General features: G+C 35.0%; 5 protein-coding genes across 9 annotated transcripts; 4 read left to right on the top strand and 1 right to left on the bottom strand.

Moving 5' to 3' along the window:
* The first annotated feature begins 45,497 nt into the window (after positions 1-45,497).
* Positions 45,498-55,446, top strand: galcb (galactosylceramidase b). 2 transcript variants are annotated; one of them, XM_034036241.3, is made up of 17 exons: positions 45,498-45,710; positions 46,024-46,092; positions 46,311-46,374; positions 46,542-46,655; positions 46,909-47,048; positions 48,042-48,080; positions 48,507-48,634; positions 50,305-50,460; positions 50,763-50,887; positions 51,483-51,610; positions 51,855-51,944; positions 52,219-52,308; positions 52,779-52,923; positions 53,106-53,286; positions 53,597-53,760; positions 53,910-53,986; positions 54,239-55,446. In XM_034036241.3, exons 1-17 carry the CDS (start codon positions 45,537-45,539, stop codon positions 54,380-54,382), a joined length of 2,028 nt encoding a protein of 675 aa, XP_033892132.3. In that variant the 5' UTR covers positions 45,498-45,536; the 3' UTR covers positions 54,383-55,446. The 2 variants fall into 2 exon arrangements, with proteins under 2 accessions (XP_033892132.3, XP_033892131.3); XM_034036240.3 differs by lacking the exon at positions 48,507-48,634 and adding an exon at positions 49,684-49,814 and having other exon boundaries at positions 45,499-45,710.
* Positions 55,447-55,974: 528 nt separating this feature from the next.
* LOC117422216 (adenylate kinase 7-like) lies at positions 55,975-65,526 on the top strand. The gene is made up of 18 exons (XM_034036949.3): positions 55,975-56,108; positions 56,366-56,551; positions 56,702-56,810; positions 57,091-57,185; positions 57,343-57,453; positions 57,604-57,687; positions 58,125-58,213; positions 58,387-58,477; positions 58,735-58,812; positions 59,088-59,237; positions 61,329-61,457; positions 61,713-61,824; positions 62,386-62,514; positions 62,968-63,036; positions 63,561-63,758; positions 63,985-64,205; positions 64,613-64,771; positions 65,159-65,526. Exons 1-18 carry the CDS (start codon positions 56,022-56,024, stop codon positions 65,195-65,197), a joined length of 2,136 nt encoding a protein of 711 aa, XP_033892840.3. The 5' UTR covers positions 55,975-56,021; the 3' UTR covers positions 65,198-65,526.
* A 571-nt stretch (positions 65,527-66,097) lies between these two features.
* Positions 66,098-81,413, top strand: LOC117973959 (poly(A) polymerase type 3-like). 2 transcript variants are annotated; one of them, XM_058987818.1, is made up of 23 exons: positions 66,098-66,281; positions 67,965-68,138; positions 68,553-68,619; positions 68,821-68,902; positions 69,333-69,442; positions 69,638-69,691; positions 69,807-69,918; positions 70,216-70,305; positions 71,117-71,255; positions 71,576-71,648; positions 71,801-71,921; positions 72,046-72,130; positions 75,022-75,075; positions 75,468-75,587; positions 75,831-75,940; positions 76,375-76,496; positions 76,735-76,871; positions 77,062-77,147; positions 77,429-77,622; positions 78,159-78,230; positions 78,557-78,622; positions 79,004-79,051; positions 79,227-81,413. In XM_058987818.1, exons 1-23 carry the CDS (start codon positions 66,274-66,276, stop codon positions 79,320-79,322), a joined length of 2,220 nt encoding a protein of 739 aa, XP_058843801.1. In that variant the 5' UTR covers positions 66,098-66,273; the 3' UTR covers positions 79,323-81,413. The 2 variants fall into 2 exon arrangements, with proteins under 2 accessions (XP_058843801.1, XP_058843800.1); XM_058987817.1 differs by having other exon boundaries at positions 77,059-77,147.
* Positions 80,812-115,829, bottom strand: LOC117422536 (protein phosphatase 1 regulatory subunit 37-like). Of its 2 annotated transcripts, none has more exons than XM_034928002.2 (12): positions 115,737-115,829; positions 112,633-112,786; positions 111,075-111,172; positions 107,197-107,242; positions 105,303-105,403; positions 104,835-104,954; positions 104,358-104,505; positions 103,438-103,593; positions 103,064-103,176; positions 99,782-99,923; positions 98,869-99,035; positions 80,812-83,575 (listed from the first exon to the last, which is right to left on the bottom strand). In XM_034928002.2, exons 2-12 carry the CDS (start codon positions 112,778-112,780, stop codon positions 83,456-83,458), a joined length of 1,359 nt encoding a protein of 452 aa, XP_034783893.1. In that variant the 5' UTR covers positions 112,781-112,786; positions 115,737-115,829; the 3' UTR covers positions 80,812-83,455. The 2 variants fall into 2 exon arrangements, with proteins under 2 accessions (XP_034783893.1, XP_058843802.1); XM_058987819.1 differs by lacking the exon at positions 115,737-115,829 and having other exon boundaries at positions 80,812-82,831; positions 83,443-83,575; positions 112,633-112,891.
* A 54-nt stretch (positions 115,830-115,883) lies between these two features.
* LOC117973960 (serine/threonine-protein kinase VRK1-like) lies at positions 115,884-124,620 on the top strand. 2 transcript variants are annotated; one of them, XM_034927841.2, is made up of 13 exons: positions 115,885-116,019; positions 116,551-116,710; positions 116,855-116,910; positions 117,280-117,349; positions 117,605-117,692; positions 119,112-119,220; positions 119,733-119,825; positions 120,491-120,623; positions 120,732-120,852; positions 121,388-121,446; positions 122,021-122,193; positions 123,909-124,032; positions 124,241-124,620. In XM_034927841.2, exons 2-13 carry the CDS (start codon positions 116,551-116,553, stop codon positions 124,375-124,377), a joined length of 1,323 nt encoding a protein of 440 aa, XP_034783732.2. In that variant the 5' UTR covers positions 115,885-116,019; the 3' UTR covers positions 124,378-124,620. The 2 variants fall into 2 exon arrangements, with proteins under 2 accessions (XP_058843803.1, XP_034783732.2); XM_058987820.1 differs by lacking the exon at positions 123,909-124,032 and having other exon boundaries at positions 115,884-116,019; positions 124,241-124,399.
* The last annotated feature ends 19,559 nt before the right edge of the window (positions 124,621-144,179 follow it).

Below are 144,179 nucleotides of genomic sequence, written 5' to 3'. Positions count from 1 at the left end.
GACCAGTCAAAGGGCCACCAAAATAGTATACACTGGGTTTTGTTCCCTTGCAAAACAAAGTGATCTAAAAAACAAAAGCAGGCCCTAACTGTTTTATTGTTAGCTGTAAATTACCATAATAGAGATATGTCATCTCAGTATGTAACCATGGTGGAATAATAGAGAATAAAAATTAATTTTGTGTCCTTTAAGCTGTGTTCAGACTGCTGTCCTTGGGACGGATATTATCTTCAAATGATTGAGCAAGCAGTGACAGCATAAGATAAAAATGATCTAACAAAGGAAAGAATCATGCCACCAGGATTTTTCTCTCCCTTGTGTATAGCTAGCATTATCAGAATTCAAAGCATTTGATACATTTAAATGGTATAAATAAAACAGCACACACAATAAATAAAAAAAAAAGTACAGCAATAGTGTAACTAAGACAAAATAGTTTGTTTCTGAATTACGTGCCATTATAAATAATTCACTGAGGAGTAGGCCTTTGCTCTGGGCCTACAGTTGTAGAGCACTACTGATACTTTATCATGTTTCTCTAACACTCCCTGAAGGAGTGACATTGACCTGAAGAGGCCATCTTAGGCCAATTAATTCCCAAGTACCATGATTTTTCAGTACAATAGAGTACTTATGATCCACACAGTAGGCCAGAAGTCAGGAAAAGTACATAAACAACTGAAATATTATTACAAAAATAAATAGTACACAGCAGTTTCCCACATACAACCACATATTTAGTTTAGTGTAAGAAAAGTTAGGATGATTTACAGAACGCCATATTGAAATGTATTTCTCCAAAATAGCATGTCACAGCTGCATTTTAACTAGCGATAATCCTGACTCATGGTGTAGGACGCACAGTGTGATTGTTTATCTTCACAAATAGTCAAATATTAAAACTATTAAAAATGGTTTCCTAGTGGCATACTTTCACCAGAGCTAATTTATTGACCCACTTTACATAAAATACAACATATAGTAAAATGAGGGCTGTAAAATCGGGTTTAGAAATGTTTGGAGGCAATATTTATACCCCTCTATTTAGCTCATTATAATAAATTCCTCAGTATATAATTGCTTTGACACATTTTCTCAATTTTTAATTTAACTGCGTGTTAATCGGTTGAATACACCCAGGTACTGCATATACAACAAAAAACAACTGTTTTTTGTTATCTTTCGATGGCAGTTCTGTGAGGTACATGTATTTAAGATTAACTCCATTAAGTACCTTGGTGTTTTAGCTTGGTACAGTAACTAATTACATTTCTTGACAGACTAAAGGAGATAATTAATGTTACTTTTCCCCCAAGCCTTACCTGTAAAGCACCCTTCCCCCCACCCAAACCCTCTTATTAATGAATTTTACATATTCAAATAATAACATAACTCAATCTACAGCCCTATAGTAAATGATCCAGTCACATGATCTAATGAACCGTTCATGCAGTTAACATAGCTTCATTCTGTTCCCTGCTTTACTTCCTTGAGTTGCCAACAATGTGATTCCTATTCATGAAACATCTCATATTGCTGTGGTATAGGACATGTCATATTTTTCTCTTCACTAATAAGAGTGGGAAATGAGTGTTGTAAAATAGAAATTGCAGACAGCTTCCACACTATACCATCCTCATTAAATCCCTGAGGTTGTTAAACTTCACAGTTTTAAACAAAAATTGAAATAGCAGGTTGTACATCAAACACAATTCAGCTGGATGGTCTTAACATCCCTCCAATCCTATTAAAATTAAGCTTTTTGAATCATCAAAGGTGTCATTGACTCAGGTGGAGGAGGATGGAGGCTGTGATCTACAAGGAAAGAAAAGTCATTTCTATTTAATCATTCTAGCCTGGAAAATTTCTTCTGGGGTAGCAAATTGCTGAGTTGGCTCAAGGATCAGAAAAGAAACCAATACTTTGGTTAAACAAATATTCAGACATGAATATAATGGACCTCATCACATATAAAACATACATAGAAGCAGGATCTTTGTATTCAAGTTTTTACAGTCTTTACATATTTACAAAGAAGCAAAGACAGAACAGATGTAATCATTTATTAATACAGTTTTACTGTAACAGTCTGTTTTACCAATTTACCAAGATAAGCAAATGCTTTATACCATACCATATATTTAACACTTTCATACTTTTTCGTAGATTTGAATAAATGATTGTAAATAACTATCCATAAAATGTAAAAGGCCACTTATTTATTTAGAAACCTCAGTACTTTTATCCACCAATCAGGGCACTACAACACAGTAGTTGAACCTGGAACTTTCAGATAGAAATGTCATTTTTAAAAAAGCAAAAAGGAAGTAAAATCAAAACATTGAAACGGTAAAATTGCCTAAATAGGTTGGGATTACTAACCCATTTGAAGCCAAGGGACAAAAATGGGTTTTGTATTAAAATAATTTGGAGATGAGAAGATGTTAGCATTTAAGGCAATATTAATTCAGTCTTGTCATATATTTCAGCTTAAAACAGAATGTGATTTAATGGCAGCTGTCAAAGAGCAATTGTTAATGAAGATATTTCCAGTCAGAGGAAAATCAGCTCAGAAGCTGTGAAAATGCCATAACCTTATTGAGCGTACAGAAAATGAATTTGGTTCAGGTCATGTGGAATGGTCGACTGCTTTGATATGTGTTTTTAAGTAAGAAATGTAAACAATCTGTGTATGTTTCAAAAGGTTATCTTATAAACCCACTTTCATAATATTGTTTTGCTTCCTAAGCTTAAGAGAGCGTAAATATAACACATCTTGCTTTATAATTTACAAGACAACAGTTTTCAAAACAGTATGTTTGTGTGTAAGCCAGTCAACAACTATCCCCTGAACAAAACAGCAATGACTAGATTTAGTCCAATATTCAATATCCTTCTTGACATGAGAGGATCTGACTCGACCTAACATGCAAAAACCTTCTAAATCAATTGTATAATGTATAACCATAAACCTATGGAACTGACAAACCTCACATTTTTTCAAATATACATTTAAGACTATATTACACCAGTCACATACTTACAAGAGGTTGGAATTGATAAAATATCTGGTTCATTGGAATGATGAATGATAAAACAACTTTCCCCCAGTGGAGATTTATTACCCTTTTTTTTAACATTGCACTAAAACTACAATGAAATAAGGTCTGCAAATAAACGTGTGCATACATTTTAGGGCAGCAGTGCTAAAATCCACCACTGTATAAATAATTAAAATAGGTTGTATTGTGTTGCTGGTGCCTTGTGGAATTTCTGGAATGTTCATATTTTATAAGTGCACTATGATAACACACACAAACACACACACACTGTAAACAAGGAAATCAATAGGCCTGAGAAAATGTGTGTGTGTACAGAACAGAGGAGAGACACATCACAAATTCAGGCCCTGATAGTTAAAGGCTTTGCTGTTTATATATTTGTCAGAATAGTCAGAACGTTACTGTTTTGCAGAATTCACTAAAAAAGTTAATTGCGCATATACATTTGGTTCATTTCAATGTTTCAGGGCTCAGATTGCTGTTCTTTGTTTGTCTGGGAACTAAATCAGTACAATAAGCACATAGTATATTGAATATGCAAAACTGTCGTAATTGAGTTACATCATCCTATAATGTAAAGGCGATCTTGTAAACATAAAGTCATTTTGCAGTGAACCGTGTTGCTCAAACAATGCTGTGCCTCAAAAGATATGGTTTGTATTGTAGCTACATTGAATGAAAAATTGCTCCACAGTCGAAAAAGCTTATAGGAATTAACCTTATGAATCATTATTAAACAGATCTAAGGACTTGAATAGCTAGAGTGCAGTGGGAAGATTATATTATGTTGCAATACAGTAATCAGTTTATATTTTGTCAGTTAAGAGCCAGCAGCAAAACTGTAAAGCACGAACAGTCTTCATGTTTCCATCATAATAAAAGAGATTACCTGACTCTGGCTTGACTTCACAAAATGTGTTGGGACACAACAGAGATAATCCTTTACAACTATAACCCTTTATTCCAGCAGAATGTTACTGTTACCCATGATAAATGTTCTGATTCCTCAGCCACATCAAAGGTAACAATTCCTTCTATGCCGGAGTAAAGTCAATGTTGAAAAAATAAATGTTGTCCCTTGAGTCTTATCAGGTAATCTAGGTCTTAGTTTAAGGGGTTAAAATGTGAATCAGTGTTGAACATCTATCCTTTGTCAAAGCAATCACTCAGGTTCCTAAGTTTCATGTTCATAAATCCTTGTTAATACTGGCAAATTGAGAACATATTTGTATTGAAGTACTGTATATGGCTCTTTGGTTTTTAACTCGGGTTGTTTTTTTTTTTAAGTTGCTATTCTTGTGTTTTTTTTAAAGGTGGATGTTAAACAGTTTATACTCTATGAAGTCCAGCTATCCTCAATCAAGAAAAGACATCCTTGTGAACAACTGATTTTCTTCTGCTATGATCGAAGTTACATAAAGTATTTTCATATCACTTTTGGCAGAATTTAAATGATTATAACTTGAGATATTTATACCCAATACTTCTAACTATATATTGGCCAATTTGTTGATTCTACAGGCATGTGCCATAAACAATGAATGACATTAATAAAGGTATGATTTGTGCAAATGTAATGTTTCCATAATATATATTTAGTCCACATCCTTTACAGCAAGCACATTTAAAATAAGAGTGCTCCAAGTTGCGGAGCAATGCTGCCTGCATCACAACCTTTGACCCTGTTTGCAGTGGATCTGGCAGTGGATGGAGAATTTATTAACTTTGTTATCAATAACAATTATCCATTTGATACACTGCTTTGTCACTGGCAACTTGATTATCATAAATGTGAAAGCATGAACCAATTACTGTAGCTTATTTAGAATTATGGTAAGACAATATTTTAGTTGGCATGGTGTATTGCCATGTGGCATTTCAGCATCCTTCTGGAATGGGTTACACAGATAATCTCAATGAATCTGTAGTTTAGTAGTACATTTAGTGATTTGTTTCAGGATGACATTGTTACAATTTATTGGTCAAGATATAGATGGATTTTTGGTCTATTGCTTGGGCTTGGCATCAATTAGGTCAGTACCATTACAAAACACTGCTAACAATTCCACAAGTTTTGTTAATGTGTTGCATATTCAGGGTGGGCCACAATTGTGTATCTATTCATTAAATCACAGTACAGTACCTTAATGTTCCACAAGAGTCTGGCAAAAGGAACTGAAACAATAGCGAAAGCAGTAATAGCCTTTTTATGTAATATATTAATGCAAATATATATATATTTTTATTAGAAACCAGGTCCAAGGCAATTAAAAGCCTACATTTGTCCATGTTGGTATCTTATATAATTGTTTTATATTTGTTCAACACCCAATAAGTCACTGAACATAGAATAATTTAAAAAAAAAGAAAAGAAAACACACAAATATTTATATTACTTTATCAACTGAGGAATGAGTAAGAGGAAATGTAATTACCATATTTTTGATCTCATTTAACTGGAAGTAAGCTACCTCGTCTTCACATAAGTGGATCAGAGATTTGACACGTCTCAAACTAGACACAATTAAATCTACACTACAGCGATCCATTGATAAGTTTTAAAAGGCACAGCGACCTTTTCTGACATTTAATAAACTAAAGCTTTCATTCCCTCTTGAACACCTTCTGTTCTTTCAGGTAACCGTCTCTCTCTCTCTCTCTCTCTCTCTCTCTCATTCCTTTGCTTGGTTTTATTTAGTTTTGTGTATTTAATATGAACATACATGCAACTGATATTTAAAAAAATTGAACAATGCAAGTTAAAATATAAAGCTTCACTATCAAAAGGTGTCACCTTTCCTTTAAATTGGATGCATTTTCTCATGTGACAATGTCCATATCTTGTCAGAGACATTCAATATGGTTACATTCAGTCGTCTTCTGGTTCTACAACTGAATTTGTCATGGTAACAGAGGGCCTGTTACTTCCCTGAGGGACTTTTGACAGCTATAATAAGGTGAAATGGCTAACAGTCAAGCATCATACACAAGCTGCCTAGGTGTCCTTTGTTTATTCCCTGCAGCTGCTATATTTGAAAGATAACAATCATTCACAGGTTTTAAGTTGGAGAAAATATATATTACACAGGTCATCTTTCTATTGCTTTCCACTTCATCTATACTGCAGGTTCACGGTGGAATCCATTTCTCAATTTCTGTTTGTACTTCAATTGCTATTTGAAAACACAATTTGTCAATAATGCAAGGAAGGTTCCATTAATAAATAATTGCATTGACACGGAAAATAGCATGCAGAGGCATGAGCTTATTTAATAGAGAACTAGAACTGCAGACAAAAGTTAAAAAAAAAAAAATAAGATTTTTCATCATACAGTATGTGAGGCATTGGTATTATAATGTAGGATTTATGGAATGGAGGAAGGATAATTCAGTTTATTATGTAAGATAACCAGGACTGGATAACTGCAGTAATCTACAAACTAGTTTATTCTTGCCATTTCATTTCAAGTGTTTGATCTACAACAGACACAGTTATATTCAGAATATGATCATCATATTATGAATTATGTTGATTTCATATACAATAAAACAAAGATAGTGTGGTCTGATATGTATACTGCATACTGTGTTTACTAACAATTGTATGATATTCAAAGAAAATAAAACAAATGTATCAGTTTAGTAGCATTACATTATTTTATCAGGACAACATGGTGTTTTAATTTGGCTGTGCCTAATGTATAATGTATAAACTTATGCATATAAATATACAGTAAACCTGGCCATTATTATTGTTGTTGAATCATTCGAATTTACTTAAAATAGTTACAACTATAAATGAACTGGGGACATGCCTTCAATTTGAAAGCACAATGTCTCTTCAGCACAGAGGTATATTGCAATGACATGAAGCAATTTAAACAGGCAGTGCTCATGGGGAATACACGACTGATACTGAAACATAGATAGCACAAAGGATAAATGATACCTTACTGAATCAGAATTTAAACACACATTACATTTTGCCTGAACAATCCTGAAAGAAAAAAATGTTTAAGAATTAGAGTTTGGGGATTATTTGAATGCCTTGAGAAAACACCTTTCTGTGAATTAATAAGCATTGCGGTGTATCTCTAAACTGGATATGCAAGTAGCCAGAAGTAGATCATTGTATGTCTGTAGTTAATAAAGTTACATGCAAACATTTTGTTTATTAAAATCCCATGCATTGTCCCACTAATCAGGAAAACAAATGGATGTATCCCTTAATCCAGATCCAAACACCTATAAAGTGTGGTTGTTTGATGGCAGATCTGTTAATATAATAAGCAGCATGTTAGTTACATAAATGAATCTGTATTTAAAACATATTATTGTTGTTGTTTGTAAAGCTACCAAATGGTTTGGCACTCCAGGAAATGTACAGTCCTGTAGTACTAAAGAATAGATAACCAAACACATACATAAAATAAATTGCTATGTATATAGTCCAGTATACTGTAGCTCATGGTCATTACAAAGACATTGACAATGAGCTATCTTTGGAATGTTTGTTTAATTTTATTATTGTTTATAAAGTTATCCAATGATTTGGCACTCCAGGATATTTTAATAAGTTTATTTTTCTGTGAGCTAGTACTGTATCTTTTATGATTGAGTGTGAACAGTTCTTAATGATTTTTAACCATAACATTTTTTTTTTAAATCTGATCTCCACCAATGTGTGCTGACTGACCACTAAGAGATTCAGTCATTTTGTTAGAAGGGATTGAACTATGTCAATGTAGTGAAGTGGTTTCCCTACTGGTGGCGACTAGAAAGCCAAATAATGTCATCTTAAGCTTAGGGCACACCTCAGGTGGTTGATTACTAAGTACCATTGACAGGAGATGTTAGCAGGAAACCTTTAGACCTGAACAGCACGCTGGCCTCTCAGCTGAACTGATGCACATACAGTAGGAACATCTTTAAAATACAGAAAAAGCTTTGTTGAAACTAAATTATTTCTGTTGAAAGCCGCTGTGGGTAGACAAACAATTCCATTTATTTAAAAGTTGGCAAGCAATAAAACTTTAAAGGACTGGTACACACGTTTTTATAGGTGCGCATGTAAGCAGCGCTTGCCACTGCACGTACATATTAACATTTTGCACAGATGAACGCTCTCGTATTAAATGTGAATGCAAATGTTTTAAAAACGAGAAAGAAAAAAACAGTGATGTTTAGGCCCTGCGGCGCAACGCAGATGTCTTAAATTCCCTACAGAGTGTTGCATGTTTTCCTTTTTGAACTTACAGGGCACTGGAGGATGAAGTGCTTCTGCAATGTACCGTTGTAATGATTAAACACGATCGATCATTACAAAATGTCATGGTATCTTATAAAAGAGGCAAAGCTTATTTTGTCATGGAAATGAGTCTATAAAATGTATTATATATGTTTTATTTAAATTAAACCTAGATCTATCTGTATATTATTTTACACATCACCTCTCCATAGAAAACAAGCAAGCTTCAAGCCTCAGGGCATTTTGATGAATCACAGCTCAATGTAAATCAACTGAAAACAATTGTATATAAAGCAATCAGGAACTGAAAGCTACGCTGCTTGCAAACCAGGAGAAAATATTTGGTCAGTCTTTTTGAAAACGTGAAACAACATTTACAAACCTGCCTGTAACCATTCCCAATATAACTAAGTTGTGTTAACTGATACTAAAACTGTAGGTCCAGTTTAAAACTCTACCTGAATAAGTTACATATAAAATATGACTTGTTATTTCTACCATCCTAATCACTATTGACACAAAAAGGAAGACATGAAAAGTAAGATAAAGATCAAATAACACAACATTTTACTTATGGCAGAAGAAATGCCTGTATGCTGCTTGTGAATATTACAAGCCTGTCAAATGTTACCTTGTTGCTGTATTAATTATTTTTTTTATACTGAGCTTAAAACAAACATATTTTACACTGGATACAATAACACAGTTTTTATACTATATAAGAAATGTTTTTTAATCTGTCCTTTGAAGAAAGCATGACCATTGAAATGTAATGCAACCCCAACAGAAAAATGAATTTTATAAATAAGTCTGATTCACTAAGGCTAAAATCCTTAAACATAGCATAGTTCCATATGCAGTATTAATGTATTTGTTGAGAAACTGTAAGTAACTACATTAGGGAAGTACTGTTACATGAAACAGAAGGTTTCACAGAATGATGGAAAAGCTTGGGAGTAAAGCTTCCTCAGACGCTTACTGGAGCAGATGTTCCTTCTGTTGTGTTATTCAGTGTTACACAACCACTGAGATTCAGGAACCTTATTTTGGATACATTGCGTTAAGCATATCTGCAGTCAGCAGAACTACAGTAGATACACGAACACACATGATGAGGTTTAAGCATGTTGCAGTCAGTACTCTATCTCCAAGTAGGTGCTAGGTTTTACATTCTTGTCAGTTATCAGTCACATAATCAATTAACCAATTTAACCCTCTAACTGAGTTCCAACAAAAAAATCCATACATATTTAGTACACAACACATTCACACATATTTGTTCAAGTATGCTCAAAAGAACACATTAAATCCAATAACAATATTCCATTATCTTTTTTTCTGAAAATTGTCTTTTGAAATGTGAAATTATTTGTGATAATTGTATGGTATTGGGCCTTATTAATAAAACATTGTTGTTTAAGGAATGCATTTTAAATGCTGCATTTTTTATATATTCTCTTAGCTTAAAAAGTACTATGAAACAGACTAGTTAGAGATTAATAATTGATAAACATTTACTAAGAAGTTAAAAAGGGTTTCACTAACCGCAAACATGATTTAACTAATACATTCATCTTTTACAAAACATTTCTTAAAACATTTTATTAATAGGGTCCATTATCATATATTGTACATACAAATGCTGTAGAAGGAAAAACAAATAACATACTATTCCACATTTTTATGTCATTCTTGTAAAATGTTTGATGTCGAATTAGCTTTTTATTTCTATCACATCTTGCTGCATTTTTGTCATTGCATTTCATTTCAGGATGAAATTGCATGCTGAATTAAAAGTCCCTCTCATTGTAATGTGTATTGTATTTTTTCTGGCTGGGAGAGAAAAGAAAAAATTCTGTGAAGAATGTTACTTCTTTCATAAAATCCAACAAAAAGGAAAACAGAAATGAAGGAAAAAAGGAATACAGTTTGCAAATGATTGGCAGAATCGTTGGATTAGAATGAAAGGCAGTGTTCCTTTCCTGTACTGTATGGATTACTTCATCAAAATCTCATTTTCAGCATTAGACCCTTTTGTTTACCTATAGTATGCAGTTTAACCAAATGATATTGAAATGAATTTGAATACCTTGAAAAACATAAATCATGTGTTGCAAACCGCTCCCACACCAGCAGTATGGTATGAAAACTGCCACAGTGAATGAAATAAAAATGTATGAGCTCCTCTCCTTCACTCTGCTCCTGTATTTAATATTAAGATGGGAAATCTCACCATTAAGTGTGCCCGGATATACTACCAGATGCTCCATATTATACAGATGACAACCCCATTGTGGCACATGGAAGAGCACACTGACATTTCTTTCACATCAGCCAGGTACTGCCATGATTGCATGCTATCCAATGATCAAAAGAGATGCCATGAACAGGCTGAATGCAGGCATCGAGCTCCATAATTCTCTGCATTAAAAAATGAAGCTACTATCCTCCATACTCACTCCATCAACCACAACCCTGGTCACGATGAGCCCTGTCCACATTAACGTGTTGTATGTCTCAACAAAATTGGGCTTTTCTTTAAGGATTTTATCTATGCCCGAGTAACATTTGAAAAATGTCTGCTAATACAAATTGCATTTACAAGTGTGTAGCGTTTGTTAAAGGCTTTTTAGAATTTAGAAATGATGTTGGCAGTGGCGTAGTCAGGATTTTGTTTCGGGGGTGGATGGAGATTTTTTTGATGATGGTTAAGAAGTCGATACCAAGTTATTTAAACAACAATTACAGTATGACTGTATATGTTTCGTGCAGTCACTGAAGCATTTGAAAATGGACGTGCTATCAGTAATGAAACTCATGAATATGAAACTATTTGACACTGAACCTTCTAAGCAATCATGTATCCTAGTACCTGAAGGACATATAAATTATCCCCCTGGAGAGAACATAAAAGCATGTATTGCCCTTTAAAATTGTAACAGAATACAATTTAAATATTTTGTTTTTGTTCAGTGCAGTAAAGTTCATTATATATTCTTTTAATTAGCACAGGGCATATGCTAGGTTTTAAATGGAACTATCAATCAAACTGAATATATAATTAAATACATGTAGGTTATCTAAAGGGGGGTGAATATGTATTTGCATTAAAAAGCTGTGCACTGGTTATTCAGTCAAATACTTAGCTCAATAAAAGGCAGAAGAATCACTCTCACCACAAAGCATACAATATTATTCAGAAACTGCATGTTGAGTATGCATTTGTTAATCTGGGCAAAGGCATTTTGTTCAAAAGTATCATGGGGCATTGAACAGATATGTCATTTCTAATTGAAAATGAAAACAATATACATTGGTGCCCATCCTCATGGCACATACTCCAGCTCTGTCAGTTCTTTATTAGCCTGGAAAGGCAAGTCATTGTTCCATGATAAGAATATGCTTAAAGATCTGTGTAACAACCTTGTGTAAGCACTGAACTGCCCATATAATATATAATGTATTCGCTCACATCAGATAAATTAGCTAAGACATTTTACATTTGTCAGTATTTTTTTTAGATAAAAGGAAGCATGTTTTAAGGCAAAAAGCAAAGAAAGTATGGCCAAACCCATCGCATGATTGACAGCCAGCTGAATGTATTATGCAATCTCAGTTGTCATTGCCTTCCTTATAACAAATTGTTATCAAAGGTCAAGCAAAACAATTAATCTTTTGGAGAGATGTTCCATTAATGAGTGGCAGAAATATAATCATTCCCCAAGTGCTATGACTTCCCCAAATAAATAAATGGAAAAGGTATTGCCTTTATGTCAGAATCACTAACATCAATTCGACCTGTGAGGTGGATGAACCAGATTACAGTTTAAGACCTGCTACTGTTGGGAAAGTGTGTAATTGCTAACCAAGAAAGGTCAAAGCTATACCATACTATTACACCTCATAACAGTAATACAGACTATTCTTTTCTGGGTCAACACTTGCATGTGAATGCTCAAAATGGCGTGCACTCCACCTTTATATTGCTAACTACATCTGAGATAGTTGTCTCGCAGATTTTATTCCAGCATTTGAAGATCTATTGTGTATGGACATTTCTGACACTTTTTAAAAGTGGTAAGATGTATTGAATTATTTTGTTATTTCATCCATAGGATGGAGTCTTATTTTACACAGTGAAATATACTGTGGGTGTGCGTGTGCGTGTCAGTCTTGTGGAGTCCTACAGGGTTCAGTCGATCCTATGCGGTTTTTAATATTTAATATTAGACATCATTGTTCAAAACATAATCTGTACTGTTGATGTTGCACAGGCTGGTCTTTTCTGGCTTTAGGTCTTTCCAGTTTCATCATAAATTGAAATCACCTTCACTTTAATGACTGCTATAACTCCAGCTAAAGGAGATTGCAGATTTTATGCATATGTCCTTTTTTATTAAGTGTTGAGTTTTGGCATACACCTAGACTTCAGTTTTCCTGGTCAGGTGTACTGTACTTCAATCAATCTTCTTTATTTTATATAGCGCCTTTCATAATGGCCCACCAATCACAAAGCGCAATATGTTACTTAAAGGAAACACACATAGGATTCTGCCTAAAATGTACAACATACAGTAAACAACAGAATACTTTGAGAAACTGGTGCAATACTGTTTGTATAATGAACCAAACATAATGTGTTTCATTCTAGAGTGACTTGTTCCTTAAAGAAAGACAGTATTTTCCACTTGCACAGTTTTACATGTAGCACTGTGTATGCTGCCCTTAAGAGCTGTGCTTTAAATGGAGAGGTCACATCAGTTAAGTCACACCATTTAAGTCTCACAATGAGTTTTCTCTTTCATTACACTTTGACTTTATGAGTAGGGACATGTGCAACTACCTGAGCATTGTCTGAAGACCATCTGTCAAACGTGTAAAACAGCAGATTGCTGTCTGTAAAACATAAATCAATAACACGAGAAAACATAAATCAACATTGATTGCTCAAAGGACTGCTTTCTGTCATAAGAAATGGCTTAGCAATCAAGCAATCATACTGATAGCAAGAGGCAGAGTTTATTTCTGGAGAATAGTGTCTGAAAGGCATGACACTTGTCATTTTTAGTGGCGATATAGATGATGGCTTGACAGTTAAGAACTATAGTTCTGCTTGTTGAGTAATCCAAAATGCAGTAGGTCAAAGGCAATCAAACAGTTAAACAGCAATCATAACTGATTCCTAGTAAACAGGAATTAAAGTTCAGTAATATCTGGTTTAATACGTAACTAGTCATCCATCTGCACTGAGACAAAATGTTTGAAATGCTTAGACATTCAATTCTCCCCCTAGCTGTCCCAGTTGGTTTACATCCCTATGCAACGACAGACAAATACAGTTATCAAGTCTGCATCTGAAAAGCTGATTAAATCTGACAAGAGTGTTACAATACCAAAAATGTGAATGGGACTTATTGAGTTCATATATTTACAATTAGTTATCAAGCAAAGTGTCAATATTTCTCAATAAATGTCTTCCACACTTTACCCATGTAAAACTCAAGCTGACTATTGATTGTGACATTATATCAATAGCAGGAAAATGTTCTGAAGCTGTTCAGTGTCATTTGTCTAGTATCAAGATCTTGGGATTGAACTTACTATAGTTTTATATTACAGCAACAAGTTCCAATTGAAAAAAAATTACTTATAGTAAGGCCTATGGGATTTGCTATTTAAAATATTTTCAACTGCAGTGCAAGCTCCAAACTGCTTACAAAATTAAACTAGTTAAAGTTCATTTTCTCCACCATCATTAAGTACATCATTTACCTTTTGTTTGACTTTTCTAGCATGATATTGTTCCTACTCACCTTTTACGGGTAGTGCCGAGTAATGAATATGAACAAGTATTCATAACAATTATATAATACATAAGCACAAAGTTGTCCTTTCTACTTCAGTGATACAAAATACAGATTAGGAATTCAAAACTTAAAAATCACTGACAAATAACACTTGAGTGCTAAATATAAGTTTAGGACACTTGCCCTTTGGTGGTAAAAAAAATAAAAAAATAAAATACACATGTAGACCTCAAAACAATCAAACTACGTAAAGCACTGTTCTTTCAGTTTATGTGTGCCAGAAATGTGTTTACAATACATACAGTTTTAGCTGTGCCCACTTTTGAGCCCACTGATGCATCGACCTTCCTTAACTGGATAACTTAATTCCTGTGAACTTCCCAAGTCATTGTATTCCTATAATTATGTTTTTATTGGCCTCTGACTTTGCCTGTGTTTTGTGTTTCCTGTTTTTACAGAAAATCAGATTGTTGCAAAGGATCGAAAAAAAAAAAACTGATGCTGCCAAACTCAAATATAAATAGCTTAAATATGTGTCAATGTGCAGAAGTGAAGGCGCACACAAGACAGTCACAAATAATAAGCGAAACATATCACAGTTGCATCTCTATCATGGTCAACAGCATGCAAGGAACATTTACACACACTCCTCTCGCTGCCCTCTTCCCTCTCTCCCGCTGACTGATTAACATGTGAGGGCTCTACACATGTTTCTGTTGCCTAGATGTGGATTTATGTTTGGTATAAAAAAGGTTTGGTTCAAATAAATGTTTTAATACATTAAATATAGTTATTTTAAATGTATAACATTAACTTGCCTTAGCTCTTCTACAAAGTCAAAGCAAATGGTAAAGCTTTAAAAGTTATTTAGTTGCCTCATAACTAGCAGCAATGTAACTAAAAGTTGAACACATATCCAGCACCATATATTTGATATTAGAAAAGCCTTTGAAAGTAAAGTGGCCTTGTAACCGAAAAAGGCATTTTGTTTTATTCTCAGTGGAAATAAATACACACTGGTTATATATAAATATGATCCAATATTCTTTTTATAATACAAACTCGTTGAGCTGCTCAGACACTGATTCCTGGGCAAAATCAATGTCTTCAAGGCACCAGTTCGTATTTAATTCACTTTGGTCTCTGGTGGCAATACTACAATTTTAAATTCAATGTTTGCACAATATGCTTTTGTACAATAAATGAAATCCTACATAATGGATGCATTTAGTCTCCAAAATGGATTACTTTGATATGCTAGTTAAATTAAGGGTCCTTATAGCACAGAATAATGTGACCGCACAAAACATTAAACATAAAGACATACTTTAAAAACGCTAAGAGAATTAAACTGTAACCAATAAATACAAATCAATGTGTAAAACGGTCATTAGCAGTTTTATTTTGATGAAATATGGACTTTTTTAACCTCCCAACATGGTGGGCATTTCTTTTTCATTCAGACTTCAAAGCAGTTTTCACATTTTTTCCCCTATTGCCCTCAATTTTACAAAGCATGCATTTTAAGAACATATTGCATTGATTTTGTGATCATCTTAACAGTTGGAAACAAGCGTACTCCTGGGGGGAAATTTCTTCAAAACAAGTCATTTTGTCTTCATGTGTTCAATTTTGCAGCTTCAAAATTTTTCATTGGGTGTAACTGAAAGTATTTAGGTCACAATCTTACAACCAAAAACGTGATGTTTATATAGAAAACACGATAAGTGCATGCAAACAAGATTATTAAATGCATAGAATTAAACCTGATATAACTTGCCATCAGGACACAGCTCAGTGAATTTTCGAAGAAAGCCCTCAGGGTTATCTATGTCTTAGATTTCAATAAATCACCACTTATTAAATTATTTGAATTCTTTATTGAATCAGAACTCCAACAGCATGATATAATGCTATAGTAATAATGTAAATCTGGATATTGGTATCTTTGAAAGTAAATTGCATTGGCTCTATAGCCTTACTGCATCAACATTCCCATACATTGAGAAATAATACCCGAAATGGAGACACATATATTGGTGGATAAATTGCATTTTTCTTATTAAGGAAATGTAAAAAAAAAAAAAAAAAAAATGTAATATGTTATAATATTTGTATTACAAATAATATATATATATATATATATATATATATATATATATATATATATATATATATATATATATATATATATTAGCTCAAAGAGCCAGCTGCCCAACGTTTCGATATGTTGTACATATCTTTCTCAAGGGAGCCTGTGTTTTCATATATATAATTTGTTTGCTGTTCGTAAGTTTTATAAATAATGTTAAACATCCAATCATAAAATCTGAACTGAATGTATGCCCTTTGTACTTGTGGTGCATATTATTACAGAGCTTATATTATTATTATTATTATTATTATTATTATTATTTATTTCTTAGCAGACGCCCTTATCCAGGGCGACTTACAATTGTTACAACATATCACATTATACATTATTTTTACATACAATTACCCATTTATACAGTTGGGGTATTACTGGAGCAATCTAGGTAAAGTACCTTGCTCAAGGGTACAACAGCAGTGTCCCCCACTGGGGATTGAACCCACAACCGTCCGGTCAAGAGTCCAGAGCCCTAACCACTACTCCACACTGCTGAAACTGATGCAGCAGACAATCTCTGTTTCTAGTTAAACAGTGAACAGAGCAACAGAAAAAGAGGAAATAGCGTACAGGCAGCTATACAGACAACGTATAACATTACTTGACTTGTCTCTGAAGAAGTCCTTAGTCGATTTATACTTTGATTAAACATAATAACATTTTGGTTTATTTCCAACTCAAACATTTAATTTATTTGTGGTTTATTTTAAACAATACTAATTACCAGTGCTTAATTTGTAAAGAAAGAGGTGCTGGGGCGCAAGCAATGACAATAATACCGTTCTTAAGAAGTGCACATTCAAAATCAGCAAGAACCGATTTTTTTCAATGCAAATGAGCCCTATTAGAACGATCACGTACACGTACATTGAGACTTGCTGCCTGTCTGTCTTGTATGTGTCCTCTGTGCAGTTTCTCCATGACTCTTTTAGATTTCCCTAACTTGCGATTTTATGCAATCGCAATGCAAGCAGAGTTGCGAGAAGGGTGAGAAAATTCGCTCGGCCATTTTTATGTTTCTATAATTACATTCAAGCAGTAAAATCAAACTATTTGGGTTTTTTTTTAAATAAATGATTAGGAAGGTGAAAAAAAACAAAACATTTGTCATGCTCCAGTTTTGTAGTGAGACTAGCATAATGTGGAACATCAGCCTCAGAATACATTAAAGCTATCAGTGCTTTTTTCAAGGAGTAAAAAAAAGTACCCAGTATTTGGTCAAGCCCTTTTCCATTTGTATTCTGTGTCACATAAAGGTTAGTGTAATGCTTTTTTTATGGTTAATTATGTTTAATGTACTGGTGTGTGATTATCGTGAATGGATTATAGATATTGATTTTGAGCAGCTTTTCAGTATATTCTTAGATTCCTGAGAATGCATGTGTATTAACTCAGGAAGATTTTTTAGATTTGCTGTTGTAGGATATCCTTGACCAATCAAGCCTTCTTCTGATTGGATGTGTCTGGCTATAAGAGCAATGACCTGTTGCAAGATCCTTCCATCTATCAGGCCGCCACGTGCCAAAAATACCCAATCCATACTACCTAAATAATGCACAGTCAGTATGCCATTCACTTCATTCACAATCACGTTTTCAAAATGTGATGATTGTGCATACTGCATAGATAAGACATGGTTCAGCACCCGCTAGGGCTTAACTACTCATTGATTTGTCCAACACGATCCAATAATAAAAGGAAGGTCAGGTGCACATTGCACTTGATGTTCCTTAAGTAATTGTTGCTAATTATTATTTTCACAATCATTAAACCAAAGTGCCCTACGTTGAAGCAAGTATAAAGGCAACAATTAGATTGCTCCAGTAAAAACCCAACTGTATAAATGGGTAATTGTATGTAAAAATAATGTGTTATCTTGTAACAATTTTAAGTCGGCCTGGATAAGGGTGTCTGCTAAGAAAGAAATAATAATAATAATAATAATATATTCTATTGCATCCTGAGCCATTTGAAAAAAAAAATGCATTATACCACAGTAGTGACATCAAAAAGTGATAATTCCACTAGAGGAAAATATACTTGAACTTTGACCCATTCGACTCCGAGATCATCATTTTCAATTGAAACACAAAATGTCTAGTTTTCAATCATTCGACACAGTACAGCATTGTTCATTAATGATCAACAAAATGAGAATATGTTAAAAAAAAGAATGTTAAGCTGGTACATTCGTATCTCAGAGAAACTGGAGAGGAATGGGGAATTAAAACTTTTAAAATGACTTTAGAATGAGCTGTTAAACCTATTTGGTAAAATGTTTTGAACGCTTTTCGTCCCACAGGCTTAAAAAAGGAGAACTTGATCACATAAAGCATGGAGATATTGAAAATCCAAGCCTGAACTGATCTTGTTAGTCTCATTAGCAAGCATGCTGTGTCCAGAAATGATTTCAAGCATACTCTATCTAGTTACTGATGTACAAAACATGTATTACAAACCTGGAGGAAGAGGTTGATATTGATTTATCAATGTTCCCCAAACTTAAATCTATAAAGCTATTAGAGAAGTGTTGAGTATGACAGGAGTGTTCTTACTTGTCATGGTTTTCAGTGAGAAATGAAGAGTAACCCCCTATGTTTATGACAGACAAATCATTGCATTAAGTTCTGTGTGTTTGCTTAATTTGTCACACACGACCACTTTGCCATTATGACCAGTATGGCTCAGTCTGTATACAAAGTACACTCATGCATTCAATAATAAGATACAATATATATGAAAATGACTTTTCTCACAACAGTTTTGAAAAACAATATGTATCATTTTTGTTGACTTCGGGTCTATCATGATAGCCCTATGTATGTAAAAGCCATGACGACTATATTATTGAAATATTATTATTATTATTATTTATTTATTAGCAGACGCCCTTATCCAGGGCGACTTACAATCGTAAGCAAATACATTTCAAGTATCACAGTACAAGTAATAATACAATTAAGAGCAAGATAAATACAATGACTTTGTAGACAGTGGTAGATGATTTGTAAATACAAAACATCTACCACTATACATTACTGTATATATACTATAATGTATTTGTAGTGTAACACTTTTTGTCTTTCAATAAGCAAACATAAATTATTGATGATTTGAGTGGGGGAATTTCAAAATATTTACATACTTTAGACAAAGCAGATATTTTAAATAAAGAGTGAATAGTTATGCTTGTTATGTGGTAATGTTGTAGTTTAATACAGTCTTGAATAACATAAAAAGTAAAACACATACTACTTAAAGCAGCAAACAGATGCAGAACACCTTAAAAGGCTACTATAGCAGCCAGCATATTCCAAACTATGTTTTACCAGACCATGCCAAGGATTATCCACAGAAGTATGCAAACAGGAACCTGAGTTTCACCTGAGAACCTCCGAAACTGCTCAAGTGAATGCAGTCAACAGATAGCGAGATCAAGGGCTTAAAATGTTGCTTTCAGTAGTCAGGATTAACAGGTATGCCACTGTATGATTATTTGCTTAAACCACTTTGTTATGCATTTGCTGAAAATATGTTTTAAAATCCACCCTGGTATTAGTTTCAGAGATCTTATTGACCTGGTTCCTGGATAGACCATTGTCTCAGAAAACTTCATGTTTTCAGTGCATCCAATAATAAAACTCACAAGACCAATAAAAGTCCAGTCCTTTTCTAATAACCAGGTTGATTATTTATTACCACTAAATTGCTGAAAGACCAAGAAAAACGCCTTGGGCAATACTTCTTAATACAATTCTACTTTTCCTGTCATGGATATGAACAGTCAGTCTGAGACTTTTACTACATTAATAAAAGCAATAAGATCTGGTCTGTACCTGGCTTTGATGAAGAGGACAATAGGGGTTGTTCCACTAAAATATGTCTTCTACTGGTACAGTACAATTGTATCATATGATTTGAAATGCAGGGTCTATTGTGTCTATGTACAAAAATGCATAATTTGGCATTTATCTTTGACTGATGTGTGATAACAATAAAATGGATTACAGTCAGAGAGCAGTTGTTTAAGTTCACATGACCCTGTATTCTATTTCTATTATATAGATATAAATGCATAAGAAGGAAAACATTTTTTTTTAATTATATATATATATATATATATATATATATATATATATATATATATATATATATATATATATATATATATATTCCTTCTTATGCATTTATATCTATATAATAGATAGGGTTAGTTAGGGTTAAGTTATAGTTCTGTCCACAAACATCAGGTTCTATTGGAACTAGGTCACATCAGTAATAATATTTAGCATCCCAATATTATTTTTTATAACATGCACACACATCACTAAAATAGCATTCAAAGACAAACATGGCCAATTGTGCCCAAGATTTTATTTTTCAATGAGATTCAATTGTCAATCTGAACAACAGTGGATCTAAATACTGTATATTAATCTAGCTGGAGTTTTCCTACAGGGGTGATTTACAGTTATAGACACACTTACTGTATTATTTATATTATTACATACAAAAAAAAGATAGTGAAGTTTGTGAAAAATCAGGTTTATACATTTTAGGGTGGTGGTATTAAGATAAGCTGTTGTCCTATATCATTCAAATAGACTCCACAGTTAGTGAAAAGGATACTGAAATGATCTAAGGATAGGAAAATGTATTTAAAAAAAAAAGTCTTAACATTTATTGAGCATTCTGCCCGCTGTTTCTGTATAAACAAATCTGCATCAAGCAGAGTTGCTATAGATTTATATAAAATTCACATTCAATGCTTTGAAGCCTGGTGCCTATCTGAACTTCATAGCAACCAGTACGGTAAAAAGCAGGACATTGCACAATAAATCTCATTATCCAAAAGTGTGCTGTGCTGTGTGGAAGAGTTCTGAAAGCATATCCAATAGTCAAGCTATCACTCCACATTGCTCATGAATTTTTTTAATATCTGCAGGCATTCCTTTTTTTGTATAGATTGTGTCATTTTTCCTTTACTTCAGTTTGCAGACTGCCAAATTGAGGGACTACTGCTGCATAAATACAGGAACTTGATGTTCAATTTGTGATTAGTTATCTACCCATGACGAGATGAAACTACTGGCCTGAATTCAGATGGGTTCATAAGAGAATAGGGTCTGCAGTGTTAACCAGCTCATCATCTATCATACAAGTCCACGCTCACTAAGTTCCTTCATTCAGGACTGTGGGCAACAGGACAATGAACAAAATGAAGGATGGTTTCATCTAGAGGCTGCTGTATATGTTTGAACTTTACCACCAACCTTGACGATGTGTTCATACATCTTTATGTACTGCCTGATGTTACTAAGTGGAATTGTGTTCTGGGGGGGGCAACAGATTCTTTTTTCACAAATGTGAATTAGATAGCTTTTTTGAAAATTATATTAGTGACAAAATAACAACCACAACATAAAAATGAAAGCCAGAGACACCTTATCTCAAATTTGAATTACAGAGATAGCAATGTTTTATATCTAAAGAATATCAAGTATTCTGATCACTTGTAAGTGGACTGAAATAAAACTATTTGAAATGAAGATAACTTAATGTTTGTGTGTTTTTTCTTCCAGAAAGAAACATTTGACTCACATTTGATAAAAAGCTAAATTTAAGAAAGTGTTAAAACTAAAAGCTGGTGATCAAAAGAAAAATGGAGAAAGCAGTCACAGTGGTGGCCATTAAAACATAAGAAAGGCACAAACAGATGAAAAAGCTAATGGTAAATATCCCCTTGTGCCATTTAAAAAGGTCAGTGGTTTATAGGACCAAATGTATTAATCATTTTAGAAAGTTATGTTGCTTCAAGGTTTTTCTTGACACGAGGTCAACTTGACAATGTTTAACTCTAGGCTACCTTAGCTTTGGCCTTTAAAGAAAAAAGCAGGATTGCAGCTGTCATTTATTTGTTTTCATAGACAGTTTTTATGACCATATCTTTATTTTTCTATGGAAACATGTACACCAGAATATGTTCACAAATATATGTGTGAAGAGTGATACAGTATATATACAAAACGTGTTTCTGGGTAACATTACACATACAGTACATTTTGGTTATATTATTTTATTGCCATTAATTATTCAGGAAATGTAGGGACAAAATATCAAATATCATACTGGTATGCATTTTTTATACTCCCTGGGATCAGTTGTCTGGCGGAAATTACAAAACAATATTTACAAAAAGCAGGAGACCCTTTTTTTGTGTGTGTGTCTGTGCTATTAAATCTATGACTACTATATCTAATTTACAGTCAGCTGGGATCAGCAGGCTTGTTCTGTGATAGATGTGTGGGACTGAGTGACTTGTGCTTCTGAAATGCTGCTTATGAAGGTTTACGATCCTGTATATTTGTGCTGTAACTTGGCAGTTTAACATTCGTATACCTTTAATTTTGTATTTACCCAGGTATTTACAGTGCTGTATGATTCACTATGCTTGGTAAAGCTTTACACTGCTTTTATTATGTCTTACTACACTTTGCTTTAACTCGACAAACTTTTAAGAACATAAGAAAGTTTGCAAACGAGGGAGGCCACTCGGCCCATCTTGCTCGTTTGGTTGTTAGTAGCTTATTGATCCCAGAATCTCATCAAGCAGCTTCTTGAAGGATCCCAGGGTGTCAGCTTCAACAACATTACAGGGGAGTTGGTTCCAGACACTCCATTTGTGACCCCTGGTCCTTATTTCTTTTTTCAGGTCAAAAAAGTCCCTTGGGTTGACACGGTCAATACCTTTTAGAATTTTGAATGCTTGAATCAGATCGCCGCGTAGTCTTCTTTGTTCAAGAATAGATTCCATTTTTTTTTAGCCTGTCTGCATACGACATGCCTTTTAAACCTGGGATAATTCTGGTCGCTCTTCTTTGCACTCTTTCTAGAGTAGCAATATCCTTTTTGTAACGAGGTGACCAGAACTGAACACAATATTCTAGATCAGTCCTACTAATGCATTGTAAAGTTTTAACATTACTTCCCTTGATTTAAATTCAACACTTTCCACTATATATCCAAGCACCTTGTTGGCCTTTTTTATAGCTTCCCCACATTGTCTAGATGAAGACATTTCTAAGTCAACATAAACTTCTAGGTATTTTTCATAGATTCCTTCTTCAATTTCAGTATCTCCCATATGACATTTATAATGCACATTTTTATTGCCTGTGTGCAGTACCTTACACTTTTCTCTATTAAATGTAATTTGCCATGTGTCTGCTCAGTTCTGAATGCTGTCTAGATCATTTCGAATGACCTTTGCTCCCACGCACAATGTTTGTCACTCCTCCTATTTTTGTGTTGTCTGCAAATTTAACAAGTTTGCTTACTATACCAGAATCTAAGTCATTAATGTAGATTGGAATAGCAGAGGATCTAATACTGATCCCTCTGGTACTCCACTGGTTACCTCGCTCCATTTTGAGGTTTCTCCTCTAACCAGTACTTTCTGTTTTCTACATGTTAACCACTCCCTAATCCATGTGCATGCATTTCCTTGAATCCCTACTGCATTCAGTTTGAGAATGAATCTTTTATGCAGGACTCTGTTAAAAGCTTTCTGGAAATATAAACAAACCATGTCATATGCTTTGCAGTTATCCATTGTCGATGTTGCATCCTCAAAGAAGTCAAGCAGGTTAGATAGACACGATAACTGTACAGCCCACCTAGAGTCCACCATAACTGATGGTCATTCCCAAAATCATTTGATAAACACATACCCATGCTAAGCATGGTTAGAACGTTTGGTATGAGATCACAAGGTCTTTTTATTCTCATTCGATTGCACCGTGGCTGACGATTTCCATTTATTCTGATGCAAGAGTTCCCCAGCAGAAAGTGTTTTTTTATTCAATTAGACAGCTCAAGCACCATTTTTCTGAGTGGTGTTCTTCCTAGATTTATGAACTCATTTTTATATGCCAGAAGCTACTGTGCTAGCGGTTAACTCCGATATCACTCCTTCAGTCAAGATTACCCTTAGTAGCATTCATCTATAGTTGTTATGTGCATTGAGCCTGTTTTACACAATTGCTTACTGACAATAATGAAATGCATCTTTATTTGAGATGGGTCAGTCATGCATCACAAATCCTGTTTTAAAACCAGAGCTTTTGTTAATTTGACAGTTACAGCAAAATCACTCAGAATGAGGCAGAGGCAGCAGTGTGGAGTAGTGGTTAGGGCTCTGGACTCTTAACCGGAGGGTTGTGGGTTCAATCCCTGGTAGGGGACACTGCTGCTGTACCCTTGAGCAAGGTACTTTACATAGATTGCTCCAGTAAAAACCCAACTGTATAAATGGGTAACTGTATGTAAAAATAATGTGATATCTTGTAACAATTGTAAGTCGCCCTGGATAAGGGCGTCTGCTAATAAATAATAATAAAATAATAATAAAGTATAATTAACCTGTATGACATAGCAGAAAACAGACAGTATGCATTGTTCACTAAAATATTATTCTTTGATGTTTATACTGCTTGGTGTTTACTACATTCTCCCATATGGTTTAGGCTTCTGGGTCTCCTCTAAATGAGAAAACAGACCTTGGTGAGTGAAGGGTCTTTAGATTCTCCAAAGGCAGTTTAAAAAAGCTTCCTCCACCTTGGCCTGGATTGCCACGATGTCAACATGCCATAGGATCTGCATTGAAGCAATAGGAGATTAGAATGGACATCTGCATGGCCTGTTATAACCTAGGAGGCAACAAATGATATACAGAGGTAATTAAACTATAACAAAAAGGTTTGATTTGATCAAGCGATAATCCACAGTGATAAACCACTGCTGGATTTTTTTAGAGCCTTTTACAGAGCTAGGGAATTGTACTGGATTGCATCAACCTCAGGAATGTTGATGTAATCCAGGGGATTCCCCAGTGCTATAAAATTCTCTTAAAAAACCCTCAAATGAACTCCTTAGACAGTATTATATTTTAGAGTAAAACACCTATAGTGTTGATATTTCAAATAAACATAGGAAATTAAACCTTTAAGTAATGTCCAGAGCAAAACTCCCATAAATGTGTTGTTTAAACATTTTCAAGAAATTCATTCTTAGAACAGTTCCAGCACCTGATTAATCCACAAATATATTTTGATTAATGTTAGTCTAATTCATCACACTGAACATTACATTTCAGGGAAAAAAAAAATATTCAAAATAATGCATTTACCCAGATAACCTTTTACTGTGTATCGAAACATTCATTAATGATAGTGGCTGATTTTACCCAATGCAGAGATTTAGCACAGAGCCCTCTACATTTATAATACACCCTTTAGGCAGAACAATCATTTTTTCAGTGCCACATCACCAGTTATTACAAATCCCTCTCTCCAGCATTTTTTGGAGCATGCTGGCATTCTATGGTAAAGTCTTTTTTTTTCTTTGCAACTTATTTTGGTGGGAATTCTTAACTGAGGGTTATATAAAAGACATTAGTTTATATTAAAAATTGACTGCAAGCGAGATATGAAAATGTTCCTAATTTTCTCGAAGATAATACAACTTTATTTCATATTCTGAAAATGGAAAAGGAATGGATGTGTTCATTAAAATGATGAATCTCTGTCTGTCTGTAATAGACACGCAGAGCTTTACATGTATTCCAGACATGTTTATTTATTTATTTAGTTAGTCATTCATGTATATTTCAGCAGGGAAAATGATGGATAGGATGTCTTAATTTAAATGAATTCATATGTCTCCTTTAAGCAGCATTGACAGTTTTGTACAATTAAATGTACTTTCAAATGAGCCTACTGTAGGTAGTGCAATCGAATGCATGTTCCAATTCCCAGTCTTTACTGGTAACAGCGAACATTTTTTGTATGCTGAGCTCCTCCTTAGTGCCAACTAAAGTAACCCTTTAACCTTGGACACCAAGGTAGAATGATCAGAAACTACTTGTGGCATATCAATTGCTGGCAAATGTAAAAATGCATTCTCCGTTTTTGCTGCTCATAGCTGATTGTTTAGCTGTTCATTTGTCATCATTGAATATCTGTTTTACATGTTGACAGGCTGATGGAGATTTATACAATCAGAGGGGCTGTGGGCTAAAAATCTTATCAACTCTGCTCTAATATTTCATTTGCTTTAGTTATTTGCATAATAAGGCACCATATTACTTTTTTCACTTTAGTGTAATTCAACTTTACTGAAAAGGTGAGCGAAACCAGAAAGTTTCTCTATAAATGAACCCAAAGTATGATATTAATGACGTCAAATACCATTGTACTATAGATTTAGCTGTCAGTAAACACAGATTTGCCTTACGGGAGGAATGGGGAAGGGTTAATTGGAGTTGAAAAAAAAAATCTGTCAGAATTTACTGTTATATTCATCTTCATTCTGTAAAAAGGTTTTGTGTTTATGCATACGCCTTGTGTTGTCAAGTGGTTTCCACTTACACAGGGGAAATTATATTGCACACTTTGTCTTCATCCCACCGCTATCCAGTTTTGATTAGATATTTCTATATTGTTTTGTATTTTAAATACCAGCATGCACATGGGAACACATTTACAGTTCTACAGTACCATGATTGAGGGGAGTGAGATAGTCAAATAGGTATGTAATGGCAGCTTTGACAAACATTTAGATAATGATTTCTGGTAATATCATTGCAAACCTTGCCCTGATCACATGGGTGCAAGGAAACAATCTCCCATGGCATCTGTTAAGTACTCGATGCCAATAGAAGACTGCTGATAGGGTGTTAATCCAGCCTCTAGCTACAGCGGTGGAAATCATGCCCTTCTCATCCTGTAGCTTATTGAGGTATTAGACTATAATGAGTTTTGTACTTAGGAGAGGCTTTAGAAATGTTCATACAGTAGGTTGCACATACAGACTTCACATTCATAAGGAATTATTTATTTCTAAATATAAATGTCAGGCCATGTGAACTTGAAAGACTTTTTACCAATATGAGATGAGAAGGGCATCTATAGTTGTATCAATCCAAATATCAATACATGTGGGAGAAGCAGGTACACAGCAATCAAACCAGGTTTGTGCAAAATAGAAAGTCAAATCCAAAGTGATGGTTGAATTTTCAGTTTAAAACCATTAGATACTAACTAGTGTTACAACAGTAACAAAAACTTCCTTTTGCTTTTTAGAAGCTTAAAAAAATGCACTTTGTTTCTTTGACTTACTGGGCCAGCTTGTTAACACATATCATTGGATAGGGGGGTTGAATTTCACTGCCTGTGTAACAGGGTTAAGCTTTCTTTGCACTTGATTTTGTATTTATAATTTAAGATGTGTCATTTTTCTATTGCACTTTGATTATTTTATATTGATGTGTTTTTTAAAGCATGTGTGAATGTGTGTAAGAAAATCACATAGTAAGTGATTAATTAGTCCAATTGTTTGTAGCTAAATACTTTATAAAGCTTCATTAAGAAGAACGAGGGGAGGACGTTCAGGATAAGGAGCAGTTCATGTGAGCATGGATGCCGGGTTGGGAAGTAGGAGCAGTGGTAGGGTTTTTTGAGAAACTGCTACTTTGTGTGTAAAGTTTATGAACTGTAGTGTATACTGGCGGTGGTGTGTATCTTCATACAGCATGTGTTGCCGCTGCTGCTACATTCTTAGCCTGGCAGCGGCTCTGGCTGTAGTGAGAGGGGTAGGGGGAGATCTAGAATGGCTCCTATGTGATTATTTGGCACGTAAAATGAAAATCCACTTCCTTTCTTTGATAGCTGTGAGACTGCGATTATTTAGTCAATGGAATACGTGTCTGATGCTCGGTATCTGAACTCCACTGGAGGTGAGATTGAGGACTCGCTAGGTGTTGTCTTGTTTAGTTGGAGCACCGAGTTATTTTGATTTGAATATATTTTGTTGACTGAGTCCTCAACCACATCTCCAATTCACCAATGCAATTAACTCTGGGATGTTTTATTCTGCTTAGGTGCCCTTCAGTGCTTTATAACCTGTGATGCTGACATGTTAACTACTTTGTCTAATTTGTGTAGCTGATGATTAATATGCCTCAGTTTTTAGGAAGCCCTGGAAAAAAAGGATCCATTTGATATTTTATTTTTGTAAATGCGAAAAACATATTTTATCTTACATTAAAACAAATTCAATTTTTTCTTGCTCTCTACTTTTCATGTGGTTCATGCATTGCTCTTTCCCAATAAAATAACCTGTGCTGTTAAACTAGAGGGCAGAATTGGGAAACAGTAAATTGTAGATGCTTTCTTTATACAGCTGGCCTAGTCTGATTACTGCACGGCATGGTGGTGGCTTAGCCAGAGCGTAGTTGCCCCACTGTAGCTGGGCACACTTTCATAAGTCATTTAATTTTTAAAGGGTGGAGACATTTTTAGCAGCTTGCAGAAAAAAAAAAACCATGACCTAAGAACTTGTTTACACATAACAAAAAACATGAAAACACTGTAAATACGATGTATTTGACTTATAGTTATATTTGAATATTTATCCTGCCCCATGTGTTTTAATATGTTTTTACAACATTTATACATATCCAGAAATGAGTGGATATAAGCAGATAATATTCATGAACTAAATTTATCAGGTACTTTTTCTTTTCCGTATTACTGTTATTGTACTTATAAATATTAATTTGAGAAAATAATCAAGAGTAGTGTCCATTATTGATTATAAAGATCCTGAGAATAAATGTATATTATGTCACTGCAATCACTCAGGTGAAACAATGTCTTGTAATTTGTACAAACATCAGTATATTTCAACAAAACTTTCAGGAAGTATTGTAAGGTCATTGGGTTATAGAACAACATGTTTTTATGCATGTATCTCTAAGCAGAATACATAACAATAATAAAAAAGCAAAAAGTGTGTATGGTTTCTGAAGTAATTTATAATGTTCCCCAAAGTGCTCTGAAAAAAAGGACACCAACTCCAAGGAGCTACTGTAAAAAATAGATTTTTTGCAATTTTTTTTTATAAGATGAATCAACTACAGCCAAAAAACCCTGGTCCTGGGGGAGCATCCCGTTAAAAATGCTTTGTCCTTAAAGGGTTAAGGTGTTGTTATTAAAAATGTAACAAACTCACAATGCTAAATGTTCAGTAAGATTCATTTTAACTTCAAAAGTATGGTTATTTATGTGTTAGCCCTGACAATACATGAAAGAGGTTACTATTAATCAACCCACAAGAATTGTTTTGCTTTTACCCATCAGGTAAAAAAAGTGGTTCCGCTAACATATTGTTTTATTTGACATGTAACATGACTTGCCTAAGCCCATCAGGAGACCAATATATACTTTCAATTGTGCATATTCCTGAAAACAAAAATTTCCCTGAAGAATCAACAAAATGATTTATTGAAAATAGAAGCCTTTTTATCAAAGCCTAAATTGGAAAGCAGCCCTCAGTCGACAAGGTTGATTTGTTACTCTGGAATAAATCAATGCAAAGGACAGAAATACAGTGAAGATTATAACATACACTGTAAATAGGCAAGGTTCCTTATAGGTATATAAAAAAAAAAAAAAAGATTTATGTTTACTAAAAGGCTGCTTTCTGGCTGTAACATACCAATTTTAATGTAAGGCTTTACATTGTAAAGCTACATCCTCACTGGACAGAGCAACGCGAGCGAAGTCACTGAATGTCAATTCAGAAACTTGGAAATGATCCAAAAGACATGACTACATGACCCCGCCCATGCATTCCTATTGGACATACTAGAGATGGGCTGTCCCATTACAAAACAGGGTTTGTGTTGATAAAAGGTTACCACCCTGACCTCCAGCAACTCTGTTGCAAAACAAAGGTTGGACTTGTAAAATCTATAGATCAGAGTTATTGAACATCCCTATATATCCAACAGTTTTATTATTATCAATATTATTAGTGGTAATTGTACAGTTGTAGTCATAGTATTTTTTTTGTGTGTACTGATTTGAAGCCAGTAAATCTGACAGCTGGACAACAGTAGTATAGTTGAACTGATATTTTCAACAAAATGATTTTATTGTTCTACATTTATATATACAACTTACTGCAATCTCAATTGTGTTTCTTTACAAATTCCTTCTGTGATCCTTTTTGTTTATTAATTTTTGTAAGTATTTTAAAGTGCAGCATTATTATAATAATTATTATTATTGATTACATTGTTGTTACGCACTACATAATCACCATATTCATCATTATTATTATTATCATTATTATAATAATCTGTGTTCTTATGCGCAGGTCACCACTTACCTTGTATATTATTTACTTTTATTTAGTTTTTCCTTTTAAAACAGTCCAGTGAACTTGACTGAAAATGCTTTATAAATATGGCTCATAATCTTCAAACTATGTATGAGCTTGGTAATGTTGAGATGTGTCTCATAGAATACAAACGTATTGCTGGCTTTGTTTTACAACCTATAGACTAATAGAACCTTGGTAATATTTTTGTTTGTTTGGTGAATCTCCACAAAACTTCACTTTATGCGTATGTAAAGACCTTCTCGTCACGGATTTGTGCCACAGAACAATTTAGTGAATAAAACGTTATTTATCATAAAAACAAACAAACAAATCAAAAAAAGCCATAGCTTAAAATTAGGTCACATGTCAAGTTGTGTGAATGCGGGACCTCTTTTGTGTCATTTTTAAAATCCAGCAAAAGTGCACATTTTCCATTTAAATGCTGGATATGTAGACTGCATGTATGGTCCGGTTTATTTTTGCTTATTAATAAACCTATTTTTATGCAACTTGCATAAAACGGTAAGAAAATGTCTCGGTGCTGCTCAATGCACCGCCTGCAAGACACCCAGGCATTGTCTTTCTTCTGGGTGTCTTTGTAGTCGTTCAGTTTGAATCATATAATAATGGATACTGCTGCACCTCATAAATTAACTTTTCATCGTCCATGATTAACTTGTTTTGAGGCGTGACGTGTTTTCAGGCATTTGTTTGACGTGTGTCAAGGGTGTTAACCTTGCTCCTGATTGGCCAGTTTCATTCCAGTCGTGCGACAAAAAAATAAATAGAAACAGGTTCTGTTTTAGCGACGCAAAACGTTCTCAAAGCGACGCCGCTCGCTGCTGGTGTGGATACTTCCATTTGACTGCAGTGACTTCTAAATCATTCTACATCAGCTTTTATAGGGCAAGTTATCCAAACACCTGCAGTGCCACATAGAAACATTTTATAGTTCATAAGGGGAGGATGTACACATTCACATATATACTTGTCTTGGCAAACATGGCTACAGCAGCCACAGTTTGTATGTAATAATTTGTGCATTACAAAAAATGTAATTGGATTATATAACACACTCTATAAACATATTTTGATTAGACTTTTTGGACCAAGGAGAGGTAAAATAATGAAATGTCTTTCAGCAATGCCTCCATGGTTTAAAATCTAGGATGTGTTGGCTTATTTCTACTCCTTACCTAATTAAGCCTCTATTAAACCGATAAAGATCACCTTTCACAAACTATACTCCCACACCAGTGTCTACCAATCCCATCTTGGCTAGGATTTCTCATCATATCCACTGGAGTGAAACAGTTCATTCCCCTAAGGTTCAGGAGACAGACTCCTGACTTTATAGTAATCTGAAGTGTGGATGGTAAACAGAATTTAAAAAGACTATCTTATGTAAAGCATTTGAACAAGTGAAGGAAGATGCATGCTACTAGATCATCATTCATTTTAATGGCACTGTTCATTAAAATACAATGTAAGCCTCATTATGACAAAACATCTTGCACTTAACCTGTCGCTGTTTGCATGTTACAAATGACTAATTTATTAGTATGTAGTTTACACAACATGTAGTGCTAATACAGCGACAGTGGTGACAGTGAGGAAATATAATGAGTTTTCTATTGTACAGTACATTTTAATAAGTTTGACATCAACTGAGTTATGTATCGCTTCATCAGCAGTCTTTGTTCCTGCTTTTTGGTTTTGACAGATGGGAATTTTAAACCATTCGGTTGGCGATATTTAAATGATGTCTTGTGGTTTTTTTTGGTTGTTAAAATATGTCAATGCAAGCTTTTTCTATCCTCAATTCAAGTAATACATTGTATATTATGTTTGATATCATGGAAACGTAAAAGATCTATTGAAGAGGAAAACAAAACATGAAAGACAAACTAAACACAATGGTGGGGATTACCATAACAGGATTTTCCACTTAATGTCATAATGTGATTTAAATAATTAATCTTTGAAGATAAACTAGTCTCTTAAACACCTGGTTGAGCTTGACTCAGATTGATCTTCACTTGAAAAATCATTTATATTAAACAAGGGACAACTTGCCATTTTTTTCCTGATAAAAATGTTACTGTATTATCAAAAGGATTTAAGCAATTGTAGTGTTTGGGTCAATCAAACAGACTACAATGCAATAATTAAACAACCACTCTTGTAATCATGTACATAACAGATACAAAACAAGCATATAAAGCATTCTGTATTTTGTTCTTCCTTTATAAAGTAGCATATTAAAAGCATAGTGAAAGAATGGTGAAGAACAGGCAACTCTGGTAAATGACAGACCTGCACTGTAAAGAATAATAGCAGCTATCAGTAACATGAAAAAGTAATAGGCCTATTGTAGGCATATGGACTGATGCCTTATGCCACCAGATTTTAATATTTCCAATATAGTAGCTTCATGTCCATACCAAGTTTTATAAGAATTGAATTAGTGTTTAATAGGGGTGTGCACAGAACCCATTACTCATACTCAGAATTGTGCTCGTACTCGGATGACGTCACCAGAATTGGACAAGGCTAAAACCAAAAGTGACGATAAATCGTATCTCTGCCTGTGATTTACACTCAGACAGTGACCTTTGTAATGTTTATTTAGCAATGCTTTTTATCATTTTAAAGTCCTAAAGTGAAATTTGAATTCATGTTGCCCAAGAATGTTTTTCTTATTATATAGGATGTCTGCGATGGGGTGGTAATTAACATACATATTGAAGTTGAGACCACTTAGACCAGATTACAAATTTGGATTGGCTCTCTATCTCTAAATTTAAGATTTTATAGTCATTGCTGCCCTACTGGAGCCAGGAACTGATTAAATGCATTTTTGTTTTACATTTTTGAATAATAAGTAAAAGCAAAAATACTTTATGAATATTCGTTTGTATTTGTACTTGGGCTCATCTCTGGTGTTTCATATGTATAAAAACATAGAAAAAGTCTGATTTACAAGTAGTTGGACTGACAGACAGACAACCCCCATGCACCCCCAGATTCAATAACTTTAGCTAATGAATATTTTTAGCAAGCTTTATCACATTCGCTTTATACTTGCAAAACTGTGACATACGGTATATAACGATGGTCTGCACTCAGAATTCATAGGAAATGACTCATCTGATTTGTGCGGAGGTGAGAAGCAACTTTACATATAAGGTTTTAGCTCAGGCAATTTATTGCTAAAAAGAGCATTTGGCATACAATTATCTTAAATGATGATTAAGCCAACATATTTATTGAAGTTTATTTGCAGATTGTGACACACTATGATATTTAAATCAAATGACAAATGTCAACAGTGTACCATCTGCTGAGATGCCACATTCAGTGAAGTACCTGGCATTTCTAAAGTATTGCTGTTTTAAATATCATGGCAAGAGCAATTGGAATTATGGCAACATTAAATGTACAGCATAGCCTTTGAAAAACCTACTTGAAATTCCCTTAAAATAACTTTTGATGAAGCTTTCCAACATAGAGACATTTTCATTTTACAGCATTAGTCTTGTCTTTAAACATCTTAAAAACACATAGATTACTTTTCCATTTCAATTGAGAAATAGTCTTTTTCTTGTTGCTGTTGTTTAGAATCAAATGATTTTTAAAAGAATATTTAATACAATTTCACCTCTTCCACCACAAACACTTTCTGGTACCAATAGGTAAATAATAAAGCAGACCCTGGCTTCACTAAAAGCAAACTGCTAGTTACCACATTCCAAACGTACATGCACATCATTTCCACAACACTCGCACACTTTACTTCATACACGATCAATGTCCTAATCCTAATCCGATCTGGCATTCGAAAATACATTTCAGGGTTTCTTTTTTTTTCTTTTTTATAATTCATTTATTACAATCTTTTCCCTGGAAACATAACTGAGATACAAACACACTTGACAAATACAAATACAAAAGCTAATAAATAAAAAAAAATCCAAAGATGTTTTACAAGATTCTTTCAAATGAATGATAAATAATGAATAATTGCACACAGCAGGGCCACGAAAAGACGGTAAAGCCTTACAGTGCTATGCAAGTTAAAGCTGCTTGATGCCATACAGATTCAATTGATGTCACTTGCATGGGCCCTTGAAGAGTCCTTGAAGATTTTTCTCATCAAAAGCAAATCTTAATTTGTTAAACACAAAGGGATTGAGATGTGTTATTGCCTCTTGAAGTCATTTTGCAGAGTAACCTCCCCATACCAAACATTAAAGGTTGTATTATTGCTGCTCTCACACATCGCTAATTAAGCTCTATTGTTATATAAATAAGAATCTCACATGTTGACCCTGTGAATACATATAACAGGGTTTTAAAGAGACGTTTTTTTTTTCAATATTTATTTCAGAGAACTCATGAGTGTAAATATATTATTTATAGGTTTTAATTTACCAGTACACTTTTACGCAAATCATTTCATAACTTTTTTTTTTCTTTTTCTTGATATCTGGATCTCACCGGGCACAAATATATATTTTGTCAACATAAGAAAAAAATATATATATATACAGTACTGTGCAAAAGTTTTAGGCAGGTGTGAAAAAATGCTGTAAAGTAAGAATGCTTTCCAAAATAAACATGTTCATAGATTATATTTATCAATTAACTAAATGCAAAGTGAGTGAACAGAAGAAAAATCTAAATCAAATCCATATTTGGTGTGACCACCCTTTGCCTTCAAAACAGCATCAATTCTTCTAGGTACACATGCACAAAGTCAGGGATTTTGTAGGCATATAGTCAGGTGTATGATTAAACAATTATACCAAACAGGTGCTAATGATCATCAATTCAATATGTAGGTTGAAACACAATCATTAACTGAAACAGAAACAGCTGTGTAGGAGGAATAAAACTGGGTGAGGAACAGCCAAACTCAGCTAACAAGGTGAGGTTGCTGAAGACAGTTTACTGTCAAAAGTCATACACCATGGCAAGACTGAGCACAGCAACAAGACACAAGGTAGTTATATTGCATCAGCAAGGTCTCTCCCAGGCAGAAATTTCAAGGCAGACAGGGGTTTCCAGATGTGCTGTCCAAGCTCTTTTGAAGAAGCACAAAGAAACGGGCAACGTTGAGGACCGTAGACGCAGTGGTCGGCCAAGGAAACTTACTGCAGCAGATGAAAGACACATCATGCTTACTTCCCTTCGCAATCGGAAGATGTCCAGCAGTGCCATCAGCTCAGAATTGGCAGAAAACAGTGGGACCCTGGTACACCCATCTACTGTCCAGAGAAGTCTGGTCAGAAGTGGCCTTCGTGGAAGACTTGCGGCCAAAAAGCCATACCTCCGACGTGGAAACAAGGCCAAGCGACTCAACTATGCACGAAAACACAGGAACTGGGGTGCAGAAAAATGGCAGCAGGTGCTCTGGAATGATGAGTCAAAATTTGAAATATTTGGCTGTAGCAGAAGGCAGTTTGTTCGCCGAAGGGCTGGAGAGAGGTACACGAATGAGTGTCTGCAGGCAACAGTGAAGCATGGTGGAGGTTCCTTGCAAGTTTGGGGCTGCATTTCTGCAAATGGAGTTGGGGATTTGGTCAGAATTAATGGTCTCTTCAATGCTGAGAAGTACAGGCAGATACTTGTCCATCATGCAATACCATCAGGGAGGCATCTGATTGGCCCCAAATTTATTCTGCAGCATGACAACGACCCCAAACATACAGCGAAAGTCATTAAGAACTATCTTCAGCGTAAAGAAGAACAAGGAGTCCTGGAAGTGATGGTATGGCCCCCACAGAGCCCTGATCTCAACATCATCGAGTCTGTCTGGGATTACATGAAGAGAGAGAAGCAACTGAGGCTGCCTAAATCCACAGAAGAACTGTGGTTAGTTCTCCATGATGTTTGGGCCAACCTACCTGCCGAGTTCCTTCAAAAACTGTGTGCAAGTGTACCTAGAAGAATTGATGCTGTTTTGAAGGCAAAGGGTGGTCAGACCAAATATTGATTTGATGTAGATTTTTCTTCTGTTCACTCACTTTGCATTTTGTTAATTGATAAATATAAACTATTAACATGTCTATTTTTGAAAGCATTCTTACTTTATAGCATTTTTTCACACCTGCCTAAAACTTTTGAACAGTACTATATATATATATATATATATATATATATATATATATATATATATATATATATATATATATATATATATATTTTTTTTTTTTTTAAATGGATTTCCTGTTTCTGGCACCGATCCCAGAACAATAGACATTATAACCATTTATTGGAATCTGGGAATTTGATAGATTCTGTAACATATGCAAACTGTGTTTACTTATTTTTTCTGTGTTTTGTTTTTATTTTGTCTGAATATAATGTAAAAAAAAAAAAAAAAAGTTGTTCATAAGAAGTCCATAAGTGTTACTTATGTTTGCATGAAAATCCATTCCCAGTGCATTATATTTTGCTATTAAATTTAAGCATTGTCAGTTGGTTAACCCAGTCTTCAGTCTTCATGGACTGAAGTTGCGCTGTAAAAATGTGCCCATATGAAGAAACACTTCTTTCAGCATCCACATAATTGGTAACAACTGACAAATAAATGTGAGCCTTTCTTGCTAAATTGGGAAACAGTTCTTCTGCATTTCTTTTATTTTGCATATAGCTGATATCCCTCCATGTGTGATTTACAGTAAGCATCACACCCTGGAATACAATCTAATGGGAGGGGTTCTTTATCCAAACTACAAACATATTGTGGGTCTAAAAACCTTACTGCTTTCAGAAACGTGTGAGCTGGTTGAATAAAACGTGGTTTTGCTCTGCATTAATCAGGGTTGTAGAAACTCATCAATTTTTTAAAAAACTTTGTGGAAAGTTTTAACAACACATTTTGTTTATTCTGCCATCTGTGCTGTCCGTATGTATTTATTAATTCTGCAACTTTATTATACGTTTGATGAATTCTAACGTTACTGCTTTCAAAATAAGTTATACCCATTAGTGTGCAGCACACCGGGTGGATATTACTGCGAAATACTGTATAATATATAACATAAAAAGGTCAGTGATTTTGATTTTACAAAAGCTGTAAACTTTTGTAAAAGATTATGACTAAGCAACCAAGAAACCAACCCATTTTTGTCTTTTTAAATAGTTGTGCTTACATTACTTGTTTGGAGCAAGGGAATGTTAACCATTTAATGCCAGATCTGTGTTCTCTGAGCTAATAATGCTTTTTAGTATTAGGTCAATGTTGTTTTTAGTTTTCTTGTGGTCATTTGGCTCCACCTATTGAAAGACTTTTTGAACCATGACTAGGTCTGTGACATGACAGTCAGATAAAGTGCTGACTGTATTGATTTTCTGTTGTTGTTTAAAAGTCGTTGTCAGTTATATATGCCCTGCCTTTCCCTGGCTTAGGTTGGCTGAGCGCCCACTTGGCTTGCTCTGTCATTCATCCAGTCACTGTCCTCACAGCAGAACTACACCACCTCTCACTTGTAATTAATATCTGAACAGCAGGCACAGATAGACACATTATCAGACACAAATAATTCAATGAGTGGTGGATGTTCTAGATTAACTGTAGGGTTTAATGTAATAAATACCTGTGGGTCATTTTGAGACTGCAGTTAAAATGTAAACATAGAACAAGAATACAGTGTAACTAAAATGAATATTGATATGACACTTCCGGTCAATGTAGTCTATTTAAAGAATCTAAACTGCGGCAGGTCTAAATACCGCCCTACCTTTAATGTTATATAAATCCCACTGGTGTTCTGACCCACAGGAGATGCAATGCCTCTTTTTAATCCCTGAATACAATACAATTACAGATATATAAAGTACTGCTGTTTAAAACCTGCACTGTTCAGATGTTCTAATATGACCTTCCTTGCTCTGGTTCTGATCATCTCAGAGCTCAGTCACTCTGCAAACACTAGAAAACACCAACATGATCAATCATAATGACAGTGACCTCCAGATTGATAGTCCCTGGACACCCTGAATGATATGATATGATATGTGAACAATAAACTATGCCATGACTAGTTTATAATGGAGAGTCATTAAAGTTTCTTTTAACTTTACAAAAGGAAGAATTTCTCTGGAAATAAAAGACAAAAAGCACTCTGTGTTTGCTGTGAAATCTGTTATCAAGTGCCGGATTATACCTTAAGCCCTGCAGAGACTACTTAAATCTGCACAATTAACTCAGATTCCAGTTCAGTGGAAGCAGTCTTGTAGGGCACCTCTCATTGCAGAAAGTAAGGATTCAGAACTGCAGATGTATACAAGAATTTTATGCTTCATCAATTGCACTTTCTGATAGGGAGCCCTAACCCGGGCAACATTCATGGTAAAGTAGTGTATTACTTGGAACAAAACATTATTTGAGATGTTTAAGCCATATTATGTGTTTACTTTTTTCACAACTTTTGTAACGGCAAATAGCGTAGCCAGAAAAATTAACCCATGTATGTATTTTTTTTTTTGAAAGTGGATATACTTTTTACTGAGAGTGAGTGGATGATGATGCATATTTTGGATGCCGAATGACTGGGTGTTTGTTGACCATGATAGCAATCAAATAAGATGGTAAAGACTCTAACTCTATGAAAGCACTGATGCCTGCTGAAGCGAACTGTAAGTTTGTTAAGAATCATTACCGGATGCTCTTCTAAGCGATAACAGATTTTGGTCAACATGCAGTTCTTTACACTGCATAGTCTGCTTGAAATAACTTGCTGCCTGTTTAAAGTGCCTTGGTTTCTGTATAGAACTATAGTTTTTGATCCTCTTTAATTGGTTAAATCCTTGATGGTTGATTCGATTTTTGTAATGTTGTGGATAAGGTTTATTACATTTACTATCAAAAGATGTTCCCTCCATCTCCACATACAGGGTGATTAGAAAGTAAGTTCACCACATGAGATATGGTGCGTTGATGTGGTAAACTTACTTTCTAATCACCCTGTATATTAACAGATTAATATGTTATATTGGAAGTCAATAAGTGTTACTTATTTATTTTGTCAATAAAATGAGTTTTCAGCATTAGCTTTGAGTTTATGCCCCCCTGTTAATTTATTTTTTCCACTTGTTCATGGCAGCTGAGTAGACAATTCTTTAAATATAAATATATAATGACACTATGGAATTACAAAAGAATGTTCATTTGTCATATTTATTTGTATTCTTTTTTTATTGTGCTTGGGTTAATCAGCTATATTTATTTTCTTTTAAATGAAGACATTTACAGTTTTGAAAAAAAGATGTGTTGGTTTACAAAACTTGGAGACTGGATCCCTCTAGTGTCTTTAGTGGCCATTGCTAAAAACAAGTTCGGTCAATTTGGGTCAATTAATATATTCCAGGGAATCAGATTGTTGTAATCAAGAAATCTTACCAAACCAATAATCAGTTTCCATGTGTCACCAAACCTAATTAGAAGCAACCCCAGTTGTATTTTATTACGCTTGCCGGCACTAGGCAAATTACTTTTCTGAGCTTTTGACTGCTGTCATGGTCAAAAAAAGTCCAGTCATTCAACAGGAACTTTTGCTTAATTATTATTATTATTATTCATTTCTTAGCATTATTTATTTCTTCTAATTGAGCAATACTACCATTTTCTTAATACAGGGGTCCAATTTTTTCCGTCCAACATTATTTCATTTTTTTTTCATTAAGCACCAAAAGAAGTATTTCAAATTAAAAATAGTTATATTAACATCAAAATATCAACATTTAGCTGAGAGAGAGAGTGAGAGAGAGAGACAGAGAGAGAGAGAGAGAGAGAGAGAGAGAGATGGTGCAATCAATAAAGGAAACTAACATAATTGTTTTATATTGAACCCAATAGATCCACAGCAACGAATCTATCAAAATCTGTGCGGCACTATAATACTTAGTATGAAATGTGTTGCAACTGCTATTGATAAATGATCATCTGACATACAATTTTCGTATGTTAATTAGTAATTAATAAACTAGACCAGGGCAGCAAAGGTATATACACTATGTATACTCTACACTGAAGTTTAAAATAAATATTAATATTAATGAAAATGTACTTCTGTAATTGTAATTCTACAAGTAAAAAACATAAAACCTAATGGATAATGCAAACACAATGAATATGTGAGAGAAGAGATCACCACACCACACTATCACATGCCCTTTATATTACCCCTAAACCAACGCTAAAGAAACCCAAGATTCACTGTATAATCAACTAGCATACAAGGCAGAAACTGGGATAGTATTCTAAAGCAAAATGACTACTCATCACCACAGCATTATTGTTATAGCATCATAAAAAGTAATAGCTACGGTAAATATTTTATTCAAATGCTTTTCCTTCTTTTTCAAAATCTTTTAGGTTTGCATGTTCTTTGTGGCATATTCTGGAAACCTGTGCTGGAACAATACTGACATCGTCTGGTACTTTGTTCCCTACTAGTCCAGTTAGTGGGTCTGAATAGGTGCCTTAATGATAATCTCATAAATCCATGTTTCACTTAGTCATGGATCAGTATATTATTGTGTATACATTTTGTGACAAAAGCTCATTCAGTAGAGATTTGATTATGTTTAATTGTTTAATGTAACCCTTATGGTTAAACAGATTGATCTTTTTTAATGTCATGTCAATCATATTTTATGAACAGTAATGCAAATAATGAATTATAATCAACAGTGTCTTAAACTACACTAAACAAACTTGTGTGTTGTGTGTGTTACATTTATAGAAACATGTACAAGTACACTAAGGTGGCATGCATTTTGCATGGTTATAATTGCCAAGTTAACATACAGTAAGATGCAGAGCCCTGTAACATACATATATAGAGATTTAACTACTGCCCTAACATCCTTACACCACCGGTCAATAGTCTCGGTCTGTCATGAGATTGGTTCACATCACTGTCAGTCCCGCCCCTTTTCAAAGGAACGCCTTTCTCCCTTGCACTCTTCACAAGAGAAAATTGCTGAACACCGATTCTAAGAGTTAACAGAAAATTAATTACAAAACATACTACAAAAGAAAGATGCTCCAAACACTAAAATGGTGATTAAAATGTCACTGTCACTGTTTTCTGACTTTCTGAAATTCAAACAAATTCAACTCGATGATGTAAACAAATATGACGGGCGGGATACAAACTGGATTATGCAGCAGTCAGCAAACCAGTCGGGGATAGAGAAAAACTTTACTAACTATACGATATGAACTTCAAAAACATTTTCTGTTATTTATGTTATGTATTTACTTACTTATGCTGTATTATCTATATTTAAACAAAATATATAAAGTCATATTTACTATCCAACCTTGCCTCACTTATTTGCTTGACTGATTCATATATTAAATATGTACTGCAGACAAAACCTCAGTGGAAAATTAAATGCCCCTCAGGAAGACTATTCTTCCCTCGGGTCAATAATTTTCTACTATAGCCCTCCTGTCCAGTCCATATATAGTCTGTCTGTCTATCGATCGATAGATAGATAGATAGAGATAGATAGATAGATAGATAGATAGATAGATAGATAGATAGATAGATAGGAGGTTGAAAACCTATATTTCACTGATTTGCTTGTATTTACTCATTGTTATACCAAGACAATGTTGTATATTCATCAAACGTAACTTTTAATGTAAAATCAACATGGGCCAAACCACAAGCCCCCTGCCGATACAGGCAGAAAATATCCATAGTTCATCACTGAGGTAACAGTGCCTTATTTAAAATCCTTCTGTGTTCTCAGATCAGTCAGATAACAAAAGGAACGTTGCATCTTTAATGTTCATTGACTTTTGACTTCTTTTATATTAAAGCCAAGCAAGCTTCAAAAGCCCTTAATGCTTCTGAGACCAATTACTCCCACTGTTTCAACATGCAATCTCTCTTGTTCTTTCCAGGAAAAGGCTTTGCTATTTGCCTTTAGAACACCTGCACAATGCATGTGTGGATGCCTATATATGTATTTCTGCAAAGTGTAAGTACTGTTGTGTTTAGAGATTTGCCTTTGGACCACTACCAGCATGGGACTAAAACCATCCAAACTATATTTATGCTTTAAAGATTATTACCAGTGCAGCCCACAGAACTTTCCGGGCCCGGGACAAGTTTTTAAGAATGTTGCAAATAGGAGGCTGAGCTTACTTGTTACTACTGGCACATCAAAACTCAATGCTCTTTTCAAGTACTGCAATTGTAATGCAGAACACATTATTTCATGCCAATTGGGGTTCAAGTGCTTTTATCGATTATTCCCTTGGTGGTGACATTTAGGCTACATTTTGTATTCAATGACACCATGGCAGTTTATTTAGTAACACCACAGCAGTTTGGTACCACAATGTTGAGCTCAGAGGCTGGTAATTGTTCTCCAATTTCTCCATAAACATCAAAGACAAGTAATTTAAACTTTGCATTATTGATATCATTTAACTCTACAGTAACTGTATTTTACTTCTGTTTTCTTTAGCGGAGACACTAGGTGTGAAAAGCTTTCTGATGTAAAAAAAAAAAAAAAAAAAAAAAGCTATGAACAGTGTGTGGGAAATCAATACATTCTGATACAGCATTAGAAGCTGTATTTATGTTGGTTGTATTTCCTCGGTCCAAACTTTTACACATTTAATAAAATATCCAACAACACTAATGAAAAACAGTGATAGTGACTGAAGTATAAACCGCTGCAATGTCATACTGTACACAACTATTTTGCAAAACAGGATTTAATTTGCTGAAAATAATTTTAAACTTCAATTGTCCTTGATGCATCTCTAATAGTATATGGAAGAGTTTCCAATCTAACATGTACAGCTGTACAGTATATGTTGACCTATCTTTTACTTGCATGCATATATAGTAAGAGAAATACATTTAGGAGATTAATGTTTTCTATCAACTAGTGTATAATATAATAAAAAAAATCTCCTTATCAAAGTTGGGCTGGAGGATACAAAGAAGGAAGCCCACAAATCTTTCAACACTGTGCACAGGCTGAGGAGGCTCTTTTCATTGATTATGCTTCTTCCAAACCTGATTCAATGCCTGGAATTTTCTAATAATCAATTAACAAGTCACTCCAAGCTAACATACATCATAAGTTAATTAGCGTGGAGAACACTATGATAAAGTATGACACAATCACTCCCTTTCAGTCATTTGTTTTATGTTCAGCTCTGAACTAATGTGATTTATAATGTGTTCCAAAAATAAAGCCTGATTAAACAGGTAGTACGTTACTGGAAGATTAAATTGACAAGTCCATATTAATAGGGTCTACTGTATTGACAGGATATTTTTCTTATACAATTATTACTCTTTATTTTAACAACCTAGCACTTTTTATCCTGGTTAGCTTGAGTAAGAATGTAAGGTTAATCCAGGGCAATTAACAACAAGCACATCAATACTGAATATGATGCACAGAATAACCAGGCTGCTGTCAATAACAATGCAGAGATTATATTATATTAAACACTTAATATTTCATCATATCACATTATGTTGTACTAGCAAATTTGTAATTTGTAAACAAAGACTGTATTATGGTACTTTTAAAAAGGAGACACATTCTAAGAGACAGATTCTTTCTTTGTACCTCATGGATCAGAAGTAAATTACCAATCTATTGTATTACTGACATAATTCAAAAGATCATGCATTATTGTACAGCACATCAGCACAGTATATTTACTGAAGCAAGTGTGCATATAGGGTGGCTTGCCACGGTTGAGAATTCATTACGACTATATTTTGTTGTATGTTTTCTTCTTGTTTGTGGGTTTATTTGTATATCGAGATACATGTAAATAAATGTGTGAATTATCTGCAACATTGATCAATATGACATTCTTTAAATGTTTTAATGATAAATACTAATATAAGTTCAAATAAGATTAGGGCAGATTTAAACGAAAAGAAAAACTACAGCAATGTTAAATAACTATATTACAACAGCAGCCTCGCCAAATAAACACCTTGTTATTTATTGTATTTATTTAACTGGTTTTGAATGGTTTAATGTACTGTACTCTATTTTTACTATTGCAAATGAAATACACATCAGTCTCAGTTTATTCAGGGGGAAGTGATTTGGAGAAGAAAGCATGAACAACAATTGCCTGCTCTTTTTCACCCAAACTACACTGAAAGTTAACTGCGTATTTTTGCTGAATCTTCCAGAACTTCCCTGCAACTCCTAGCTATTCTTGAGGTTGACTGACTTTGAGGGAGATTGAGGAAAGTTAAGAGCAAGAAGTTTCAGTACTACGCTGCAGGGAAATGAGTTTGATCTACTTACCGAAGGTTGTAAGCTTTCAACTGCTCATGCCAGTACAATGCTTTTCAGCTGGGGAATAAGTCCCTGCATCGGATCACAGCCTGCAGTGAAATAGTGATTAATGCAGGGACTCAAGATTAGATTTCTTTGTTTTGTTCTCGGGTTTGTTTTTTTTTTGTGTTTTTTTTTTTTTTTTTTTACAGGTAATACCACTAAATGAGTTAGTGTGGTTAATGTGACAAAAAACAAAAAAAAAATGTTAATTCTTACAACAAATATAATATAACATGTATATCAGAATACATACTTGACTGAAGATACATAATATAAATATTATTCATCTTCCATTAATATTTTTCATAAAAGTGTTATTAAATAGTTCCCATGTCAGCGCTATAACTTAAGCATGCGAATTAGTAACGCCCTGAAACAGTTGTATTTGAAAAGTCGAGGTATACTATACCGTGCAAAATACCCATAATAAGAACTTTTGAAAATTGTTTAGAGAATGTGGCAGCTACTCATATATTATAATTAGAAAGTTTGCATTACAGTTTAGTGTTAACCAACCTTAATTTATAGTATGCATTAATTAAAAATGAAGGTCGAACAAAATGCACAGTTCCCATTTCTTTAATGTGAGGGAGTACCCTTAAACAACATGCCTGCCTCGACTTCATTTCAACATCACGTGATATATAACACATGACAGAATCATATGACTTGCTCACAGCCGCAGAATGAATATGGCTGTTAAACAGAATATTTCTGCGTTTAAGTTTCATGGGATCGTTAGTATTTTCGTTATATTTTGCTCCTATGTGTTTGCCTGCAGGGCCCAGAGCTATATTTTGGATGATGAAAAAGGATTAGGAAGAGAATTTGATGGAATTGGAGGTTTAAGCGGAGGAGGTGTAAGTACATTGAGATGAGTGCTGCCTTTTCCTGTTTGTTTGAATACCAGAAATGTGGAGTTAAAATTGTGTAACTAATGAAACAATTTAATGATAATATTACAGTGTGCAGTAACGGCGTTCATGTCAAAATCCTGTTTACATTATTTAAACCTTATACTTTTCTCTGTTAACAGTTTGTCAGTGTTTTTTTTTTTTTTTTGCATTATTATTACCCAACTACATGTTTCATCTAAACAGTACTCTAATATGAATATTAATATCTGATTTGCACGCTATTACACCTGTATATGTGTTGTGTTTTTATTTTTAGGCTACATCACGCCTGCTTGTGAACTATCCAGAGCCTTACCGTAGCCAAGTGTTGGATTACTTGTTTAAGGTATTAATGTTAATATTGTTAGTTGTAGTTACTTTAGTTATTTTCTTGATGTTTCTTTTAGGTAATACCGTTCCTGTTGTTAATAGATTTCTGTGCAGTGTCTTTCACCTCTAAGCATAACCGTCGCAGTTTTAGTTGCACGTTACTGTGTGAAATTATGCCGTTTGTTTTATGAGTGACCATTTTCTAATTTTAATAAACCATCCTTATTCTTCTAGCCAAACTTTGGAGCCTCTTTACATATTCTGAAAGTTGAAATTGGAGGCGATGCACAGACAACAGGTATGAATGTCACTAAAGCTGTGTTCCCTATGCATAGTATTGTAGGAGTTGTTCCTACAACCTGACCTACAGCATTGTTAAAAGAAAAGCGCACAGTTGTGCCAAAAAATGCATACAGTTTGGATTTGCACGGCTAACTCCTGTACTACCTTTTTATGTATTTGTAGATGGAACTGAACCTTCTCACATGCACTATGAAGATGATGAAAACTACTTTAGAGGTTATGAATGGTGGCTGATGAGGGAAGCAAAGAAAAGAAACCCCAACATTACACTAATAGGTATCTACTGTATTCCACTTAAATTAGGGAAATTATAGTTGTCGGACTGGTGTTATATGATGCAAACCTTTTATAAGATGGAACATGACCATGATAACTGGGTGTTTTTCAGTATGGAACATAGAACACTGAGAAGGGGAACATTTCAGTGTGGAAAATGTTTGGCACTTGGGGGAAATACAGTAGTGTTCACTGAGTCTAGCTACAGTATAGGGAATAAGCATGGGTTTATGTTCTGATGTTGCCTTTTTAGGGTTACCATGGGCCTTTCCTGGATGGATTGGACGTGGCAAAAATTGGCCCTATGATTACCCAGATATTACTGTATATTATGTTGTCTCTTGGATTATTGGTGCCAAGCAGTACCATGATTTGGATATTGACTATGTTGGGGTAAGTGTTTTATTTTTTATTTAATGTAATCTGCAAGAATTCAATATATATTTCAATTAGATATTCACAATTGTAGACAATGCACCTTCCTCAAGTAGTAGTCTAGCCTTTGGTATACCTTGTCCTTTTTGTCTGTTAAGACATTTTGACTCTCCATTCTCCCTGCCTTTATGGCTTGAAGACAGCTCCAGCAGGAAACCTGGGGCCTGTTTCCCAAAAGTAACTTTAACCTAACCAGCTTCGTCAAACTGTCCAAAGTGCAATGTTTGCAAACTGCAGTGTTTCCCGAACAGCGTCGTAACTCCAGTCGCTCTTAAACGCCTACTTGAGTTCACGAGTGAGCTGGGGTGAGCTTGATGTGTTCATGGAGGTTGCAATGCACTGTGGGAGCGTAAAGACAGAACTTAGCAAGGGCTGCTGTTCAGATGATAGTTACTTTGACTTGTCGGCAACACCGCAGACGCCATCTAAGCGTAAATCCTGCCATTTCTTGTGAACCTCGTTGCCTCACGGAGGACCAGTGTTTGAACCTTTTACTTTCATTGCACTTTTGTTGCAATTGATTTGTTACATTATTTTTTAGTTTACAGAATAATATATCCTTGTTTATTTCTACTTCATTAAGTAATATTTCTACCTCATTTTGGGTCAATATATTTAGTTTTTTCAATTATTTTGCCTGCATTTTCAACCAGCGGTGCATTTTTCATTTGATTGACAAGAAAACTGTTTAATAAATTTCCAATATTGTAGTTTGTTCTATTACAGTATATTCTTGTATTTTATATTCTCTGCTTGTTTATGGAAAATCAACCAAAAGGAACACTGCCCTTTTCCACAAAGCAGGACAAAGGCTTCAGCTACATTTTCTGAAGAAGGGAAATATAACATTTGGAAGATTCAGCTGCAGTAATTGACTGACATGTATATACCATAGAGTAAATGTTCCTGGCAATGTAGTAAACTGTTGTTTTACAACTTTTTGGTGTGTAGATATGGAATGAAAGGAACTTTGACAGCAAGTACATTAAGGTATGTCATGGAGGGCATTTGCCTTTTTTATTTAGTACAGTAAGAGTAAATGTAAGGTTACAAGTATAAAAGTACCAATTATACTTTTTACATGGTTCTCGTTAAATGCAAAAAAAGATTAATTTACAATCAGCCACCACCATCTAATCCTGAAGACAATAGTGATAGACATGTCTTGGTGTATAACACATTATTTTTCAAATTTTAATTGAATTACATAAAATACGTATAATTACAACCCTTGTCCGTATTTTTTTCCATAGTATAGTCCTCAATCTGTTTCTTCCCTGTCTTGCATAACATTTTATACCATAGCATTTCATTTTCTCAATTAGTGTGAATTGTTATTTTGATATCAAAAGCACACATCTTAGTTGTTTAAGTGTGGGGTTTACTCTGCCTTTCTGTGTATTGTCTATTGCTAAGGTGCTTCGTCAAACTTTGGATAGAGTTGGCTTAACCAGTGTTCGCATCATCGCAGCAGATGGAGACTGGGGAATTTCCAAAGCTATGACAGTTGATCCATATCTCAGTAATGCTGTTCAGGTCATTGGGTAAGTATGAAGTGTAGGGATTTCTAGACCTGGGCGCTGGAGCCAAGGGGACCATGGCCCCCTCACTTTGACAAAAGAAACATGTGCACAGTGGTAAAAAGGCAGTTGTAAGCACACCGTGTTTATTTGCCGTTATACTCTGCATCCTACATAAAAGTGAGGCGCTAATTATATCGTATCTACCTTTCTTTCCCGATTGTCTAAATGCTACTGCTGAGTGCAGCTTTTCGGGCCTTCAGTGGCTGAAAACATACCTGCGATTATCCACGACTAAGGCTCTATTTATTTATTTTTCTTCACTGATTTCACAATTTCTGTGAAATGTACCCGTTGTTGCCCAGCCCGGACCTGGGCCCCCCACTTTTAGAAATGCTCCGGCTCAGTTGTTTCTAGAAGTATTGTTACTCAAGCACTGTAAATTACAAGTCAGCTTCCTCATTTGTCAAAAGCATTCTATGTCTTGCCCTGGCATTTTCCAAAACCACAGGGCTTTGTAGTTTGTGTGCTTCATGATGGCTAACTGCAGTACATAAAACACCTCTAGCCTTATATTGGAATTTAGATGTTTAAAGAAATTTAATAAGACTTTTATACTTGGACCCCAAATTTTTATAAATGGATTGACTGTTGGTGGCTGATTTAAATATTCTTTTTTGCATTTAGAAAATTGTTCTAACACCTCCCAAGCATTTTAGTCATACACAAAAATATCATTTAGGGATGGATATCCCTGTGTTTTAATGTGTAGAGCATGTATTTATCTCCATAAAGATTGGTCAATCGAAGTGTGTTTAGATATAAATGCATTAGAATTGTTTGCTTACAAGTCAGTTATATGGTACATTTTCACAGGACATTTATGTCTGTATGTTGCTGTATGTTTTATATGATTTCACAGTTTTAATTTAACAATGCAACTGCCCATTTGATTTGCAATACAATTGTTTCAGAATTATAAAATAGCTAGTTTGAATTATTTAATTTGAAGCTGTTCCTATGTCATTTTCTTGCTTTTTCTGTCCTCTTTCTTTTCTGCTGTCGCTGACAAGCTCCTTCGATACACGCTGGATAAGCATGGTTTGGAACGGGTAAAAATCATAGCCAGTGATAATCTGTGGGAGCCGATTTCTCTATTCATGATGCTTGATACCGAACTTCGTGATGTGGTCGATGTTATAGGGTATGATATATCTTCACAAGATACAGAAAAGGGCTTTATAAAAAGTATAAACTCAGGTCAGATTAGAAATGCATTTAAGATCTTATAAATATTTTGTAGACTTTGTGTAAATATTTATTTCAGAAAAGTATTCAAAACAATCAAAGCTCTATATGTATTGTAGCATCATAATCTCAATCAAGTTCTAATTAAATATAACTTAAAATAAAATGGTCTCCAAACAATCAGGTCATTCCATGAAAATTCAATTTTTGTTAAATTGTATAATTCATAAATATCAGACTGCTGTGAAGTTCAAGATGTTTTGATAATCAAACTTTTCTGCATTAGGATCCATGCATTGTTCTAGTTTGAGAATAATCGTCCTCATTCTACTTTTGGTCAACCAGCAACCCAAAAAAAGAAATCATGCCAAACCTAAATACTATCTTATTACAATGAAAATAGCAAAGCATTGCAAAGCAACACTTTCTTTCTGTTGGTGTTTTAGGGCACATTATCCAGGTACCTACAGTGTTGCAGATGCTGTGAAAACTGGGAAGAAGCTCTGGTCCTCAGAAGATTACAGCACTTTTAATGATGATATTGGAGGAGGGTGCTGGGCTCGAATCCTCAATCAGAACTATGTCAATGGACTTATGACCTCGTGAGTTTTTGTTTTATGATTCATTGCAGTGACATATGAATATGACAAAGGCAAACATTGGCTGAAGATTTTATTTATTACATTTTTTTTTGTCAAAACATCAAAAAAGCACTTCTTAGGCATGTACTAACCATTTACAAATGTTCAGTTGATTAAATTATACAATTAACCAGGCACAAGTTGAAAGTGGTATAAATTCTTTATGGAGTAAATATTTTAGCAATAGTTTATAGGGTACATTTCAAGACTCGGAATGTACATTTTATAACGGGCCATTCTAAATCTATTTGTTTGTGATTTAGCACCATATCTTGGAATCTGGTTGCTAGTTATTATGAAGACCTTCCATTTGGGAAAGATGGGTTGATGACTGCACAGGAACCATGGAGTGGAAACTATTTGGTGGAATCTCCTATTTGGATAACGGGTATTCACTGGGATGATTAGGGAGGCTAATGTCTGAAGTTCGAAATAGATCAGATGTGATTTTATCAATGATAACCAAACGTTAGATAATTTTAGAACCCCTCTAAAAAGTAAATTTAAAAAATGACACTGTGTGTCTGTTTGTCTTCCCACGCTTACTGATTGCTTTACATTGCCCACTCAGAACCACATTACAGGTGGTGTCTCTTTTATCTTGTGTGCAAATCATTGTCTGATTTGACATAACCCTTATGTAATGCTATCAGGGATACTTTGTTTTTGTTCACAAAAACTCCTGTTTATACTTGATTACGTTTTTTTACAGTTTGTGTTTTTGATAAGAACTATGTTATAAATGTGCCCTTGTGACCTGTTAATTTACGGAAGTTAATATTTATATGTGGCCTTTCTTTAGCAGACTTATCAAAGAATTAAATTATTTTGTACAAATTGTGTATAATTTCAGAAGAACCAGGCTTGGTTAACTATTTGTTAGCAATGCTTATATTTTTTTGGCCTGCCATAGCTTTTGGATATTCATTTTACTGTGAATAATTACTTAAATGTAGAGTAATGTAATTCATAATGTTTTCTAGCCCACACTACCCAGTTTACCCAGCCTGGATGGTCCTACCTGCAGACTGTTGGACATTTTAAACATGGTGGAAGTTATGTAGCACTGACTGACGGATTGGGAAATCTCACTATTGTCATAGAAACCATGGTATTTGATTTATTTTAATAGACAATTTATTATATTATGTTTCTTTTAAAGAAAATACTAGAGGTGAAAGGGTTCCCCCCCCCTGTACAAAGTGATATTTCTTTTGTCCTTCTCGGTATTGATAGGTTTTTCTCTTTTTTGGTACATAATTATGTTATTGTACATTTTTTCAAAAATGTATTAAAGCTGAAAGGGCTTTGAGGAAAGGTTTAAAAATAACACTTTGCTTTATTTGTTTTTGCAGACTCATGACCACTCGGTTTGTATAAGACCTCCTCTCCCTGGCTTCAATGTTTCTGCCCAGAATGCAACGTTCTCCCTAAAGGGATCATTTGTAAGTACTACAATGGAATACATGGTATTCCAAGGAGTTTGTGTGGATAGACCAGTGTATTCTATTCTTTAAGGTTAAAGTATTTTAATAACTGTGTAGCATTTGTATCTCTATGCCTGTTTATCACATTCTTTTCCTGGAAAAACACTTAGATAAAATCTCAGTACCGGTATAACAACCATTCAGTAAAACGTTACTAATATGTCTTCCAAACTAGAAATATTGACAACTTTTTTTTTTATAACTAAATACTATATTTTACTTTGCCTTTTAGAGTACACTCACAGTTCTTCAAGTATGGTACTCCAGATTTGATTTTAAAACAAGAAAGCCTACTTACTTCAAGCAACTCAGTCCAATCAAGGTAAACGAATGGGGAATTTATTTCAGACCGAAACAAACAAATAGCCTCATGATGCCAAAAGGTCTTGGTGGTAGCTGCAGGTTGAGATTTTTAATTTCTGTTTTCCATGAAGGTTTGCTGGGCACAGGTTCACTTAATAGCGATCGACAGTTACTATAGGAATGCACAGGTTTAAAGAGAAGACATTTATTGGTCGTGGTGGAAAGGTACTTTTCCAAAGAAAGAGAGCCTGCAAATCACTGGTCATGATGAAGTACTTGCAGTTTATGTGTTTGACTGTGGATGTGAGGGAGTTGTCACTTCACAGTAGATCATGCCATTGTGGAAGCATTAAGCACCTACAAAAAGGAATGAACGGTAACAATCACTTACCTATGACTGTAAACAGATTGCTGTGGGGATCTTCACATTCTCTGCAGAAAGAGAAAACGGTACTTACACAATTTTAATGTAACATTATGGTTTTACAGCTGTCTGATGGATCATTTACCTTGAACCTGAATGTAGATGAGGTGTATACGTTAACCACGATTACAACTGGGAAGAAGGGAAGTTACCCTAAGCCCCCAGACTCGAAACCTTTTCCTAAAAAGTACCTGGATGATTTCAACGTTCGTAAGTAAAAGCATAAGTTTCAGTCTTCATTAGCTAACCCGTGCTGATTTATCAAAGGCAGGTGTTTGACCAGTTTACCCCCATTGCATATGAAAGCCTTGAACTGAAATATTTTTTGTGCAACAAAAAGGACACTATACAGTACAAGCTCCTGGGTTTATGTTTTCTTCTTTCCTTGACAGGTAACCCTTCCTTCACGGAGGCGCCATACTTTGCTGATCAGACAGGAGTGTTTGAATATTTTATCAATATGTCTGACCCTGGGGATCATGTGTTCACCTTGCGTCAGGTTGTCACCCAAAGACCAGTTACCTGGGTTGCAGATGCAGACCAGACTATAAGTGTTATTGGAGACCACAGCTGGTATGAATAATAGCATCTTGATATTCAGCAAAAAATGTTTAGGCTCATTCTAGTAAAGTTAGTTTTAGTAATTGAAAGTAGTTTTGATTAATTAAATGAAGTTTGGTGGTCACATAACTTTGTGCTATTGTTAGTCAAGCTAACTAGAAAAGTTTAATCTTAAAACTGTGTTATTAGTCAAATAAAATAAAATAGTTTAACTCCTCAATTGAATATAGTTTACAGAAATAAATGTTTTATAATTACATTTTACCTTTGGACTGTAACAAAATACCTAAATTAAATTGCTGACAATTCTGGTGTATTTTAGGCAAAACATGACTGTGAGCTGTGATATCTACATTGAGACAGCCAACAAAGGGGGAGTATTTGTAGCTGGAAGAGTGACTAAAGGAGGAGGTGAAGTTCGAAATACAAAAGGGATTTTTTTCTGGGTTTTTGCGGACGGTACCTACAAAGTTACCAATGATCTCCGTAAGTACTTAGTGTAAATCTTTATGTTTGAGTATCTTGATTGTTTTACTTCGTTGTTTTGTAGACTGTATGTTGAAATATTTCTGATTGACCAAGCATAATCTTGTAAGCAACAAGCAGGACATGTACTCCTATTTGTAATTTTGTAGGTGGAGAAATCGTATTAACTGAAGGCCTGTCAGGCACAAGAGCAGGTGTTTGGCACACATTAACTCTGCGCATTGAGGTTAGTATATCATTGTCTTCCTTCAGGTTGAGACTCCAGTGGCATCTAAGCTTATGTTAGTAGAGTTACTTAATAACATTTTTTTTTACTTGTTTTCCTTTTTTACATGTTAAGGAAGATAGAACTGAACTTTTTATAAACACAAAGTAAAATATATGTCTTGGTAATTGGTATCTACCCAAATTCATCCAAACCCAGACTCCTGCCTTTATTGATTGATTGATTTATCAAACCTGTAATTTCTCCCTACAGGGTACTTTTGCTTCAGGAATGCTGAATGGCTACCCACTATGGATGAATGTAATGCTTCTGGGACCAAGCAACGGATGGGCTGCTATTGGTACACGTGCCTTTGAACCTGCACAATATGACAACTTTTACGTAGAAGCAAACTAATTGTTGTCTTTGTTAAACCATATGAAAATAGCATTTCCAGTTTTGATTAACACCATCAGTGCATGTCATATCAAGGCGTCAAAACATTGCAAGTGATTTAAACTGTAGGCTTAGATACTATGTTTTCTGTCTCAAACGGTCAGACCCGAGCAGTATTTAAGGTACCAAGTTACCGCAATAAAATGTTGGCTACTATTAATCAATAGAAAAATTAAGTTGCTTTACCAATCAATGTTTTGCACTAGGTTCTTAAAACAACTGATGGATTTTTTTTTCTTAAGCTGTTGTGTAGAGCATTTGGTTTAAATGATAGATAAACTACTGTAGTGATAGAGAAATAAAATAATTTATTTTTTTAAACCGTCGCACCATTCCATCAAATAAAGATCATCAAAATGTTCAACAGAAAATACAGAAATTGTAAACATATAACTTGCTGTACTGTATTATGATTGTATGTAGGTGTGCTCCCCAGGTAGCCACTACATGTTCATTAGTTTCAGGTTTTCTAAAGTACATTTGAAACAGGTTGTATGTATGCTTTTAGAAATTAGCAGTGTGTTAAATTAAGATGGCTGTTCAATGGTTTCAGAGTGTTATTACTGCTCTGCTGTCCTATACATTCACTCAATAATAGGTTTAACTTCACATCAAAGGGGAAAATGTAATAATAATGAAAATACTGGTATATAATATTTGTACACAACTTAACTGTAGTTGTAGTGTAGCTCTTCAAGCCTTTCAATGGAAAAAAATGTTTTTGACACTTCAAGGTACACTGATTTGGCTACTATGCATTCTGTAATTTAATAATGCAGCTTAAAACTGTGGTTAATAAATTCATTTTGTAATATATTTGCGTATATGCAATGGTTTTGATACATGTTGTCCTTAATACAGTTTAAGAATATGCACTGAATTTCATGATTTACAAATAATAAATGTAGTTCTACTAATGTGAACCCTGCAAGAATTACTATTGCAAAATGTTTACTTTAAATTGTGTTTATCTCTTCTAAAGCTCATTCAATAAAAAAATGTCAACCTGTGTGTGTTTAACATAATGTGCACTTCCTCATTATTCTAGTGATTGAAAAATTAAAGATCATAAAGCAATGTTTAAATTGGATGGAGCATAGTCCTTAATATTGAATCATGTGTTGGTCATGTTTGTGATTATTGGCCAAACATGTACAGCTATGGTCGAAAGTGTTGCATCCACTAGAATTTTAGGATAGAGACATATATATATATATATATATATATATATATATATATATATATACTAACATAATTTAAAAAATTAATTTAGCATCATGTAATTGAAGAAACTACACAATGATATTGTGAAAGTCTACCGGAAGCCATAATAGTAGTAAGGCATTTCATGTTAGATTTAGAAATGTCACATTTTTCAATTTGTCAGTTTTTTGTTTTGATTTGACGAAACGATATAGCATATATGAGTGGTGCATTAAAGTCGCCCTCACCAGCTCCTGCCTGCTCAATTAATGTGAAGATTACTGCATAGTTCACAAGCTGTCTGAAGTAGTGCCTGTATCCAGTCACGGCCCCTTCCTAGCAACGGGAAAGCAGCGTATGTTTTGTTAGCAACGGCAGTCCTCGAGAGTGGTTTGCTATGGCAGACGAAGAAAAAGAAGTTTTGCGCAGTAAAAGGGTTTTTATTAACCATATCGATTTGTACACATCCAGAAACATTGGAAAGGTAAGAATTAAGTTATGCTTAATCAATTGCGAGTCGATTATAAAAAGACACAGCGTTGTTTCAGCAAGGTGTACTTGTTTTGTATCTAGCTGTTGAAGGAAAAAACTAAATTACAACTGTACCGTTTTATACAGCCACGGTTTATATTTACGGAAGTTAACTTTTGTTTTAGTTTTAGTTTTTCTAGACTATGATTTGGGAATAAACCCATTATTTTTGCTAGTTTTTTTTAAATGCATTTCCTTTGTATGCCCCAGTATCTGTCAAATTGTGTTGTTGGAGCATCACTAGAAGAAGCCGGTGGTGAGGAAGAGAATGAAGAAGAAGATAATACATCTCAAGACACAAAAAGCATTCAACCTAAGGGGATAACCTTCCAGATTGTCGGGACCCTATCCAAACCAGAAGAGAAGAAAACTGCTTTTGCCTTAGAAGAATACTCGGTACGCCTAATACAACAGGTTGCAAATAACGTTTTAGGCATGAACCTCAATTTAAGCACCAAGTCATTCCTTCATCAAGTTAAGATACAATTTAAAGAAAAAGAGACACAAACAGATCTGTTGATGACAGCTTTTGGTGTTTACTTGTAGATATCAAAACGAGAAGAGCTCCTGGATCGTCTTATGGAGTGTGATGTTATCATTTACAACATTACCGAGGATTTTCAGCAGATTGATGAAGCTTGTTGGGCAATCTCAGGTTTGAATTTATTTACATTGTACAGTTGACTTAGAAATATCATGGATCCATTGGAGTGCTTTAAATTAATAAATTAATTAAGATTTCTGAACAAAATATTGATTATCTGATATGTGAACTGAAACTTGTTTTGATTTTGTGCTGTCTGCTTGTGTATCATTCATAATGCATATTTGATCATTAAATAAGAAAGACAGAAAAACTGGTCAAAGATTCCATTGTCTATCTAACCTCATATTACTCTTTTTTGTTTGTTTGTTTTTTATAATCCTAATTTTAGCACTACATTCAGAACTGGAACATTTCAACAGTCCAAAGATGTTCATTTTAATATCAACTGTAATGACATGGAGTCTTAGCAAACCCATTGACCCCGTAAGTAATAATATCGTTTTACTGTCTGACCTTACTATCTTACAAGCTGAAACATAAGCATCACAGAAAAACAAACAAACGAACAAACATGGAAACATTGTAATGCATTGTTTATTTTTGATATTTTTAGTTATGACATTTTTTTTTTTTTTTTTAGGATGATCCTGAAATCCCCTTTACTGAAGATGACTACAGGAGAAGACGACCTCATCCTAACTTTAAAGATCACATTAGTGCTGAGAAACTAGTGATTAAAATGGGAAAAACTGTAAGCAATTTTTAAAACATAATGTATTTAATACTCTACCTACCAACAAAGTGTTTTGAAATAAATCCTTAATACTGTTCCCAGGATCTGAAATCCAATAAAAAAAATATACTGATACTGTACTGTATGGATTTTATCTTTAACTTTCAGAGCAAGAGCAAACTTTCAACCTATGTTCTTGCGGCAGGCCTTCAATATGGAGCAGGTGAACAGATTTTTCACTTCTTTTTCAAGGTAAACAGCTGCTCAAGTTTGATGTATGTAATATATGTTCATGTGTGAAAGTTGCAGTGCAGTGCAAATTATGTAACTGTGTTAATATGTTTTCCGGTTTGAATAGTTGGCTGTTAGTTTCTGTGGAAGCATGTGAGGTTTGAAACTTCTGAACGCTTTGTTGGACTGATCTGAATAATTGTGTAGTTGTGTGGGGGGGTGAAACTGGAAGTTAACATTTTTTACAACAGATTGTCCCCACAAAATCCTAAAAACCAACCTTCTGGCTATTAATAGTTCTGTTTAAAGCATACCTACCTGCTTGCTTGCAGTGCTTGCTTTGAACAGATGATGAGTATGTGTGAGAACACGTTGGTGTGATATGCCATGTTAGGCAAATACTCTGCTAGTTATAGTTATAATTAAACATTTTTTTTGTTTGTTGCTCTCTTTTTTAGACAGCATGGTATGGAGAGGTTCCTGCACTCCCTGTCTTTGGACCAGGAAACAACTTTATTCCTACTATTCATGTTAATGATTTGGCAGGGTTTGTTTTGTTTATTTTCCCTTTTTTTCTATGGAAAAGTGAATTATTATATTATATTATATTATATTATATTGAGTAATAAATCTTAATACAAAATATAGATATATTTGGATCTAGAGACTTATCTGCCAATGAAATGTAAACTAATACTGTGCCTTTATATGTTTCTTTAGAGTGTTACAAAATATAATAGACCACAAGCCAAAAACTCACTACCTGGTTGCTGTCGATGATTCTAAACATACAATTGAAGACATAATTAAGGTGGGTACGCTTGCTTTGTAGGATAAAAAAAAGCTGAAAATATAAATGTGTATACCAGTACTACTTCTGTTCATTATCCAATTGGGAGCAGTCTAATAGTTAAAAAAACAAATTAAACAGTAAATTGTGATGCACTTGTTTTACTGTACCTATTGAATTATATGTCTTTAAATTAATTCTATGAACTGAATCTAGAAAAAAAGGCTTTTTAAGCTATAAAAGCTTTCAGATTGTGGATGGTTTTGTTTCTTCAACAGGCTATTAGTATTTCACTTGGGCCTGGCAAAGTACAACAAGTGCCTAAAGAAGATGCCTTCCTCAGCAAAAACTTAACAGTGCGTATTACACCGTTTTTCAGTTTTTTTTTCTTTTCCCAAAAGTACAAGCAGACAATAAACCTGTAGATAAACTGACACACAATAACATTTTAATTGAAAAAAGAATATTGTTCCATCCTAGTGGACCTGATTAATGATAGATGTTGAAAACCTCCTGTCGTGCATTATTGTTTCATTTTTGTATTTCTATTTAAATAAAATTAGAAGAAAAAAAAAAGAAAAAAAACTAATGAAATGATTACAAATATTTTTCTTTGAAATGTTTTTTGCAGCAAGCTGATGTTGATTCACTTTTGGTGAACATATGCATGGAAGCTGTTTTTGTGAAAGAACATTTCAATATCAACTGGGTGGCAGAGGGTGGGATGATAGGAAATATAGAACATGTCGTTAAGGAATACAAGCAAAGCAGAGGACTTCTGGTAAGTAACACAACAGGACTTGGATCATATTATTGTGATCAGCTACATGGCCTTTCATGTTTTATATTTACCAACAAACATTTAAAACACCAACTAACAGTATATAACATGTAACATGCTGCTGCTGAACATCCAGTAATTGAAATGAAAATAAGTAGATTTTAACCATAATACTCATTGGTGTAGCACATATTTTGCCACGGTCTGTTGCATATTGTGTTTATAATCCACAATTTTTGTTTGGTACATGGAATAGCATTGAGTTACATTAATAAAATAACTTTTCTCCATAGAAAAATATGTGTTTATTACAAGGTTACAATATTAGAAATCTATTTTGTGTTTGTTTTTCACGGTAAAACCACTAGATGTCAGCATAACCTAATGAATAAAATAGGACGTTCCTAACGTGCTTGGAACTTTAACCTTTTTTTATATGCACTTTAAAAACGATATACAGTACTGTGCAAAAGTTTTAGGCAGGTGTGAAAAAATGCTGTAAAGTAAGAATGCTTTCAAAAATAGACATGTTAATAGTTTATATTTATCAATTAACAAAATGCAAAGTGAGTGAACAGAAGAAAAATCTAAATCAAATCCATATTTGGTGTGACCACCCTTTGCCTTCAAAACAGCATCAATTCTTCTAGGTACACTTGCACACAGTTTTTGAAGGAACTCGGCAGGTAGGTTGGCCCAAACATCTTGGAGAACTAACCACAGTTCTTCTGTGGATTTAGGCAGCCTCAGTTGCTTCTCTCTTTTCATGTAATCCCAGACAGACTCGATGATGTTGAGATCAGGGCTCTGTGGGGGCCATACCATCACTTCCAGGACTCCTTGTTCTTCTTTACGCTGAAGATAGTTCTTAATGACTTTCGCTGTATGTTTGGGGTCGTTGTCATGCTTCAGAATAAATTTGGGGCCAATCAGATGCCTCCCTGATGGTATTGCATGATGGATAAGTATCTGCCTGTACTTCTCAGCATTGCGGAGACCATTAATTCTGACCAAATCCCCAACTCCATTTGCAGAAATGCAGCCCCAAACTTGCAAGGAACCTCCACCATGCTTCACTGTTGCCTGCAGACACTCATTCGTGTACCGCTCTCCAGCCCTTCGGTGAACAAACTGCCTTCTGCTACAGCCAAATATTTTGAGACTCATCATTCCAGAGCACCTGCTGCCATTTTTCTGCACCCCAGTTCCTGTGTTTTCATGAATAGTTGAGTCGCTTGGCCTTGTTTCCACGTCGGAGGTATGGCTTTTTGGCCGCAAGTCTTCCATGAAGGCCACTTCTGACCAGACTTCTCCGGACAGTAGATGGGTGTACCAGGGTCCCACTGTTTTCTGCCAATTCTGAGCTGTTGGCACTGCTGGACATCTTCCGATTGCGAAGGGAAGTAAGCATGATGTGTCTTTCATCTGCTGCAGTAAGTTTCCTTGGCTGACCACTGCGTCTACGGTCCTCAACATTGCCCGTTTCTTTGTGCTTCTTCAAAAGAGCTTGGACAGCACATCTGGAAACCCCTGTCTGCCTTGAAATCTCTGCCTGGGAGAGACCTTGCTGATGCAATATAACTACCTTGTGTCTTGTTGCTGTGCTCAGTCTTGCCATGGTGTATGACTTTTGACAGTAAACTGTCTTCAGCAACCTCACCTTGTTAGCTGAGTTTGGCTGTTCCTCACCTAGTTTTATTCCTCCTACACAGCTGTTTCTGTTTCAGTTAATGATTGTGTTTCAACCTACATATTGAATTGATGATCATTAGCACCTGTTTGGTATAATTGTTTAATCATACACCTGACTATATGCCTACAAAATCCCTGACTTTGTGCATGTGTACCTAGAAGAATTGATGCTGTTTTGATGGCAAAGGGTGGTCACACCAAATATGGATTTGATTTAGATTTTTCTTCTGTTCACTCACTTTGCATTTAGTTAATTGATAAATATAATCTATTAACATGTCTATTTTGGAAAGCATTCTTACTTTACAGCATTTTTTCACACCTGCCTAAAACTTTTGCACAGTACTGTATATTATTGGCTTTTCTTGAATGGTTAAACATATATATTTCTTTTTTTAGCCAATACAAATGTGCATTCTGGGACCTCCTGCAGTTGGTAAAAGCACAGTTGCAGAAAAGATCTGTAAACACTTCAAGCTGCACCACATTAAAATCAAAGATGTCATTACTGAGGTTTTAGCCAATCTTGTAAGTTAAGTACACTTTTGTAATATTGTTACCTTTTCTTATATTTATGATACTTTTTGAAGGAGGAATTTGGGTGATGTTTGTGTCTTTTATCAAATGTTACCCCATACACAATGTTTTCCAAATCAGTCAATATGTTTGTTAATATCTCTTTAAAAGAAATGCCCTACAGTAGTTTCCTACAATAACAGACCTCCCCTCTAACATAATGTAAGTATATGTATTAAATATATTTTTTTGTAACTGTTTATTTAGGAGAAACAGACTCGCTTACCAGAAACAAGTGAGGAAGAAGGTGATAATGATGGTGTGGCAGATGCTCAGGAATTACTTGATGTAGTCAAGGAAAACATGGAACAGAATGGAGGTACAACAAGCATTATCAATGAATCTTTTGATGTTTAATCCACAGCTGTGCTATGTCAGTGACATATGTCAGTTTATCTTCCACCAGCAGGTGACATTAGAAAGCAAAAAGGAATCACAAGCATGCATATCAACTGTATTAATATCAATTAATTACAGACGTTAATTTGAAAGTATAATAAAACTCATTTAATCTTCCACCTGGAGTTGTGCCAAGGAAAGTGATGCACTTTGCATGATACTATATATTGTTAAAATTGTATTTGACCTGTTGTAAAGAATATATTATACTGTTTAGAGTTACCTAGTAATTCAGATATGCTTCTTTAAATTTTAGCCTCTTTGAAAGTATGCTCCTTTGGTTTTGTGAGTAACTGTTAGTGTGTATTACTGTGCCATTCTTGATATTACAAACTTTTTACAATTTCATTTGACGGTTGCAGGGATAACTCATTTTGATGTGATGGCTTCCAAATTAATTGCATATTTTGTTTTGCACATACAGAGAAATGACTTTGAATATTGATTAATACATGTTGTTTTGGGTCTTTTAAATCTTTAGGTCGTTTAGATGATCAATATGTCATCCGGTTCATGAGAGAGAAGCTGAAGTCAAAACCGTGTCAGAACCAGGGATATGTTCTTGATGGATTCCCCAAGAGCTATGAACAGGCCAAGGAGCTGTTTTGCAGTAAACCATGACTTTATATACATTAAATGCTATTACTAAAAACCCATACATTTGGAATTAAATGACTGTTAGTAGGACTGTTTGTTTAAGGGTTGCCAAACAGTACCAAAACAATTAAATTAATTGACAGAGCTTCAGTTTATGCCTTCTAAGACAATTTTTAATGGGTCAGGTCTGAAATGCATTAACAAACTGCCACATTAGCCCAGATTAGTGTTTTTATAATATCTTCAGGTTTAATGCAAAAATATTAAATTCCTAAAACTGACTTGGATGTAATTGAAATTTGTATTTATGAACATAATATTTAACAGAATTCTAGTATTCGAAAGTTATAACTGAGAAACAGCAACATTGGCCCAATTCTATTAACGTTCAAAAGCATATTAGGATCATATTTAAAACAAAAAGCATCATGTATATTCTTTAGGCAGTATTTTGTTTGTGTTTAAGGTGAAGATGATGAAGAAGGAAAGGAAACCAGAGGCAAAGCACATAACTTTGATAAAACAATTATTCCAGGTTGGTCTGTCTATGTAAGAAAGTTGTTTTCTTCGTCATTTAACGTTTAAATAGAGACCATCAGCTGTTTTTAAAAACATATTTTAAATTAACAATGTAGTCACTGATGTTCACACATAATGCCATTCATTCATCTGTTAATTTCACTGTGTAAAGAGTGCTCCCTTGAAATATTTAAATTTGATACTTTGTGGTGTTAGTAGTGTTTTGGAAAAATTAAAAAGTTGCTCCACATTTTTTTGTGAAGTGTACTTGAAAAACTACAGTTTACTGCAATAAACAGTCCTAAATACTTTATTATATCCTGATCATTATATAGTATATTCTAAAAAGAAAAACTGCAGTGTATTTACAATATATATATATATATATATATATATATATATATATATATATATATATATATATATATATATATATATTATTAGCAAGACTTTCTTGCATTTACTCATACAGATATGTTTTTAGAAATGAAACTTGGCAATCCTCTTTATTTTTTTTATATTATGGTCTTATTCTGCTAGAGTATGTTTTTGCTCTGGATGCCTCTGATGAGTTCTTAAAGACTCGGGTGATGAATCTGCCCGAGAGTGTTGTAGATGGGACTCATTACGCTCAGGACCAGTTCCTGCGTCGCTTGGCACTCTTCAGAGAATATAACGTGGAAGACGAGACTGTGCTCAACTATTTTGATGAGCTGGAGATTCATCCTGAACACATTGGTAAGAAGGGGGAGGCACGTTATTTTAAGTCAACCTGTTATGATTGTATTATCTTTTTTCCTTGAACAATAATATGTAAATGCACACATCTGACTCAATTTTAAGGATATAAAACAGTACCTATATTTCAGCTAATTCATTGAATATACAATTGAGCTAATGAGTTGGGGGGGGGGGTACAATATTTGTGTTTGTCTGTTACATGAATTATTTTTATTGGGTTTAGATATTTCCATGAATGGGGATTTTGAAGATACATCTGTGACTGAAAAAATAATAAAAGCAGTTGGAAAACCCCGGAACTACGGGCTGTCTCCAGAAGAGCTGGAGGAGCTTGAGTGCAAATTAGCTGATGAACGATTTCAGCGTGAAGAGGCTAAACTGGCTGAGAGAGAGCAAAAAGAAGCAGAAGAGGCAGCTGAAAGGGTTGCACGCTGGGAGGAGTGGGTAAGTGGGTAAAGCCATAAGTAGCATGAGAAAGTAGATCGCCATGACGTACATCCACCTAAAGCACCTATAAAAATGTAAATTATGGACAGTTGCTAACATATTGTTCCCATAGATTCGTATCCTCTTAATTACTTATGCAAAGAAATGTCCTTTTCAAGTTCCATCCCCATTGGATAAGCAGTTCCCTAGACCTTATGTAAAATTCTATATAAAATGTATGCATGTCTTCCAATGGTATGGTGGCATCCACTATATATCCCCATCACCTGAAAAATACATCCCCAGCAGGGGATAATAAAATGAACCTGTGCATCTATAAATCCTCTGTTTGTCACTTAGGACCGGAAGCTAATTTGTATTTAGTTAAATCCAGTATTTTAAACAAAAATGTTGTTTTGCTTTAGAACAAACGTCTAGAAGAAGTGAAAAGACAGGAACATGAGTTACTTGAAGCTCAGTCTGTTCCCTTAAGGAATTACCTGATGAAGAATGTCATGCCAACACTCACCCAGGGGCTGATTGAGTGCTGTAAGGCCAGACCAGCTGATCCAGTGGACTTTGTGGTAAATGCAAATTGATCATTATTGCATTAAAGAATTACAAGGTTGACAAGCTTTCCTTTATAGTTTTGTGATTTTGTTAAAAATAAATACATATCAAAAGGATGGTAATATAATATGAGTTAAAAAAGCAAACAAGAGCAGTACATTAAATATTGTCACTTAAGATATTTAAAGTTTATTTGTAATTGTTTTGATAGGAATGAAAATACACCTTCTATTCCTTAATAATAATAAAAGTAGGTACTGTTTTCAAATTTTGGAGACATTTTACTTATAGTTGGGTCCAGGATATTATAAAATGTTTTAGTCTTATGTTGTGGAATATAATTTACATTACTCTAAAAACTGTATGCATTCTAATTTTCCTTTTTTTTTTTTTTTTTTTAGGCAGAATATTTATTCAAGAACAATCCTCAAGTGGAGTGAACACTTAATTGATCAGTTACTGCAATAGTCAGATAAATTATAAGTAAATACAATGCTGTGACTGATTAATGCGTGTATAATTATACTGGATATGCCTGTGTTTTGTCATTTTAGTTTTAATTTGTATTAAATAATAGTACGTTTTGCTCTAATATTCTATGTACCTCCGCCATCTTGTGTTACATAGTGGTATTGCACCTTAACTACTGCGTTTCATCTGGCTCATATACTGCAGTAAAATGAAGATGGCCAGTGCCAGTAGAATTAAAATTGTTGCTTACAGAAACTGTAAATCATTTGTTGCAATAAAAATGTCTGAAATGGGAAAATGTTGAAAATAGTTTTTTTTTTTTTAAACTAAAGTATTTGTTGCAATAAAAATGTCTGAAATGGGGGAAAGTGTTGTAATATATATTTACATTCAAGAACATATTACCCAGTTCATGCATAGTTTAGTTTTAATAGTAAAATAAAATTTTTAAAAAAGTGATGCAAAAGATGATCGATCATTGTAGCAAAGGAAACATCTATCCACCACTACTGCAATGGAAAATACAACATTGAACATACATTAACAGCAAATCAACTTTTTCATATAAAAATACAAATACTAAAGTACAAAAAAAAAAAAAAAAAGTTGTTACAAAATGTTACCACCACCATCCACAAACCAGACAGCATTCATGATTTCACGAGTCTGCTTAAAGATGTGTAATGGTGTGCAGTCTCGGATTTAAAAGCAGCCTGTGATATTTAATGTGTTATCCTAGTAATACACCTGCCCATTTCAAATTCGGCACCTTAATACAGTATGCCCATGTCTACACAATACCCGTCACCTTAGCAGTAATAAAAACGCGTACCGCGTACAAATACGCATGTGCGTGCCTTACGTCAAACGTCATTTTACAAGGTTGCTGTGGTAGCGGTAGGCGCCATGTTGAGACGAAAAAAAAGAAACGATAACAATAGTGGGAAAACATAAGAGAAGAAAAACACATTTTAAAGAAATAAAAAGTTGAAATGATCATGATTGGGGAATTATTGGGTAATAAATAGTACGCTCTGGAATTACCATGCCTTTGTAAGTACATAGCAAGGTATTGCTTCTTTGAATAATGGAAAGTGTTTATTTCACATTGGAGCAGATCAGGCCTTCTCGAGTTCAGCCGAAAATGAAATTAAACGAAATACAGAAACCCGAAGAGAAGGACGCATGTAACATTCTTCGTTGTTATTCATTAATGTTTACATTGTATACCTGCAGCCTTAAAATTTGATGGTTTTTGTTTTTCTTTGTAGTTTGTATTCAAACAGAAATTATACCGATATTATATGCTGTAAACAAACTTTGTGTAAAACCATGTTTACATTTTAGAGCTTCAAATAAACATTGGATTTGGTTTATTTTCTTTATTTCTGTGCAAGATATGTGCAGGTATTTAGGAACGAAATGTACTACTAGTGTGAATTAAAGGCAGTTGCTGGATAAACATGCGTGCAGAATATTTGAACGGTCATAATGTATACGACTTAAAGTTTATGTAATTACATTTTGAAAATGTTACTATATTCACATTTCGTTTTAAATAAAACTTACAAGATCAGGTTGAAACGTGATTAATGACGTTTGTCAGAAAACAGTTTAAACACTACTAGAGCTAATAAATTGAAGCTACAAGTTGTATTTGTTAGATACATCTTGCAGAACCGAATATACAAGTCCAAGAATGGCCAAAATAAATAAATTGTTCGTGCCCCTCACCCCCGCGTCTTACTATGGATGAAGACAAAATATTTTACTATGTGGAAGGGAGTTGAAAAATTATGCCTTTTTGTTTTGCTAAAAGTTTTACAGTCCAATAAACAAAAATACGCTTAACATACATATAGACCAAGATGTAATAAAAACTACAATGAAGTATGCGAGTTATATGTAACTAAACACAAATATTAAATTACATTACATTTATGCAGTGGTTATCTAAATACATCTACAATATGTACACTGTTATTATTATTATTATTATTATAGCTTTTGAAATTATCGTGTATGTTCAGGAATTGAAATATACAATAACCAATGTGATTGATGTGTAGTAACCTACTTCCTGCTTGCTAGCTGTGCGATTTCACACCAGGAAACGGCTATATAATGAAAATAATGTAATGTAAAAAAAGTACTTATTTATATAGTTTTATAAAAAAAAAAATAATAATAATAATAATTGGTGTTGTGCTTTTGACAGAAATGTAGTACATCTCTATTTCGGTCATTACATCACAGACCTAGGCCCGGACCAAATCAAAACTTTGACAACCTGCTAATCGCACGTAACAAAATTGTATTCAATACGCGTTTTATTTTTTTCAGTATCTTTCACTATATTCTAAAAGAAAATGCTATTAAATACAGTTTTGATAAGTGCGATTAGCGGGTTGTCAAAGTTTTGATTTGGTCCCAGCCTTAGTTTTCTTCTGGTATGGAGTTCATGGTAGTGAAGGTAAGGTCAACTTCCCATGCTTGTCTCAAAGTTTGCTAATACTTTTCATATTACGAATTAAGCAACTTGGAAGGAAATAACATGTTGATTGTGATACATTATAATTATATTATTATTATTTATTTTTTTACTGTCTACCTGGATGAATTGAAAGAGAAAACTTTGTGGATGGTATGCTTGTTTAGTTCCCTGGTAACTTGTGATTGAAGCATTACACAGTATTGTTGATGACAAAGCTGGTTATTCAAAAATATTTTTTTCAGCCCTGTTGTAAATCAAGTACTACAAGCAGCACAGCAGTCCTCAAAACATTATGGTATCACTTCTCCAATTAGTCTTACCCAGCCCAAGGAGGCTGATTTGATTCTGACTCAGAAGCTCACTGAGGCACTGAAACCTTATGGGGTTTTTGAAGAAGAGTTGGAACTGCAGCGCAGGTAATTACTATATGCAGGAATTTTAGAACACCCTTAGAACCTTAAAAGTTGATTGAATTCACACAAATTAGAATATGACAACTAATACTTTTCTTGGATATGCATTCAGACATCATTGAATGCAGTGATATCTCATGTTTACATTTTGTCATTTTTTATTAAAAAAAAAAGTTTGTTTGAATGGTTTTAGCTTATGATACAAATTCCCAGTTAGTTGAGATTTCTTAATGAAGAAGTAAAATTAATTTAAGTCATGTTTGTTTTAAGTCCTAAGGCTTCATTGATATCGCAGGAACAATATTTTGTTTAGACCTTTTAAATTGTTTTGCATTAGTCATGTATAATAGTATAAATTATGTCTTTGAGTGGAAAAGATGATTAGCATTATTTTGATCCTTTATTTTGCCCTTGTAGAATTTTAGTCTTGGGAAAACTAAACAGTGTGGTTAAAGAATGGATCAGAGACATGAGTGAAACAAAGGTAAACTACTAAAATTATTGTAAATACATTTCTTGAAGTTTTTATGTAATCTGTTACATATTTGATAAAAATGTTTAATTCCGAATAATTTTTGAACAGTATTTATGAACAGTTATCTACTAATGTGTACTTTGTAAATGTTCTGGTTGATTATGTATATATACCCTGATATGACTTATTTATTTTTTTGAATTTGCATAGCATTTGCCTTCCTCTATTATTGAGAACATTGGAGGAAAGATTTTCACCTTTGGTTCCTATCGGTTAGGAGTTCACACAAAAGGTAACTGAATTTATTTTTGCATTTTTGTTTAAGTGTGAAGATCCGTGACAATTACACAAATATTTTAATGAAAATTAGAACAGCATTGGACAAAATAGTTATTAGGGCCACCATGGGCAGTGACTGTATAATCTAGATACAGTGTCTACTGTAATTCAGATATGCCAGTTAGCAACACGGATGTAACATTTATAGGACTTCCATTTGCAAAATAAATCAATGCAGTCCATGTATACAATGTTCCTATCTGGTCCATTCTGCTTCAGTTTGCAGGAAAGTGAGTGAAATTAAAAGGTTTGATTTTCGTCCTGAAGTAAAGTAGAACCCATACCTCAGCTGTGTCATGCTTTGTCTTTGGTTTTATTAACTATAGTTAGTGATATGTAATAAAAGCAATCCTCTGCTATTGGTTGAATGTATTTGGTTACAGGTGCTGATATTGATGCTCTCTGTGTGGCCCCACGTCATGTGGACAGATCTGACTTCTTCACATCGTTTTATGAAAAGCTCAAAGAACAAGAGGAAGTCAAGGATTTAAGAGTAAGTAACATGGCCCGTGCCTGAACAATACCAAGCTAAATTCTTAAAGGGGTCTCAACCAGTTGAAATGGCAGTTGAAGACTTGCTGTAGGAAATTGTTGTTGTATTGTGCAGCTTGTGGACTTCATCACCTTTTCTTTATTGTATAAAAACCAACACATTTTTCTTTTTTGCTAACCTATTATATTTTTTTAGGCTGTTGAAGAGGCTTTTGTACCAGTAATAAAACTATCATTTGATGGCATAGAGGTAAGACTTGCACTGATTTAAATTAATGTTGAGTTTTACATTTTAAAACCCTTGAAAATATGTAGACTGTTGTGGACTGATCTGTTTACAGTTCTGCCTTCTGTCCTGTTTCTAGATTGATATTCTGTTTGCCCGATTAGCTCTACAAACTATTCCTGGGGACCTGGACCTTCGAGATGACAGTTTACTTAAAAATTTAGACATCAGGTGCATAAGAAGTCTTAATGGTAAGGCAATCATTATGTAGGGGTTTAAAGTGGTGGGGGGGCAGACATGTTTGTTTAGTAGACTGAGATTTTTTTTATTAAATTATTTTAAATGGATTTGTTTTCAAATGTGTTAAAATTATTAAAAAAATTATATCCTTGGTATCAAAAAATGTTTGCAACAGTGTTTTTTTATATACATAATACATTAATTATATATGTTAATTGTGACCGAGAGATTAGCTCGCTTATATATTTTCTGTTATGTAATATCACACCATGGACTATATACAGTAGTATTATTTATTTATTTTCTAGGTTGCCGAGTTACTGATGAGATTTTGCATTTGGTACCAAACATTGAAAACTTCAGACTTACCCTCAGGGCAATAAAATTATGGGCAAAGCGTAAGTGAATTATTTATAAATATGTCTGCACATAAATCAGTAATAAAAGAGTAATGTATTTATATTTTACATTCTTACAAATTGGGTTAACACTAACCCACAATTCCCAAATTATTTAGTTTTATGTCTCATCTGAAGGACTGAGCACAAGGAGGTTAAGTGATTTGTTCAAGGTCAAACAGTGAGTCAGCAGTGGCTGAGCTGAGATTGAACCTGGAGCCTCCTGGTAACAAGCCCCTTTCTTTAACCACTGGACCACCAGGCCTCCTTAATACAATCCTGGCTCTTTTAGAAACACAAAATAAGACTTATTTCGATCAAAATGTTTGTTGTAACACACAGGGCTGCAACAACGAGTAGATTTTATGTTGACTAGCTGGTGCCAGCGAACATGGAAAGGGACAGCGCAGCTCAGAGAGAAAACACAGTTTAAAAGAGGATTATTATTTTTTTTTTTTTTTCAGGATCAGTTTATAATTACAGGAGCAGAGGATTAAAAGAAGGTTAGGGTACAACCTTTTTATTAGTTTAGCAACACTGACTGTTATTCGTTTAAACCACACTGGGGTGTGCTAAATTGTAACAGAACAGCAACGGAATGGAGATAGTGGAGCAGGAGATCACTGCAGTGCAACACAGTTCTGTGGCACGGCTTTATTAATGTATACAAAAACAAAAGCAACTAGTCGACTACTGATTTTGCAAACAGACTACCCCATCAATCAACCAGTTGTCGACTAGTTCTTGCAGCCCTAGTAGCACAATGACTCAACCAGAAAAAAAAATCTAAATAAAACATGTTTTCTTGCAGGTCATAATATCTATTCTAATATACTTGGCTTCCTTGGTGGTGTGTCATGGGCTATGTTAGTTGCCAGAACATGCCAACTTTATCCAAATGCTGTAGCATCCACACTTGTTCACAAATTCTTCCTGGTTTTTTCAAAGTGGTGAGTTTTATTGTTATTCAATTTTAACTGATTTGACTAATGTGCAGGGTTAAAGTTGTATGGCTGTGGCTGTCAAATGGTATTACATTTGTACAAGTAGGCTGAATGTCACAGTTCTCATTTGATCATCAAAAAGTTTCTGTTGACAAGATGACCTTTGTGCTCAATCTTTTGGTAGTTAAACCTGCACGGTGCTATCACATCATAGGATATAAGGGCTGTAATTGATGATTGTAAGCATCTCTCTAATTATTTTACCAGTGAAAAACGTTACGCTGAATATTTTATTTATTTATTCATTCATTCATTCATTTTTTTAGGGAATGGCCGAATCCAGTTCTTCTGAAGCAGCCTGAGGATTGCAACCTCCATCTTCCAGTGTGGGACCCCAGGGTAATTTTTAATATTAATGTCCAGAAAAAAAAGAATGCTGTCTGCAATGCATAGTTTATTCTTTGACAGTTTTTGTATTGGAAATTCAAATTCGTTTGACAGCATGCAAATGGAATTTAAGGTTTATTTGTTGTATTTTATTTTTTCCAAAGGTGACTCCAAGTGACAGGTACCACTTGATGCCGATTATTACACCAGCATATCCACAGCAAAACTCAACCTATAATGTCTCAGTGTCTACACGTGCAGTCATGATTGAAGAGTTTAAACAGGGTAAGCAATAAGAGTGCCCACAGCATATTTATAACTGGAGTCATATACATGTTCCCTGTCTGGGTGTAGAACTGCTTGCACATAGACCTCTAAATCAGTTGTAAATGTTTTATATTTCTTTTAGGTCTTGCCATCACAGATGAAATATTACAGAATAAGGCAGAGTGGCCCAAACTTTTTGAAGCACCAAACTTCTTTCAGAAGTACAAGTATGTATTAAATTGTTTATATTGTTGGACACAAATGGTGAAATATATGTGCACCAAGTTATTTAATTTGTATGTAGATTTGTATTTTTGTCATTAATTAAAGGTACAGTATTTTTTTTACCTTTTAACCGTTTAGACAGTTTTCTTTACTTTTTTTTTTATTTAAGACTGGGCATAGAAGTATGTAATTTATGTATTTATTTAATATAGAAGGTAGGTAAACGTTGTTTTTATTGATTGATTTTTATGGATGTCTCCTTGTTTTTTATGTTCTTAATTTATATGAATTAAGCACACTGTAATTCTAAATAAAATATTTTAGCTCACAATCTGCACAATGTATTTCTTGTTAGACTCCTCAATAGTTTTTATTTACATTTTATTTAATAATCATTTTAAGGGGTATACAAAGAAAAGAAAATTACGGCCGATATATTTTTACATTCACTTCTAATGGGATTTTAGTATAGCCAATGGCATCCCATCTGGTATCCTAGTAAGTTAAATGCAGCACCTCTTTTAAAGGGAAAGTTTGGAAGAATTGTAAGTTTTAAAGCCCTTAAATATTACAAGTAACATGTAACTGCATTTTGATTAGTATTTAATAAGGTAGAATTTCTGATTCCTCAAGACATTTATTGGTATTGTCTTTGTTATTATAAATTAACCCTTACTCATATTTGGAAAAAGTTTGAAACTGCCCTCCCTGGGGTCTACTTAAAAACAAAACTAAGTAACTTTACCCTGAGATAACTAATGAAACAGTGTTTTAAGTGGGTGTTGTCTTTTTGTTACTACTAGAGCTGTCCTTTTTTCTAGACCTCTGTACAGATGTGTAATGTTGAAAGACTAAAACAAAATAAAAACCTATCGTACCGTACAGTACATTCCATTTTGTCCATTGTTCAGTGTTTAGTACATCTATCCTGGTCGCTGTACTTACCAATATACTGCCAGACCTTTTAGCTTTAAAATAGTATACGTTTTCTGCCAGAAGCAAAGCTGGGGTGAATATCACCACACTGCAGCCTACCAGTGCACTGTACCAATAAGCAATCAAAGGCAACCTTTATGACCAATAATTGACTTAAGAAAATTAATATTTGGCAGATAAGACTTTACTTTGTAGCCTTTGGTATCTTTAATAGTTTACAAGGATATATTGCAGTGTCTTATGTGTTGCTTTCATAAAGGATCTATTGTACTATGTGCAGATTTTATTTAAACTGATATAGGAAGAATTACCAGTCAGTCTGAATCAAATTAAAGAACTGTTGCGTATTATGCTCTTCCGATTATTGTATTGTAATTCTGTACAGTGTTATACAGAAATCACTGTAATGTTTGAATAAATTAATTTTTTTCTTGTGTCAGGCATTTTTATTTTATTCTTAACACCTCATTTAGAAAGTATTGCAGTGATGCAAAGGTGTTTACATTTGTCCTTGTTTGTAAACCATAGCTCATGCTGTCAGACTGTGCTATAGGCAACAATAACATGCAGGAAAAATAGGAGAACCACTTTATTTCACTTTTAATTTTCCTAGAGTACTGAGCACTTTTCCTGTATCTTTTGTACAGTTTATTTATGGCAGGGGTTGGGACTGTTCTCCACTGTATACCCACAAGGATGCATTACAACACAAAGTTTACTGTAGTCAGGAGAGGCACAAACCAAGCTCCTTCAGTTTTGTTAGCGATTTCAATCAGAGATTTTCAAATGATAATGTGTGATCTAAATTGGTGTGCTGTTTGACTTCCTAGCATGTTTCCATTTTTTCCCAACCAACTTGGGAGATGTATTCATCAGCAGTTTACTAACTTAAAATAAGTTGCTTGTACTACCATTTTATTAAAACAGGTTGCACGATAAATGCTAATTACTTCAGAAGGGTACGGTACCTATGTGAGCTCAGATACTTTTTGTTTGTTTGTTGGTGTAAAAATTGTAATTATTCCAGCCTGTCTTTTCCAAATCAGAATGCAACTCTAAATTATAAAGACATAAACCTCATCTGTCTCTTGTTACACACTTCAGGGTGATGGAGTAACGGATTCAATTAAATACAGTACAATTCAGGTGTTCCTTCAGTACCGCTGTAATTTGTCTTTTTCTCTCAAAAAAATGTGGAACTTCTCCTATAAAAAAAAATTAAGTCATTAGGTCAAAATAAAACTTTGATAATAAACACTGACAGAACAATTACCACAATGTAATAAGCTGCTCAGCAGTGGTTCCCTCTGTTGCTACAGAAGCCAGAGAGGTATGGCAGAACAGGACACAACATATTTATATATATTTTTATCATAATTCACTACTTATAACTTAGGTTCTAATCAGCCAAATGCACCCAAACTTGGGTCTCTGGAACCAACCATAACCCTTACAATTTTAGTAGAAGTAATAATAATCATTATCATAATAAAAGACTAATTACATTTTGAAAACTTGGACTTTCAACCTTGTCTGCAGTACTTGTACCTTTCCCTGTGTCTGTCTCTGATTCCCAAGGGGCGGACTGAGCACAAGGTCAGTGTCATTTTTAGCTTGTGTGCAAAATAATAATTTTGGTAATTATAGAATCTAGTCCCAGTATACATTTGTAAACCTGTCTAATATTATTTCAACAAGGCAGATTAAGTGGTTCACTTACACACACTCAAGTATATGCTACACCTCTTTAGCATGTTTTTTTTTTCTTTTTAAATCTGTGACTGCCATGAGTTTACACTTAAGACCTATGCAAAGTGGTAGTATGGAGACAAATTATTTTTGTTCCTTGAACATACAAAACTGTATGTCTGCCTTTCCAGTCAAGGATGGGAAACACAATTTACTATGACTAAATGAAAGGATGTAATGGAATTGTGCTGTTTTTTTATATTCCAAGGCATTATATTGTGTTGCTAGCAAGTGCACCTACAGAAAAGCAGCACCTGGAATGGTGAGTAGAATAAAAAGAAAATGGCATTATACATGTAATTTTATGATTAACTTAAGTTAAGGCTTTGAAATCTCAAAATTAGAATGCTTCTGTAAAAGGACCCCGGAGCTACATTTGTCTTTTGTCTGCACTATTAAAGATGTGCATTGTGGGTTTCTTTCATCTTTGTATTTAGAACTGGCATTATGCAGTAATATTAGGGTGAGAAAGGTTATAGATGTTATGTTTGGGATTGATAGAAGACTACCATTTTTTATGTTATATAGAGTCTGCTACAAAAAGCAAGTCTGCTGTTTTAATTGATTCACTGTTCATCTGTGTAAAACAAATCTGAACCATGTTGCCAAGAAATGAATGATTGCACAGGCTAACAGTTAATTGTTTCTATATAGGGTTGGTCTGGTAGAGTCAAAAATCCGTATCCTGGTTGGAAATTTGGAGAAGAATGAGTTTATCACGTTAGCCCATGTAAACCCCCAATCATTCCCAGGTCCAAAAGAAAGAAATGACAAGTAAGTTAGGTTTTTGCTTGACAAAATAAAGGTAATGGTATCTTTCAACAAACATTTTAAGTTTTTGTTATCTATCGGTGAGCACCATTTTATAGGTATCTTCCTTTTTATCTTGTTAGCTAAAAGGCTGGATGTCACTGGTACTAATAAATGTTGTACATACTGTAGTATAGGTCTATTCAGTGAGAGTTTCTAGTAAGTTTATATTTAGTGCTTGAATGTAATGTGTGTTCTCTACTTCAGGGAAGAATTCAGCACAATGTGGGTTATAGGGATTGTATTTAAGAAAATGGAGAGCAGTGAAAACCTCAATGTTGATCTCACATATGACATACAGTCATTCACTGATACAGGTAAGCTTTTTTGTTATTAGTTGTTGTCATCAATTGTTTAATGTTCTAAAATCTATAAAATACATGGTTTCATTAATCTCTTTGAAGAACTTGTGAAGCCAACTGTATAGTAGCACCGATTGGTATTCTAGATGCTAACAGTTCTACTTTTCAAGGTTTCAGCTATTGCAGGTGAATTTTATAATAAATATTTTTACAAGCTTGCTAATCTGACTATCTGGATGACATGATCCAGGTCTGTACAGGAATACTGTCTCTGTATGTGACTTACACGGTTTGCTTTGGATAGAATGTGATGCTTATGCAGATCATCTAATATCAGAATGGTATTGCAGGGGCTTGAGTGGCTGCTATGTGCTTGCAGCTTTGATCACATGGTTTTCCAGAACCACAACCAATCCTTAATGGCTTACACAGTGCTTTTTATCTTTTAGTTTACAGGCAAGCAATAAACAGTAAAATGTTTGAGCCTGATATGAAAATTACAGCAATGCATGTCAAGAGAAAACAATTACACCAGCTTCTACCGAACCTTGTTATACAGAAGAGGAGAAAGGTGAGAGGAACAGCACATTCATGTTTTAAGACATTAACCTTAAAAACAAATGTTGGCACCCGTCCTAAATACCCGACATACAAAATTGAAAGCCCCCCCCCCCCCCCCAAATACAAAATATCCTTGAATTGTTTAACTGAAGTTTGAAATCTAAAGCGGTCAATAAACCAGGTCACATTTTCCTTTGAATAACTGTAATTCTATTTTATAAAATGTTTCCTATTTATGTGTTTTGCAGCATTCAACTGAAGGCATCAAACTGATGAATGAGAACAGTATCGATCTGTCATTGGACAGTGACAACAGCATGTCAGTACCTTCTCCAACTGCTGCTTTGAAAAGCTGCTCTCAAAACCATTCCACCAGTCCACAAGGGTAAGATATACTGTAATCTTTTTAGGATATATTAAACACATTTCAAGTTACTTTTGTGAGGCCACTTCTACTGTCCACTTAATTTTGTTTTGTGCACTGCTTAGTCCTGGGCATTATCTGTTGATTTGCATACCATGAAAGCAGTATTTGGTTCATTTTTTTAATTTATTTTTATTTTTCCTTTTAGCAGACTAAGCCCAACAACATCTGTGACCAACACTCAGTCTGAAGCTCAGGCTAAACCTGAAGCTGGAGGAAACTTGGTTATCCCGGGTGGTATGTTTGCCTGATTTGGCTTTTATTTAATGAAAATTTCAAACTCCCTGATTTTTAACACATGGTCCCAAAGCATGTTGCAAATTTGCAGTGATTCTTTCAGAGTGGGTGTAAGTCCCTTCTGTACTTGTTTCCAGTGGGTCAATAAACATGCTATAAACGTTCTGTACGCTATTGTGAGGTTCGCGGGGGGGGGGGGGGGGGGGGAGAATGCACTTTGACTTTGCATAAAAATAGTGTTTTGATTTAAAGACAAATTAATTGTATTAATTTTACTTTAGGTATATTGGGTGAAAACATTCTCAAGCCTCCAGCAGCTCCCCTAGCCCTAAAGCCCTCCTTGACCTGTGTTTCATCTACACAAGTGATTAACCAGGCTCCGCAGCCTGCGGGAACCCCTGGTACAAAACCTGGAATAAAGAGAGCAGGGTCTCCTCACCCAGAGGAGACCCCAAAAAGACTGAAAGCGGATGAGGTAAGTCGCAGTGAGAAACACTGTTGAGCGGTGGGATGATTTGTCGTGGAGTGAAATAATTTAACTGCAGTCTCCCCACATTAGTAAATCTTTTAACATCAGGACACACCACATCTACAGCAGAACCACTGCATACATATGTATGTCTTTAATAGATATGTAGATGTGCCATGTGCTGCAGTGCATAATGATAGCTTAACATTTCAACAGGATAATATCTGGCCACACACTTCTCATGAAATGTATACACAGGGTTTCCTACAGGATTATGTCTTCATCTGATTTTAAAAAGTGATTTTGTACAGTAGTGGCTGTTGAAAAACTGGAATATTTATGAATGGCCACAGTTTGCTTGAGACACTTCAATCCTACAAAATACTAAATAAAAATAAATTGGAATTGTTTATAAGAAATATCTGATTATTGAGAATAGGCATAACATGTCTGAATTCTCAATTTACACTATATTCACTGAACTGAAATACTACAGGCAAATCAATTTTACATTTAACTAATCATGTTTATTTTTATTTTAGGAAACAGAAAACAGTTTATCAGCAGACATTTGTGCAGTTCCGCCAGATACTAAGATGTCTACAGAAATGGAGGTATATCTGCTTGTTAAATATATACCATAACAACATGATTTACAAACCAAAAAAACGGATTCATTCTTCACAATTCTTTACTCTTTACAAAGTGCACCACTAGTAGTGAACTATCCATTAGTTTTTATTTTGATAATTTGACACATAATGTAAAAAAAAAACAAAAAAAACATTTTAGTAGACTTGTATATGAGATGTAATGTAATCTCTTTGTACCCTCTATAGAATATTTAAATATTTGTGTTAATGAAATTTCCAACTTATATGTTCAGTTTCCCCACAGTTTCAGTGCTTAAAGTCTTCTAATGGATATTTTCTGGTTATAGGTTGGAGAAGTTGTCAGTTCTACGAATGCTGGTGAAGGTGACATGGAAACTAAAGACAATGTTAAGGTATATACAACGGTATTTATGGACAGTTTCTGCTGCCAGTGTGCAGTGATGTATAGGGAATGTAGTTCTTCTTTGCCAGTTCTATGTGAAACATAATCAAAGCCTTTGCACTGATAAATTCCACCTTTTCTTCATCAAAAGTCTGTTACCAGGTTTTCATTTGTAGCTCATTGATAGGGTCATTGATAATGAAGAAATCTACCCAGATTCTCATTAATGACTACAAATAAACTACTACATTTCTAGTCTTTTCCATTTGGATGTCAGAAGCCATTATGAAAAAATAATTCAATCATCGTAATGTTAATGTGAATTACGTGTCTTATGCTGCTTCAGTAAGAATTCTTAATACTAACTTTTTATTTTATTCACTTAACATAGGAGCTGGATTCAGAAGAGAGGTTAAATCCACCAATTCCTGCAGCACAGGTACCCTCTTTTACTATTGCACTTTTAAAGACATTTAACCATACAATTAAATGTCAACTGTATGCACCATATTGCAGAAAATACATTTGAACATGTATAGAACAGGTATGTTTACTGTGAAAGTGCATTTGCTTGTACTTACGTTTGATATTTCTTTTCAATTGTCTTTTTACAGAGACTGTCCAGTACAGACCTCTCGGACGTCCCCACTCTCCCTCCCAACCCCATTCCAGTTGTGAAGAACTCAATAAAGTTAAGACTGAGTAGGTAGAATTCCCAAAGGACCCTGGAGCAAGAACTCCCACATCAGAAACAATAGCCTACAATGTGTCACAGACCAGAACATCAGCTGCAGGCAAAAAGGACCCTGGATGCTGATTTCAGCTTTCTTGATCAAGGGCAGTAGCTATTGTGTTCTGTGTACACATGATGGCAGTATTCCTCAATGAAGGAATCAGCAGCAACTAATGATGCTGCCGTTGTATGAGAGACCCTTAGTGTGTGTGTGTTAATTTTTTTTTTTAATGTTTGTTTTCCATTGTTTATACTGAAAGTATAATATCCATATACAGTACAAAATGCATATTTTAGTATTTACTAGTACTGTAAAAACAGGTGCTGGCTTGTGTTATGCTGTGGACATGCACTGATATTACACAAATTAAAATACTGCCTACATAAATCATTCATAAAGACCACTGCATTTCAGAAATAGTAAAATTTGCTCTATTCATAGAAGATGTCCAGTGCCTTTTTGTTTATTTGCAGGAATTAAAGTTCTACCAAATTCTACTTTGCAGAATAATGTCAACTGTAAACACTGTATTGCGGAAAATAAATTTGAACATGTATAGAACATTGGCTTAATGTGTATAAACCAAGGGTTTAGAAAAAACAAAAAATCTTGCCTCTCTATTTTGAGGTTGATCTATTTACATTTCTGGAGAGCACTGCATCATAACAAACATTCAAAAACAATCACAGCAACTACAGACACTTCTTAACCTGGTAGACAAATATTTAAGTGTCTTTTTCGCTCCCTTTGTTAAAGGTTAGAAAACAAAAAGATTAAATTCAAAACGAAAGTAAATCTGCCCTTTTGTTTTGATTAAGTAGCTTAGATGTATTTAAAAATGACAGCAGGTTTAATAAATGAACCACATTTTCTGCAAAATGTATTTAGCTTTTATTTCAGGGAATTTTTCTTAATAATGGTATAAAGATACCCATACATATTTCAAAGGGTACAGTTAAAATGAAAAGTAGATTAAGCAATTATTAGTTCTGCATTTTGGTGAACAGTTTGAGTGAGTGATTAACATACACCTGTCCTAGGTGCCAATATTGTTATTATTTTCCCTAACTTTCAGGGTTCTTGATACAGCCAATTCAATATAGTGCTTTTCAGGAATTGGCTTTTTTTTCAGTAAATCGGGAGATGCTGGTCCTTGTATAATTGAAGACAGACTCCAAGTATGGAAAACAATGATGTTACTAAAGGAATGTGCTATGATTTACCTACCCAATTAACTTATTATCTAGTTGCAACGAGAAGTTAAAGCCCTTCTGACTATTTTAAACACAGATTTATTTGATATGTTTTGTATTCTGTGATTGACATAAAAAGGGGTTGAGTAAACGTAAAGTACAACCATCTTTAGTAGATAATTCTGATACATGTACATTGTACCTCGAGTGTTTCTGTATTGTGAACATTTTTGCAGATTTTAAGACGGGTTAAATTAATCCTGTTGACTATATGGAAAAAAGTAATGTGGGTTTTCTTTTTTTTTTTTTGTTGGCTCTTTATCTAAATAATTTCAGTGAAGGACAGGAGATGTGTTTATTTTTTCCGGGTTCTATTAGGTAATTAGCCAGTGGAAATAATTCCCGTTTATCATTGATTGCAAATTGTTGAGCTGTCCAGTCTGAATACTCAAGAGTAGCAAACGCAAGTAGTACCCCTCTTCAAAACTCAGGTATTCAGAAAGAAATGGGTAGTCATATTAAGAAAAAGATCTATTGTTGGTCATTGCTTTTGCTTATAAAGTCAGCTATGTGTACATATTTTAATCAAAATCTGCTTTAATGAACCCAGATGCCTGTGTTAGTAATGTTACATATGTTAGAATGTGTTGGTGAATTAATAAGGACCACTGTTGTTTGACAGCCTAGACAGCTAATGTATGTTTGCATCAGTACGGAATCATCAGTTGCACATTTCAAGATTTTTTTTTTTTCCTTACAAAATCATTTTGTTGGGATTTTTTTCTGTAAAATTGATTTTGTAAAAATAATAATTGTACTGTTTGTTTTTTTTTTTGTGTGTTTTTATTCACAAACTAAATAAAGGTTCCTTGCTGCTGGAAGAATAAAGTATGGCCTGTGTTAAACATCTTTCTAGCTACATCGAAGAAGAAAAAAAAAAGGTGTAATAAACACATTCTTAGCTTCCCAGGACTTCAAAGTTCATGTAACACAACATTTTCACAAAACACAATGAGCCAGATTTCAAGATATTTATACCAACATGTGTTACCACAAAGAGTGATCAAATCATTTTCCTTTTTGGGCTGTATGTGGCATTTTAAAATGGGGATTAACAGTATATTCAACACATAATAGACAAGTCATGCCTGTGAACAAAAATAAATGAAAGCACAGTTAAGTGAAACATGCACAGTTACAGTTGGTGAAATATACTGTTGTGTGATGCATATGTGTGTGGTGGCAAGAACTGCCAGTAGATGGCAGACTAATTCAATCTATAGCAATCAAGAACGTATCAAATTACAAATATTTGCAAAGCCAGTTATATATATTTAACATGGTTAACTTCTGCCCAGTTCCAAGCTGTAATCACATTTATAATTGTAGTTTTATTATATAAAGTCCAGGTTTAATTCAAATACATGTTTTCACCTATGCATGTTTAGTGACTCAACACACCTTTGTATGTAATGTGTTCTGGGATGGTTAAAGCCTTTTGTAACCTTGACATGATGCTTGATATGTATTCCGTAATCACATCATAAGCTACGGTTTATATGGTGAATATTTTGAAGACCCCACTTGTATTTAAATAGAAAATGTGTTTTGTTGCTTAGGAACAGTTTGCCTTCTGTCACAGCAGGGGGCCTTCTTGTGAATACCATTATACCCTTGTTCAGTGAAGACACAACACAGATCAGTCTTTTTTGCCAAACTTTTTTTTTTTCTTCTGTTTGTATTTATTCCAAATGCCCACAAAAGAGTGCTTTAAGACAGTACATTCTAGATAGCAATTCACTTCACAAGCACAATGTTAAAGTAAATAAGTCAAATAAACTAGTTTGGTCAGACCTGTCAGGTATAGTGTTCTTTATTTCAGTGTTTTCTCTGGACATGGGATTGAAGGAAAGGAGTCAATTTGAATCATTAACCTTTTTTAACTCAAGATTTCTATGAAAACTGCATTCTGGAAAAGTAAAAATAAATAAATAATAATAATATATGCCCTTCGCAGAAAATAATGATTTGATTTTAATATGTATGTTTGTGTTCATTACTCAGCTTTGTAACATGCATAATACATATTTGTTCACAACACAATTTACATTCATGTTAGATACTGTGTGCTTGGATAATCTAAGGGGCTGTTAATAGTGGGGACGGAAGCCCTTGTAGAAACATCAGGTACAGTACAAGTTTGCACAGTGGCTGGCGCCCCATGCTGATTTGCCAATATGCCTCAACTCCACTGCTGCTGCTGATAGATGTTGCATCTCTGTGGGTCTTTTCCTGCTTAAACAGAATGTAATAAATTACTGGCGAAGAGGAGCTGTCCTTGTTAGGAGCTGGAGATTTTTTTTTTTTCTTTGTTTTTAATTACAAATAGTTATTTGAGAAAACACTTAACAATTGGAGTAAGCTAAAATATTGAGCTAGTGTGCCCCTATAACAACTAATGGGGTTTCTCCCTTTACTAATTACCTTTAAAACTGCCTTAAAAGCTGCTTGAGGGACCATCCAACAGTGTTTTTTTAAAGACATGTGGTGAAGTTACTGAAAGAAATGGAGGGTCACTTTACTGAACAATAACAGCTAATCCCAGAGATGAGGAATGCATCTGTAGCATTCTGAGGCCCCTAGGACCTGAGTGTTAATTTGCTGAGCAGCTATGCCGGCTAGAAAAGTGTTAATTTATTTTAACCCTTATAATTACTTGTAAATCTAGATTGTGCCTTGTAAATAAAACAAATGTTGCACTCAAAGGCAAGCCCACTGTGAGAAGTGAATTCAATATCCAATTGTGGGTGTCTGATGTAAAATAGGTATTGTGGTGTAGGTTCACTAATTGAGAAAACTTTGTATCTGATAAAAAAAAAGTCACTGGAATAAACAGGGCTCACACTGTCTTTTCATTCACCCCTGGTCTGAATGAGCACTTGATGTCATCCTGTGTTTAGCTGCAGCAGCATTTCTCATGCAGTTTTTCCAGATCTCTTGCAGTACAGTTTTTTGGGTTTCAACCAGAAATTCTTCCTGTTAAAAAGAAGACAGTCTTAATAGTATTTACTATTATTAGAAATTCCTGGATCTATTGGTTACAAAAAAAAAAAAAAACATGCTATATTACAAGTTCACGAAGGGATAACAATCACAGCACCATATATCAACTTTTTTTTTTTTTAAGTATTCTGAAACCTGCCACCAAGGTTTAAAATGTATTAGCTAACCATGTATTTTGAATTATTAAAAAATATCAGACACCCAAGCCCGGATCTGAAATCTGATGTGTTGATGTAGCTCAGCCCTGCTTGGAAGCTGCTCTTTCCTACAGTGTCAACCTCCGACCCAAACAGAGTGAAACCCACATGTCTTATGGAAACATGGCACTCGTGCTGCCCACTTCTCTACCCTCTTACTGTCTGCAGCAGAGCAGTTAATAAAGAGATTGATTATGAAATTGTCAGGAAGTGACAGTTGGACAGGGCTGCTCCCCATGAGTGACAGAGGGCACGCTCTACTTTCACAGCCAAGAACTGCACCACCAGTGGAGTGCCGACAGCACCCAGACATGGTGCCAAGACTGCTGGATGGTGTCTGCTGAGACATGGCAGAGCCTTCTGTACAGAGAGAACTCCTGGTGGTTTGTATGTAGTGTCAGAGTTCATCGGTTTATAATAACCTTTCTTTTGGATGCTGTACAAACCTTACCCAGTTTAAAGGAGCTTGTAGACATTCTGTACTTGGCCCTTAATAAGTGGCACAGCTAAGTCTTCTTCGCGCTTTTTCTTTTTATAAAGCACATTCCTACACAATTATCTTATAATGTTATTTTAAAAGTTATTACATTTGTCAAACTGTTTTACTTCTCGTGAGTTATCCAAATGTGTTCATGTGAACCCCTTTTTGTTTTCTCCAGGACACTAAGGAGTGTGAGATGTTACATCCCAATCATTACTAATATTCTACCAATGGCTCATATACCATTGAAGGTATTCTTGTGCTACAGTTGTCCCTCAGTACATTACCATTGCAGTGCTGTTGCATTGCTATTAAACAGTTCTTACATTTCAAACGCTTTTTGCTCTATTTTCAACATCTCTGGATATGTTTTGGCGGCCGAATGTTTTGGTGCATGCAATTGGTACAAAACCAAATCTGATATGTTACCTAGCAAGACCGCATCCTACTATCACAGACATTGGCAATTCACCATAGTGTTTTGTTTCCCCCAACAGATCATTTAAACACAATCTTTAAATATTTCAACAGGAATAAGTAAAAAGGTTTTAAATTATCCATAAACCAGTCATTAGATTTATTTGAAATGCATGTTTTGTTCAGCAGTCTCTTCACATGACATGCACTTGCTGTGCCACCTAGCACAGGGATGAGGTGATGTGTTCAGTAACAAGTAAAAATATACATACGCTGAAAAGATAAGCATGCACCCACAAATTCAGATGACTTTACATCAGATTTGGATTCCGACGAGCATGTGGAACAAAAGAAACAATGATTTTGTCAGGCAGATCTTGCTAATTCTGTTAGGAAGCAATATTATTCATCAGCTAAAGAATGCTTGAATTCATCAGGAATCATTTTCCTGTTCTGCAGTGACACAATGGCACCCAAGTGTACATTTCCGAAATAAAAAAAAGAGAGTAAATGCTCAGCATAATTACACTGAATGGAAATTGGTTTCATTAGAAAATCAAATGCTAATTTTTTTTTTTTTTGTATAGTCCTTTTTGTCCTAATTAAACGTGTAATCTCCCTTCCCTTGGATTCTAATGTAATTCACATCGTTTAGCTGTCTGTCAATTTGTGTTTGTATGTGCATCTGTCCATCAGTTCTAGGGAATGGATGACAAAAGGTAGATGAATTAACTGCATATTTGCAGATGTCCTTTTTCTGGTATCTGGGCTTTTCAAACAATGTTCAAACATTGCACTGCTCAAAGACAGTAAAGTATTTCTTTCTTCAACAAGAACAAATATTTTCTTTCTTTGAAAATATAAAATTAATGACCAACACTACAAATTAGGGCTTTGGATAAAACCAAAAGTGTCAATAAAGAAGAATTTCCCCCTCTTTCCTGGATTTTGTTCCTTATTCCTGATCTGAAACCGTTATGGTGCTGGAATTTATAGGTCGGTATGTTTAGACTGGGCTTTATCATTTGATTTTGCTTTCCTAGCCTTCCTCTATACTCTTTGTTAACTATCAGAGATCAATAGTCTTTGTGTAGAGAGAATATGTATTAAAGAAATGTAATACACACAGATCAGAAAAATGTTTCACTCCATAGAGGAAGAAGCACTTCTATTGTAAAGGCAACACAGATGGACAACTGTCTTTATGGCTGTGGCTTGCACTGGCAGAATGCCATGGGCACAGACTCCCTTTGTTTGCCAGGCTACTAAACTAATAGAGATGAAACCAGGTTCCCGCTGGCTTTATATTATAAAGTCATTAATGAATACAAATAACACACTTTGCATACTGGCATAAGAGTGCTGGTCTTAAACCAGCTGAGTCTGTGGCAAGAAAACTTTTTGGATTTTTCATCTGGTCTGTACAGATCAGTGTATAATGTGTTTGGGAACAATGGATCACTTTGCACCTTGTGCAGTATTCTTTGAGAGAAACTGACACATTTTTCATGTATAAGACATCCCTCAATTTATGTTTTCATATCTTACCATTATGAATTCAGATGTCTGTTGCCTGTTGGCTTGAAGGTAGTAAACCTTTAAATATTTCAATGCCATTGTACATGTAAAATTCACCCTGTCTACGATCTTTCAAAATTGATATTTTGCGTGGTGGATATTTTATACTCTAACATGTTTTTTTTTAAATTTGCGTTTCTGTACTGTATTTAATTAAAAATGATCACACACAATGCACAATGGCTATTTAAGGCATTTTCCCTAGCAGTAGTTTGGGCAACAAAACTACAGCTCATTTGTTAGAAGAACATTCCCACAGTTTTATAATTGGAGGCAGTATCCAATTATTACTGGGGAAAGAACTGTAACCTCATTCAAACTACCCCATAATACAGTGTGACATGCAAAGGCTTTGAATCCTAGTTCTACAACAGTGATAACACTTTCTAAAAAGTGTCAGTATTTCAAATGTAATTACACTGTAACTAACATATGTTTTCCTTTTACATTTTTGCTTAATTCATATGCAGTAATATATTGTTTTAAAACCTTAAATCTTACATTAATAATCTTGAAACACTTATGCTGATGTGCCACTAGCATGTATGGAATGTCATTAATGTCTTAACAGCATTCTTTACAGTGTTACACTTTAGCAGGACATGAAAATAATGTAGACATATATATTATAAAAATGATGGAATACATACCCTGAATTATAAAGACTGTAGCCCATATTTAAAGTGCACATAACTGCAATTCCTATGGGTTGATTTAATACTGTTGTTATGATTAATACTGTTGTAATGCACTCCTTATAAAGAGTAAATTAACCATAACCTATTCATTATACCTGTGAATTTGGTACCCAAGCAATTGAATCTGCTTACATAGATACTTCACACTTTATATAAGCTAGATTGTATTTTGTGATTTTGTGATTTAAATGTGGTCTGTCTTCAGTTTTGTTTTTCTCTGATATTTTAAGGCTGGCTGTGGTGGCTTCCGCAGTGCACAATAAAACGAACACCAACAGAACACTTACACGCCCCTTACTGAGCATTCCCAGCCCAGCTCTATGCGCTAAAAGCAGTGTTTGCTCTTTCTACTTTGAGAGAACACCATTCTTAGCTGTCTTGTGTTTTCAACTGTCATTGTAATGAGCGTATATTTCATTGTTACATCCCAGTCGTTACTAATATTCTACCAATGGCTCATATACCATTGAAGGTATTCTTGTGCTACAGTTGTCCCTCAGTACATTACCATTGCAGTGCTGTTGCATTGCTATTAAACAGTTCTTACATTTCAAACGCTTTTTGCTCTATTTTCAACATCTCTGGATATGTTTTGGCGGCCGAATGTTTTGGTGCATGCAATTGGTACAAAACCAAATCTGATATGTTACCTAGCAAGACCGCATCCTACTGCGTCTTGTGTTTTCAACTGTCATTGTAATGAGCGTATATTTCATTTTTTTTTTCAAACTCTCAGAGAGTGGGCAGACAGGTGGTGTGGGTTTTCAGGGATAGCAGCAGAATGGGGGGCTAAAAAATGATATACATAAAAAAGAAAAACAAAGATGAAACGGACTACTTTGGATATTCTCTGATAATTGGCTTCTTAAAAGGGGCTCATTTTTAACTATGTCACTGTGCCTGGTGGATGACAATTAATCTGTTTTTCAACATTTTCTTGGCATCTGTGCCTATTACTTTATATGCTAATATATGTAAATTACTGAACATTTTATATGCCAGTTACAAGTATAAACAAGCAGTTTTTTTTCTTCATTTTTATTCTTTAAGCATATTAATACAGGTTTTAGTACCAGAATTTATTTTAAACTTTTTTTTTTCTTTTCTTTAGAGGATGTTTTATCAGGAGTCTATACATCAATTAACTGTACCAAATACATGCAAGCAGTTTAGAACACTATTGAAACAGCATTTTTATGTATGATGCTTTAGAGCCATTTCAAAGAAATTGGATTTTACAAACACCATTTTCTTGCTGTTTGTTTTATAGCAAAAGTTGCTTTAATGCTTGTTATGGAAATGTAGGGCATTCAGATGGAAAGCATCACTGAAAACCACTGAAAGTAACCGCCCCTGTGGTGCTGTGTTCACTTGCAGGTGTTTTGAGTTGGCCATTTGTTTTTTAAATTAAATAAAAAGCCAGATATATTCAATGAAGAATTAAAATACAAAGATTATTTATTTCAATACAATTATTTTGGTAAGCCCCAAAAGGTACAAAACACCAACACCAAAATAACATTTTTGAGGTAAAATGGAAATACAAGATTCAATGCAACAATTAAAGTCCTATATGCAATACAAAATCCTCAACAAATGCATTTCCCTCTCAAATCTTTTTTTTTTTTTTTTTCGAAAAAAAAGACTTCAAAGTGGGGATCTAATGATTTAAATTTAATTATGTTGCAAATAATTTATTTTTGTTTTCAAATGTGTGTGTGTGTGTGTATATATATATATATATATATATATATATATATATATATATATATATATATATATATATATATATATATATATTGAGGCAGTCAAAAGTAAAATTGTTTAATGACTAATGCAATGACTACATTAGTCAATAAATACTCGTCCAGAAAAGTGAATTTATGGAATATACTACCAACTCTGAAACAGGGTTACATTATAACCCTAGGGCTCTGCCATTAAATTAAATACATATCCTAAATAAATTGTTTTCTATTAGTAGTTAGTCTTCATATAAATTGTAATACAATTATTTTGAATTTTTTGTCGATGTGCCTTGACACCTATAAGCTGGAATGGGGAACGCCTTCACTCGAAAACCAAATGTTAATGAATGCATTTACCCTTATGATAGTGCATTTTTCACATAAATTGCTATAATTAATGCTGCATTATGGGTTTCTTTCCCACTCTGGTGAGCTTACACCAAGATACAAACATGCTGTAGGAACGTTTTTCCATTGTTCTGTGGCTGTTTGAATATTTTAAACAAATGCACCTGGCAAACTCTAGATGTCGCTGTTGTATTCAAAATGAAGACTGAATCCTGACTAGCTAAAATTCTGACAAAATATTCATGGGGATGTTGAAAGCAATTTTTTAACAAACAAAAAAAAGAAAAAAAATGTTTGAGCTGGACATTAGATAGGCTTTTTTTATTTAAAATAATTAAAAATTGAAGTTCCCTTGTTATTATTCAGCTGTATGACAAAGGACTTCAGAAATACCCCGGTATGCATACCATGGGACAGTTTGCTTTACATAGGCTCATGCTTCTTGCAAAGCAGTCTTCTACATTACAGCCATCTGCTGTTCAAGTAAACAAAACTAATGCATATCTCTAATTTGCACAAAAAGATTGCCATGTATCCTGAATACACGTGCAGTTGTAGCATGTGTGATATCCAGGATAGGATCCTTCATAGTCTGCATCTCTTAATTAAGTAGAACTACCAGAGGGAAATCAATCACACAAAGAAATCACATGGCTAAAACCAGGAAACATTCGATCTGATTTTCTGCAGATAAATGGGTAACCCCAGGGTACAAACAGTAAAGGAAGGGATTCTGACCATTGAGGGCTACAGTGGGATGCTCCATAAACATGCAAGCCATAACAATGACAAGGCACAGATCATTCCACATTGAAAAATCAGTGGTCATTCACAATCAATGCTATATTAAACAAAAAATGCCATGCTTAAGTAATAATGCATATATGCATTTTGAAAATGAGGATAGACTGGGGAATTGAGGGAAGCGCTTTCCTCCTAATTGTGCTGCCATTGTAACATGTATTAACAGTTCAAAGGCTGTTAAATCTTGCACTTTACCTGCTTAGTTAAATTAGGTGCTTGGGTGAGTAGTGTAGACTAAGGACCATCTTCCCACTGATCCCCCATCTTGATCTGAGCCTGGTATATGTGGCCTTAATGGATATTCATGCCAAAGAACACATACTTCTTTGGGGTACTGCATTTCACCAGACCAGACTACCCCACTTTAAAAACCTGGATTAAAAGCCAGTAAACCCCAGTACACAGCTTTTTGTAGTGATGCCAAGTTAGTATATTGGGAAAAGTGTTTTGTTGGTTAGAGTGTACTGTAAGGATAGTATCGTATCTATACCGGTACATACAGTCAATAAAAAGTTGCTTGGTGTCTTTTGTGGAAAAACAAAATAATGTCACTTGACAGGTGAAGGCACTAGACAATGGACAATCATCATGGATCATAGAGGGCTTTTTATCCTTAATATCATAATATCATATCATCTCAAGGAGGACTTCACTAAAAGCAGAATGCAGCTCATGTATTTGAGATTGTGAGTACCCATCCATCGATTGGGAACTGCCAGCTATATGAAAAACAACTGCAGTACAAGTGCATTAAAGTGGTACAAGCAACACATTATAGAAAGCTGTTGATTTTTTCTTTTTGTTTCAAATACCTTGTGCTATAAAGTATTACTTTAGTGAATTATGGTTGTTTCATAACCAAGAATCTGAGACAAGAATATTGGATAGCACCACATTAGCTTTTTACAAAATCAAAGGTAAATGTAAACTATTAAGATACACTAACAGCCCAGATTATCTGATTAACACTCTGGTGTTAACTGTGTTTTGTTTTTTTTGTACATGGGTAGCAACACTAGTCAAGCTCAGAGATGTATATTCATTCCAGTAGCTAGGCTATTTTTATTTATCATCTCTATGCACGGTATGAAGATTACTTGGTGATGGCGTGAGGTTACCATCCCTAAGTAAGTGTACAATAATCCTACCAATCCCACAGTGATGCTTGGGAATGAGTGATGGCAAGCATTGGTCACTATAGGTGCTCAGCTCTCCCTGCAGGAATCTCTACTGTAGATCCAAGGGCCTCTACAAGGGGCACATACTGTAGACTATGAATAATTTCCCCTTCGATCAAATTCAAGTACAACAGAGAAATGAACACAAGAGTCCAATGCACTGGTGAAACAACAATTAGTCAGCCTCTGTGACATACTGTCTTTGCAAGTCAGCCTGGAAACCTGTAGTTTCATATTAACATTCTGTGAAGCAGGCGTATCTGTTATCATCTCTAGTTTTGTACCAGGATTAGTCAATATTATCAAATCAAATTGGTAATTTTTGCTGAGTTAAACAAGTATAATATGTTACTGAAAATCTATCTAGTTTTGATCAGCTTGCAATGTGCAACATTTCTTAATTTTGTTCTAGAAGCCATTCTGGTTGTTATCGTACTCTGAGGTGGTGTAGACGCTTAACGTTGACATACACCATGTCATCATTCCAGTGTAATGTGAGCCTGCCTGCTCCAGGGAGTTTCTGTCCAAACACAGACACTTTCACCAGGAAGAAGGATTAATAATGATCTGGGAATCCAAGAAGCCAAACCAGCATAACCAGTGCTCCCACTCTGGGCTGCTGCTGCTGCTGCTGTAAACAGACAGGCTGAGACCCATATCACTACTAAAAAACAACTTTACAGAGCTAATTAACTAAATGAGCTTCTTGTATGCATAGAATGTGAATCACTTGACAATGATTTTATATACATTCAGCAAAAGTAACTATGTATTATAAATGTATTTATGGGGACAGGCAGTCAGTTGTTACCCATATGTTTACAGCCTTTGAAATTTCCTTCAATTTAGCAGCTGCTTAATAGATTGAAAAAAGATGACTCAGTGGTCAAAGTTAATTTTATAAATGATCTTTTGCATATTTCCAGGTGCTTTCTTGTATTAATTTCATTATACTGAATATACAACAGTTTATCTTTTCACTGCTCTTAAATAATTTAGGGAATAAGATTGCTCCATGGCCTGGCATTATAGAATCTTTTTTTAGTTGCATCCAAATTAACCTTTTTCACAGTGTAGAAAATATAAAAGAGCATTTAAAAGGTTTAACAAAATCTTAAACTAAGAGGAATTTCAACAGGAATTAAAAATGTATCTATTTCTATGTAAAAACAAGTACTATATCAGGGAATTCACCTTTAAACTGCAGTATAAGCTTAGAATTTTTGAAGATAATTTGCATATGTGTATTCTATTGTATTGTATTATCTGGTTGCATGTCTCATGACATTTAAGGGGTTGAGATGTTGGTTGATTACTGCAATAAACGCTAGTTCTAGGCATTACTGGATGTGAACCACAACCAGAAGTGAAATCTTGCATTCATAAATGTTTTAACCCAGTTTGACTTGCCATGCCTGCTAAAAAGCAATTCTCCAAGACCGTAATATAAAGCATTTATAGCTAAATAACAATCTTTGCAATCTCTTTAGAGTAACTGAGTCAAACCTTCCCACAGGTACATTCATTATAAAAGTGCAGGCCACAGTTCGCAAATTTACAGTAGTTTACCTATTTTCTTAAGTGGGTGAGATAAAAATGGAAAAAAAGGACAAAACACTTAAAAAAAAAAAAAGGTATTTTTGCTGTCAGCTTAAATGCATACAAATTGCCGTTGATGAGCTCTTCATTGGACTAACATTTATCTAGTAATATCCCAAGCTTTTAAAACCACTGAGACCCCACTCTTCAGGTGTTCATTTGAATAGAAAGAGCTGAATGAGTGTTTCTGTAATTGATCCCCTGAGTACAGAATGTCTAGTCCTGCAGAACCAACATTTTCCCAATTACTGATATGTTATTCCCCTTTTTCTCTTCAAACCGCTGCACTGCAGAATTAGACTAATGTTTTGAATAATTTCACTCTAACTTTCTTTCTTTTTTAACACCCAAAGTGCTGGCATAAGAAAACATGCTATTCTCAAGAAGAGTGGAATGTTATGGGCAATACAAAAACAAACAGTGGTCTGTGCTGCCAAACCCAATACCAGCCCATTCTAGGTCAGCTTGACAGCCATTCATAGCACTCTGCAGATCCATGAATACATTCACAATCTCATTACCTCACCCCCAAACACACACTAATATTATTTACATACCACCGATGTCTGTCAGCGAAATGATTTTAGTTTGGATGAATGTCACTAAAAAGAACATAATACATACACATTCAATTACAATTCACGACATAGAAATGAAAGCTAGAAAACGAAAAAGTCACAAATGGAATTCATCTACATTGTGTTGCTTTTGTGAGTTTAAAGGACATACATGTATAGCTACAAACGGCATTGTAATAGTTCTTTTCTTTTCTCCTTCCTTTCCTCTGTTGCTGTTTACATTCATTCTGGTTTCGAGTTCTCATTTCTGTCTCTTTATACTGAGATTTGTTTGTCTCTAATGTTCAGTTTCACTGGCTACATCACGGCATTGGATAGAAGTGGTTTCAGCGGTGTTGAAGGGATGCAGTATCCGATATACGATTTCAGAAGAATGTGAAAAAAAGGAAAAACATGGCAAAACAGAGCAGGATTGCATGCAATAGTAATATGTAGTGTTGCCTTAAAAAACACAAACATTTTACTGGACACCACTCTGGCTTGTCAGGATATTGTCTAGCACAGGTGTGGGTGGTGCCAACACCTTTAGTTTTGCATGCCTGTATGTAGACTACCTTGAATACAGATACAATTTACATCTGTATGTGAGGTCTAAAAAGAAAACATTTTGAAAAAGATATGACCTCTTCAAAAGAAGAAAAAAAACGGGGGACACCAATTATTAGGACTAAATGGTGTCTACAACTGTTTAGGTTATTAAAATAGTCGACACAGGCACGAGTGAGGTGGCTAAATTCTCATGAATCTTTGATTACCCATACCTCCCCTCCCCTCAACAATGTAACTGATGGAATTCATCTGTCCAGCTGGGCCTCAGCCGTATGAATGATGGTACTAATTCTGGTCTACAGTTACATTACAGTTGTGACTCAAATAGCCTCAAAGTTCACTCTGCAGGTGAGATACCATCCATTTAAATGACAAGGTGTGCCTCTGTCTCAACCTCCTTACCAATTAATCAGATATTGCGCCACAAAATGAAAGCTAGATTGCTTTAAAAGCATTTCCTTTTCTGTCTACTTGGCCAGACATGTTTTATTAAGATGTTTCATCAATATTGATTAATATGGGCCTGGAAAAAATACGACCTTCAGTGTCTTTAAGTGTTTCAAAGTTTTGTAACAACATGTTTTATTTATCTTGGGTAAAATTTTGTAAACACTGTGGATACTCTGCAATTACACATCCAACTGCAAAGTAACATTTACTGTTTATTTACAGGCGATTATAATGTAGTGAATGCCATAACTACAATTTGAATGTTTTTACCCTTATATTTCAGTTTAAAAACTGGAGTTACACTACATACATACTACATACTAATGACTGTCTTTAAAATGCTTTTAAGTGCAGCTAGAAGGAGAACAGGAGGGAAGAAAGATCTTTAAGAGCAGAGAGAATGTATGCTAGAAATGGAGGGTATGGGGCTAGTAACTTCTGGTTTTACTGGTACATTTAGTATACAATTCGGCTTTTTAATACATTGCTCTACTCAAATCCAACTCATTTAAATATATATATATATATATATTATACACATTTGTATAGAACCATGAAAACACTTGGCTTATATATACTGTAGCGAAGGAAGCATTGTAATGATGGTTAAAGGATTGGTTTAAGTGTAGGCAGCTGGTTAGGGAGTTGACCTGTGCTAGGTAACTATTAACTACTACAGGAGTCTTTTACCTTCAAGAGACCATCAGGGTAACAGAACACAAACATGAGACAGGAAAGTACAGTAAGTCATGCCAGCTGGCTCTTTATGTTTAATTTAAGAAAACGCTATAGTTCCTGAAACACAATGTCATGTACCACATGTTTTATATGATCATGCTGATCATATGCAAAATGTAATAAGACTAAAACAAGACAAATGTTACAGAATATTATTTTTGTTTCCGTCGCTATGGACTCCTTCGAGGTCTTGCATTTAGATGCTGTGTCCCCTTTTATTGCAACTGAGCTCTAAAGAAAGGTGAACAGCTGGTCTGAGCCGGTCCACTTGGACATTAAAACAAACATGACTTTATTAGCGGTACCCAGGATACCAGCTGATCCTTTCCTGGGGTCCTGTCGCGGTGATGTCTTCATCTCTAACCGAAGCAGACGCCAGCTCCTGGCAGCTACTGGAGGTGACAACAAATCCAATTAGCTCCTCTCCATGGTGCCTGTGCAGGCAGGGATAGCATGACAGGGACAGAGGCTGCAATACTCCACACAGCAGGGCACATCCTCTGCAGCCCCTTCACTCCAGCTGGAGTTACTCTGAAAAGTAACTCCGCTTCAGAATGCCAGAGCGCAGTCCCGCTCAGAGGTGAATATCGCCAACAACACATGGACCTAACACTATAATAACCTTCTGCTGAAAGATGATAGTGATAATTCACGGCACTGTATTAGCACATCTCATTTACTACTGTGAATTATAAGCTCAGTTAGCACAGCAAACCCTTGCTATCTCAAAACTAAAGGTCTACCAATATATTTTTTGCAGTTGCCATATTGGTCACACTTTATATACACGTATATACCATCTATTCATTTGTAATTAAAGAGTTATTAACAAGGAATTTGTTTATTACAATTACATGTGCCATCTTTTAAAAAGCTGAAAGCTCGCATAGTACTGTTGCTGGCAAATGGGAAACGACACATGTTTTTCTGACAACATAATGCACCAGTACCAGTGCTGTATTCTTTTAACAAGTGTAATACCCTCCTCTAACACCGCAGCATCAGGTATAATGTAAAGCAAAAACAAAAACAGCTTATACATATAGCTTATAAAAACAGATGTTATCAACCAAAGAAGAAAACAATGTGTCATTGTACAAAAATACCAATATAAATACTCGTTAAATTAAAGCTGAAAAATGTTTCCTTCAGCAACAGGCTGTTATTTGGACAAATATAAACACCTGCCATAACACTGTCAATAGAGTTCAGGGCCACCATAGTCAGCCATGATGGCACTGATACAATGTGATTAATCTGCAAATGTTTTAATTGTTCTGAACAATAGCATGAATACCGCATATAAAGTTTGTGCTCCGGAACAGTTCATAAAGTCAGCACAATATTAATCGTTTGTCCAGGATTAAATATGAAAGCACCATCCAATAGGGCACCAACAAAAGCCCCTTATGAAAGTCTGTCAATTCTGCTGTCATTTCCACTGTGATTGAAGCATACTTTTAACAGAGCGAGGCAGCTTGTACTTGTTATAGAATATGTGAGCATGAGAAGGGAACATGTCCAAAATAATAAAAGGGGAATCCCTTATCCTTACTCACAACAGTAACATGATATCATATAAAATGATTGCCAATCATCAGCAAGGGGTTATAATTACTGTAACTGTCTATCTAAATGTCTAATCAATTCTTGAAATAGAGTTACCTCTACAATCAGCAGCAGGGCTACATGGCACATTTCTTTCTCCTTCTTCCCCTTTTATTAATGTAAAGCTGTAGGTCATTACCTCTGACTGAAACAGTAGGAAAAGTGTAGCGATTAAACTGACAAGGAGACAGATCAAATGTGACACATCAAAGAGACTGAAAAAGCTAAAAACTGAGCAACGCACTACTACATCCCCTGTGAGCTGGGAAACAAAGCCCACATACACGCTCCACATGGTCAGTAACACCACCCAGAGCCCAGAGCAGCACTGTTCAGCTTCCCCCAGGACTGCATCAGGGAGCCGTCCCGAGTGACTACATGTCCGATGATTATACTATCCGTGCACAGGCGCTCAGAGGGGCTAATTAATGCTTTAATATGTAAATGAGCGCTGCAGTAAATTACACAGCTGGCAAATACATTTGTTTATTTTTTCATTTATCAAGAGTGCAGCCAGGCTCGGTTTTATTGAAGGCAACTAAAATGCCACTTTCTGGGTTCTACTCTTACTGTGTAGTTTCAAGGTTTTAACACACATTTTATGACATCTAATTTGCATAATAATAATATGCACAGTTCTCCCATAGTGTTTCAGTTTCCCTATTGACTTAATGTGTTACAGGACCCCACTTGATCCCAGAGTTTCCTATGTGTACCTTAGGACTTGAATGCAAGGCTACAATGGGACACTGATGCCTGTGACACAGGAGGAAGTATACTTATATTAGAAAATGATTCAGTACTATCAGCCAATCAGCTTCCACCTCTAGCTGGCTTCTATTTCTACTTAATGAAAAGGAAATATTTCTACTTAATGAAAAGGAAATATTTATTATACAGCACAGGGCTGCATTTAAGAACAAAATCTTTAACCTTCTATTTCTCCAGCCAGAACCATGCTTACAGAAAGACTGCATGACACAGGACTACCCGGTTTACATATTTTAAATGAATAAATGTCTAAGAATGAATGCACCAATATGTACTTGATCAAATGAAATAGCTTTAAGAAGAAACTGTCAATCAAGATCATGATCTACATATATATGATAGATAGATAGATAGATAGATAGATAGATAGATAGATAGATAGATAGATAGATAAACTTCAAGATGTTGCTATTGAGAGGCAGTATTTACAGAATCGGGACCTAATGAAAACATCCTGTTTATCCTTTCCCAATCTAACACAAATAAATACAACTGAATCCCTCATTAGAGATTCTTTGCTGAAGCTAATGAAGGGAGATAATAATAGTCTTGGGTATCTACTGTATTCAGTGCAGCAGGGCTGTTTTAAAGATATACAAGGAAACCTTTTTGTGTACTGGACTGCAACATTACTGTGTGATGAATATATCACATTACTTGTTGTATCACAGGCTAACTGAAGTCGGTATAAACACATTTCTCACTATTTATTTTAGTGTCCAATTGAGATATTGATAAAATTAGTGTCAGGTTCTTATTTTAGTTGTCCTATGCAAGGTTTTCAAGATAGCTCCTGGGACCAACTCACAAAATGTCACATTGCTCCAGAGTCCAGAAAGTCAAGGGTTTCAAATTATGTCAACAGAATGATCTGATTTTCAAGCTATTATTTTACTCTACCCCATGCTAAAAACAGCCATGATCATGACTGCTCAATTTATGAGAGAACAAAATGGTAAGGGTGGTGTAACATAAGAAATGTTTTTGAATGTTCTCATAAGTGGGCTTTGGAGTTACTTTTAAAGTAAGCTTCCTTTCCTTAGAGAAGTTAATTAATGTTCTAATATGCAAATAAGTTAGTGAGCATAAAATCCTGACAAACAGATGGCAAGTGAGCTTAATTATTTTTTTTAAATCCAGCAGGGGCATGTATTAAAGTTGTGGCATTACTTTCCTCAGGCCTTAAAAATATGAAAAAGCACAACATGTTAAAAGAACTGATGCATTGTTTTAACAGCTGATTGAATCAGAATATTGTGTTTCTAACCTAGTGTTAACTGCAAAGTACACAATCATAGATGAGTTGTTGCCGCAGTGTTTAACCTATGGACATGGTGGGCGGCACCACTGATCAATTGCTATTATAACTTTAACAATTGTATTTACATGGGTTTATGATGGTCGATACTCCCTAATGAGCCTCAGTTAAGTCTTAAAATGTGTCTATGTGTGCGAGAGATAGGAAAACTAGAAGTGCCTTGGTTGAGATTATATTCCTTTGAACAGTATATCTTATTTGCTTACCTTCTCTTTCTTCACATTTTTGTCTAAGTCCACTCTGATCAGGGAACGGTTAATTTGTAGTGCTAAAGACAGAGCCATAAGCCCTCCTGCTCTGATCAAATTTTTACGGACATCTAGTCTCTGGATCCGAGGACTTTCTGCAATGAACTCTGCCAGAGCTACAGCTCCTGCAAGTTAAAGACACAGGGGATTAGAAAAACAAAACTGATATACTCCCTTTGACTTTAACAGGAAAAAAAGGAATAACACATCAGAGTTACTGCCTTTACACAGGAGTTCAATGACATGCTGCATCCTTCTACACATTTGTGTATGATCTCTTGATATATTTGCCAGTGAACTTCTTCAATTACAGTTTGACCAATTCAGTCACATAACCAGTCTAAAATGTAAGATATATTAACAAACAATTCTGTTTCAAAGCACTTTGTGATGTTTGCAACTGGATATAGCTATAGGATGCTATTCAAATTATTTAAATAACCCCAAAACAGCACAGAACAGTTTTATGGATATCAAATTGTATTTTATTCAACAAAACAGAATTTGTGAATAGGGCACACAAATCTTTTTTCCTTTTAACTGTTTTTTTTATTTTTTGGTTGTTTTGCTAAATTCTATTTTAGTGATAAAACGATTGTTATAGAAAAACAAGGTAACTGAACGAATGCAATTGAAAAAAGAGTTGTGATATGGAGGCCCGTGTTTATCTACAAGACTAGGATCAACAGATACACTATTACTTTCTGTACAGCAATGGGAAAATATAAGGTACTTTTAAATTGTGTAATCGTTCACCACAAACTATGGTTAGACAGACAGTAATCATGTCCATCCCAGAAATCTAACTGTTATTCAGAGCTCTTTGTATAAACTCAATGTTTTATCTTTCATAGCTGCCATCAGGTAGTACCTTCACAGGTTATTTTGGTTGAGGCCAGTCCCAGCTGTAGAAGTGATCTGTTGACTATGAGAGCATCTTTAAGTCTCTGAATCCCTTTATTCTGGAGTATATTTTGGCCAAGGTTCAATGTCTCAAGGCTTGCCACAAAAGGCTAAAATAAAAAGAATCATGATGAGATAAAAATAGGTCACATTTTAATTTAGGATAGTAACACATTGAGCTCTCCCAAAGCCGAGATAACAAAGGCACTGAGTCGGAACCAGGCATAGATCAAGTACTTTCAAAAGTACTCAAGTACAAGAACAAAGGCAAAGGTTTTTGTACCATTCGTTGTTATGCCTTGGGTGGCTGCTCCATTGGCCATGGTGACGCTAACGACACCTGGACTCAGCTGATTAGTAAAGGTTACTTCTCTTGTTCTAACGGTTTCAAAAACATATTTTTCAGTAACAAAACAAAATATATCTTTTTTTTTTTTACTGGAATTGTATTCATGAGGGTTAAGGGTACACGGCATATTTTTCCAAATCATTTTTCTGCTGCCTCAATTACGTCAGCATCTTCTTTGTTTTATTGTGCAACGCTGTCAGGTAGTCGATGACAAGCTGGAGAAAGACAAGCGCTTGCAGAAATTAGATACATGCATGACCTATTATACGTGTTACTAGAAGTTCAGCATACAAATAAAGTGTGAATTTGTGCAACAGTCCTTGTTTAAGAAAATTTAGTGGCGTTGCGGTACTTTCAGATATAGGACGGCACCACTGAGCCAGAGTAACAAACACAAGCATGGAAATGTTCTCCCTTTTTACTGTATAGTACAGTCACGATTGGTCACCAAATCAAAGTTGTAAAAACTGCTTAGGGCCTGTTAAACAGATTCGCTTTTTTGTGAATGGTAACAACAACAGCTACAACCTGCATAATGAAAGTCACTCTGTAGCTCTTGAAGCTCAATTCAGCACAGTAGTGGGACACAAATCACAATCACTATTATATATACAGTATATTGTATTTGTAGTGTTACACAAGACACTCATTTGGGCACAGTGTTCTTTTCCTTTTTAAGGGGCCTGCTCTGAGATTCAGAGAGAACATTATGAACAACTTAATATGCATGCTTCTCCACATAAATTAATCACATAACATTCTGGGACATTGCCAAGCTTTAAATCCATGCTCATAATTACAGAGAAAGACGAATTAGTGAATATATTTGATTTTTTTTTTTTTTTTTAAAGGATTCACATTATAATTTAAGGTCATGGTGGTGGTAGTTGTAGTTATCATGAAACCTGTTTCTTAATATTCAAGACACCTTATGATCCCATCAAAGTGAACTGCACATTGACATCATCTAATCCTGTGCTAATGACAGTCCACTTGCAAACTTCTCACCTGGGGCTACATTAATTAGTATAATACCAACCATATTCTACATCTATAATTGAGTTGTGCCGTAAATCTCTTAGATCTCTTAGTAGCTATATGTGCCACTAACTATTTACAGTAAGCAAAAGTATGCCACACTTGCTATGTGCATATAAAATAACTCCACTTTTTATTTACTTTGCACACATAAGCTATTGTCTGTTTTTTGGTAAAGATATTTTCCAAGTTTTTTTTTTTTTTTTTTTTTTTTACGGGTTGTGTGCTCTGTTAAAAGGGCAATGAATGTATTTTACCTATTCCATTTTTCATCAGATGAACCGAATATCACTTTTCAAAATACAATAGGGATCTATATATGAAGCAATGCATAGACCTATTCAAGGTTTGTGACAGAACAATTTCTTCTCTGTACAGTAATGATAAAATAAATCATGATGTTCATCTCAATGCCGAAAATAATTCCATTATGAAGACTTTGCCTGACCTACATAGCCTTGTTACAGCTGCTGCATATTTTACAGTATATCAGACAGTAATAGTGGTTTGAACTGGAAAAGTCTTGCAGTATCCCTTTAAAACGCCACTAATAATAACCCAGGAATTAGTCATATTGCACCAATGAAAACAACGCATTGCAATCCCAATCTCCGAAGGACATAAACTGGCAGGTAAATTGGCGATTTAATTTATTCCTGGGCATTGTTTCTCTTTTTAAAAAAGTACCAAAAAAAAAAGCGAAAGGTTAATAACAGCCTTTCCAGTGTCAGATTCGACACTACCAGCCACTGCTCTAATTATGATCATTACAGTTGCAAGGATGTCTAGTTATCCTTCTTAATCACAGACTACAAGAGAAAACCTCCCAAACACATATCTATTATTTAATCAAACTGTTCGCATTCAGTGGCACTGAAATGGAACAAGTCTGCTTTATTTTCAGCCTGGATGGATCAGCCTTGAATGTGTACATTCAGGATGAAAGAAAACGGGCCCTTAATGTGTATCTTTTTGATTTTCAATCGCCATTCAAATGACAGAAGGTGTAGTTTATTCTGACAATCAGTGCATTTGAAGAAGAATGGATATTATTAGGGATTTTATATAAGAGCTATCCTGCAAGGAAAAGTCATGCTATTTTTGGTATGCCCATTGTTTTCTTTTTTTTCCCTGACAGCTAGCAGTGTACAGTACATCTGTTATGGCCTTCGGTGTGAGATTTAATATCACATGCAAAATGAAAAACTCCCAGTGATGCAACAGCAACAAACAGTGTTGTAGGTCATTTGAAAAGTCAACACATATTTGTTTTCTGAGCAAAATATCACAGCAATCAAATAGTAGCATGTCAAGGAATACTTGCAAAAAAAATAGCTATAGTCATTGCACATAATTTAAAAAATTGTTTTCATGTAGAATTAGATGTTGACCTCATGCACCACAAACTCTTTCTTGGAAAGACAAGACCGTAACTAACACCCCTTTGGTGCATGTCACTGAGAAGCTGTACTAGGTTCCAGTGACGCTAAACACAGAACCTAATCTCCTACCAACAAAATGCAAGCCAGTAATGTTAACAGAAGTTAAAATAACCCCACCCCCATTACGACCAGGCAGAGAATTTGCATATGCTCCCTGCAGTATTTTGGATGACACACCACCTCTGCAAAGAGCACAGAAGGATCTTTATTTTTATAGATAAAGGGTCAGAACACCCTATTCTCTTTCCACTATGACATCCCACCGGATTACATTAGGGCTCTCTTGTGTATCACTTTTTGTATTATCTACAGAGCAGTTGCCTATTCAGAAATGTTACAGTATATGTTTGTGCCTGTGGCCTGTCTACCTTTAAGGATTTTACACACAGTTGGAACCTGTTTAGTTACATCTCCTACTCACCAGAGTACGTGCCAGATGGGTCATGCCTTTGAAGGTTAGTAGGTTGTTCCACAGCACTAGTTTTCTAAGACCAGTCTTCTGTACCTTTAAACCTTCACATATATCTTCAAGACCTACAACAGAAGGTTTTGTACTTAAGGTCAATCAAACCACCGCCCTTGATACTGACTGATTTTATTATACATTCACCAGGTTATATTAGGAAGACAGGAATGAGGATGATTTGATCTTAAGAGAAACTGGACAGTTTAAAAAAAAAATTGACACCCACAATAGTTATACTATAACTACACTGTGTACAGTAACTGAATTTCCTTTTAGGCATGTTCTATTTCCCATACAATCCTGCCTAGTATAATAACACTGAATTTTACCTGTGTCTGATATTAGGTTGTTGCTTAAGTCCAGCACTCTAAGAGTATGGTTGTATTTGAGAAGGTCGCCAAGCTGCATTGAGTCCTGAAAGCTGTTGAGATCATTGTCTGCCAGGTAAAGCTCCTGCAGGGCTGTGTTCAACTTCAGAGCAGAAACTAGAAGCATGCAATCAACAGAAAGATTTATACTAAAATTGACACAAACTGCACTATTAATTACTGTACAATCCTTGATAAAGGATGTGCTATCAGCTCCATGCCTAGCCTTACCTTTTATGAACAACAACTAAATAAATACAAAATGTAGTGTAAAGTGTGCAATAAACAAGGCTTCTGAAAACATAATTTTTAATCTGAAAGTTAAGAGACCATTGTATTAGATGTTAAAAAGAGTTTTAGGACACAATCTGATTAGTGATGGCATTCCTTTGTTTTAGCTGAAAGCCCAGTAGTGGTTTTGTAGGGCAGCCACTCTAGGCAGCAACCAAATGATTACAGTTGCACGCAGAATGCCAACATTGTCATCATTCACAGTTGGAACCAAGTGGATTGATCGTTGCGATTGATTCAGTCAACTACAAAGCCTAGTCCTGCAATCAAGCCCAGCGAGTCGATCACAACAATCAGCCACTCTGGTTTCCACTGAGAGACGACACAGTGAATAGAGTAGGCAAATTACCTGCCAGAAGCTCAGGTTTAAATGGGAAATAAAAAGTCAGCATAGCTTCAAATAATGAAATGCTTATCATAGAAAGAAACTGCAACATGCTGGAAAGGCAAAGAAAGCTATAAAGGAACATTATAAAAGGAATAAAGAACTGCATGCTTTCACATTACATAAAATAGAAAGCATGTGTAATCAGGTGTAATTAAAGGGGAGGTCTCTCAGTCATTCCCATCTACTGAGAAAATAAACTCACCTAGTGTAAAGAGAGGCCTACCACTCACACATGTTTTTTCAAAGTGCAGTACAGCCAGTCTACTGGACTGCAAGGCTCGTGACATGGCCTGTGCAGGATACTCCAGTACGGGTATGTTACATGCATCCAGTCTCCACAGGCAACTGCTCTGAAAAACACACATTGGAATTCTTTACAAAGGTACAGCTGCTGCTCTAAGACTGCATCTCTCCTGCTTAAATCGGAAGGGATATGCATCATTTTCAAGACAACAGTACCTTTTAATTGCCCTTAACAAACAATTAAACAGATGTGTTAACATGTTAATAAGTGAAGAGATTATAAACAAAAAAGTGACCAGTAAAATAAAACAAGACCAAAATGAATTACTGAATTGAATAATAGAAGCAGATAGTACCACTCCTGGTAATAAATTATATCGGCACTTCTCTGGTCCTCAATTAAATGTAGCATTTACATGAACAAATGTGATGTTACCTGCTGTATCAGGTGAGATAAAGACCGCCAGCCCAAGGCCCCAATTCTTTTATTACAGGAAATGTTGAGGTGTGTCGCTGATTCATAATAAGAAATCATATCAAACAAAGCAGAGGCCCCCTGAAAAAAGAGTAAATATTGAAACATAATTAGTTTTTCCTAAATCAAACTTCCATGTTGGGGGGTCTTGGTTTAGATTTTGGCTATTGCAGGGGTTTTAGGGATACTGTATGTTGTCCTATTGTGAGATTCAAGGTCAGTAATTTGAAATTTAAAGATGACTTTCTGTTCCTCCTGCACAAAAGATTGAATTACTTGTAGTAATCATTTTTAGAATGGGGCAAGCAGGTCTGTTTATTCAATCCATTTTAGGCAACTTGCTGATTGGACTGTTACAAGAAATCACTAGCAGTCCAACTTTTTTTTTAAGATGCCTCTGCTAATGAACAGTTTATTTTGCATACTCACATTTTCATCCAATTCAGCCTCCTGCAGATTGAGAAACTCGTATTGTAACAGTTTCAGTAATCCTTCAAGAGATTCACATGCTTGGTAATCTAACCGTTCATCTGAAAAGCAATTCAACTTTGCACAATTACAATTGTTTGCTGCACTGTCAGACAATTGCTGATCTCAGCCAGAGTTATCTGAGATTGGGCAGTTTGGATAATGGTAGCTAAATGCGTCCTTAAACGTAAACAGTGTGACTTTTTAAATACTTGTCTGAAACTTTACAGAAGAGATAGAGTGTTTGTCTCGGTTTGATCTAGTTATATGCAGGTCGTGCTCAAGATTGTCATGAAACACCCCACCCCCCCCACCAAAAAGGGATAATTTTAAAAAGCTGCTGATAATTCTGAAACAGATGACTTTTAAACAAAGCCTAAAGAAACACTTTGATGGACACAGTAGTCCATCTTTATTATGAAAATATTCAAAGGACCCTTTCTCCTCGTAAACTCTTATCTTCATTGCTGGTGTGTGCACCAGATTGCTCCGAGCTGCATGTTGGAAGATAATAATTTATTCATCGTTGGCATATCATTTATAAAATGATTTTTACAATAATCACTTAACTGTGCCACATAAGGGGATCTGAAAATCCCATTTTCTAATCCCTTCTGCCTGCTATAGATAATGTACAGAGACTTAAAATCAGATGTCATCAACGTGTGACCAGGAAGCAAGAAGTAAAACAAGCGAGCCGTATTAAAAGATAAACAAAAACTTTCTCCTTGAAGATATTGAAGACATTTGTCAATCCAAATGAATAAGAAATCATACACTTTAAGTGCCCCTCAGTCCCTCTGATCTTTCGCCCCCTTTAAAAGATTGATCCCCTTATTAACATCAATAAATACAGTACAAATACAGCAAAGAAAGGTCCTCAGTAGATCAGGTTTGTATGTTTTAGGGAGGTGGTATAAAAATCCACCCAGATTATTAAAACAGGTTGCTGCTATGTAAAATACCTGGATAACATTAAAAATGAACGACATATGCACTTTTTGTATTGTACTGTCCATCCAAAATGCATTACAGTTCATACAGTATCTGTGTCAACAGCATGTTGCAAGCACAATGCATTAAAAAAAATGTTTGCAACTCAATGTTAGCAAGTGTGTAGAAAAAATGCTGCAAAAACATTCATCAACGCTCCATCGAAGCTGCTATTTTTGGCAGCATCCCCATGGAAATAAGCATCTTTCATTTGAAAAATAAAAAGTTATTTCCTTTTATTTATATTTACCCTAAGCCATTTTTCAAGTGTTTCCTTTTTAATTTGATCTATTTTAACGAATGTTATCTACAATGATGAAACAGAAGACAGCAGTGGAGGGGGCATTACTGTGTGAGCTAGAGCTTTCTTCACACCAATGTGGTTGCTGTTATTAGATGTATATTAATACTGTGGGGTGTTTATTAAATATATCCAAGATTTAATTTGACAAATATCTAAATCAGCATTTAGATTCACTGAAACGAAACCTTTTTATGACAAGATGTTTCTTCTTATACTACTGGGATACTAGTAGCATAACCGTGTCATGTGGCCCCACTCTTATGGTGTGTAATATAGGTGCATGTTTATACCCCAAAGTGGTAATCATTCACTAGTAAATTGATACTATTGTTGCTGGATGGGGTAGCTCACCAATTTAAAGTAATCATTTATATAAAAAAATAAATAAATAAATACTGTAGTTGGTTATCAATGGCAGTAACAATTTTAAACAGCAATTTGATTGTCTTCCCTTGCTCTCTTCTCTTTGTGTAAGAGAAACCATTCCCAGAAGGCATGAAGAAAATGTTTAGAAAATAAGGATGTTCAGTAAAAAAAAAACACAAAGCTAGTAATTACCTTTCAGATCTAGACATCTGACCCTACTGTGCAAATCTGTGATGGTCTGCAATGCAAAATGAAAATGGAAAAAAGTCATACTAAAAAAAAAAAAGCTTTTTAAAGAAATAAGAATATACAATATTTGCATGCATAGTAAACTCGGATTCATATACCGTATGTTATTTCATGCCACTTCTTAGGAGACTATTGTAGCAAACCACCCCCATCACAATTCACTGCAATCAATTAGAACTGCTATCCATTAATGGATACATTCATTATTCTGATTGGTATAAGCATTTTTGTTAAGTTGTTATACTTTTTAAAAGCAGTGTAATGATAGCAGTGACAGAATTAAAATGTAATAATAGGGTTAGTGACCTTTATTTTGTCCTTTTTATATATCATGCTGTTACTGTTTCCTTCGCTCTTTAAGGGTATATTAGCCTTAAAAAGCATTTCGCTGCACTTAACATGAATTAATGGTTGACACACTGATTTAAGTATGACACACAGAGGAGGTCTGGATTCCACGGCTCATTAATATCTATGCTAATGTGCAACATATTGAAACATTAAGTAAAATGGTCCTCATCTTTAACACATTTTAAAGTATGTCAGAAAATGTCCTTCTGTAAATTGCTTTTTGAACTTCCCTGGCAGTGATACACACTCACAGTCAAACGCCAAGCCCCCCACCATTCTAATCATCGCATGACCGCCACCTAACTAGTTATACATTTAGACACAGTGCAGCAGGCAGAAATAGTTGTTTCAAAAAGTCACTTTATTTTTATAACTTTTTTTTTTTTAATAGCATTTTGCTGTAGCCAAATTTATCAGCATCAGAAGGGAAATAGCAAAATTAAGTGATAAAAAGAAATAACTCAATTTCAGTCATGGAAATGCTTCTTCTGCACTTGACTTCAACAAAAGCATCTCTGGTACATTTCTGTTCTTCACCTTCTAAATCCTGGAGACCTGCTAGAGCTGTTTATATTCTGGGTGGCTTTGTGTTAAGAACTGTTTCACTTCAGGTTTTTTTGTTCCATTTAATTAGTATTTTTTAAATACTTTTTGGAGCGCTTTATATCGTAAAAGCTCTCAGGGGTTAAAATCAGCTGCACATTTCCTTTCAGCATCTTTTCAGCAATAAAGCATAAATTATTTAAAATAACACAACCTTTTATCTCACACCCTTTGAAGGCAGCAAATTAAAAATGTAAATTGGGAGCTAATTAATATGCAAATGTATTCATTCCCAGTTAACAATTAGCAATTAAACCTGCAGTGTCTAGAAAGAGCATAGACAGAATTAGTAACTTAATTTATCATTAACAAAAATGAAAACGTACACAAAATTGTAATTGACTTTCAAAATATTTCCACTATTTTTCTTTGTTCATGCATTTTGATTTTAAATTCCAGACACTGCATTCAGAGGATAAAAGTACAATATGTGTTGTTACCCTTAGAGGTTGCTAGAACATATCTTTTTAATTCCCATTTTTGTATTGAGTGCTGGGCATGCGATTTACATGCCCCCCCCCCCCCCCCCCACTTCAAAAAATCTGTCTATTATGACTCTGTGGTGTATTGCACTTTGCCTATAATAAAGTTACACATTTCTGTATTCTATATTATAGTTTGGAGTCTAAGTTAAAACAGGTTCAATGACCAACTTACTTTCCACTGTACAACAAGCCATACCAGATTAACAGGACTATCTATAGTGATTGCAAGTCCCTGGTGTTCTGTATCTATTATTCATTTCATTATTATCATCATGATTATTATTATTATTATTATTATTATTATTATTATTATTATGAATAAACAATAAACATATATTAACAAGCAAGTGACAAATCTAGCTATGACATGTTACAGGAATGAGTTATACCCTCATATTTGTATCTATGTGTTCTAGATTGTGAATTATCATCCCCCGCTGGGTATATCGTGTAGGCGGTTGTACGTTCGTACGTCACACTTCACATTTTTTCATTAACTGGAGAATCACTTATCCAATTGTCACGGAACTTGGTATTAACATTATTTAGCATACATTATTGAGAATTTCAGATTCTGGTGATGTAAGGCGGTGTCTGTCTGTCTGTACGTCAGTTTATCTGTATGTCACACTTACATTTTTGTAAATATGTGAAGAATCACTTATGAAATTGTGACTTAATATTTAATTGCTGATTCTTATTCTAAACTATTCTGTACATACTTTTGAGATATGTTATAGACGTGGCAGGGGATGATACTGACATACTTGCTACTATCAATAACCCTTTTGGGGCAGTCTATAAGCAAGCTTGAGCAAGGTGGAATTTCTGTAATAAGGTCATTAGGGGTGTGCAAATATGTTAAACCCCTTTCACATTGGCATGCTCTACCAGGGTCGTGACCTGGTGTCAAGCAGGTCTGCTACCCGATTTCACACTGCTTTTTGAAGAAGCAGGGTCGACCTGGGTAAGAAGCAAGTACACTGGATTGAATGTCGGCACAAATGTTGGTTAGAGCAAATGTTTCTTCATCCCTGCTGCAATCTGGCTCATAGTGTGTCTCAATCAACAAAAACATGGCTAAACAGAAAAAACAGAAATGTTCCTTACGGAAGTAAAACCTTCATGCAGGTGTGACTTCGTCGTCTTACGAATGGCCATCATGCATTTTGTCTCACTTGACCCGGGTCAAAGCGTGTTGACCCACATCCTGAGGTGGGTTGCTGCGTGGTTTCACACTACGCAGGATTGTGACCCAGATAGCCACAACCCAACCCGGGTCGGAACCTGGGCAGGAGCAACACTGTGTAAAGGGCTTTAGATTTCACAGTACAGTGATGCCATGGAACAAGTGATAATTGGTCCCTTAAAACTCTGAAATACCCAAGTGGTTCTTTAGATTTGGAAGCACAAGTCTACCCATTGTTTGGTGTGTTGCAATCCTGTTAGTTGGATCATGGGTTGCTTCTCTTCACAAATAGAATTGGATAATAGTGGGAGTAATGTATAGTAAAAAGAACAGCTCTAAAGACTGTCTACACTAGACAGAATGTGATAGATTAGTGCCTAATTATTTTGATAATTACTGGGAGCCCTGTTCACCTCTCTAACAGAGCTTTAGTAGTTCTACTGCCTTCTGATTTATACACAGTATTTAGCTGGGTCCAGAGAACCAAAAGCAGAACAAAGTAAAACATTCAAGACTTAAAACTTGACAACATTACAGGCTTGTAATTCACCGTGAGGCCCGAAGGCCTATGCTTAAATCTGTTATTGTTTACTGCTTTTATTAAGCTGTATCAACAGAAATACCGTTTAATCTACTTTAAACATTTCAAAGGAAATACCTAGGGGTACAATAAATACTTCAAATAGCCTATTCTCAAGGTACCCTGATTCAAAATACCAAATTTAATACATATGCTATTTAGGTCTCTTTCAATTCCTTATTACAAATTCACTTGCAGCCATAGTCATAATATTGCTCTGTTTAGCTGCTGCTTAACTATACATATTTTTCTACTTTATGAACACTACCTACACTATTGCATTCAAGCTTTTTAGCCGCTCCAAGATAATACAGTATGTTGTTAATGTAAGCAGTGTTAAGTCTCAAATTTTACGAAAAACAATGCTCTTTGATCATTAATTTATGTACATGAACAGATTAACTAAACATAAAAAATATGTATTTTTGTCCATGGAAACAGGCATTGTAGAAGTGTACTTCCACGCTACTTATTTGTCATTGCTCAAAATGACAACCATTTAAAAAAGCACCACAACTCATAAGTCCTAAAAGAGATCCATTAAATCAAATTTTAAATTGTCAACAGCCTTATCTGATCCTCATTACTGTGATTCATGCCATTTATACTGTACCTGGAGTTGTTCCAGTAACTTTGGTTTGGGTTCCACTTGGTGCTTCTCACAGCTTTGCTTATAGGAAGCTATTATCTCTTTCAAGGTGATACTGTCAACTAAAATAAAATAATATGATCATTACAAATTTATTTCCTGGTTCATCTCGTTAAGAAAAGGAACATACCTTGAATTTCCTAGATATTAAGTCATTCTGTGGTCATCCATACACCCCCACCCTCTCTCACACACATAAGATATGAAAAAATAGGGGAATGCAGATCAAAAGTATCATTTGAAAGTTTTGTGAATAAAGGATGCACATTTCTAAAATCTCATAATCTCATGAAGAAAAGTGAATGCAAAGTATTAGCTAATGGGAGAAAAGGTGCCCACAATAATTAGGACAAGGTTCACTGGTAGTTCCTATGCTTTATATCCACTAGGCACATTTCATTAGGTATAAGTGTTACCCTGCTGAAGAACACCTCTAGTAGCCACAAGGCACAGGAACTAAGGGTCAGGGCTGCCTTTCAATGTTTAACTCAGAAGCGATGCCCAGAGAAAATGTCAGGTTTAAGTCCACATTAGTTAAACCTTTCTGGAGCCTCCCACATCTTTCCTTTTAAATAAAAAGGCATTTCAAGTTGGAAAAAAATTGGCTTTGTGTTAGTATTTTTTTTTTTTTGTTCCTTGTTCTGTAGCCTTGGCTCAGCAGCCAGAAACAGGTATTGTTCAACATTTGTGTGTTTCAGTTAGGTATTGATTGGTACCTGCATATACATGTAGAACTTTACTGAACAGAGATATGTTTGGCAGTAAATGTAAACAAGCATTACAACAAATGGCTGAAAGAAACTTGGCGATAATGATATCTCATGTTTGTCAAAGAAGACAAATCAACATTTGGTAAACAGCAATATTAAAAAATTTAAAAAAAGCTATCCAGCAGCCTTGTTAATAGAAAAACAAGTTCCCTCTAAAAGCTTTAGCTTTCTGCCTTAAGTGTTGCAACCTCGATTTTGCTGATCTGACTGATGGATTTGAATTAAAATCTAGTAGCCTGTCATCACCTAAATTACACCCTCCCTTTTGGATACTGGCATCGTATGTGAGCACTCATAGACTGAAAAAGCAAAGCTGTGAAAATGGGTTGACGTTAAAAGACTTATAGTTTCCATTTATTTTAATTTTAGAGGTGGATCCAATAATTGTCTTTCAGCAAACCACTAAACAAGTGGCCAAAAGATTTGGTGGTCAGAAAAGCTTTTCAATAGCTTTTTCATGAAACCCTCAAAGAAACAATCGCATTATTTAATATTTCATTTTCAACGTCAAACAAACTTAAAAGATGGAGGCCCAGAAAGTTATAAGCATTGCAGTGTCCAAAAGTATTTATCTATCATCTATTTGGAGTCTTGTTTAGCCAATCAGACTCACCAAGCTCTGTTCACCCAAGTCATGTTTTAAATAACTTACTACACCGGACACATTATCATCACTCGCCATATCAATCCCGGACAGTAAAAATGGGGAAAGGAAAATAAGGAAAATATGGAAAAATAAGTACAAAACTCACCATCCCTTAAAAAGTCCTTGCGTTCAGCGAAGCCAGACACTATCTCTTCATCCGGGGGGAAGGAGACACGTTTCTCACCTCTACATTTCTTCTCAGACTGGGGAGAAGCAGTCAGTTCTGCATTGTAGTCTTCCTCACTACCTGTCATTTCAAGCTGTCGGTAACACAAGATTAAACCAGGCTCACTGTCACAAAGTTAACTTACATTTTTGTACGGCCCTTTTTTTGTTGTTGTTGCTTTAGCGCCACTCAAGGTCTGTCTGTTTACATAGTTAGACTTCTTCACTCCAGTGGGACAAGAAACTGTTTATACAGTAGCCAGCACAGAAATACCATACTGATGTTTGCTGGATTTTAACCAGGCTTGAAGATCTTGTTTCTAATGTATGCCTTCAGGAAAGATAAGCTATCTGGCCTGCTCTAATTACACTACGTCTTGTGTTTTAAATTTAGATAAATATCATTAAGATGAACATAATTAATATGAATAATAATAATTTTAATGCTAATAATACTAATATGACTACTACTACTACTACTACTACTACTACTACTACTACTACTACTAATAATAATAATAATAATAATAATATACCAGTCACATTATAAACCTGTTAACACAAAATATAAGAATCTTAAATGCGCATCATCCCAGTTCAGCAGTGCAAAATGCTTCCACAGATGGTAAATCTCCGAGGACGTAGGCCCATGTTAGGAACTGAAGTCTCTCTGCTCAACACTTTCGTAAAGCTGATATAGGATACTGTGCAATTCATTATTTATAAGGCAGTCTTCTAACGTGCATGTGAAATTCAATATTTCCATATCAAATAGCCAGATAAAAGAAACTAAAGCGAAGAAGGCATAAACTACATTTGCACAACACATCTTATTTTAAAGGCTCTCTTAACTAAATGCTCTAAGTGTGCCCTGGGTATGTACTGTGGAGATTTCTGGGAATTAGTTCATAGGCACCAAATCCTAATTATTAATATGAAGACACAAACAAACTCTTCAAAGTATTGTTAATTGCCCCTAAGGTGTAGTGTCAGTTTTGAACGTATTATATGCAATATGCAGATTGCATATCACCAGGGTGTGAAAACACCCCAGAAAGTTTCACTTCAAATCTTCTTAGGCTTTCAGTTGGATAAAACATTTCATAACACTGTGATATTTGCATGTGTTTTTGCAGAATGACGGCTACTCCAGTTCTAGCTGCTAAAACATATTATTGGCATTAAATGACCAAGTCCAACACTACACTAACATACTACTAAATGTTAATATTTCATGTCCATCTAATTGTAATCCTTTTTTTCTAGCAACACTGTTTCCATCCCTGTAGCTTAAGAGATGCATTTTCCCAACAGTGCAAGGTCAATGATTTGCTTAAAGAGAAATAGCAGGACGCTCCCTTTACCTGCTGCTCTGTATTCTCACCCCACTGCCTTCATGATAACCCCTGCCGTCTCGTTATGTAAACTACATGACGCCTAACTGTACATCTATACCAAGCATTGGGTTTCAAAACTATTATTTATTTCCCAGTGTTAGGGTATATGGTTATAAAGTACTGCTCAGTGGATTTACTGTCCAGGAATCCCATGACTTGACACATGGCCTAATTACGTGTCTCTACCGTCTTCTTTCAGATTAAGACCACCTGCCACTGTTATCATACACTTTGAACTTCTGAGATAAAATATATGAATGTAGACATAACTACACCAAACATTGACGATTACACCATATGTTGGAGATAGTATTTGATTGATGAGACAATCATAGTACATCTTGTATAAGCCAATATATATCAGATGAAAGGCAGACTGTAATGTTTGAAATATAAAGACAGTCTTTTAGATTTTTTATGGACATTTTTTAACAGAATTTATAGACCAGATATATGTTTGGGTAGGGTTAGTATTCTATAAACTATCCTATGGTGTTTTATGTTTTTTTTTTTTTTTTTTATGTGTTCAGAAATACATGGTTCTATATAGGACGTTAACTTTTGTATCCAGAGAAAACTTAAAAAAAAAAAAAAAAACTATTAGGGATCTTCTTTTTTATTTTAAACTCAAAGATACAGTACCAAGAATCTGAGGTTTTGTTATTGGGGTATCGCTATGGCTAGTGGGTTTAATTTAGCAGTTTTTTTTTTTAATCTAATTTCTGTTCTAAGCATACAGAAAGCAGAAGTAAAAAAAAAAAAAAAATATGGTAATACAATTCAGAAAAAAAGAAAGAATTGGCTGATAGACCTTCCCCGGGAGGTTGAAGTGAATTACTATTCAATTGTATTTCTTTAATAAGAATGCAAATCTGTGTGAGACATTCTCATTTCCAAGGGGCTTCTGTCAAGTCTTGCAAGATACAAAACAATAAACACTAAAAGAAGAATACATAGAGAAAGACGTATGGTTTATTTGTCACTTTTAGAAGCCTATTTCTAGATTTAATGTGTCTTAAACACCAAAGTTTAAGACACATTGGCCATATTATAGATATGTTCATGGATATTCATACATCTAACATATTTTGCTTTTCAGATAGTGTGCAATAAAATTATAAATCATGTATAAGAATTCAACCAATCACCGTTAAGGATTTCTCAAAATTAAAGCATATTGTGTGTACATATGTAGTCTCGTGCGTTGAACATGCTGCAGAATTCTAAAGTTTGAAGTTCACACACACACACACACACACACACACACATACCGCTAACAACTTTTACAACTTTTAGTGTATCTTAGTTTTTACTACTTTTTCTCTAATAATAGAAAATGAATGGAAAAACACAATATCAATACTATTGACAATAGTACAATATGGCCTTGACTTTTCACACAATTCATTTAAAGTCAATGTAATTTACTGTCCAGTATTTAATTTCTTAACCTTTACTCTACAGCAAATCTGAATCATTTACACCTGTTTATATTTCTTCATTTCCCGAGACGAAAAGGTGTCACATATTTTAAACAGTAAGAAGCAGTTTCCAAGATTCATTCTTGTTCGGCTTCTTTTTAGAAAAAGTAATAACATACCGGTAGTTAAACTTTCTTGAAAAAATATCACATTTACCATCTGCCTACCTTCCCACATGTGACCGTACATCATCATAGCCTCGTCTAGCAATAACATTTTACATTTCACGGACCTTTACAAAAATAGAACTCCAAATCCCAGACATCACCATCGCAAAACCGGATACTGGGCGCTAGCTGGCCAATAGTATCAAGCAGTGTTGGTGGGCTGGTCGCTAGTTTTCCTGCATGTAGCAGAGTGCGGGAAGTTTGGAGGGTCGCTTAGAAAAGAAGAGTCTATACAGCTGCCATTTGCTGTTAAATACTGCATTGGGATTGACTACTAAACAAGGTAAACATTGTCTAAATGGTAGTGTCTCTATATTAATCATTTGTATACACATATATTTGGTTATGAATAAAATAAAGGATACGGAAGTTGGCTATGTTATAGGCCGCTTGACTAGAATGTGTATACAAGTAGGTCTTGTTTTTTGTTTTTAGATATACCATGAATAGTACCATCCCTAGCTAATCGTAGTCCTCTTTACATTTACGAATTCGCAAACACTAGTAGTAACCGGGTACGTAGTGAATTATGACAATGGCCTAACTAAGTGAAAACGTTTTGAACATGAACAGTTTCTTTACAGTAACGTGTATAGTGGTGGAAGTGATATAGCAAGTTGATCTTATTTGCATGGCAATTACGAATTACTTCTGCCGTTTATAAATACAACATTTGTATGTTATAACTGTTATATATGTTAGTTTGGCTGCACCACCCTAGCGATTAATGCATCTTTACCATTGACAACCAAAAAATAAATGCCAGTAAATGAGTTGTTTTATAAACGAAAACGTATAAAATGTGTGTTTTTAGATGCCACCAAAAAGCAAGCCCCCTGGTAAAGCAAGAGCTCCTGCAAAGAGAAAGTTAGCAGAAGAGTTTCCACGAGGTGAAGTTCTGACAGATACAGCCAAGAAGCAGTGGATTTTGGGAGAACCAATTGGACAGGGAGGATTTGGACTTCTTTACTTGGGTATGGTTTAACTAGTTTAGACTTTGATCTGCACTGACTATCCTTTTCACAAACAAAAACAAACTCATGTATACAAAAATGGTATGAATTGCATAAGAAAGTTATGCAAGAAACATTGATCTATTCATTCTATTTTTCCTGCAGCAAATGAAAATTCCTCTGGGACAGTTGGGAAAGATGCCCCATATGTCATTAAAGTGGTAAGTTCAAAAATACAATCCATGTTCACTACTTTTAAATGAATTATGCCTTGTCTGTTTGGAAGTAACTTATAGTAGGCCTATGCTTTTCATCATTTATATATTTTCATATTTAAGTAAACATGTTAGTGTTTGTTAAACTGGTTTGAGTCACTGTGTCAGATAAACCAATACTGAAGCATGTGCCTGCAGTTGCTCATATACTACATCAACAAGTTCCATGTACATAGTACTTATGCAGTATTCAGAAGATAAGGTGGCTCAAAATGTACATACATGTTAGGGGTGGGAGTCTGGTTGACTTAAATTAACTTCTTTGTATACTCAATTGTGTTATTTCACAATTCTGTGTCAATTAAATATGCATAGGAGCCAAGTGACAATGGACCACTTTTCTCTGAACTGAAATTCTACATGAGAGCAGCTAAACCTGATCTAAGTGAGTTGATTTTTATTTTGGATATTTTGTATTAAGCATCTCAACAACCCTGTTGTGACACATCTGTTTTTAACATCACATCACTACTTGCACCTCTCAATCACATATAGATAGGTGCCATTTAACTTGTTTGACTACAGCCATACACTATGTGTATGGTTAGATTGTGTTATATGTTACTTTTAGAATGTGTTCATAAATTTTATGGTCTGCAGAGAAAAGCATTTTTTTAACTGACCTCTTTTACATTTTCAGTTGAAAAGTGGAGGAAATCTCAAAAATTGAAGTACCTAGGGGTTCCTAAATATTGGGGATCAGGGCTGCATGAGAAAGGCGGAAGCAGGTAAATATTGCTCAACTCTTGCACTTGAATCTTCATTAATGAATGTATTAACTTTAACCTTATGCATTCGTATCTGTTTTGTGTGTGTTCTATATCTATTCCCTCTGAAACTGTCATTTTGAATAGAGATGTTCTAGTCCCTAATTCACAGATGTAGACGAGACAGAAATTAAAGTTGCACACCCTTAGTCAACTCTGAATGTGACTGACTTATTTGGAAATGTGTTCAATGGCCTTTCAATGTGAGAGCCTGGGCAGAGGGTGTAACTGTGGCATCAATAATTAGAATATTCAGAAATGAGAATAGGTAAGTGACCATATCTTACTTCACTGTATTACAGTACTGTACGATATACATGTAAGCAGTTTTTCCATCATCCTCCTTGACCATCAAAATGTCATTATATCCATTTATAGAATTGAAAGACAACCTCGGTGGCTGAGGAAGAGTCTTCAATGCTGAACAGGAGGCTGCCATTGTAGATATGGTGGTTGCAAACAACTCAATACATTTGAGGGAGATCCAGACTACAATTATACAAAACCATAACATTTTTCAGAATGTACATAGTGTCAGTCTGGCAACTATTGACCGGGTCTAAGGATGAAACAGCTGTACAGGGTGCCTTTTGAAAGGAATAGTGAAAGAGTGAAGGAGATTAGGTTCCGGTATGTACAGGCAGCAGTGTGGAGTAGTGGTTAGGGCTCTGGACTGTTGACCGGAGGATCGTGGGTTCAATCCCGGGGGGGGACGACACTGCTACTGTACCCTTGAGCAAGGTACTTTACCTAGATTTCTCTAGTAAAAACCCAACTGTATAAATGGGTAATTCTACGTAAAAATAATGTGATATCTTGTAACAATTGTAAGTCGCCCTGGACAAGGGCGTCTGCTAAGAAATAAGACATCTGATTTGACAGACTGAGAGCTAGTAGTAGACTGCACACATTAGGATTGGAATAGTTTCAAATGTAATTAACATTTCTGAATTTAAACATGTTTTCACATTGAAATCCGTGAAGTTCTGGCTGCCACTGATTGCCCTGCTTTCTAGCTGACTTGTCAGGTTTTCATCTTTTTATTGCCCAGCCTGCCCATCTAAGTGTAATGTTTCAGATTCTTTAACTGCCCCTATACAGCTTAATATTTTTTGTCACTAACGTTCTTCGTCCCTGTCCTGATGTGGATCACAGATTCCCTACCTTTTAAAGAAAATCCAAAGGGCAGCATTGTACAATATATTGAACCAATTACTCCTTATTTGCTATAAGTTGGCGGTGGAGGTACTTGATAAAGGTGCTGTTCACAAGAATCTCTTGAAAGTTTAGGGCTGCTGCTAAAATATGCTGGTTTAAAGAGTACATTCCAACAAGTATTTTATTCTTTCAGGCAATCTTCTTTTTTTCTTTTCTTTCTAGGTACAGGTTCATGGTTATGGACAGATTCGGTACAGATCTACAAAAGGTCTTTGAAGAAAATGGAAAACGATTTAGTCGAAAAACTGTCCTACAGCTAGGACTGAGATTAGTAAGTTGCATGGCTCAAGCAGTGAGTGAAGGCCATCATAGTATGAACCACCACCAGTGGCAGAACTCATAGAAATCTATTTGCAGAACCTTACAATAACCGGACAGCAACACAGTTTACATTTGCTTATAAAAATACATCCTATACAAATCCCCTCATTAGGATGGCTAAAGAGAACAACAATGTCGCCCCATACTAAGTGATCATTTAAAGGTGATGAGAGCATTTGCAGATGTGTAATTTAAAACTTTCATACAATTCACGACTGAATTTGACTAAAACACATTTAACACCAGCAGTTACTTTCATTTGTAAATATTAGTGTTTTTTTTTTAAATTGATCACATGTTCAGTGTATCCCAAATATATTTATTTAAATCTGGTCTTGGTGCTTGAGCTAATTTAATAATGTGATTTTTTTTTTGGGGGGGGGGTAGGGGGGGTGCAAATCTGTTGCACATTTAATGTATTGCTGTGATTTTAAAAGCTGTTTTTCTCTTCTGGTGTTCTAGCTTGACATCCTAGAATATATACATGAACATGAGTATGTGCACGCGGACATCAAAGCCTCTAACCTTCTTCTTAGTTACAAGAACCCCAATCTGGTAAGTGTACTACTGAAAACAGTTTCCTGTGTATATTGATATAGATACCAAACATGATTTGTGCATAATATTTAAAATTTGAGAATATGTTCAAAAGAAAACCCCGGAACCCAACACTACTGCTATTTTACAAATATACACCAGCATACACTGCAGTGATGATTTTTCAAAACCATAGGTGAACACATTGTTCTTGTATGTTGCAGGAGATAGTATTTATGCTAGAATGATACCCTTTGCATCCACAAAGCAGAGATTAGCTTCAGTAACCTTTTCACTGTTATTGAGTTTTACTTCTGGGGATATGTGCAGTATTCTATCAGTATAGTTTATAGTGTTCAGTTTCAATAAATCCTGTAATCATCTAGATAAAGCCATTATATAGAGAGAAAATAACTGGCAAACCTCTCCTAAGGAAATAAATGTTAAAAATATTGAATTTGCTGATTTTAATAATGTAACAGCGGTGTATTATTAAACTGCAGTGTTTTAAATTACTATCCCGAGAGGAAATCTCATGGGATTGGTGGGTTTAGTTGCATTTCTTAGCTTGTATTAATGCAACGTATGTTTTGACTTGCAATCAAACTGTGATTTAATAGCTTTCAAGTAATAAGCCAAGCACAATGCAGAAACGTACTAACTGTTTGCTTTACTGTACCCAGGTTTACTTGGTAGATTATGGACTGGCCTATAGGTATAGTCCGGAGGGGGTCCTTAAAGAGTATAAGGAAGATCCAAAGAGATGCCATGATGGAACCATTGAGTTTACTAGTATTGATGCACACAAAGGAGTATGTAAGTTCTTAAAACAGAAAAGCGCAACAAATATTCAAAGGGTATTTTTTTTTTTTTTAAACACAGCATTTAAAACTGACACACTAACTTTACCCCCCCCCCCCCCAGCTCCATCAAGAAGAAGTGACCTGGAAATCTTGGGCTACTGTATGATACAGTGGTTGTGTGGGAGCTTACCTTGGGAAGATAACCTGAAAGACCCCAACTATGTCAGAGACTTAAAAATCAAGTAAGCCACATTACATTACATAATGCTGTTGTAATCTAAAAAGGGTCAAAATGCCACTACCATGTTTTTACAAGTTTGGTATCCTGGGTTTTCTCATATACACATTTACTTAAACGATAACTTCAGAATCTATCGCATGAATAAAAATAGTCAACAACTATGTAATAGTGAAGAGATATGTACATTTCATTATCATATGTATAACAGTCGATCTACCAGTGTATCGGGCTGGCAATTTTCCCCACACAGTTTTAAGACACACTCGTCTCTGTACTAACAGGTAAAAAAAAAAAATGATACCTGTTTTAATGTAAACTACATTTAAAAAAAAAAAAAAAAAAATGGAATTAATCTTAAGGTGTCTCGTATGTACCCCATTTCAAAAGCATAAATGACTGGATAGTTTGATAGAAAAAAAAATAAGTTAATCAGTCATTGATATAATCTGTACTGCAATGTGTAAACATGATCTCTTTTACTCAAGATACACTCTTTTTAAATTTTTTTATTGAATTTTTATTTATTCATTTAACAGGTCCAGATACAACATATCGGATTTTATATCTAAATGCTTCTCCACAAATGACACACCACGTAAGTAAACCAGGGAAAGTAATGTATAATATGTAATGAATGTAAATGATCAAAGACCTTGAGAAAAGACTTCTAGTTTAAATGTTTGTCACAGGATTTTAAATGTACAGTAAAAATATACTGTAATGTTGTACATTACACTTATCCTTAAATTTCTCGGGAACACGATTTGTTGTATGGAATTTTAATATGCACTTCAACTTCAGAAAGGCATGTTTAATATACTGTAATACAGGATTTACTTTATTTGTTTGAACAACTAACACATTGAAAGTCTGACAAAACTGTAAAGAGACCAAACGTAGATAACAGCCTTGGACCAAGAACAGTGATAGATGGTGATACATAAAAGCATTTTACTCTCCAACATATCCGTAATTCTTACTGGAATAGTGTGTGTTCATTTTGAACAGCAGAGGTGTGGTAATTTGCCTTTCCCATATTTTTTTGGTTAGTGTGGTTACTGTAGCTTGGTAATGGCTGAATATTATTTGTGTGATAATTGGTTTGTGTTTACAGTGGATTGTGTAATGGATGTTATAATCCTTGGCTTTGATGGTTTGATTTGTCTCAGATGAAATGATCGAGTATATGGAGGAAGTTAAGTCCTTGGAATATAATGACAAGCCTTCATATCAGAAACTGTGCACTATCCTCCAGCTAGGACTCAAGTCTATTGGCTCCAAGGATGACGACAAACTAGACTTCTCTATATCAGTTAATGAACTGGCATCCAAATCAACCAAGGTAAAAAAAAAAAAAATCTAATATTTGTGTATATATGTAATCTTGAAAGAATCAATTTTGTTGTAAATTTGTGGCTTCCAGACTGTGTATAATTAAGTACACACTGTCTTCATAATACTGTGGCAGGAGGTGTATGCTCAGTCCTATAAAATACAGTATTAACATCCATATTGCTTATGGATAATAAACACTGATTTTTAAATAGTTTTTTAATTTTTTTCCTACTGTGTAAAATGAGTAAACATTTGGTTAAATATCAAATCTCTCTTATAATACAAACTTGGGGCTTAAAACCGATAACACCCCTGCTACAAAAAAAATAATAAAATCGGTATATCCAGTAAACGCCAGAAAAACTTTCACTGTGAAAAAATAAATAATTCCCAATGCAGTCCCTCCTTCCTGAATTGTATCTTGCATTGATTCGTTCTGAATACTAAACCCGCTCCAACTAGAGTGGTAGGAAATTCTACATTTCTATTGGAGGACTGTAACACGCTTGCAAAATTTAAAACAAGATGTTCTTGCTCACGATTTAAAGCTATATTACAGTACGTCGATTGAGAGTATTTACACACACGCGGAATTTAAAACAGAATTGCAAATTGTGGCAAAATGTAAAGAAATGCTTACACACGCAAGAATATAGTGACCATAAGGATTAATTGTGGAAGACAGCAAAGGAAAGAAGGTACAATTGAAGTGTGCATGTACTGTCGAGTTACTATACATATTGTGACAAAAAACAAAACTAACCCAGAAGAATAATTTCATACAGTATATAAAAAGCGAAAGCCCCCAAAAAATATTTATATATAACTCTAAAGTGGCTCAAATAAGCACTGAAAAATGAAGAAAAACAAAATCCCTATATATAATTCTTCTAAAACAATTTTTGTTTGAGGGCTGCATCAGGTAAAATAAATATTTGTTTCCAAATAAATAATCCTAGAAGCTTTGTATAGGTTTTGTACTTTAATTTTCATACCAGTCTGAAGTGTCTGTTTATTTCTTACTAATGTATCACAAATCTGCTGACATGGTAACCTTGGAGTCTGAGTTGGCTGATAATCAGGCCGCTGCGCTGTACTACTTCAGTGCAGTTTGCATATGGAAGTTTTCACCAGGGAGCTGCCCTGTGCCAGCTGAGGGTCACCTGCCCACTGCAGTTATTGTATGTAATTATCTAGCCAATCTGTTCAACTCAGCAGGGTCTGGATGGTAATCATGAGGCAGCAATTGGCAAAATTGGGGGGGGTTAGTGATAGTTCAGGTCTGGGGGAAAAAAAAGTGTTCATTATACTGTTCTTTCAGCAAGAGCCAGATTTAGATTACAGCTTTTAAGTGCATCTTCCTTGTCACATGGGTTAAGAAATATTCCTTTCTCAATAGAACTCCTTTTCTATAGTTGCTCAGTACCTCACTGCATAATAAAAGGCCCTATTTTGTTAAGATTTGTGAAATAGATGGTATTGTTACTTCTATATTTTATTGATTTTCCAGGTTTTTGAAAATGGATCAAATTATATAATATTTCAATGGGGATGTTTATATTTATGTAGTGTACTGTGTGTACATGTGGAGAGGGCACTGAACTTTTTATTATGTTTCTTGTAAAATAAATAAGTTATTCTGCCATTGTTTGCAGTCTTCATGGTTATGCAGCCTTTTATCTTTAATAAGACGTCATAACATTTTGTGTTTTCTTTCTGTAGAAAAAGACCAAAAGAAAGCTTACAGAAGTGTCTGAAGAATCTGGTGGAGATCAGGAGGTCATTCCCACAAAGCAAAGACGAGGACGGGGACGGGGACGAGGACAAGGTGTTCCATCAAAAACAGGTGAGGAAGGAAACCCTGCCAGGTGAACATGCTCTTCTCAAACTGTAGCTTTAGGTGCCTGTAGGAGACCTTAGAGACCTATTCTATTTGTCTTGCACTGTATAATTGACAAATTGCAAATAACTGACCTTGGAAAATGTCTTTTGTTTTAGTTATTATTTCAAATTTTCCTATGTGTATTTTATGTATGTATATGTATATATTTCAGAGGCAAATGGTTTGAAGGAAAAGTCACCTGCCCCCACCAAAAAAAGATCATCTTCCAAAAAGATTCTGGTAGAAACCGGCACTCAGACTTCTCCTGCAATTGGAAGGGGAAGAGGCAGACCTAAACTGACGAAATGAGTGATTTCTGATGATTTTATTCTTTATTCTTCCATACCTTTTTATTCCTTTTTTTTTTTTTTTTTTTTTTTTAAGTTCTTTCTTGCTACGTGCTTGTTCAGTGAACTGTCACTTTGTATCCCTTGGGAAATAATAAGATGTTGGAATGATTGTAGATTGTATAGTCTATTTACAGCTGTTCAAGGCTCCATGAAATTGTGCTGCAGGGGCTATTTTCTTAATAAACAAAATTCTTAGAAATAATTACTTGTTGTGGCTGTTGTGTTTTTATTTTTTGCAACACATAAGATGTTTTTGTTGTTTAATAATTCACTATTCTGGTGTTTTGCTTAAAAGTAGCCCTGACTACTTGTCAGCTTGAATAGTTTCTTTGTTACACCATACTTTCAGTATTGATATCTCACTAGTTCTCATAGCAATTACATTACCGATATGTGTTTTTATAACCTGCTGCTTGAAGTACTAATATCTTATTAATCATTTAAGCCTTACCAACTTCATATTTTCAGTGTTGTGGAAACTCCTTGGACAATATCTTTCACTTCACTTTGACCTGTGACTGGCTTGCACATTGAGCATAATTTTTGGTACACTTTGTTCTGTGATTCTCAAGTTTGATAATGGGTATTGTACAAGAAATGTGTGATTTACAAAGCCGTCCTTCTGTTACTACAACAATAGTGTCAATGTTCTTGGTTATCTAGGCTGAAACTGTAGTTTGTTTAAACTTGTGATTTATCATGACTTTTGTTAACATCTGAAATAACTAATTTAACATCCAAAGTGTTCTGCATCTTAATTATAGCATGCTTATGTTCATAGATCCAAGTGATATGGATACAGTACATCTTGGCAGGTTCCAGTTTGTCTGTGCATTTGGCACTACCATGAACTGCACTGACAGCTCATGCCAGATTTGGCATTGTGTTGCAGATTCCTTCCAGTGAAACATTTATTAAAACTGATTTGCAGAACTGAAATTAACTCACAATTTGTGAAAGTATTAATGTATAACGATGCGACAAATGTCCACATATAAACATGTGACATTAGAATATCAAGGGTCACAACAAGTTAAAGTTAGTAATATATAAAAGATAGGGCTTGCGGTCTTCCAAACTACTAATGTATTCAATGGAATATAGAAGTATGAATCTTGAGCAGATTAATTTCTTCAGAAATAAGGTCTTTATTATATCTGGCTTATTTTCATACATTTTCATGTCCGGTTACTAATGTATAGCAGGGATGGACATAAGACTGCTTTTGCATAGCAGTTTCACCCATTCCAGGTTTTACTATGTTTGATTCCTGCCCGCCCCCCTCCCCCTGTCCATAGGTAACAAGCTCATGTGTGTCTTATTAAACCCGTTTTTTTTTTTTTTTTTGTAAATGAAGGTAGCATTGTTTTGTCATTTTGAATCATGTAGAATGTATGGTACACTGTTGGCTGGAGAAGTAAAATTTTGAATCCAGCTACATAAGTTAATGAATCAATGGTACATTCTAACATCTTGTCCATAACTATTAAACACAATGGTGCTGAATTTTAATTCATATTCAACATTACATTTAATAATTGGCTGTAATTTAACATAGCCGTCCAAAATAAAACACTTATTTAAAGCTACCCCCTGAAATACACAGTTGTCAAAATGTGTGTTTTGCTGACATGCTTTGAGCTGTACATTTTAAGCTGCATCTTCCCAGCAGGTGGCAGTAGCTGATAATAATTAGACTGGGGGAGCGGAATCAACACTTGCATCTCAAACACAACATCGCCACCTTGTTGAACTGAGTTGAATTACATCTCCAGAATTTCTTAGCCAACGATCTCAGGCAGTATTTTTTGACTGTATCTAAAGGGGATATTTATTTTGTATGGGCTTATGTATAAAAACTAGTTTTCAAGAAGAGGGTCAATTAATATATTTTATTATGCAGTATGTCAGCCAATGCTGCATCACTAAACAATGTTTAAGAAAAATAGCGTTACAGAAATATGTTGAAATAAAATGTCAAATTTTAAACAAAATGTAATCTAAAAAACTGTTCAAGTTGTAATGTATTTCTAGATATAGAATTATTGGTACTTCAAAACAAGATAGGAAGGTAGATCACATCAAAAGGGACAAGTAGTACAGTGTAACTGCAATGAACTACGGGTCTCCTGCTCAAGCTGGCATATCGGCTAGCGCCTCCGATTACATTCTTAGTGGTACATTAGCATTTTATGCTATGTCGATTAAACGCCCAGCAGAACAGTGTAATGAGTCATCTTTAAAGCAGCTAAGCTAGAGAAGAATAGTCATAGGCATTAATTGTTTTAAAGGGAGAGCTTTTAAGGATGGAAAAAGAACAGAACCCTTTATCTTATATTTTGGGAATCATTTTTATTGTGATTTTGAAGAGGCAGGAAAATTATAAAACTTGAAAGTACAGTACAAGTCCAACATGTCCATGTCCAAATCCAAAAATCCTGCACATAAATATAAATGTAGTTAAAGGAGATTGGTTTTGTTTTACCAAACATTCATATGGCAGTGCAAACAAGGACAGTCATAAGTCAGGCACATTGTTTTAGTTCCTTCTGATATTGTTAGAGATGGAGTCGGAGGCATGTCATTCCAGGATGACAGAATGGTTCAGGGATAAAATCTGTAAAAATAAAGAATGATGGATTTTGGGTGTTTTGTGATTCTAGAATGTTATGGAGACTTTCCTTGAGGCTATAAAGCATCCGGATGGAATAAAGGTAACAATGTGTTTTGATGCATTTTCCAAAACAGATTTGAAAAAGGGGATTTTGTGTCTCTTCCTGTACAGTTATGGTGCATTTGTGATTCTAGTTGTGTGTAAATATTAGAAAACAGCAGGTTCTCACATTCCAAGAATTGCTGAAGCAGTGGGGCTAAGACAAGCGTTCTTATCGTTATTGTATTCACACTACAGAGTTCTCCTGCTGTTTCTAATCTGTATATGCTGCTGTGAACAAAACTGGACAGGCATTTATTGTCACAGCAGGGAGATGCTTGACAAGGGAATGCTAAACACTCCACTACCTACAATTTCAAAGGATATACTAGACATGATAAAATGTAGATACACGTTTCATTTTTTTGTGCAGGCAGTAGTGTACAATATTATACCCCTTAAAGATATTCTCAAATGTCTTCCATTCTTCACATCCTCAAGGAACAGGCCTGAGACTACCAAAGTTCGGAGGTCACATTGAGACATTTAATTTAGCCTTGGCAGCATTGAATGGATTTAGTGGTCATTAAAAATACATGTTTATCAGTCTTAAGCTGTGGATGTGTTCATTCTCCTTTACTTTTAATGTATTTTTGCCTTTCATTTTATATGAAAGGTTTCTCTGGTTGGACAAGTAGACTGAAACACAGTGGTAAAAAAACAGCAATGTTGGTTCTAATTATTTTGACATCACACACTAATGTGTTATAAAGTGAGTTAATGAATACAATCTTGGTAGTTTTCCTGATAAATGTTCAACCCTCTTGAAACCAAAAGTACTGTTTGTGTACGCTGACCTTAACTATCACACTGTCATAATTAAAATGTGGTTAAAATTATACATTGCCTAAGACCTAACTTTAATTATCTTACCTTATTGATTATGAATGCCTTGTGCTTTAAATGTAGAATTGCATTTCTAACACTAGTGGGTGTGGATTGATAGTGTTTAGAAGTCTATGTTATCTGTCCAAAAAAAAAAAAGTGTCATAAAAAGTGAATATTTAGCATTCGCCTCAGATTGTCGTTGCAGGAAAACTGCTATTTAATTGGCCTTGACTTCCTTGCTCCCTGAATGATTGTCTGCATTGTCCCGTCTCGTAATCAAAATTAACTTTTGACTTCCCATGACAAGTCTATATCCTCTTTACAACGCTGCCTCTGTTCTGTCAGCTTACTACTACAGTGTTCAAGGAGCAGAGTACAGGAAGCTGTCCACCCAGATTCCACTGGAAGGTTTGGAAAGGTATATTGTGATTGTGAAAAACTAGAGGTGCTGAAGGGGATAAATACAGGGTTCTCTGGTGGTAGAGTTTGGTAAAAAAAAAAAAAAAAAAAAAAAAAAGAATAGCAAAAATAAAGTGTGAAGTTTGCAGCAATGATCATTTCTGAAGTGAGGGGGGATGACCTAGACAAAATGCTTAAAAGATTGTTAACTGACTTTCCACCAAAAAAATAAAAATAAATAAATAACACAAGTCACTGGCAATCAGCTTACTGTGTACAACTACCGGTAATGTTTTATTAAAACAGAAAAAAATTTATTTATCTAATTTTTTTGGTCCATACCTGTATATAGTTACATTTCTGCAGATGTTATAGCTGTCATGATTATAATGTTTGCTATATATATATATATATATATATATATATATATATATATATATATATATATATATATATATATATAGTTAATTTACTACTTACTTTCTTTCCTAATTGAGCTTGACTTGTGGCTCCTGTCATTGCCTGCCCCAGATATAATAAGCTGTACCTAGAGCTCAGGTTTCACTGTAATATTTAACACAAACCTGGCACAGTCTCCCACCATTGTCTCAAAGACCCAGCCTTTCTGTCCAGATTGGGCAGTTGAGGAATGGGAGTGGAAATCCCAGCCTTCCATCTGTCAGAGAGGGATCAAATAATAGGATTTCTGCCTTGGAATTGAGGATAATTATGGTCTCTATTCCACAGCTAACCAAATGATATTAACCGTGCCCTATGAACCCCCAGCAGGACAGGGCATGGACAGATGGTGCTCTGCTTTGATATCTGATCAGAGATTAGGTCAAGTTGAAGTTCAAGTCTAGAGTGCTGTCACGAGACTGAAATGGAATGAAAACAAAGTAGAATTTCCACAGCGACTTCACTGCTGCTGATAACTAATACTCTATGCTATGGTACAACATATTACGAAATGATACATTTTATTTTGATCTGGTATAGTGAGTGTAGATACAGATTTTTGTGTGTGTGTTCTGATTAGCATGATATGACAATGAGATAAGGAAAACTAAAGGACAGCTGTGTCTGCTATGCTGTGTATGAAAATTACATTTTGGTGGTCATTTAACTTTTTTTTTTAAATGCTGGTGGTTGTTTTAAATACATTTTATTGTCGGTCTGTGGAAAACATCAGTGGATAATATGAACCTTGTCCCCATCATTTTCCTTCTACCGTGTATACTCTTTGAAAACAAGGAGCTTCAGAGAGAGTGGTTTCATATGTCATCTTTCTCTACCAACAGTGACATACCGCTTAATGCCAGAGGACAGTGGAGTTTTAATGCCCTAAGTCCCTATTAGATATTAGGGATCCCTTAAAACGCTTACCATTACCACATTAAACTTGCAGTTTTCACAAGCTTTTCCCATGGTTATACTGTGCATTTACCATAGTTTACCATGTTTTTTTTTTTTTTTAAACGTGCTTTATCCCAGTATGCCTTACCATACTGTCACAATACTTTATTACACTTTGCTATGCCTTAACTCTGGTAAAACTGTATAAGGGATTTGCAAATAACAAAACATTTGTTCCTTTTAACTATATCCAGTTCTAATGACATTTTTAAATTATGCAGTGCCATCTAGGGACCACATTGTATTGCTGTGGCAGTCATCTGTAAAGGAAAGTCGAATCACATTTTTCTTTTACCCCCAGTACTGTATAGTAGTCTGTTTTTAAAGAGTTAGATTGTCAAATAATGTATAGACCGATCTGACCACTTTGCAAGTACAGGTACACTACATACTGCAACTACTGGAGTATGTACTACAACATCTTAGGATCTTAGTGTTTGTAACTGTGAATAGAAGCACCCCCAGCAGTATATCATTACCACATTCTTTGAATACAAATGCACTTGACTTGTCCTGAATGTATTGGTTGTGACCTCTCATTTCTGTGCCCCTACCTTCTTGAAGAGGAGGGATCATCATTCCCCCATGTTGAACTCCTTTCCTTTCTTCTCTCCGAGGCAGGTCAACACTCCTATAAAAACCTCCATTTCACAAAGAAACAAAAGTATAACATTTCTCCTTTTTATGGCAAATTCTTAAGTTGCAAACCAGCTAAATGTAAGGGACATAATAATGCAATATCCTTATTTTAAATTTTCTTTGGAAGAGGTCAGGTGACAGTTACCCATTCTAAGTACCAGTAACTAATTGGTCAAATCATTCCTACTTTTTTTACAGTGAACAATCTGTTTCAAATTGCTCTGAAAATGTTCAAATAACCGATTGAAGCTTTACCCAATTCCAGATGAATTACTTCCACAAATGGACACATTTACTTTGTCCCAGTTTAGCTTTTTTCACTTAATAAATTAGCCTTTTTTTTTTATTTACAATAACCTGTTTTTCAAACAACTTTGTTTACAACTTAAACTATCTAGCATCTGGTAGGAGGTTTTCGGTGGCTTGGGTCTGCTGCTAATGAATATCCCATAGCCACTGGAATACTGTAAATGAAGGACCCTTTGAGACAATTATTAAAGGGTCTCTTGCCCAGTAGAGCACTGCACATCAGTTTTGCCACCTTGTGCTATCCACGTGAGGTCTCAGTGCCTCATTCATTAATTAGATACTAAGCCCCCAATTAAGACGATGACCCAAAAGGCCACCATGAAAAACAGGGCTCTTTAGCACTTGTCTCAATGGGACTTCATTAGGCGGCTGATGCTGCAGGATCCTTGGGGAGACAAGGACACACAAACAAACACAAATGTGATGAGAGTGAGGGTTTCTACAAGCCAAAAAATAAGGTTAATCACACTGGAATGGTCCTACAAATATAGCTTGGGACATTGATGTGGATTAAAATGTGTATGGTCCCACATCAATAACATACTGTTAACTGCTTTAACAGCCCATATATTGCTCTTTTAACTATATGTGTTTATCTGTCTTTCCCTTATGTATGTCCATCTCCCAGCCTACTGCTGTCTTACTTATCCTCTGTAACATGGAGGAAACTGTCATTCTGTTTGGAGTGGTGTAATATCTAACATGGAACCCAAAGCAATGTGGTGAAGAGCAACAATTCAGGTCTTTCCTGTAGTTGTTTTGGTTTCGATCTCTGTTTGGTCTTTGAATTGCCTAAAGGAGGCATCAAATTGTACAGTACATTAAGAATCATTTTTTACATTTATTTGGAAGATATGCAATCTAAAAAAGAATAATAATAGGGGCATACCACTGTGTCCACATCTGGACATGGTCATATAGTCCCATTTTATTATACGAGGGACCTATTTCTAGATACTAAAAAGCTATACATTCATTGTATAGCTCATTGAGAATGTGGTACATACTGTACTATGAACCATGTGTTATGAAACTTGCCCTAGTTGTGGCTGCATAGGCCCCAATTAAAACAACATTACCCAGACCCTGTAGCCCCAGAGCTATTTTCCCTTTGACTTGAGAGATTGTCATGTTTAAAATGTAAATATGTTTGGAAGGACATGTGGCATGCATACATGCCTTTCAGTAAAAGTGATAACCTTTTATGCCCTTTATACTTAAAATTACCTCATAATCCTTTTTAACAGGATTTTTTGGTTCTGGGTAATGGTAAAAAAAAAATTCTATGCTGTATTTTCCATATTCCATTTCAATGTTTGTCATTTGTTCTCATTCTGTGCTGTTTCTATTTCTGTAGGTAGGCTGGTTTTACTTTGTCAGATGGCAGACCTTGCTGGTGGTCTGCCAATTTTGAGTACAGGCCTCATAGAGTTTGTCTTATGAATTATACCAACAGTTATGGCTTTTTGTAGACATTTAATACATAGCACATCAACTCTTATGGAGATCAACCTCTGATGCTGTGTTCTAGTTCAGCTAATGGGGCTTGTGCTTTAGTCAAACTAGAATGCCAATTTTTATAACCCAAATAGCTTTCTAAGTTAAAGTACCCAATCTCTATTTAAAAAAAACTTTGCTATTTTTTTTTTTTTTGGTTTGTTTTTTGTACATTTATTATTTGTACACAAACACAATTACAATACAGTTATTTGGCTACGATACAATAAATAATAATTAAAACCTACTTTTTTAATAACAAGAACACTTTATTTATTTACTGTATACGCAACTATAGCAAACTGTGTTCGCCTTAAAACAGACATGTTTGTAATATCTGATTTGTAATATTGATTTAAGCTCATTAACCTCTGTAAGGCTTTAACCCATTTCCTAATCTCCATGTCTCCCATCTCTGAGAAGGGCTGCTTAAAACTGTAACCTCTCTGTCAACTCTACCTTCACACAGGTGTTACATGAGTCTAAGGGTGCTCTTTTTAAACCTGGGGTGTGAACTCATGAATCACATCTCAGTCCAGAACCTGGTTCTTTATCTAATCCAAATGTACTTGATTGACTTAGAATCCCACTTCATCAGAATTCTAACAACTGTAAGACTATTAAAGAAAGAACAATATATAATATATATAATATATAATTTATCGTTACTTTTATATCAATGCATATCTTTACTTAGGAATAAAGCTGTAGCACATAAGTTAATGCATATAAGTGTTCTTTCTTTCTTTCTTTTTCTTTCTTTCTTTCTTTCTTTCTTTCTTTCTCTTAGGCAATAGGCATTCTATAATTAATAAAATGCCTGCAGTACATTCTGTTTTTCCAAATGTATTTTTATTTTCTTTGATGATATTCAAAAAACGACTTTGATATCATTTTCAAAACAGATCCCTTTCTTTGTTGTAGAAATCCTATCGACAGAAGGTCTGTGTTTATGTTTGTGTGTCCATGATATCCTCTGGGACCTCAGCACCACATCATACAGCTAATGAAGGCCCACTGAGACAAGTGCTAAAGGACTGTGGTCCTCTGGGTCACCCCTCTCTAATTGGGCCTTAGTAGCCTATTAATGTTGGAGGCTCTGTGACCTCTTGTGGCTACTTTACAATAACTAACCTGACGTTGGACTGCTCAAAACATGAGGGGCCTTTTTAATTCTCCTACAGGTCTTTCATTAAGCCTTGTTGATGCAATGGGCATTCATTTTCCTAGTAAACACTGGAGTCAAAACTCAATATTGTTTAAAATACCTTAGTCTCCTGCATAAAAAAAAAAAAAAAAAAAAAAAAACATAAAACAAACTAAGACACTGTACATTTTAAGGTCTGTCAGGCATTATATTAAAACAAAGCTGTAGAAAATGCAATGGCATTCTGTCTTTCCTCCATAACAAAATGATACTTACAGGTTATTTTAATTTAATGTTCACTCTTTCCTTTTTGACATCCAATGGGTTTGTTATCATATATTCAATCAACTATTCAGCAAGGAATACTTCTTAAAGATATTTTTTTTCTTTCATTGTTGATCAGGCCCTCTTTAGACATCATTGAATGGAAGAAAAAAAATGCCTGACTGCACAGAGAAAATGTTTCCTGAAAGGAAATTATCACAGCATCAAAAAAAAAAAAACCCTGACAGCAGAAAGGTGGAATTTGCAAAAAAGAGGGCTTGTATAGGCACGCTAACAATGTTCTGCTACGGCAACTTAAAACTCATAATTAAAGCAAAGCCAGCTATTTGTGAGTTCTGGGTTATGATTATTCCATTCACAATGCCTCATTTTCTGCTGAAACACTGGAAAATTGTGAGTGTGGACCCTCTATCAATTAGGAATCAGGCCAATAACCCTTGAGAGGTTAGTGGGTGAATCTCCTCTTGAAAATAAGGAGGCCTTGCTTTTCATCCAACCATTTAGCCAGCTAAACTGTATACACACACATAGTTATAGATATAGGTATAAATAAGGACAATTTGTATTTATTAATGTTTTACTTATTGTATTATGTGGACTGGGATTACGCTATTCTACTTTTTTTTTTCTATTTCAACATTTCCATATCTGCACCCTGTGTGTTTTATATTCAAAAGGTAGAAAGCTTAGTGATTCCCCAGTAGTATATGCTGTACCTGAAGGGCCTATTAAAGCCATCTGCACTGTGAACCCCTGTTTGTTTACACTGCAGCCCTTGGGGTATTTTTTTGAGTGACACACCACTGGACCGTACTCACTAGAGGACTTCTGGCACAGTCCCCCAAAGAGGCAACCTACCCTGTTTTGCACCACAGTGTGCCAAGCCCCATCTATTACCAGGCACTCAGGGTCCATTATATGTGGCATCAGTGGGGACCAAGCCTGAGACTCTACAAAATGGCATTTCCACAGCACATCAACAGATCATTTCTCAACTGCTTCAGGCCTCGTAAATTGGACTTATGGCTCAGTTGCCAGCATAAATAAGTCCCTTTGATAGCTAGCGGAAGAAGTTATGATACTCTTGGGTACGCGTGAGGGACAGTGGCACTGTCATTTTATTTCTGCTACCCTGGCACCCTGGTGCCTCTGATCTTTCTGCAGATTCAGGGCACGCTCTCTTCATTACTGCTGGGCACAGGGGACTTGTTTTTTCTGCAAGATTAATGAGTGCCACGGAAATTCTCCAGCGCATCTCGATAATTAAGTCTTTGTTTATCAAAAAACAAGTTATATTAGGAGCAGGAAATTCACAGTAATTATTCATAATCCTAACAATTCAAGTGTAGCTACCTCATTTGCCTGTGTAATTCTGCTTTTTAATTTCTTGCATACATTTGCATATTAATTTTGCCCGTTGGCTGCTGCATGGCTCTGACAGTTTTTTCCGCGTGATGTTTTTCACAGGGGTGAGACTCAGTTGGGTGGCATTTCGGCTGGGTGTAATGATAAATTATGAATCTTTCTAATTTGCTGCATAATGAAGTAACCCCTTCCAATCCATTTAATTCAGCATTACAGTTAATGCTGCTGGATTGTTTTTTAGGGTCTTTTTTTAATAATCACCATTAGGTCTTTTAAAATAAAACGTGTGATTCACAGGTGAGGCTGCATGTGTAAGATGCTGTTTCACAAGAGTGAGAGAGCTTAATAACTCAGTATCAAATGGGCTCTGCAGGGCTTTCCCTAGAACCCAATTTTCACACTGCTAATGTCTCAAAATCTATTTATGTTAGTGTTTTAACTGATGAAATATATTGTTGTCACAGAACAGATATAGTGTATAGGAAAAACAACACAAGTTAGTTATTTCCCTCAATACATATTACTAATACAGTAAACTAGCTTCTGATCATCTCAATGTAAAAAAAATAAAACACAGCCCACCATTGAGACCACTCAGTCCTTTCAATTTGGACATCATAGATGACATCTCTATGAAGACCACTTACTAGTAACTGGTGGTTGCAATAAATTCACTGTATTTTAATAGACTGCCCTCTGCTTACAGTTCTACGTTCAATCACTATCTGTTTTTCCTTTCTAAATCAGATCAATTACTGAGGTGTGGGTCCCCGAGTGGCTCATCCAGTTAAAGCGCTGCCGCTGGGAGCACTGGATGAGTCACACGGCGCCAGTTCGCGTCCGGGCTGTGCAAAGAGGCCGAACTTTGCTGGGGACTCCAAAGGGGCCGTCACATTAGCTCGAACGCTCCTGTGGTGGGGGATGGGAAACTGACAGGTATTACTTCTCCTCATTGTGCAACAGAGAACCTTACTGCCCAGACACCGAGAGTATCCAGAGTGGATAAAAAACAGGGCTGATCTTTGTTCTCTGGGATCGGTAGCCCGCCCATCTCTGCTCTGGATTGCTTGGCATGAAAGCGATTCTGGTTTTAGCCTTGTGAGATCGGAGGACACTCACACGCCCTCAGAACGTCTGTGCTGTGTGGGGACTCGCTGCGGTGATGAGAAAAAACATAATTGCACGTTCCAAATTGGGGGAAAATAAATACAAATAATAATTGGTCACTCTCAATAAAAAAATAAAATAAAAATAAAAATAAAAACCAAAAAGACTGAGGTGCATTTAAGCCATAGTAAATTGTACACATATTGAATAGTGAATGTACAAAATGTTTTGATTGTACAGTATGTATGTATGCGTATCTAGATTTTAACACACAAGCAGAACCATATAGTTATTGATCTGGATTTATCAAGACCCACTATGTAACAATGCCAAATGTAAATATGCAAACTACCCTTTCTAAAATGTCACAATAAAGTTGTTGTGTGATTAGTTTTACATATTTTATCATTATAAGATACATTTTATCACAGAATTCACAATTATTGCCTCACTTGTGCGTAATGACAACATTTAAATCTAGTGGGCTGTGAGAAGGTAGTTCAGAAAGTGAAAAAGGGAAGATGGCTGATAAATGTATAGTTGTGTGCCTCAGACAAGCTCTTAATTACCAGGTGTTCAACCACCCAGCTGCACTCTCTTCACCAGGCACAAAGAGGTGAAGTCCTGAAGGATGACTTGGAATTCTGGGATACAGTGAATTGCCAATGCAGGGGTAAACAAGTTGAAATTAGAACTCTAAGCAATAACAAAAAGGATTTGATACAAGCTGGGTTTATTTTGTTCAATTCATGTTATACGGTAGATAGATACATTGATTGATACTAACATAGGGCCTAAACTTTTAATGAAAAATACATATTTGCAATAAGATAAACTGACTCTAAAAAACTTAGGAATTAATCCTGTGTTGAAATGAGCCCAGTATGACTATTTAAAAACAATAAATACACACAGACTCAAATATACTTTACAACTCCTCATGCATACCTCCTGCGATAGATACTTGTATAGTTTTATGTACTGATTATTCCTAGTAAATATGCTGGTGTTTAAATATAAACAGAGTGTCCAGCAAATGTGTTTATGTGACTGGCCTCTACGCAGAGATGAAAGTGACCTGCATTTGATTACTGTGCATCCTATTCAGACCAAACAGAACCTAAAATCCTAGTTTACAAACCATCATTCTGAACAACATTGTAAGAGCAAGGCTGTTAAGGTTAAATGTCCCTCAGTGAAAAGAAAGAGACTCAAGGAAGTTGAAGCCTGTTCTTTTGTGTGTCGGCTCGTGATCATTTACATCAAGTTGACATTCGGAGAGTTTACTCTGGGGTCTGTAATTGTATTCTTTCGCCAGTTCTGCATTGCCAACCATGAAAATGGAATCTTATCATCCCTGACCAATTTTTAATGTACAAAATGAATTGGCAGAGGTTCAAAAATGCTACAATTCAAATCAGGTGAATGATACATGTATTTTATTTTTTTATAAATCCTCTGTGCTAAGATTTTTTTTTTCCTTCGACCACATTACAATGGATTTCTCTTTGGGTGCTATAAGATTTATTATCAACTTTAAGGCGCACTATTTAATTGAATTGATGACCTAAAACGTGGACAAAACCTGCTTTTAACAAAAGCAGAGATCGCTCGTGTGACTGAAATGACACCTTGCTTTCAGTCAGTTGTGGTTGAGTATTTCGTTTCATGTGCTTATGGGACAATATGACAGTCAAACTGACTGATAATATGAATTTCCCTCCCAAAAATGTAAACCTTTTCATCCTACTGTTGCATTGATGTAGTCAGGGTGCATCTATAATAATAATGTTTGATAATCTACGAATCAGCCTACTGTTAAAAAATCTTGACAGCTCTACAAAGCAACCAGCAAGGAGAGGTTCTGACAACTCTGCTACTAGTCCCTGAAGATGTCAGTTATTTCTAGTAGGGGGTCTTTATATTACTACATTTTAGGAGGGAAGTGCTAAACAATCAAATAACCCTAATTATCTGTATACATACATTGGTAAATGCATAGGAATTCAATATACAATAATGTACTGCTGCATTAAAAATGTATACATTTGCTCCAATGCACTTTGGAGAAGATGCAGACAAAGTTCAACATTTGGTGAAAATAGTGATATGAAGGCTTGAGTGATAACTCTACCTTAACCGTTACCTAAGCTAAGCTAAGCTAAAACTAAATAACCTATTATTATTATTATTATTATTATTATTATTATTATTATTATTATTATTATTATTATTATTAGCTATTAGCCTATAACCTAAAGCACTAAACATTTATCATTGTGTAATAAACATTGTGTAAAACTTGATTTTCAAAAAAGAAGTAAACACCATATGCACTTAATTTCAGTTATGACTTTTCCAAAATGTGCCTTAGGCAGAGGTCCTGACCATGTGACTCTAACAGTATGTAATAAATGCCCTACTGTATAAGCACAGTATTGGTATTTTAAGATTTTAAAATACCAGCAGACTATGCTCTTATTTGTAAATGTTATGTCTTTTTTAACTTTGTAGTGTGGATAGTGTGGAAAAGCTTCCACTGGAAACCAAATAGCACTAATACAAATGATTAGTGTGCTGAAGCTTCTGGAATCATTCACCTAAAATTATCTGAAAACTATGATCTTTTGCACACTATCAAATAAGAACATTATTCAGTTTGTTTTTCCCCTCTTAATAACGGTATAATAATATAATTTATTAAACTGTCCCTTACCTGCAAATATGGCAAAACTGAATCTCTGATAAACAGGGATGAAGAGACTGATGTGTTTGAAACAGTAACACTTGTAAAGCAAACAAGGCGAAAGTGGTACTTCCTGTTTACAAAATCCTTAAACCAGCATGGCAGCCTCTAGGATTCAGAAATCTTGGGTAATATTACCCTGAAGAAAAAATATTTCCCTGCATGCTTGCACAGACCAGAATACGATGGGCTACTAAATATCAAACTGCATAAGTATTATTTAGTCCATGTTTTGTGGTTGTAATTGTATTATTGTAATTCTATATTTTCTTTTTATGAAGCACGGAGTTATCAGCCTCTTCCAGCATTAGCTGTAGCTGCATCTGTGACTACTTAAAGCACTGTGATTTCAGGTTATTAAAACCACTCAAAATGCATCTAGAATGGCTTGTCAGGTTTGGATTCCTGCTTCCCATTGACAGTGTATCAAAGCTTCAATAAATGGTTGTTTCTCCTATATTTTAGTAGACATTACTCTAAAAAAAAAGAAGAAAAACAATGGGAGCGAGACGAAAGCCATACATATGTTAAAATCACATCAGTAATAAAGATTAAGTAGAAGTTAATAGCATCCTCAGTCATGCTTGCAGAGGTAATCTCTCTTTTTTAAATCAAAATTAGATTTGGAGGAATGAAACAAACAGGGGGCGAGACTTTGGCGTAATATTTTAATCAAATTGTCATGAATGAGTGGATACAATTAGAAATCCTGTCAGTCACTGATCCGAAGACCCTTTTGTTGCTCAGCTGTCTGGGAGGATGCGATGGGGCATTATGGGGGTGGGATTAAACTTGACCTTTCCCAGGGTCCGCATATGTGACCCCTTTGGTTTGTCTCTGTCTGTCAGATGGCCAGTGTTTTAGATTTTGTGGGGTGGGGGGAGAAGTATAAAAGAAAAAAAAGAAGAAAGTGAGCCTTACAGGCAGTGATGATGAGGCTACTAGCAGATGTAATGTCAAACTGTAGTGAGGGACAAATCGGCTAATCTTATCAAACGATACCGCGCAGTCGAGCTGCATGGGTTTGTTTGAACTGTAATAACTGTAATAAAAATTATTCTGAAAAGATGACACAAATACCCATATGAAATGGAGGGTGTGTTTTTTTGTTCCTCTGCTTTAAAAACTAAAAGACTGTGAAAATGAGTATTTATTAGACTAATTTAGGCCTGAGATTCTTTGACAGTGTGCATAAATGATCTGATTCAGCTGAGTGCCATACACTGTGAACATCAGGGTGTCTACAAAGGGTGAGATAATCTCTTCCCAGTCTAAATTAGGCAATGGGCGTTTCGCACAATTTAGAAGTTAGGAGCTTTTAAGTCTTTAAAAGCTTGTATTATATTAAAATACAGTATCATTAGACTTTCTTTGTGCAAGCTTTTCCCTTACAGTTTTTACTCAGCTGTCCATATTGTATATCCTTTAACGTATTGATCACATTTAATATAGAATATTTTTTTTGGTTTGCACAATCTCAAACTATTAGAAATGTTATGCGTTTTAGAGTTCATTGACATGTTAACACGTTTTGTAGATATTTTAAAATTAAACTATCCAAACAGTAAACTAATTTTGTTGCATTCTATATCAATTGATAATTCAATATATAATAAGAGGCATTACAGAAATTAAATTAATTAATGATCATGTTAAAAAATGCAGAGTGACAGCATCAGTATGAACTGACTGTAATCATTTTTATATTATCAATAAGCAGATCACCAGTGAATTTAAAATTGAGTTTTAGATTTCATTCTGAACCAAATGATCTATGTAGGACTCCTATAGCTAAGTGGTCATTGATTGCCAATATACATTGTGTAAGTCATTGATCTCTCAAGACTTGTATTAAAGACAGAAAAAAATACAATGATATTGGTTTTAGATTGTGGGGTGTCAGTGGTTTATGTTCTGTGATGCAGTTCTCAGTTGCTGCTTGGGATCCTAAAACATTTTCATCAGTGGATAGTGAAGCAGCCAAGTGGAAATACCTGTCATTATTCTGATCACTGAATGAACTAAAATAGTCTTAGAGATATCTCCAAATTAAAGACTGAGTTGACCATTAGGAGGTGAGTTTGCTATACATGGAGCATTGATGTGTTGTTGTACAGGACACGTCTGTAGCTGTCAAGATTTGTGTTGGACCAGTTGTGGCCATAATTCTCAATCATTTTCAGTTCCATAGAATTGGGTCCCTAGGCAACTTACTTGCAGCTAGGAGAAGGACATGGGTGTTTCAATTTCCACCTGTCTTCACAGACAGTCCAATCCTACCCACTTTACAGTCCAGATCTCACCCTGCCAGACTTCCACCTGTTTCCTCTGGATAAATATTCTCTAGTCAGTGAGACCTGTCAACAACTGTCTCTGTGTTTAGTGCTTTTGGGAGGATATTGTAGGACATGAAAATGTATAGGAGATTTTCTTAGTTATGCAGTGATCAGGAGTGCTATTCAGGATGTCTTGTCCAGCACTCCAAATAATGTGCAATACTAATGTATTACTGACAATAAAAACTAGTCTGATGATAACATTGTTACTTGACCCATTAGGAATTAACCTTCATATTAAAATATGTAGCCTGCAGGCACAATTCTTTTTATGTTGGGAATTCAGATGCAGTTCACTGTCTCTGGTAAATAAATGAAAGCAATCATGAAAATAATCATTTGCAATACCTATTATTATTTTGTAAATATTTGGCAACTCCTTTACGATCCTCATTATAATAGCGCTTTCCATCTTACAACTGTATACGTAAAAAGTCGGATGAATGAATCCCGTTTTAAATACCATTATACACAGCTGTAACAATTACTATATTCACACAATTATTGTTTGAGATTCAGCTTTTATTAGGGAGCACCCCTAAATCCCTTGTTTAGAAAGATACATGGTAGTAATGTTTGTGACAGGGTAGCTGACTGTTGTGTGGGTGCGTGAATTCGCTGCTGAGTGACAGGCAGGAGATTGAGACGGAGGTTGAAGTTGATATGCACCGCAGGCAAACAGGATTTATTTACAAATGAACAAAAGCAGCTCACGTGACTCTACCAGCAATGGCAGCGCATGGAGCACGTACAACATTGTACAAAAACGTTGGTAGGATCTACAATCTCTGAACTAATCTTCTCTGATCAATAATAAACTAACGTTGCTGAAGAGATTGATCATGGCGGATAAACGGTTAGGGTGCATATAGTTCACTGTACTGCAGAACATCATGTTTGTGTAACTTTAAATACCAAATTGCAGCTTGGCAATGCATTGTGCACTTTTTTTTTTTTTTTTTTTTACTGAGACCTAAAAGAAGTTATATGCATTACACCACCTTATGTTCTTTAATTATGAGTTGTAAATCAATCTGTTCAGGTGTCTGTTACCCACAATAACTGTCTGCACCTTTCAGTATTAACAGTACAATGCACCATCTAGCAAGGCTCTTGCAGTTAAGTATGTAAGTTACATCATTATGACTTTTGTGCCAAAAGCAAGATGTCTGTTTGTCTGTAAGGAACTTTTTTTTCCCTACGCATGAAAGCAAGGGCACCTTCTACACCTTTTAGTATTTTGGTATAACAATTGTGGTTCTCTCCTGAACAGCTTAATTCCATGGCACATTATTGTTGGTCCTACTGACTGACGTCAGAGCTTGAACAAACAATTAAAGCCAATTGGGGCCTGCCTTTCCACGGCCCTGCTTATTGTGAAGTTGAAGTTTTAGATCTTTTTCTAAAGGCTCACAGCCTTTTGAGGGTGAGCTCACCTTTATCAAGGGTGGGATGACAATAGTACTGAAGCATATTCATTTATTTTAGCAAGTACACCTTTAAATCTAGAAACAGAAACATTCAAATGTTATTCTTGGATAATGTCTGTATACTGTAACCAGATTGCCACTTTAAATAAAAGTGAAGACTGTTTCTATGGATTTTTTATGTCAGGTGACAGCATATGTTCATGTCACCAGCATGCACACCCTCTTGTGGACACACTGATAGATTTATTTTAATGCTGTTTGTCATTTTAAATGTAATAATAATAATAATAATAATAATAATAATAATAATAATAAGAAGAAGAAGAAGAAGAAGAAGAAGAAGAAGAAGAAGAAGAAGAAGAAGAAGAAGAATTAGCAACCACCTTGATCTCCATCACACACACACACATACACACAAAATATTACTATATATTATTAATATGCAAAATTTGTTTGCTCATAGATGTTGAGAAAATCCATAAAAGAACAAATGGTGATCCATGACATGATGAAAGCTAAAGTTTGCAGAAAAACTATGGTGCATGTGTGGGGATATGAAAGAAAATGGTATTCAGAATGCTGGCATTTAAAATAGTTGGTGTTTTTTCCACTTCTACAGGAATGTGGCTGCCCCATGAAATATAGCCGGTGGTATCAGGCCTGCGTGTGTTCTTCAGCAATATGCTCTCAGTCAATCAGATTTGCATAAGTAACCTCTCAGCAGGCCCGCTCCACTGCCCAGGTGCAGAATTATTTGCATATAGAACTGTGAGAGGGGTCCCCAGAGTCACTTTAGACTCCAGTGACTGCTGAGCGAGCTTACAGTCCGGAGCACTGGAAATGAAATTTGAATTTAAAACCTTGCTGTGTTGGTTTGTGCAAGGGGAGGTGGGCTCACATTGAAACACAAACGACAAACAGATAGATTGATAAATAAACCAAGAGGAGCTGATAGATAGATAGATAGATAGATAGATAGATAGATAGATAGATAGATTAGGTTATCTAAGAAGTAAAACTTCTGATTTGCTATATCTTTGCTTGTGTTTCCAATACCCTAAGCATTTTTTAATTCATGTTAAAAATGTCCACATGTATATAATATGTGACACATTTTAGAAATCTGTATTATTATATTTTGTCTTGGGCTGTGTTTTTCATTCTTTACCTTTATAACATCTTTTTTTTTAAAAAACATCCTTAAAAGTACGGTACTGTATAGATTAATGTAAGCCTGCCAGATCATGGATACATATTATTATTATTATTATTATTTATTTCTTAGCAGACGCCCTTATCCAGGGCGACTTACAATCGCAAGCAAATACAAATACATTCAAGTGTTACAATATAAGTCATACAATAAGAACAAGAAATACAATAATTCTCAAGTGTGACAAACCACAATTCAATAATACAGCAGATAATAGTGAAAGTTACATCAGGATATGATTAAGTAGTGATAGTTACATCAGGATATGATTAAGTACAAAATACTACAGATTAAACACTTGGGAGATTACAATATTCTGAGGTACAGGATT

Source organism: Acipenser ruthenus, chromosome 15, assembly GCF_902713425.1.
Source record: "Acipenser ruthenus chromosome 15, fAciRut3.2 maternal haplotype, whole genome shotgun sequence".
In the NCBI taxonomy this organism is placed as follows: domain Eukaryota; kingdom Metazoa; phylum Chordata; class Actinopteri; order Acipenseriformes; family Acipenseridae; genus Acipenser; species Acipenser ruthenus.
This window is presented reverse-complemented; position numbering and strand designations above follow the sequence as displayed.

Excerpts from the sequence above, each read along its gene's own strand:
- LOC117973960 (XM_034927841.2), top strand. The coding sequence starts at position 116,551 with ATGCCACCAAAAAGCAAGCCCCCTGGTAAAGCAAGAGCTCCTGCAAAG. Across the intron at positions 119,826-120,490 it reads GTTACAAGAACCCCAATCTG|GTTTACTTGGTAGATTATGG; the intron begins GTAAGTGTACTA and ends TACTGTACCCAG. Across the intron at positions 120,624-120,731 it reads TGATGCACACAAAGGAGTAT|CTCCATCAAGAAGAAGTGAC; the intron begins GTAAGTTCTTAA and ends CCCCCCCCCCAG.
- galcb (XM_034036240.3), top strand. The coding sequence starts at position 45,537 with ATGAATATGGCTGTTAAACAGAATATTTCTGCGTTTAAGTTTCATGGG. Across the intron at positions 45,711-46,023 it reads GAGGTTTAAGCGGAGGAGGT|GCTACATCACGCCTGCTTGT; the intron begins GTAAGTACATTG and ends TTTTATTTTTAG. Across the intron at positions 52,924-53,105 it reads CCTGGATGATTTCAACGTTC|GTAACCCTTCCTTCACGGAG; the intron begins GTAAGTAAAAGC and ends TTTCCTTGACAG.
- LOC117422536 (XM_034928002.2), bottom strand. The coding sequence starts at position 112,780 with ATGACAGGTAGTGAGGAAGACTACAATGCAGAACTGACTGCTTCTCCC. Across the intron at positions 104,955-105,302 it reads AGGCTGAATTGGATGAAAAT|GGGGCCTCTGCTTTGTTTGA; the intron begins GTGAGTATGCAA and ends CTCTTTTTTCAG. Across the intron at positions 99,036-99,781 it reads AACCAAAATAACCTGTGAAG|GAGCTGTAGCTCTGGCAGAG; the intron begins GTACTACCTGAT and ends TTTAACTTGCAG.
- LOC117422216 (XM_034036949.3), top strand. The coding sequence starts at position 56,022 with ATGGCAGACGAAGAAAAAGAAGTTTTGCGCAGTAAAAGGGTTTTTATT. Across the intron at positions 56,109-56,365 it reads CATCCAGAAACATTGGAAAG|TATCTGTCAAATTGTGTTGT; the intron begins GTAAGAATTAAG and ends TGTATGCCCCAG. Across the intron at positions 61,458-61,712 it reads CTGAGGTTTTAGCCAATCTT|GAGAAACAGACTCGCTTACC; the intron begins GTAAGTTAAGTA and ends CTGTTTATTTAG.
- LOC117973959 (XM_058987817.1), top strand. Across the intron at positions 70,306-71,116 it reads AATAAAATTATGGGCAAAGC|GTCATAATATCTATTCTAAT; the intron begins GTAAGTGAATTA and ends GTTTTCTTGCAG. Across the intron at positions 76,872-77,058 it reads CATTCCACCAGTCCACAAGG|CAGACTAAGCCCAACAACAT; the intron begins GTAAGATATACT and ends TTTTCCTTTTAG.